Source organism: Camellia sinensis, chromosome 10 (assembly GCF_055761805.1).
Source record: "Camellia sinensis isolate YWXY chromosome 10, ASM5576180v1, whole genome shotgun sequence".
Taxonomy (NCBI): Eukaryota; Viridiplantae; Streptophyta; class Magnoliopsida; order Ericales; family Theaceae; genus Camellia; species Camellia sinensis.
Genome location: NC_138970.1, coordinates 188,659 through 308,899, shown reverse-complemented (window position 1 = coordinate 308,899; position 120,241 = coordinate 188,659). Strand labels below are relative to the sequence as shown.

The following is a 120,241-nucleotide window of genomic DNA, read 5'->3' as shown; positions in this document are numbered from 1 at the left end:
AACATTTGAAGTTCTAAAATTAAAAGGTAAATTTCAATGTATGCGCCTAATAGTTTGACCTATATGCATACAACCTTTGTCATTTGAAAATAAATAAATAATATAAAAATAATAATACTCGTTTGAAAAAAAAAATTATTTTAGTAATTTTTTGATTTTTTGGCTAAAATATAAACTAAAAAAACTAGTATGTTTGGGATGATTTTTTGATTTTTTATGAAAAGATGTGCAAAAATTAGAAAAAAAAAATCTTTGACTATTTAGTATAAGTTGTTAATTTTTTAGTTTTTTTAATAACTTTTTAACTTTTAGACTATTTTAGTAACTTGTCAAACAAGGCCAGCCTTTCTGATCTAAACTTGTAATTACTTAAGTTCCATCACAATCCAGCTTCCAATTTGCTTAGAACAAGCCTCATTTGGCAACATAGTTACATAACATCTTATCTAAAAATCAAAAAGTCATTAAAAAAGTTAAAAATTCAACAAACTATACAAAAAAAAAAGTCAAAAATTTATTTTCTCTCTACTTTTTGCATCTTTTTGTAAAAAACCAAAAAATCATCCAAAACATATTAATTTTTTTAATCTCATATTTTAACCAAAAAATCAAAAAGTTACTAAAACAAAAACACTCATATAAAATTATAATAAAGACGCTTTGCCAAAACTCCATTGAAATTTTTACATCCATTTCAATGAAAAAAGAAGCTCAAATTCTTACAATGGAAACCTCAAAAGCAATATCCATAAGGTAAAAGGAACAGAAAAATATCAATCATCCCCAGACCAGAACAACACTGCATTTGATGCACAATTGCTCTTGAAACATTAGACATGCCAAGAAAAAAATTACACAGTTACTTGCATATCAATGAGTTACATAAGATCACGTGTTGAAGAACAAAAAGTCCTCAAGAAAACTTCAAAGGAAATTTTGGGGTGGTGTTGTTAATTAGTCCTTAACATCAGTAACACCTTCTGCAGAAATCTGAAAGCGTGCTTCAGCTTCAGCAAGACAAGGAGAACTTATTACTTTACAAATGCGTTCGTCACCTCTTTCCTTTCTGAGAGCAAGCCTGTTACATAGAATCATAGATGGACAATGACTAGTGAACTTCCAAAAAAGTAACGGGATAAGAAAGAAAACCGTTTGTGGCACAAGCATACCTTGTTGTAGAAGCATGAGCCATGATGTTACCACCAATAGGTTTGATTTGAGGCCCGACAAAAATGGCAGAACCATCCACTTGGGCAACAACTTGGTTTGTGATAACAACAGCTACACCAAACTACAATTAAAATAGGCAAAAGGCAAATTATGAAAAATTGGGTCCTTCTTTCATGAATTGCATCTAAATCATATGCAAATGCCTGTTGGCATATAAATAAATAAGTAAATAAATCATGGAAAAAGACTAATATTTTCCACGCCATGTAGAAACCCCAGAATCATGATTCTCACAACCTAAAGCTCGAATGATGAGCAAATACCATCCCCTCACATAATATGATGTCAACAATAAACAAGAGAGAAACCTACCTCATCTGCTAATTTTTGAAGACTTCTCAAGAACTTTGCAAGATGCATTTGCCTGGCTGACAGCTCTCCCCTTCCAGAAAAATCCGTTCTATAAAGAGCGGTAGCACTGTCCACTATCATAAGAGCAAACCTATTTGATGAAAATTTACTAAGTTCAGGTTAAGTCAACCCACATAAACTACTAAAGATATAATAAGGCAGTAATCAGAAATCTCTTTACATGTTAGTCCATTGTTTGTATTAACTATTAGCAGTAACATCTATGAATGCCTCCCAAATGCAACTCCAAAAAGGAAGGAAAAGAGAGCAGATGCTAATCAAAGGGAAACTAGAGGCATTTTAGTTATTGACTCTGCCTGATATGATATTGAGCAACTGGGGGAAAAAAAGTAAACAAAAGAATACCTGGTTTCCACCATCATTGAAGCAGTTTCAAGCAAAAGCCTTGATTGATGATCAGTGTTGTATGCTCTAGCATAGGCCACATTCTCCAAAACATCAGCACCGTTCAATCCAAACCTGCAACATTTACGCCATTAATGACAACTAACACGACAGATGTTTATCTTAAGGTAGCATTACAAATACCTGTCTGCTATTTGTAGGAGTCTTTGTGGTCTGAATGTGCCCTCAACATCAATGTACATTGCTTTTCCTTCACCACCGCCTTGATCTAACGGAAGCTGATATTTTAAAATGTAGACAAGTATGATGTGACACGTTAACGTGATAACAAAACAGATTGATGTTGCAACTAGCCACTGGGTTAACAAAAATAAAAAAAATTCCAGGCTAATGAATAGTCTAATGAACCTATGACGTAGAAACATCCTACATCTTACTTGGCAAGTGACGCATAGTGTGTGACAAAGCTGAGTCTTTCCAGATCGAAACTCGCCATAAATTTCAGTTATAGATCCAGTCTCAATTCCTCCTGTGAAAGACAACCATGTGAGCTTAAAAGACTAGAAGTTATCAATTGCAGACAACTACTTCCAGGTTGCAACATTTATGTATCAATTGCAGACATTTATTTATGTATTTTGCATTGTAAAAGAATATCATTATCAATGAAAATTACCCTCTAAGACCTTGTCAAGTTCTCGTGATCTTGAAGTTATCTGAATGATTTCAAGCCTTTGCGCATGGAGTTGGCTAGCACTAGTGAAACCCAAAGGAATCAATTTGGAAGCTGTTAACAAACAATAAAAACTGGAAATTTAATGGTTTTAACATTTCACCGATCATAGAAAATGCATTGAAGGGAAAGCATAAACAAACAACAACAAACAGTGAAAACATACCTGCCTCGATGATCTTGTCAACTTTTGCTTCACTGATTCCTTTGATTTGCAGAAGTTCTTTCCTTGGAGAGTATGCAACAGATTCAACTGTGCAGAGACCAGCATCTTTAAACTTCTTTATATCAAGGGAAGCAATTCCAGATGCCTTCAGATGAACAAAGAAATGTCAATGTGTTTCATGGACTCTTTTATTGCTCCCACAGTACCCGTGTCCACTAGATATGACATGGATAAGAGTGTGCGATATGTGTCCGAGAAGAAGAAACTCACATTTGCTAGTAAAACAATATTTTTAGCCTCTCACATGAATTAGAAATAGAACTTTCATATATTTTCTAAATCCTATTTAATATCAGGTACATTCCTATATAATTTACAACATTTCATCCGAGAATATTATATAATATGCAATATAGATGTGTATATGACGTCAATTTCGGATACGTATCAAAGATCCTAAGATTTAAATTAATGAAGGTCTGACACTTAGTGTAACAAGCCCGCGGGGGACCTCGCTACAGCTCGGACTCGATTCGTGTCACGGTTCTTAATCTGAACCAAAGAGTCCAAATCTGGCAAATCGTTTTGAGAAAATAGATTTTTGAAAGAAGTGCCAAACATGGATTGCTTTGCCAGATACAGAGTCGCCACCTAAATATTTTATTTTTGGGAAATTTAGGAAACCCTGACTCGTTGCCTAAGGCCACGTGTCCGTCATCACCAAAGTTGCCTCGGCTCGGGAACTTGGGTACGATTGGGGAAGGTCACTTCATGAGCACCCCCGCTCGCCCGATCAATAATCGGCCTCTACTAACCATGATATCTATTTTTGAAAACTTTGTATGTCCTTATTCCGGTTATTAGCCTAGGTTACTATGTGATGCACACAGCATATAAGTATAGACTGGGTTGCCCGAATTGGAACAAAACATTTCATATTTGTTTATTTGAAAGATGGTTTGCTACTCGCAAGTAGGCTTTAAATGCAGATTTTGCCACCCGCAGGTGGGCTTAGAAAAAGATGGTTTTGCCACTATCTAGTGGGCTTAAAACTCACAGTCAATGATTTGTTCCAATTTAAACAACCCAACCTTCACCCACAGGCATTCAGGCAGTTATATCACATAAGCACATAGCCTCATGGTAAGCATGCTATTCATGGTAGTCACTCACACGCATGCAAGGATGCTAAAGCATAAAACTCACCGAGTACTCCAATCCAAAATAGAAACTATATTAGAAATCATGCATGATCCTAAGTATACAGAAATGCCCAATGCAGCGCATGCAAAATGCAACTATAGCAGGCTCGGCTATTCTAAACATGGCATATGGAATGCTACAGCTAACACGTATTCAACTTTGAAATTGAAATACTATGCAGTTAGTATGGTGCGCCGAGCCCGGTGCACGCAAAACAGATGAATGAATGCAAACATGCTATCATACTGTATGCTAAATATGCCCTAATCTAACCATCATAAGCGGATAAATAAAATGGAAGAAAGACGTGGGGTTGGAAGACATACATCACACTCACGCACACTTATTACAATTATGCCCTCGCACAGAGGGTCCGAACAAATATACAGTCCCGAATACAAGAATATTACAGTCCAAATAAATATTACAGTCCAAATAATATACAAATTCCTAATTAATTAATCAAATTAACTAAGAAAACTGTAAAACTGGCGTGCAAGCCAGGGACTGCCTTGCTTTTGATGAATGATGCATGTCTGGGTTGCCTTGCGCGGAAATCCACTGGGATTACCCAATTAGCCTCTGTTTTGTGATTTTTCTTGGAAAGCACGCCAAACTCCGGAAGTTTGCTGATTCTTCATTTGCTGCAACAGAGAGTAGGAAAGGGGCATAGCAATGTATTTTCACAAATATATGCATGCCTCGATCCTCGTGCCACCAATCACGCATATCGATGCATGATGGCAGAGGAGTCGAAATGTGTAACTCAATATAGAATGAATGCACGTGTAAACACAACTGTAGACACCCCATTTTTGACCGACCTTAAGACTCAGACGTCACCGATTGAGCGCTAGGTGATGTTGCATAATTTGCTCGTTCAGAAGTTTCAGAGTCGCGGCTGCGAGCCCCGCCTCCAGACTTCCGAACCCTTTTCTGTGCCTTGTCTCGGTTTGCGAACCAGACTCGGTTTTCTCTGTTTCTTTTTCTGAGGGAAGGGAGAGGTCCCGTAGACCATCTCTCAATGTCCAAAGGCTACATTTGGTGGCCGTAGGCCATTTTGCCCATTTCGGAGTCCGGTTCCCGGTTTTCGGAGCCGTCAGGCCGTGTGCCTCGGTTCGGGACCGCCTAACCATCTCCGTTTGCTCTAATTTTTGGCATACATCTTATTTCATCCCTTTTGAGGGACACTGGGGGTTGAGAAACCCACTTCGAGGTCAAATACCATTTTCGGTGCTTAACAGCCCATTTTCGGGACCCCGAACTGCGTGTTTTGGCCCCGGGACATTCGTTTTGCAACGGTTTTCGTTCATTTTTGGCAGGTACCTCTGTTTTATCATAGGGAAGGTCACTGAAGGGTGGGAGGCCAGCAATTGTTGCAACAACCAGTTATCTCTCTTCCGGAGCCTCCCGGCGCCCGTTTTTCGCACTTCCGGGCTAATGTTGAATACCTTGGAGCTAGTGTTGCCAACTTTCAACCACATATCTGTGATCTACACATCTGAGAGGCCCCTAAAATTTGGTGGCCGGCCATTAAGGTCACCTGACCCTTTTGACCCCTTTCTTCCGGGCTAATGTTGAACCCCTTGGACCTTTTTTCTTGAACTTTGAACCACATATCTGTGATGTACACACATGAGAGGCCCCTAAAAGTTCATGGCCGGCCAGTAAGTCAACTTGACCCTTTTGACCCCCTCTTTCTGAGCCATTGTTGAACCCCTTGGGCCCACTTTCTTGGAATTTGAACTACATAGTTGTGTTGTACACACATAGAGGTACCTCCCCAGTAGCTGGCCGGCCAGAAAATCACCTTGACCCTTTTGACCCCTAGCCGGCCGGCTAGGGGGTGTGGCCGGCCGGCCACCTCCAGCAAAAGTGTGAGGCCGGCCTGCTTCCTTGCACTGTGCCCTTTCCAGCTGTGGGGCAATATCCCCCAGATATTTTCTGTATCCGGGGGATATTTTGTGAGGGAGTTTTGCCCTCCTTCTCCCCCACCTTTACACCCCATTTTTGATCCTTATAACCAGCTGATGGCCTTCTTTGTAAGGGTTAGAAAAATTATTCTTAAAAGCTCCATAGCCAACTCCATCTTCTTCCCTCTCAATTCTTCAAAAAACCCTAAGTCCCTAACCTTCATTCCTTCTACACCACCAAGCTCTACCACCACCACATCACTTCCAGCAGCAAGGAAGGTTTCTAGAAGGCAAAAGAAGCTGCAAATCCATCCAAGAAGCAACAAAAGCTTGAATCTTCAAGGGTAAGTTACACTTTTAACCTTTTGACCCTTTTCCTTGATCTATTTCTAAGCCCCACTTCTTTTTGGTTTCAAGCTCCGGCCCTAACTGAAAAGGGCCATATTTTGAGCTCATCTTCACTTCTCATTAAGGGCTCAACCTTGTTTGAGCCCTCCATAATATACTTGCTTCATTGATCATCTTGTATGTCATGTTTTTGCATGCTATTTTTGGCCCATGAGAAATCTGTTTTTGAGCATGTTATAAACTGATATAAGGCTTATTTTGAGCCCCTCTTCAATATTGGAGAAGGGCTCAACATTGTTTGGTGACTCCATGTGTCACTTGTAGTTATACCCCTCTTTTCTTCCCCTTTCTTACATGCAATGGCAGCCTACCATGCTTAGGTTTTTGGCCATTTTACAGTTCTGAAAAGGTCCTTGTTTTGGTTCATTCTTCATGTTTTGTTTAGGGTCTTTCATGTTTTGGGACCTCCATAAGCCACTTCATGTTATATCTCACTTTCGGTTCGTTTTCTTGCATGTTTTGTTAGCCTACCATGCTTAGGTTTTTGGCCATTTTACAGTTCTGGAAAAGTTCTTATTTTGGTCCATTCTACATAGTTTATCAAGGGTCTTTGGCTGTTTGGTGATTATTTTGCATACTTCATGTTATAGCACCTTTTGAGCCTTGTTTTGCATCATATTTTTAGCATATTTTTATACTGATTTTGGGGCTGCCATATACTGTAAATGTTCATATTTTTGGTCCATCTTCAGTGTTGTAGAAGGAAATTTTTCAGTTTGAATTTTGCTTATGCCACTTGCTTCATTACCTCTTGAAAATACCGTATTCTTGCATACTATTTTTCCCCTACCTATATTTGCTGTTTGGCCATGTTTATAACTGTGAAAGTGCATATTTTGGGACTGTCTAGCTTCTGTATTTGCATTACATGTCCATATTGTGCATGTTTGGCATAGCTATAGGCCATTTCGGGTGCCTAATGTTGCATTTCGGGACGTTTCCTTGCATTTCATGTCATTTCGCTTCATTTCGGGACTGTTTTCCCCCATATTTTAGTGCTGAAATTCCATTAGTATGCTTGCATATCATTTTTGCCATATTTCATCACATTTTAGTATCGCCTCGGTTTGCGTGCCCGTGTGCACGCATTTCGAGGCACTTCATTTTCTGCCATCGGCATCTTATGTGAGTGCGGCTGAGGCTCTCTCATGTTAGTATAAGTCCATATTGCATTCTGTATGCCATTTGCATTGCGTATGCATCACCTCGGTTTGCGTGCCCGTGTACACGCATTTCGAGGCACCTCATTTTCTGCCATCGACATCTTATGTGAGTGCGGCTGAGGCTCTCTCATGTTAGTATAAGTCCATATTGCATTCTGTATGCCATTTGCATTGCGTATGCATCGCCTCGGTTTGCGTGCCCGTGTGCACGCATTTCGAGGCACTCCATTTTTATCTGCAGGCATCCTATGTGAGTGTGGCTGATGCTCACTTATGTTGGTATAAGCCCATTTGCCATTTCCATGTCACTTCATCATATCATATCATAGCCTCGGTTTGCGTGCCCGTGTGCACGTATTTCGAGACACATATCATCGCCTCGGTTTGCGTGCCCGCGTGTACGTATTTCGAGACATGTTATTTTCTCGGTTTGCGTGCCCGTGTGCACGCATTTCGAGGCATCTCATTTTCATCATATTCTGCATTTTCTCGGTTTGCGTGCCTGTGTGCACGTATTGTGAGGCATCTCGGTTTGCGTGCCTGTGTTCACGCATTCCGAGGCATTTCACTTTCATAGCATTCTGCCATTTTCTCGGTTTGCGTGCCCATGTGCACGCATTTCGAGACATCTCATTTTCATAGCTTTGAGTATGTTAGGATTGTATCTTAGTTGCATTTCACGCATATCATGCATATTGCATCGTGTTCGGAATAGGAGTTAGCCCGGGCACGGGAAACGAGGTACATTTCGTACTCCGAGTGACGGAATGTGTCTCAATTCCCTAGTCACCGACACTCCGGATTATCCATGATGGAGTTAGGTTTTAGCTGTAGTTTCATGTGCATTCATCCTATATTGAGTTGTGCATTTCGACTCCTTGACCATCATGCCTCGGTATGCGTGATTGGTGGCACGAGGATCGAGACATGCATATATTTGTGCAAATACATTGCTATGCCCCTTTCCTGCTCTCTGTTGCAGCAAAACCAGGAATCAGCAACTTTCCGGGACTTGGCACGCTTTTAAAAAAATAACAGGTGTAAACAGAGGCTAATTGGGTCATTCCGGTGGATTTCCGCGCAAGACAATCCGGACATGCATCATCCATCAGAAGCAAGGCAGTCCCTGGCTTGCATGCCAGTTTTACTTGTTTTCTTAGTTATTTCTTTAATTAATTAGAATTTTGTAATATTTCGGACTGTAATATTCTTTATTCGGGACTGTAATATTTAGACTGTATTATTTATTCGGACCCTCCGAGTGAGGGCACAACTGTAATAAGTGTGGGTGAGTGTGATGTATGTGTTCCAACCCCACGTCTTTCTCCCTTTTATTTATCCGCTTTTGATGGTTAGATTAGGGCATATTTCAATTAGCATACAGTATGACAGCATGTTTGCATCATTCATCTGTATTGCATGCATCGGGCTCGGCGCATCATACTAACTGCATTGTACTTTCAATTCCAAATTGAATACATGGTAGTTATAGCATTCCATATGCCATCTTAGAATAACCGAGCCTGCTATAGTTGCATTTTGCATGTGTTGCATTAGGCATTTCTGTACACTTAGGATCATGCATGATTTCTAATATAGTTTCTATTTTGGCTTGGAGTACTCGGTGAGTTTTATGCTTTAGCATCCTTGCATGCGTGTGAGTGCTGCCATGAATAGCATGCTTACCATGAGGCTACGTGCTTATATGATATAACTGCCTGAATGCCTGTGGGTGAAGGTTGGGTTATCTGAATTGGAATAAATCATCAAATGTTTCAAGCCTACCTGCGGGTAGCAAACCATTTTCAAAAACAAGCATGAAATGTTTTGTTCCAATTTGGGCGACCCAGTCTATATTTGTATGCTGTGAGCATCACATAGTAAACTAGGCTAATAACCGGAATAAGAACATACAATGTTTTCAAAAATTGATATCATGGTTAGTAGAGGCCGGTCTATGACCGGGCGAGCGGGGGTGCACACGAAGTGACCTTCCCCAATCGTACCCAAGTTCCCGAGCCGAGGCAACTTTGGTGATGACGGACATGTGGCCTTTTGGCACCGAGTCAGGGTTTCCTAAATTTCCCAAAATAAAATATTTAGGTGGCGACTCTATATCTGGCAAAGCAGTCCATGTTTGGCACTTCTATCAAAAATCAGTTTTCCTAAAACGATTTGCCGGATTTGGACTCTTTGGTTCAGATTTAGAACCGTGACTGCGAAAGTCGAGTCCGAGCTGTAGCGAGGCCCCCCCGCGGGCTTGTTACAACAACAAGAACCTAACTCCATCATGGATGATCCGGAGCGTCGGTGACTTGGAATTGAGACACGTTCCGTCACTCGGAGTACGAAACGCATCTCGTTTCCCGTGCCCGGGCTAACTCCTATCCCGAACATGATGTAATATGCATGACATGCATGAAATGCAACTAAGATACAGCCTGACATGCACAATGCTATGAAAATGAGATGTCTCGAAATGCGTGCACACGGGCACACAAACCGAAAAAATGACATACGCAATGTAAATGACATGGAAATGTGATATGGGCTTACACTAACATGAGAGAGTTTCAGCCACACTCACATAAGAGGCCGATGGATGAAAATGAAGTGCCTCGAAATGCATGCACACAGGTACGCAAACCGAGACAATGGCATACGCAATGCAATATGGCTAAAATGGCATATAGAATGCAACATGGACTTACACTAACATGAGAGAGCCTCAGCCACACTCACATAAGAGGCCGATGGATGAAAATGAAGTGCCTCGAAACGCGTGCACACGGGCACGCAAATCGAGACAATGGCATATGCAATGCAATAACATGGAAAATGATATGCAAACATGCTAATGGAATTTCAGCACTGAAATGTGGGGGAAAACAGCCCCGAAATGAGGCGAAAGTACACCCGATACATGGAATCTCTCCCGAAATGCAAAATTAGGCGCATAGAATGAACTACAGTTATACAAAGCATGCATAATTGGTACATGGAATGAAAATACAGAAGCAAGGCGGCCCCAAAATAAGCATTTTACCAGTACAAATCATGGCCAAACAGCAAGCAAAGATAGGGCAACAATGGCATGCAAAAATAGGGGCCAAGAGAGGGCAATGAAACAAGTGGTATATGTAAAACCCAAACTGAAAAATTCTCTTCTACAATACTGAAGAGGGACCAAAAATATTCACATTTACAGTTTATGACATCCCCAAAATCAGTATACAAACATGCTAGAAATGCAATGCAAAATAAGGCTCAAAAGTGGCTATAACACAAAGTATACAAAATATTCATCAAACAGCTAAAGACCCTTAATGAAACATGAAGAATGGGCCAAAATAAGACTATTTTTAGTTCTGTAAAATGACTAAAAACCGAAGTACAATAGGCTGCCAAGATATGCAAGAAAAGGGGACCAATGAGGGATATAACATGAAGTAGCATATGGAGGTCCCAAACCATGAAAGGCCCTTAATAAAACATGAAGAATGGACCAAAATAAGACTATTTTCAGTGCTGTAAAATGACCAAAAACCGAAGCATAATAGGCTGCCAAAACATGCAAGAAAAGGGGACCAAAGAGGGATATAACATGAAGTAGCATGTGGAGGTCCCAAACAGTGATATTGAAGAAGGGCTCAAAATAAGACTATTTTTAGTTCTGTAAAATGCCCAAAAATGGAAGCATAATGGGATGCCAAAGCATGCAAGAATGGGACCCAAAAGAGAGATATAACATGAAGTAGCATGTGGAGGTCCCAAACAGTGTTGAGCCCTTCTTCAATGTTAAAGAGGGGATCAAAATAAGCCTATTTTTAGTTCTGTAAAACGCCCAAAAATGAAAGCATAATAGGCTGCCAAAGCATGCAAGAAAATAGCATTCAAGGAAGATATTGAAGCAAGTGCAAGGTGGGGGGCTCAAACAGGGTTGAGCCCTTAAGAAAAGGTGAAAAAGAGCTCAAAAGAAGGCCACTTTCAGTTAGCGCCGAAGCTCAAAACAGTAAGCATATATGGCTAAGAAATGTTGCAAAAATAAGCTCAAAAAGGGGGAAATGGTACTCACCCTTGAAGACAAGTCTTTTGTTGCTTCTTGGCTTTGAGAAGTGGTGCCTCTTAGCTGCTGGAAAGCTTCCCAAGTTGCTGGAAATGGAGTGGTGGTGGTGGTGCTTGGTGGTGATGAAGAAATGGGGTAGAACTTAGGAGTTTTTGAGAAAATGAGAGAGATAGAGGGAGATTTGGATGCCTATGCTTGAAGCAATTTTTTCTAACCCCTAATACAAGTGTTGGAGGCTGGTTATAAGGACCAAGGAGAGGGGGAGCATGGAGAGAAAGGGTGGGGGAAAAGGACCAAGGCTTTTCCCCAAAAGGTGTCCCCCGGATTTAGATATTTCTGGGGGACAACAGCTATACAGCTGTAAAGTATACTTTGTGAGGATCATGACCGGCCACCTTTCAAAGCTGCAGGTGGCCGGCCGGCCACCTCCCCTAGCCGGCCGGCTAGGGGTCAAAAAGGTCAAGTTGATTTTCTGGCCGGCCACCACAAAAAGGTGTCCTCCCAGGTACCCTCATCACAACCCTGTTGTTCGAATTTGGAAACTTTAAAACAGGAGAGAGAATAGGCCATTTTTAGGAGGGGTTCAAAAGGGTCAAGTGAAATTTCTGGCCGGCCATATGATATTATGATCCTCCCATGTGTGTACAACACAAATATGTGGTTTGGGGTTGAAGAAAGTGGCCCCAAGGTGTTCAACATTGGCTCGGAAGTGAGAAAAACAGGCACCGGAGGGCGAAAATGGAATATAACTGGTTGCCAAGATAATTGCTGGCCTTCCACCCTCCAGTGACCTTCCTGGTGATAAAACAGAGGTACCTGCCGAAAATGAACGAAAATCGATGCAAAACGAATGCTCGGGGGCCAAAACACGCAGTTCGGGGTCCCGAGAAATGGGCTGTTAAGCATCGAAAGTGGCGTTCGGCCACGAAGTGGGTCTCTCAGACCTCAGTGTCCCTCAAAAGGGAGTAAATAAGATGTATGCCAAAATTTAGAGCAAACGGAGATGGTTAAGCGGTCCCGAACCGAGGCATACGACCAACGGTCCCGAAAAACCGGAAACCGGGCTCCGAAATGGGCAAAATGGCCTACGGCCACCAAATGTAGCCCACGACTACTGAGAGATGGTCTACGGGACCTCTCCCTCTCCTCAGGAAAAGAAACAGAGAAAACCGAGCCTGGTTCGCAAACCGAGGCAAAGCACAAAAGAGGGTTCGGAAGTCCGGAGGCAGGGTTCACAGCCGAGACTCTGGGACTTCTGAACGAGCATAATATGCAGTATCACCGAGCGCTCAACTGGTGACGTCTAAGTCTTAAGGTCGGTCAAAAATGGGGTGTCTACAGTTGCCCCTCTTTGACAGAACTCGAAAGTCATAAGTGACGGGAGTGAATGTCAAAGCCCAGAGACGACCCATTTTTGACAAGGCCGAAGACTTAGACAAACATACAAAATAACACAGATGTGCCCGCAGGCATGGACAAAATGCAACTGAAAATGCACAGAGTCGGAGGTAACGCAATGATCATGCAAATGCAGCAAGCTGTAATGAAGCAAGTATTCGCAAATAGATGCAACAGTTTTAAGCAAGAATGCAAAGCAACAACTACATTTCATGCAGTTAAGAATGCGGAGAATTGTTCAATTCTCGTCGCGTCTCACACGGAGAAGATACGATACCTGCGCGATTCGTCTGGTCGCGCCAGCCTCAAATGAACCGTACATACAATATCGTGCCTGCAAAAGAGAGAAATTCAACAAGCACAATACGCTAACAACATATATTCAATGTGATTCTGAAGGTTTGACACACACAGTGCCGGCGAGTGAATGCATCGCGATGCGAGAAAGGAAAGTGCGTGACAACGCATGCTCAAGCACAGAGGTATGGCAATATCAAGAAATGTGCATAATAATGCAAGTATGCTTATGAGAATGCAAGTTATGTGCATGATAGTGCAAAACGAGCATAAATCATGGTGCCTGTTTGTTACGAAATGACGAGCAAGGAAATGCGTGTTTCGGCGAAGGCGACTTCGATGACGGCCTTCGATTCAATTTCCTGGAAAGACTACAACATATTTAAAAGGATACATCTTGATTTTGATGAATAATGATGAGACACATGTCAGAGCTTGAAGCTGAAGTTCCGGCGGAGCAATTTCGCGACCGGAAGTGTACTTTTCTTGAACTTTTTCAGGTCCCGGGAACTCCAATCTTCTTCAAAATTTGCAGGGAGCTAGGTGAGCCTGTGGGGGACATGGCCGGCTAGTTTTATGAAGGGTGGGAGGTGGCCGGCTAGGTTTCCAAAAAGAGAATGGCTGGCCGGCCGAAAAAGGTGGCCGGCCGGCCATTTCCCCAAATCCGAGGACAAATTGGTCTTTTCACCTCCCTTTCTTTGTGCTCTCTCACCCAAACACTTTGAGCCTATAAATGCAGCCACGAAATCTTCTTCTCTTGCTTCCTACACCATTTTCTCCCTCAGATCCGAGTTCTATACGCGTTTTTCAAGGCCCCACGCAAGTTATTTTCGCGAAAATATCCAGTTTCAAGAACTTTGAACTGATTAAATTTTGGTTTCGGGGCTTCTTTTCTCATTTTCGCCACTTGAGGTGAGTTTGTCTCAATATTTGGAAGATTTTCTTGGGAGTTGACTTTTGTTGACTTTTTCCATTTCCCGAGAGTTGACTTTTGTTGACTATTTCCAATTTTGGCTCATTTTTGCTCGTTTTGCAGATTTTCTGAAAATGACGGGTAACTCTCCTCATGGTGGAGGTTTTCCAGGTGCTGGGGATGATTTTGATGCCATGACTTTGCCCCCGAGGGTCTGCCCCTTTATTCCCGGGAGGTATGCTCCGCCAGCACATGTCCTCCCTCGGGCCGTTTTTCGTCACTTCACCGATTTTGATGAGCGAGCACCTGGAGATCTACTCCTGCAGGAGCCAGAGCATCACCTCTCCTACGAGGCACGAGAGGTATTTACTTCACTTTCTGCATTTTTCGTGAATTTCGTGTTTTTGCCATGCTTGAACACACAGTTTAGCTTATGACATAGTACTTTGTTTGCATCCTGAATATGTAGCTTAAGCACTTGAATTTCTGAACACTCGGCTCATTAATTGATTGCGAGCGCACAGCACACATTAGTTAAGACATGAACACACGGCTCACACACTGATTTGTCGAACACACAGCCCGAATTAAATGGTGAACATATAGCACTCACTGACTTAGAGTAGAACACACAGCCCAAACTCCGATTTTCTGAACACGCAGCCCAGATTGATAGTGAACACGCAGCCCACACTAATTGAGAGTTGAACACGCAGCCCAAACTTTAATTTCCTGAACACGCAGCCCAGATTGATAGTGAACACGCAGCCCACACTAGTTCAAAGTTGAACACGCAGCCCAAACTAATTTCCTGAACACGCAGCCTAGATTGATAGTGAACACGCAGCCCACACTAGTTGAAAGTTGAACACGCAGCCCAAACTTTAATTTCCTGAACACGCAGCCCAGATTGATAGTGAACACGCAGCCCACACTGATTGAAAGTTGAACACGCAGCCCAAACTTTAATTTCCTGAACACGCAGCCCAGATTGATAGTGAACACGCAGCCCACACTGATTGAAAGTTGAACACGCAGCCCAAACTTTAATTTCCTGAACACGCAGCCTAGATTGATAGTGAACACGCAGCCCACACTGATTGAAAGTTGAACACGCAACCCAAACTTTAATTTCCTGAACACGCAGCCCAGATTGATAGTGAACACGCAGCCCATACTGATTGAAAGTTGAACACGCAGCCCAAACTTTAATTTCCTGAACACGCAGCCCAGATTGATAGTGAACACGCAGCCCACACTAATTGAAAGTTGAACACGCAGCCCAGATTGATAGTGAACACGCAGCCCACACTGATGTAGAGTTGAACACGCAGCCCAAACTCTTCATTTACACGTAGCTTATTTACTTGCACACAGCTTATTCATTTCATTGGCACACAGCTCATTCATTTTATACTGACACATGTATTCATTCTGAATGCAGGTTGGTTCTCGCAGTGTACGGGGGTATGGCTCCACCGCCGCGCGGGATTGGTATGTCGAGCTCCCGGAGGCTGTTCGGGATTTAGTAGATCTGGCAGGGTTCGGGGCTTTCTGCATTGGATTGTCACGTTGTCCTGCCAGGAGGACACTGATGGCGGCCTTGGTGGAGAGATGGTGGGACACCACCAACTCCTTTCATTTCTCTGCCACTGGGGACATGACTATGACCCCTCTGGATTTTGCTGTGTTGACCGGCCTGGACATAGGAGGTTGGTCCATCCCTTATGACGAGGACATGGGCGAGTGGGAGGCCGCTTGGATATATCTACTGGGAGCTCGCCCGCCTGTCGACAGAGCTTCCGGGAGAGTTCGATATACTTGGTTCTCTTCTCACATCCGGCGGGCGGAGATGGAGCCCGAGACTCCTGAGGAGACAGAGCAGTATGCCCGCGGTTTCCTTATGTTCCTCTTCGGGACTACTCTGTTTACCGATAGAGGGAACACGGTCGGGCTATATCTGTTGAGCGCTCTGGTTGACCTATCACAGGTCAGTCGATACGACTGGGGTGGCGCCGGCCTGGCTACCCTTTACTGCTATATGAGTGCCACCTCCCGCGGGCAGGGAGTCTTACTTGGCGGTTATTGGAGAGCCTGGGAGGTACTTTTCTGTCCCCTTGATTTACATTTCTGCTCTTCATTACTTGTACATTGCACACACAGTGCACTTTACAGTCTGTATTTTGCCCTCAGCACTTTGTACTTACATTCTGCACTGCTTTTCTCAGTTATGGGTTTACGTATACTTCCCAGTATTAGCCCCAGAGTTGGAGGTGGCAGGCCCCCCCATGACCCCATATTCACTGGTGTTCGAGGGCCCGCACCGGCCGAGACCCCGAGAGACTCTCCTTTATCTTCGGCAGTACTTTGACACTGTGCGGCCATCGAAGGTACTTCAGAACTCTCAGTCCCTTCCATTTTCATCTTTGATTTGCTACGCATATTCCCGATTTCTGATTGGTTTATGGACTTGTTATCCGCAGATTACATGGCAGCCCTGGGCGCTCTTGGGTGATGGTCTCCGATTTCAGTATCCCGGAGGATCGGGCACCTCCCAATACAGGTTCCTGCTCGAAGGACCTGTTGGTAGAGCATGGTTTCTGGGGGAACGCTTTCTGCGTCAGGTATGGGGGTATACTTCTCAGGACCCTCCCGCAGCACCCCCAGTCAGTATGCGGACTGCTGATAGGTTCTCCCACCAGGATGTAGTCGGTGCTATGCTGGGTAGTGATGTTTTGCTGCACCTCGAGGAGGGGGACTACGCCACTTACCGTCATACATATTTGATGCCTCCACTGACGGGGGTTCACACCCCGATGACGAGGTCTGCTGGTACGTCATCTTCGAGCTAGGCCCGGGCTCGGGCTGCAGACGCCCCTTCTACTAGTAGGGCTGGTACATCGAGAGGTGGGGGTAGATCGGTTCCTCCGACTCCTCCGACTTATCCTTATCCTGGATGGCCGGACATGCCGTCCGAGTTGACGGGATGGCGTTTTGGGACTCCTTACCCGATTCCGCTAGAGCCTCCACTTCCTGACCATAGATATGTCAGGGATCCTGATTTACCACCGGTATGATTTATAGCTTTGATTTATCAGTCGGGTACTTGGACATTCATTCCTTTACTGATAGTTTTGCATTTGTATCTGCAGCCTCTGGTTGAGTATGTGGACGAGTTGCTCGGGGTGATGGCCGCACTTGAGGGCATGGCCCTTCGGAGAGAGACACACCTATCCGTTATGGATGTGCAGGTACCGTTCATCTTTCTTGTATTTATCACACTTCTGATGACACAATGGTTTTGAACATTCTTCTGCATTGTAGAGCACATCCGACACACACCCCACTCACATACTGTACTCGTATCTGATTTTCATATTTGAACTGATGTATTGAACTTTTCATTTTCAGATGCCTCCTGTATATGCTCCGCCGCGGGCCGGGCCACCTGGGCCTCCTTGGGGAGCTGGGCATCTGGGCCTTTTTATGGAGTTGGGCCATCTGGGCCTTCTCAGGGAGCTGGGCCATCCAGGCCTTTCCGAGGAGCTCGAGGAGGGTCCTTCCGCAGACGCAGGGCATACGTTGTAGAGGCGGAGCCCGAGGAGGAGGAGGAGGTTACCAACCGCCAGTCAGAGACATCTGCTGAGGAGGGGGGCTCCGGTCTTGGTTCGGGGAACAGAGGCGAGGCTGAGGGGGATCCTGAGGACGACAGCTCTGACCCGGATGATGATGATGGTGCAGAGGTTGTCCCGCAGAAGAGGATGAGGAGTGCTTCTCATTCACGCTCCCAAGGGCATTGATGCTGCTGTTTCCTGCTTTATTTTTCTTTTTGCTAGTAGTTTGTAGCACTTTGCACATTGTTAGGCAGTTTTATTTTTTGTAAAACTTGTACCTTTGTTCGTTGTAAAACATGATGGAATGAAACAGCTTTTGAAAAGGTGTTTGTATTTTTAAACTTTTAGCATCGTATCGCATCATTTTATTTTGCACAAAAATGAAATTGAATGGGAATGTGCATTGTGTAATCACCAAGTCAGGTAGTGAACCGACGCAACAAACTAAGCAACTCAACTTACTAAGATATAACAGAACCTTAGGAAGTTTACAACTCAATAAGCAAAATACAACAGTGTTGACAACGTAAATAAACAAGACTTAAACAAAGATTGTTTAAACAGAGAGCAATGACTCGAAAACACGAAGCACGTCCGCTCGACAAACAACTCGATAAGCAAAACAACAACTCGATACTCAAAACAACAACTCAATAAACAAAACTCAGCAACAACAAAGTGTACTTCGGACGATCTGGGCATCGGAACGCATCCGAAACAGAGGGAAATGAAGGCCTTTGACTCTCCCATTGCATGGAAATGCTTGAAACTTTCCCTCGAAGGGTAAAATAGGGCCAAGGAGATACACTGGAGCATTGCCGGCCACCTTTGGGAGCCGGCCGGCCAATTTTGTGGAGAGGGGGAGCCGGCCGGCCAATTTTGTAAAAAGCAAATGGCCGGCCTGCTAGAAAAGGTGGCCGGCCGGCCACTTATCCCTGCAGTCGCCCAATTTTTGACACGTGTCCTCCTGAATAGTGTTTTTCCCTCTATAAAAGCCTCAACTTCGGGAACATTCATTTCATCTTAGTTTTACACAAAGATGGAGGCGTTTCTCGCAGAAAATCTCACATCTTGGATCTCTTCTCTAGATGGCTCGGAAAAGCTGAACTTCCGGGGTTTTGGTTTAAATGCACTATTCACGCTGAGCCGTACTCCGCTACATCTCCCTTTTCTCCATGCCACGGCAAGGTTCTGGAACCCAGTGACGCACGTTTTTAGCTTCGGCGGCCAAGAGGTATGTCCCACTTTCGAAGATTTTCAGGTTTTGATGGAGTCTGAATGCTCTGAAGTGATCTTGCCCCAGCTCCGTTTTGGCCATGCCCAGGCTTTAGGGCGAATGTGTGGGCTCACGGCGCATGATGCTCGATCTTTGATCTGCAGTGGGGAACTGGATATTCTCGGCTTGATCCATCGCTTTTCCAATGCCGGTGACCGCAGCAACCATTATTGGCAGGGTTTCCGGCAACACGCCCTCTGCTTGTGTTTGTTGTCTCACTTTCTGCTTTCCTCGGGCTTCGGCGGAGCTAGCATCCGTCTGATTGAAGTTGCCCAAGGCTTGAGAGAAGGAAAGAGCTGTATCGCCATGACCTTGGCTGAGACGCTGATGGGCTTGGATTCTGTCTATCGCCGGGAGACGACTAGGTTTGCTGGGAGTCCACTACTACTGCAGGTAATGTTTCCCACCCAACCTTACATATATATTTGCTCACATCACTCGACCCTCAGGCTCAGTTTTTCTCACAAAACCCTTGTCTTACTTTTCTCTCATCGTACACCTCTCTATTCTTTATTCTCTCATTTTTCATCCCTCTCCAGGTATGGTTAATGGACAAGTTACAGGTCGTGGACTCTTGCCCGGCCTATTCAGCTCGAGGCTACTTCTTTCGGCAGCGCCTAGTCAATGCTCTTGATGAAAGATGGTGGTTTGACTGGATGTGCGATCTGTCCGCAGATCGTATTGCTTGGCGTTGCCCTTGGCTCAACTTCCCGGCAATGAGCTATAGTATGTCCCGGCTGATTGGGATCCAGTTGATTGGTCTAACCCACTACGTATTCTATTTTCTGTTCCGGTTCCTGCGCCAGTTTGGTCACGATCAGATCTGCCCACCAGAGGGGATTGAGTACCCAGCTGCTTTCCCGGTCCGAGGTGCACAGCTTGCCCGATATGCCACAGCATGGAGGACTAGAGAGCTCCTGGCTCCTGCTCTCACTTTCAGTTGCACTTTGTCTGACGAGTGCTTGGATTGGCTCAACGAGGAGGCACAGGTTGGGCCTAGCTTGGCATCAGATGCTTCGACCAGCTCTGGGAGGGGGCGCAGAGATACTTGACTCGACTATGCCCCAAATTTATTGCTTTATTAGTATTTTCAAGTTTTCTTTATGAATGTAATAAAAAAGCAACCTCGATTGTAATGCAAGAGCAGGAGAACTCTGTTTTGAAATCAATGAAATTGAAGGTTGTGGTATTGAAAATTTTCCGTTTTGGTCCAAAAATGGTCTTAGTCGTAAAAAGATTAATTTGAACAAAGTCGACTTTTATTAAAACTTTTCAAAACTATTTTCGATGTGGATCAGAACTGGACACGCCGAAGATCTGTCACTGAGATGCACAACCCCAGATCCCTGCAACTGGAAAGTTGCCCCTAGTCTGAAGAACAATGCGGCACTTCATGGCAACGGAAAGTTGCCCCTAGTCTGAGTAGCTTTGCACCGTCGCGGCAACGGAAAGTTGCCCCTAGTCTGAATAGCACTGTACCGGAGATCGCGATAAATGCTGATGGATAAAGATGATTGAGATGATCAAAATGGACAGAGTTGATCGGGGAAAAGTTTATGGCTGAACTTCAAGGTGAAGTTGCCTACGTATCCCAAAGATGGTAATCAAGCCTTACGTAGTTCAGGCTCAGGTTCACTCGAGTATTTTCACTCTCCTTTTGCGCTCTAACTTTTGCCAAGGCCGCCTTTTGCGGGTTTTCAACCTTGCGAGCTCAGTTTTTATATTTTCCAATTTTTCGTGCTCTAACTTTTGCCTAGGTCGCCCTTTCGGGTTTTCGGCCTAGCGAGCCTCTCAAGGATAATATTTCTTCAACTTGTCCATGTTGATCGATTGTGAAAACTCTAGGCCATCTAGATCCATCAGAACCACAGCTCCACCTGACCAGATAGCTTTGATGATGTAAGGACCAGTCCAATTGGGTTTGAACTTGCCCCTTGGGTCGTGGATGGGAGCTCGGTTGTCCTTGAGCACCAAATCTCCTTCTTTCAGATTCCTGGACTTAACCTTCTTGTTGAAAGCCCGGGCAATTCTGCGTTGATAGCCTTGAATGTGGTACAGTGCTTTCAGTCTTCTTTCATCAAAGAGCATGAGTTCCTCAAATCTGCTCTGCTGCCAATCTGCTTCGGCTATTTGGCACTCAGCCAATACTCGTAATGACGGAACCTCAATCTCGATAGGTAGAACGGCCTCCATCCCATAGACTAATGAATACGGAGTCGCTCCAGTAGAAGTTCTGATTGAAGTCCTGTAGCCCCACAGAGCAAATGGCAGCTTGTCTGGCCAATCCCGGTAGGTTTCCACTATCTTCTGCAGTATATGTTTGATATTCTTGTTGGCGGCCTCGACCGCTCCGTTGGTTTGCGGCCGGTATGTAGATGACTTATGGAAAGCCACATTGTATTTTTCTAACAAGTCTATCACTTCCTTCTTGAAGTGGGAACCATTATCTGAAATTATCTCGTTTGGCACCCCGTAGCGACAGATGATGTTGTTTCTGATGAACTTTGCGACGTGCGACGCCTTCAACACCGCGTATGATTGGGCCTCGACCCACTTTGTGAAATAATCTATCGCTACCAGGATAAACTCATGCCCGTTTGATCCCTTCGGGGTAACAGCTCCGATCACATCAATTCCCCAAACGGAAAAAGGCCATGGCGAAGTCATGTTGTACAGCTTTGACGGCGGGATGTTCATGCGGTTTGCATGAATTTGACACTTGTGGCATCGCCGAACAAAACTAATACAATCCTCCTCCATGGTTGACCAGTAGTAGCCCTGTCTGAGGATTTTTCTGGCCAGCATTACTCCATTCATGTGTGCACCGCACTCCCCTCCATGGATGGCCTCCATCAGGCGCTTCGACTCTTCAACTTCTACACAGAGCTTATGCATTCCCAGATGACCCCTTTTGTACAGCTTACCCCCGCAGATGATGAATTGAACAGCCATTCTTCTGATGGCCCTCTTATCCTTGGCATTTGCCCCTAGTGGATACGTCTCATTTTCCAAGAAGTTCCAAATGTCGTAATACCAGGGGTTGCCGTCTTGAGCCTCATCTATGGCGGAAATCGACTCGTATGCTGGCGCAAACTTTTGATCAATAATGACTGGACGCATCCGGGCTCCGGACGGGATGTCTATCATGGAAGATAGAGTTGCTAGTGAATCTGCGAACCTGTTGTTCTCTCTTACGAGGTGGGTGAAATTTAGCTTCTCAAACCGAGGAATTAACAAATCCAAGGTTTGGTGGTAAATTATCATCCTTTCCTCCTTGACTTTCCAATCTCCTTTTGCTTGAGACACAACAAGGTTTGAGTCCCCAATGACGTCCAACCGTCTTGCCCCTAGTTCTAGGGCTGCTTCCAGGCCAGCAATACATGCCTCATACTCTGCTTCATTGTTCGAGACTTTGAACCGGAGCTTGAATGCTAAAGGGATATGGGAATCGTCAGGCGCTATCAGCAACACCCCTATCTCATACCCATACTGGTTTGACGCTCCATCAAAGTACATCGTCCAAGTTTCATCTTCGATGTGTAGAATGGCTTCATCTGGGAATAGGTACTCAACCGCTTCATCCCCCTCAACCGGGTGGTCGGCAAGGAACTCTACTACCGCTCTTCCTTTCACTGACTTGCGCGTTACATACTTCAAATCAAATTCAGAGAGCAACAGCAACCAACGAGCTAGCCTACCCGTAAGTGCTGGTTTCTCGAAAAGATATTTGATGGGGCCCAAACGTGAAACCAACATTACAGAGTGAGCTAACAGGTAGTGCCGCAGCTTCCTGGTAGCCCATACCAAGGCCAAACAAGCCTTCTCCAGCGGTGTATAGCGGGTCTCGTAATCCAGCATCTTTTTGCTCAGATAGTAGATGGCCCTTTCCACTTTGTCTTCTGACTCCTGTGCGAGCATGCAGCCCATGGTAGTCTCAGTTACCGAAAGGTACAATATCAACGGTCTCCCCGGCTCTGGTGGTGACAACACGGGCGGGTTCTGTAGATATTCTTTGATCTGTTCAAAAGCTGCTTGACATCGGCCGTCCCATTGGAATTTCTTTCCTTTCTTCAGGAGACCAAAAAGTGGTTCACAAGTCAAGGTTAATTTTGAGATAAACCGTCTTATGAATTGCACTTTACCCAGAAAGCCTCGCACCTCCTTTTCAGTCCTTGGTGGTTGCATTTCTAAGATGGCCTTGATTTTGGAAGGGTCGACCTCGATGCCCCTTTGTGTAATTAGAAACCCTAGCATTTTTCCCGCTGTAACACCAAACGTGCACTTCTGGGGATTCAACCGCAGCCGAAACTCTCTGATCCTTTGAAAGAATTTTTGTAAGGCGGTGTAGTGGCCCTCTCTTTCTTTGGACTTGACAATCATGTCGTCCACATACACCTCGACCTCTTTATGGATCATATCATGCAATATTGTAGTTGTTGCCCGTTGATAAGTAGCTCCAGCGTTTTTCAACCCAAATGGCATCACTCTATAACAATATGTACCCCACGGGGTAGTGAATGCAGTCTTCTCCCGGTCTTTGGGTGTCATTACTATCTGATTATAGCCTGAGAAGCCATCCATAAACGAAAGCAAGGCGTGTCCTGCCGTGAAATCCACCAATTCATCAATGTGTGGCAAGGGAAAGTCGTCCTTCGGACTGGCCCTGTTCAAATCTCTGAAGTCTACACAGACCCGAATTCTGCCATCCTTCTTTGGCACCGGAACAATGTTGGCCAACCAAGTCGGGTATTCGGATACCAGCAGGAAACCTGCGTCAATTTGCTTGATGACTTCTTCCTTAATCTTGAGGGCCCAGTCCGGGCGGATCCTTCTGAGTTTTTGTTTGACAGGTCGGGCCTCGGGGTCAAGAGGGATCTGGTGCTGTACAATCTCAGGATCGATTCCAGGCATGTCTTCGTAGGACCACGCGAAAACATCTTTGAAATCTTTTAATAAAGTGACTAAGCGCTCGCGTTCCTCCGAAGACAACGTGGACCCGATCTGGACCAGCCGCGGGTCCTTCTCAGTACCAACATTTACGGTAGTGATTTCATCCATTAAGGGTTTAACAAATCTTTCCTGCTCTTGATCATTTAACCGTTGCAAAACCGGAGGAATTTCTCCCTCATTGTTTTCATCAAAATTTGGAAAATCCTGATTTAAGCAATAAATCAAAGGCACAGAAAAATACTCAGAAACCACATCCACATCATTCTCATTAAATACTTCCAAGCCGTCGGATTCCTCTGTTACAACAGACTCAAAAGAAAATGAAAATGACGACCTAGACAGGACTGTGGCATCCGGGTTATCACCTCCAGGAATACCGGACTCAGACTCAGTCGAGCTGGAACCTGATTCCGACGCACAAGATTCGGTGGAATCAGATTCCGGCTCACTACCTGACCCGGTGCTGCTAGATAAAAAGCCTTCTTCATATTGCCAGATGAGAGAAGGTGCGATGGACGCATCCAAGATAGTCGCCGGAAAGCCCGCATCTGTTTCATCCCCAATCATAGAAACCGAAGAGTTATCCCCCAAGCACTCTTGGTCGATCGAAGGATCTGAAAGTAGACACGCCAGTGCTACCCCCATTTCAAGCTCGGTGCTCTCAGAATCCACTGCTTTACACTGCTCAACCTCAGTTGGTGGGTCTGTCTGCGCTTCGGCAACGTCATCCCCAGGTAATTGTAAGTCGAAGAAGATTTCGAAACCAGGCACGCGTTTCCTCTCCGCGTTCAGCCATGGTTCTGGGAAGCCGCAGAATGGAAAGTCTTCCCCCTCCCGGACGAAGCGTCCGTTTAGGGTACCCCAGATGGGCCTATGCATTAACTCAAATGGCTTCCCAGCCTTCTTTGCTCTCGCTCTTTCGGCCATCTCTTTCCCCTTCCTCACCCAGTCCTCTTTGGTGGGCAGATAACCCAATCCAAAGGTGTGAGGGTTGTGTGGCACTTCGGCCAATGCCGCGACGCCTTTTCGGCCGCTTCTTCCTAATCCCATTCCGGGGATATGTTGCAGCTTGTTCATGAGGTAGACAGATTGAGCACTGACGTACATACCCTCATTCACAGCCATGACATTCTATACCACTCGAGCCTCAGCCAAAGTGAACCCCGATAAAAACACATCCTCCGTGCCGTGCTCGATCTCCAAGACAGGTGTGGACACTTCCGGCGGCAGATGGATTGATGAATTCCCAAAAACGATCGCTACCCCTTTCCCGTGGGGGTACTTTAGCATCTGATGTAGAGTGGAAGAGACTGCCTTGACCTGGTGCAACCACGGTCGCCCTAAAAGTAGGTTAAAGGTTGCGGGAACGTCCAAGATATGAAATTCAATGCTTTGTTGTCCTGGACCAACCTTGGTTTGAATTTTAACAGTCCCCATCACTTCTCTGCTGGTATTGTCGTATGCTCTGATCACTTGAGTAGTTGGGACGAAGTCCACGGGCTTCAACCCGATTGCATATGCCGTTCTGGTCGGGCAGACATTAATCGCAGACCCGGTATCAACAAGTACCACCGGTATCCACTTATCTCTACATTCCACAGAAATATAGAGAGGTTTGTTATGATTTGTGCCCTCAGGCGGTAGTTCCTTGTCCGAAAAGGTTAATGCCGGGGAACCTCCTCCCGGAAAAACCAGCCCAACCAGCTGTTCAGGCGTGGTATCTATGGAGAGTTTGGACTTGTCCATAGCAGACAGGACAGCTTCCCTATGTACTCGTGATGCCATTAGCAGTCCCCAGATGGAGATGTCTGCTTGTATCTTTTTTAACTGTTTCAACACAGCTTCCTCTTCAATCTGCTTCTCCTTCTGTTTCTCCGCTTCTCTATCCTTCCCGGATGCCTCGGGTTGGTCCAGGTGTGGGGGTTTGAAGTACCGCCCACTTCTCGTCATATGGTCAACCTCATCGAGGTACCAAGTGTCATCCGGTTGATTATTTCCCCAGTCTTCATCAGTGTGGGCAAGACATAAGTCATCGTCTTCCCACCACATTCCGTCGGCAGCCAACAGACACCTGTCTGGCTCCGGTTCAGTTGCACTCGCAGTACTCTCTGTCCACATGCTCGCAGCATTCTCTATCTTCGTGCACACAGCACTTTCAGTCCCCTCAGGGCCCTTAGCTTTCCTAATTCTCTCGGCATCCTCAAACCTTTCTCGTTCCAGCTGCATCAGTACAGCTGGTTGTTCAACAATTCCCGTATCCATAATGCCCATGTCTCGAGCGGAATTCTTAGCACCGGCGCTCTCCGGTGATACAACTTGACTTCCGGCCATTACGGCCACAGCTGATACTCTTGCCCCTGCCGGGCTCTGTTCTGGTTGGGCTTCCCCCACTTCATCTGGTTGATCCTCGAGCCATCCAGTGGCCTCTGCCGATTCCTCATAGTCGAACCAGTTGATTGCCGAATCCCCCGGTTCCTGGTCATCGAAAAATTGCAGGTTGGCGAAGTCCTCCTCTATAGCCGTCAGATCATCTGCCCCTAGCCTAGATCCATCCCCCCGGATCATGCACAGCTGTAGACACCCCATTTTTGACCGACCTTGAGACTCAGACGTCACCATTTGAGCACTTGGTGATATTGCATAATGTGCTCGTTCGGAAGTTTCAGAGTCTTGGCTACGAGCCCTGCCTCCGGACTTCCGAACCCTCTTCTGTGCCTTGCCTCGGTTTGCGAACCAGACTCGGTTTTCTCTGTTTCTTTTCCTGAGGGGAGGGAGAGGTCCTGTAGACCATCTCTCAGTGGCCGTGGGCTACATTTTGTGGCTGTAGGCCATTTTACCCATTTCGGGGCCCGGTTCCCGGTTTTCGGAGCCGTCAGGCCGTGTGCCTCGGTTCGGGACCGCTTAACCATCTCCTATTGCTCCGATTTTTGGCATGCATCTTATTTACTCCCTTTTTGAGGGACACTGGGGTCTGAGAAACCCACTTCGTGGCCGAACGCCACTTTCGGTGCTTAACAGGCAATTTTCGGGACCCCGAACTGCGTGTTTTGGCCCCCGAGCATTCGTTTTGCATCGGTTTTCGTTCATTTTTGGCAGGTGCCTCTGTTTTATCACTAGGAAGGTCACTGGAGGGTAGGAGGCCAGCAATTATCTTAGCAACCAGTTATATTCCATTTTTGCCCTCCGACACCCGTTTTTTCGCACTTCCGAGCCAATGTTGAACAACCTGGGCCCTTTTTCTTGAACTTCAAACCACATACTTGTGTTGTACACACATGGGAGGACCCTAAAAGTTGGTGGCCGGCCACTAATTCCACTTGACCCTTTTGAACCCCTCCTTCCGAGCCAATGTTGAACACCCTGGAGCCACTTTCTTGAACCCCAAACCACATATTTGTGTTGTACATACATGGGAGGACCCTAAAAGTTTATGGCCGGCCATTAATTCCATTTGAACCTTTTGAACCCCTCCTCAAAATGGCTTGTTCTCTCTCCTGTTTTAGAGTTTCCAAATTCGAACCACAGGGTTGTGAAGAGGAGACCTGGGAGGCCACCTTTTTGTGGTGGCCGGCCACTATTCCAACTTGGCCTTTTTGACCCCTAGCCGGCCGACTAAGGTAGGTGGCCGGCCGGCCACATGGAGCTTTGAAAATGGGCCGGCCATGTTCCTCTCTCTGCACACTTTACAGCTGTATAGCTGTTTCCCCCAGAAAATATCTCAATCCGGGGGATATTTTATGGGGGAAAGCTTGCCTCCTTTTTCCCCCACCTTTACACCCTCTTTTTGTTCCTTATAGCCAGCTGCCAACACTTGTATGAGGGGTTGGAACAAAATTGCTTTGAAGCTTTACATACAACTCTCCCTCTATCTCTCTCATTTTCTCAAAAATATCCAAGTTCTACACCTCATTTCTTCATCATCATCAAGCTCTACCACCACCCCTTCATTCCAGCAGCAAGGGGAGGAATTCCAGCATCTTAAAGTCATCAAAGTTGGTCCAAGAAGCAACAAAAGCATTGGTCTTCAAGGGTGAGTAGCATTTCCCCCTTTTTGGTCCATTTCTTGCACCTTTTGTAAGCCATACATGCTTATTGATTTGAGCTCCGACCAAAACTGAAAAGGTCATTTTTTTGAGCTCATTTTCTTGTTTCATTAAGGGTTCAACCCGGTTTGAGCCCTCCATATTGCACTTGCTTCAATATCCTCCTTGAATGCCATTTTCTTGCATGCTTTGGCAGCCTATCATGCTTCTATTTTTGGTCTTTTTACAGGCCTAGAAATAGTCTTATTTTGACCTTCTTAACATGTTTCATTAAGGGTCTTTGGCTGTTTGGTGAATATTTTGTAGACTTTGTGTTATAGCCTCTTTTGAGCCTTATTTTGCATTGCATTTCTAGCATGTTTGTATATTGTTTTGGAGTTTTCACAGTTCTGTAAATATGCTTATTTTTGGTCCCTCTTCAATGTTGTATAAAGGAATTTTTCAGTTTGGGCTTTGCATATACCACTTGCCTCTTTGGCCACCTTTTGGCCATTTTTCTTGCACAAGAGCTTAGCCATATCTTTGTTTGTTTTTAGTGTTTTTACAGTTCTGTAAAGTGGCTTATTTTTGGCCCCTCTTCAATGTTGTTGAAGGGCCCTAACCTATTTGGAGTTAGCAGCTGTGAGTTACTTCATAATCTCATGTTTAGGGCCATTTTTGCATGCCATTGTTGCCCTATCTTTGCTTGCTGTTTGGCCATGATTTTTACTGTAAAAATGCTTATTTTGAGGCTGCCTTGCTTCTGTCTTTTTATCTCGTGTACCAATTATGCATGCTTTGTATAGCTATAGTTCATTCTATGCGCCTAATTTGCATTTCGGGAGAAATTCCATGCATTGGGTGTGTTTTCGCCTCATTTCGGGGCTGTTTTCCCCCACATTTCAGTGCTGAAATTTCACTAGCACGTTTGCATATCATTTTAGCCATATTGCATTGCATATGCCATAGCCTCGGTTTGCGTGCCCGTATACACACATTTCGAGGCACTTCATTTTCACCCACCGGCTTCTTATGTGAGTGTGGCTGAGGCTCTCTCATGTTAGTATAAGTCCATGTTGCATTTTCCATGCCATTTTAGCCATATTGCATTGCGTATGCCATTGCCTCGGTTTGCGTGCCCGTGTGCACGCATTTCGAGGCACTTCATTTTTTATCCATCGGCCTCTTATGTGAGTGTGGCTGAGGCTCTCTCATGTTAGTGTAAGCCCATATCACATTTCTATGTCATTTAGATCGCATTCTGTCATCCCCTCGGTTTGCGTGCCCGTGTGCACGCATTTCGAGACATCTCATTTTCACAGCATTGTGCATACTAGGTTGTATCTTAGTTGCATTCATGCATATCATGCATATTGCATCGTGTTCGGGATAGGAGTTAGCCCGAGCACGGGAAACGAGGTACGTTTCGTACTCCGAGTGACGGAACGTGTCTCAATTCCCCAGTCACCGACACTCCGGATCATCTATGATGGAGTTAGGTTCTTGTTGTGTTTTTATGTGCATTCATCCTATATTAAGTTGCGCATTTCGACTCCTCTGCCATCATGCATCGATATGCGTGATTGGTGGCACGAGGATCGAGGCATGCATATATTTGTGAAAATACATTGCTATGCCCCTTTCCTGCTCTCTGTTGCAGCAAAATGAAGAATTAGCAACTTTTCAGAGTCTGGCACGCTTTCCAGGAATAACTGCTAAACAGAGGCTAATTGGGGCATCCCGGTGGATTTCTGCGCAAGACAACCCGGACATGCATCATTCATCAGAAGCAAGGCAGTCCCCTGGCTTGCATGCCAATTTTACAGTTTTCTTAGTTAATTTGTTAATTAATTAGGAATTTGTACATTTATTTGGACTGTAATATTTGGACTGTAATATTCTTTTATTCGGGACTGTATTATTTATTCGGACCCTCTGCGCGAGGGCACAACTGTAATAAGTGTGGGTGAGTGTGTTGTATGTCTTCCAACCCCATGTCTTTCTCCCTTTTATTTATCCGCTTATGATGGTTAGATTAGGGCATATTTCAATTAGCATACAGTATGACAGCATGTTTGCATCATTCATCTGTATTGCATGCACCGGGCTCGGCGCATCATACTAGCTGCATTGTACTTTCAATTCCAAATTGAATACATGATAGTTGTAGCATTTCATATGCCATCTTAGAATAGCCGAGCCTGCTATAGTTGAATTTTGCATGTGTTGCATTAGGCATTTCTGTATAGTTAGGATCATGCATGGATTTCTAATGAGTTTTTGTTTTGGCTTGGAGTACTCGGTAAGCTTTGTGCTTTAGCATCCTTGCATGCGTGTGAGTGAATGCCATGATAGCATGCTTACCATGAGGCTAATTGCTTATGTGATATAACTGCCTGAATGCCTGTGGGTGAAGGTTGGGTTACTTAAATTGGAATAAATCATCAAATGTTTTAAGCCTCCTTGCGAGTAGCAAATCATATTTCAAATAAATAAATATGAAATGTTTTGTTCCAAGGCGACCCAGTCTATACTTATATGCTGTGTGTATCACATAGTAACCTAGGCTAATAACCGGAATAAGAACACACAATGTTTTCAAAAATAGATATCATGGTTAGTAGAGGCCGATCTTTGATCGAGCGAGCGGGGGTGTTCACGAAGTGACCTTCCCCAATCGTACCCAAGTTCCCGAGCCGAGGCAACTTTGGTGATGACGGACACGTGGCCTTTGGCACTGAGTCAGGGTTTCTTAAATTTCCCATTAAAAAACATTTAGGTGGCGACTCTGTATCTGGCAAAGCAGTCCATGTTTGGCACTTCTTTCAAAAAAATCTGTTTTTCTCAAAACGATTTGCCGAATTCGGACTCTTTGGTTCAGACTTAGAACCGTGACAAAATCGAGTTCGAGCTGTAGCGAGGTCCCCCGCGGGCTGGTTACAACAGCTCTCCTGTCTCTGGCAATTCTGTACCTAGCCCAATCCGGCTCGTTGATAGGATGTACTCGCTTGGATCATAGGCTCCCCCAGCAAAACTCTGTCCAGTCCCAGATTCAACAATCTCATTCTCTCCCGAAATCTGCCCTGCCCCATCTTCGACGGTCACCACCGTCGGTTCTGGTTGGGTTTTGGAGATGTCCACCATGCACAAGAAGTCAGTGCAATCGGGGAGGAACACCTCCGGCTTGGGTAGGTGGGATGGGGTGATATAGATACTGGGATCGTAAGATGCGACCCCAGTTTGGATAAAATTGATTCTGTTGGGAGGGGGAGCTTGGTTATGTGGTGGGAGAGGGTTGGTTGTGACATTGGGTTTATCGGGAGGCGCGATCACCTGTTTGTCAATAAGATCTTGGATCTCATGACGCAATCTGAAACAACGGTCGGTGTCGTGACCGTGTTGTTGGTAATACGCGCAGTACTTTGCTGGGTCATGAGAGGGAGGGAGTGGATTCGGTAGTGGCTTCGGCTCCAGGGGTTTCAAAAGCTTTTTCCTGATCAATACCCCTAGAGCTTTGGACAGGGGCATATATAATGGGGTGAAGGTTCTTTGGCCTCGAGGTTGGAATCTGGTGGTTTGTGTGTTGCTTCCGGACGCGCCGGAGAAGGGTGTGGCAGCCATGGGCCTTGGAGGGGGAGGGGGAGTGGTGGTGACCATACTGACTTCCGAGGCTCTTGTATTTGCAGCGCCACTCGGGCCCACATTGTTGTTACGGTTGAAAGTCCTCCTCGGTTGTTCCCTATCGCGGTCAAACAGACCTTGTTTCATTGCATCTTCGATTTGCACCCCCATCTCGTGTAAATCTGAGAAAGTAGGAAAGGGGATTACAATCATTCTCTGCATCAACTTTGGGTGGAGATTGCGCACAATCATCCGGATTTGGTCCTTATCCGTGGGCCTTAGAGTCATCATTGACGCCTTTGCCCTCCATCGGATTACAAAGTCCGAGAAAGTTTCCTTGGGCTCTTGCCTTGTCGTTTCAAGATCATGAGTTGTAATCTCGATCTGAGTGTTGTACGAATATTGCGCGACAAAGGCCTCAGCCATTTCATCCCAATTCTTCTTCACTTCATCCTCTAACTTTGCGTACCAGTGGGCGGCCACACCCGACAGGGTTCGGCCGAATAATGAAAGCTTCTGTGGTCGCGTTAGGCCCATTGGCCGCAAGATGTCTGAGAACAGTCGGAGATGGACCATGGGGTCCCCGGACCCGTCAAAGCGGTCAATTTGAGGCATTTTGAACCTATCGGGCAATGTTACGGCCACGTCGGTATATCCGTCCTCGATATCGGGGATAGCCTTGACCCCTTGGGATTTCTTGAAGAGCTTCTCAAGTTTGCTCAATTTCAGAGCTGTATGATCAACCTCGAACTTGAAGGGAGAGTCCGGGTGATTGGGTGTATGGACCTTGGACAGTTGTGACGGAAGCGGGGGCGGAGCTGGCCCCGTTGGAAGATTCGTGTCCTCTTGTAAGTTTTGGAGATTTGGCACAGCGTTCTGGGTGTTTGGCGGAGCGTTCTGAACAGTAGGTGTTTGCTCAGGTAATGGAGCCCCTGCCGGAGGAGGGACTTGTTGTGAAGTAGATGCCGCATTCTGCTGTTGCAGTCTGGTGATTAGTTCGGCCTGTTGGGCCATGATCGCGGCCTGCTGTTTGGAGAACTCCGCTTGACGGGCGGCATTATCATGCATCTGTCTCATGCTCTCCTGCATCTGGCGCATTAGGGCCTCCATCCCTGATGTATTTTGCTGATCCATCTGTCTAACTGGTATGTCTATTTCTATAGCAGTAATTGAGGCCTCAGTCCTACAGTCCTCTGATGAAGTAACCCACTGCTCTGACAATCTCTGTTCTGACACACTGCGCTTTCTCGGCTTTCTTCTGGTAATGGGGGGTAGAGAATGGAACACTGGCTGTCCATCGATTAGATCCTCAGATCAATTGAGTCGACGACCTCGTGTCCAAAGTGCTTGGGGAATGCCTGCTGGGTTGGAAGCAATTGTGCTAGAACTGACCTAGCAAAAGATAAAGCGAAAAGGAAATAAATAAACAGATAAACGGACAGCATAACAGCTTAAAATAAAATGCATGACACACAGCCTGGCATAACAACACACAGTCGATAAGCTGAATACACACTGTCCTCAAACACTGGTTATTATCCCTGAATCACTGTTCCCAAAAGTTGAATCTGATACCTGCAGATAACTGATTCTCAAATGCTGACTGATGCCCGCAGGCCTGATACCCACAATACTGAACTGACGCCCGCAGGCCTGATGCCCAAACTCATACACTGATACATGCATTCCTGTAGAGACGCACTTTAAAGCATATAACAGATAAGTGAGAGCCAAAACACCCCTATGTTGGGGTAAGGTTTCCCTGTCCTATTTTGTCAGGAGCTAGGGTTTCACTACGCACACAACGGTTTCAAACAACCTATAAACGGGTAAGCAACCTGTCCTAGTTTGGAATGGTCACTATGGATCCGAATATGCACTAAGTCGAATGGTCAAAGAGGGTGCCCCGGTAAAACCGGGGTTTGTGTTCCCATACTGGCAGAGCCCACAACCGGTCAGCCTTATGGTCATGCCTTGACAAGACAAGCCTCCGGCAAACCGTTCAGGAATAGCAGATGGCAAACACGGTGTCCTAGGCGCACCAATGCAAATGCAATGCAAAGAAACACACAAGTGTAGTCAAAAACAGATATCATGAGTTCGAGTCAAGCTCTCTAAATCCCCAGCAGAGTCGCCAGAAACTGTAACAAGCCCGCGGGGGACCTCGCTACAGCTCGGACTCGATTCGTGTCACGGTTCTTAATCTGAACCAAAGAGTCCAAATCTGGCAAATCGTTTTGAGAAAATAGATTTTTGAAAGAAGTGCCAAACATGGACTGCTTTGCCAGATACAGAGTCGCCACCTAAATATTTTATTTTTGGGAAATTTAGGAAACCCTGACTCGTTGCCTAAGGCCACGTGTCCGTCATCACCAAAGTTGCCTCGGCTCGGGAACTTGGGTACGATAGGGGAAGGTCACTTCGTGAGCACCCCCGCTCGCCTGATCAAAGATCGGCCTCTACTAACCATGATATCTATTTTTGAAAACTTTGCATGTCCTTATTCCGATTATTAGCCTAGGTTACTATGTGATGCACACAGCATATAAGTATAGACTGGGTCGCCCGAATTGGAACAAAACATTTCATGTTTATTTATTTGAAAGATGATTTGCTACTCGCAAGTAGGCTTAAAATGCAAATTTTGCCACCCGCAGGTGGACTTAGAAAAAAATGGTTTTGCCACTATCTAGTGGGCTTAAAACTCACAGTCAATGATTTGTTCCAATTTAAACAACCCAACCTTCACCCACAGGCATTCAGGCAGTTATATCACATAAGCACATAGCCTCATGGTAAGCATGCTATTCATGGCAGTCACTCACACGCATGCAAGGATGCTAAAGCATAAAACTCACCGAGTACTCCAAGCCAAAATAGAAACTATATTAGAAATCATGCATGATCCTAAGTATACAGAAATGCCTAATGCAGCGCATGCAAAATTCAACTAAAGCAGGCTCGGCTATTCTAAACATGGCATATGGAATGCTACAGCTAACACGTATTCAACTTTGAAATTGAAATACTATGCAGTTAGTATGGTGCGCCGAGCCCGATGCATGCAAAACAGATGAATGAATGCAAACATGCTATCATACTGTATGCTAAATATGCCCTAATCTAACCATCATAAGCGGATAAATAAAATGGAAGAAAGACGTGGGGTTGGAAGACATACATCACACTCACGCACACTTATTACAATTATGCCCTCGCACAGAGGGTCCGAACAAATATACAGTTCCGAATACAAGAATATTACAGTCCAAATAAATATTACAGTCCAAATAATATACAAATTCCTAATTAATTAATCAAATTAACTAAGAAAACTGTAAAACTGGCGTGCAAGCCAGAGACTGCCTTGCTTCTGATGAATGATGCATGTCTGGGTTGCCTTGCGCGGAAATCCACTGGGATGCCCCAATTAGCCTCTGTTTTGTGATTTTTCTTGGAAAGCGCGCCAAACTCCGGAAGTTTGCTGATTCTTCATTTGCTGCAACAGAGAGCAGGAAAGGGGCATAGCAATGTATTTTCACAGATATATGCATGCCTCGATCCTCGTGCCACCAATCACGCATATCGATGCATGATGGCAGAGGAGTCGAAATGTGCAACTCAATATAGAATGAATGCACGTGTAAACACAACAAGAACCTAACTCCATCATGGATGATCCGGAGTGTCGGTGACTTGGAATTGAGACACGTTCCGTCACTCGGAGTACGAAACGCATCTCGTTTCCCGTGCCCGGGCTAACTCCTATCCCGAACACGATGTAATATGCATGACATGCATGAAATGCAACTAAGATACAGCTTGACATGCACAATGCTATGAAAATGAGATGTCTCAAAATGCGTGCACACGGGCACGCAAATCGAAAAAATGACATACGCAATGTAAATGACATGGAAGTGTGATATGGGCTTACACTAGCATGAGAGAGCTTCAGCCACACTCACATAAGAGGCCGATGGATGAAAATGAAAAGCCTCGAAATGCGTGCACACGGGCACGCAAACCGAGGCAATGGCATACGCAATGCAATATGGCTAAAATGGCATATAGAATGCAACATGGACTTACACTAACATGAGAGAGCCTCAGCCACACTCACATAAGAGGCCGATGGATGAAAATGAAGTGCCTCGAAACGCGTGCACACGGGCACGCAAATCGAGGCAATGGCATATGCAATGCAATAACATGGAAAATGATATGCAAACATGCTAATGGAATTTCAGCACTGAAATGTGGGGGAAAACAGCCCCGAAATGAGGCGAAAGTACACCCGATACATGGAATCTCTCCCGAAATGCAAAATTAGGCACATAGAATGAACTACAGTTATACAAAGCATGCATAATTGGTACATGGAATGAAAAGACAGAAGCAAGGCGGCCCCAAAATAAGCATTTTACCAGTACAAATCATGGCCAAACAGCAAGCAAAGATAGGGCAACAATGGCATGCAAAAATAGGGGCCAAGAGAGGGCAATGAAACAAGTGGTATATGTAAAACCCAAACTGAAAAATTCCCTTCTACAATACTGAAGAGAGACCAAAAATATGCACATTTACAGTTTATGACAGCCCCAAAATCAGTATAAAAACATGCTAGAAATGCAATGCAAAATGAGGCTCAAAAGTGGCTATAACACAAAGTATACAAAATATTCATCAAACAGATAAAGACCCTTAATGAAACATGAAGAATCGGCCAAAATAAGACTATTTTTAGTTCTGTAAAATGACTAAAAACCGAAGCACAATAGGCTGCCAAGATATGCAAGAAAAGGGGACCAAGGAGGGATATAACATGGAGTAGCATATGGAGGTCCCAAACCATGAAAGGCCCTTAATAAAACATGAAGAATGGACCAAAATAAGACTATTTTCAGTGCTGTAAAATGACCAAAAACCGAAGCATAATAGGCTGCCAAAACATGCAAGAAAAGGGGACCAAAGAGGGATATAATATGAAGTAGCATGTGGAGGTTCCAAACAGTGATGAACCCTTCTTCAATGTTGAATAGGGGCTCAAAATAAGACTATTTTTAGTTCTGTAAAATGCCCAAAAATGGAAGCATAATGGGATGCCAAAGCATGCAAGAATGGGACCCAAAAGAGAGATATAACATGAAGTAGCATGTGGAGGTCCCAAACAGTGTTGAGCCCTTCTTCAATGTTGAAGAGGGGATCAAAATAAGCCTATTTTTAGTTCTGTAAAATGCCCAAAAATGGAAGCATAATAGGCTGCCAAAGCATGCAAGAAAATAGCATTCAAGGAAGATATTGAAGCAAGTGCAAGGTGGGGGGCTCAAACAGGGTTGAGCCCTTAAGAAAAGGTGAAAAAGAGCTCAAAAGAAGGCCACTTTCAGTTAGGGCCGGAGCTCAAAACAGTAAGCATATATGGCTAAGAAATGTTGCAAAAATAAGCTCAAAAAGGGGGAAATGGTACTCACCCTTGAAGACAAGTCTTTTGTTGCTTCTTGGCTTTGAGAAGTGGTGCCTCTTAGCTGCTGGAAAGCTTCCCAAGTTGCTGGAAATGGAGTGGTGGTGGTGGTGCTTGGTGGTGATGAAGAAATGGGGTAGAACTTAGGAGTTTTTGAGAAAATGAGAGAGATAGAGGGAGATTTGGATGCCTATGCTTGAAGCAATTTTTTCTAACCCCTAATACAAGTGTTGGAGGCTGGTTATAAGGACCAAGGAGAGGGGGAGCATGGAGAGAAAGGGTGGGGGAAAAGGACCAAGGCTTTTCCCCAAAAGGTGTCCCCCGGATTTAGATATTTCTGGGGGACAACAGCTATACAGCTGTAAAGTATACTTTGTGAGGATCACGACCGGCCACCTTTCAAAGCTGCAGGTGGCCGGCCGCCACCTCCCCTAGCCGGCCGGCTAGGGGTCAAAAAGGTTAAGTTGATTTTCTGGCCGGCCACCACAAAAAGGTGTCCTCCCAGGTACCCTTATCACAACCCTGTTGTTCGAATTTGGAAACTTTAAAACAGGAGAGAGAATACGCCATTTTTAGGAGGGGTTCAAAAGGGTCAGGTGAAATTTCTGGCCAGCCATATGATATTAGGATCCTCCCATATGTATACAACACAAATATGTGGTTTGGGGTTGAAGAAAGTGGCCCCAAGGTGTTCAACATTGGCTCGGAAGTGAGAAAAACGGGCACCGGAGGGCGAAAATGGAATATAACTGGTTGCCAAGATAATTGCTGGCCTTCCACCCTCCAGTGACCTTCCTGGTGATAAAACAGAGGTACTTGCCGAAAATGAACGAAAATCGATGCAAAACGAATGCTCGGGGGCCAAAACACGCAGTTCGGGGTCCCGAGAAATGGGCTGTTAAGCACCGAAAGTGGCGTTTGGCCACGAAGTGGGTCTCTCAGACCTCAGTGTCCCTCAAAAGTGAGTAAATAAGATGTATGCCAAAATTTAGAGCAAACGGAGATGGTTAAGCGGTCCCGAACCGAGGCACACGACCAACGGTCCTGAAAAACCGGAAACCGGGCTCCGAAATGGGCAAAATGGCCTACGGCCACCAAATGTAGCCCACGGCTACTGAGAGATGGTCTACGGGACCTCTCCCTCCCCTCAGGAAAAGAAACAGAGAAAACTGAGCGTGGTTCGCAAACCGAGGCAAAGCACAAAAGAGGGTTCGGAAGTCCGGAGGCAGGGTTCACAGTCGAGACTCTGGGACTTCTGAACGAGCATAATATGCAGTATCACCGAGCGCTCAACTGGTGACGTCTAAGTCTTAAGGTCGGTCAAAAATGGGGTGTCTACAGTTGCCCCTCTTTGACAGAACTCGAAAGTCATAAGTGACGGGAGTGAATGTCAAAGCCCAGAGACGACCCATTTTTGACAAGGCCGAAGACTTAGACAAACATACAAAATAACACAGATGTTCCCGCAGGCATGGACAAAATGCAACCGAAAATGCACAGAGTCGGAGGTAACGCAATGATCATGCAAATGCAGCAAGCTGTAATGAAGCAAGTATTCGCAAATAGATGCAACAGTTTTAAGCAAGAATGCAAAGCAACAACTACATTTCATGAAGTTAAGAATGCGGAGAATTGTTCAATTCTCGTCGCGTCTCACACGGAGAAGATACGATACCTGCGCGATTCGTCTGGTCGCGCCAGCCTCAAATGAACCATACATACAATATCGTGCCTGCAAAAGAGAGAAATTCAACAAGCACAATACGCTAACAACATATATTCAATGTGATTCTGAAGGTTTGACACACACAGTGCCGGCGAGTGAATGCATCGCGATGCGAGAAAGGAAAGTGCGTGACAACGCATGCTCAAGCACAGAGGTATGGCAATATCAAGAAATGTGCATAATAATGCAAGTATGCTCATGAGAATGCAAGTTATGTGCATGATAGTGCAAAACGAGCATAAATCATGGTGCCCGTTTGTTACGAAATGACGAGCAAGGAAACGCGTGTTTCGGCGAAGGCGACTTCGATGACGGCCTTCGATTCAATTTCCTGGAAAGACTACAACATATTCAAAAGGATACATCTTGATTTTGATGAATAATGATGAGACACATGTCAGAGCTTGAAGCTAAAGTTCCGGCGGAGCAATTTCGCGACCGGAAGTGTACTTTTCTTGAACTTTTTCAGGTCCCGGGAACTCCAATCTTCTTCAAAATTTGCAGGGAGCTAGGTGAGCCTGTGGGGGACATGGCCGGCTAGTTTTACGGAGGGTGGGAGGTGGCCGGTTAGGTTTCCAAAAAGAGAATGGCTGGCCGGCCGAAAAAGGTGGCCGGCCAGCCATTTGCCCAAATCCGAGGACAAATTGGTCTTTTCACCTCCCTTTCTTTGTGCTCTCTCACCCAAACACTTTGAGCCTATAAATGCAGCCATGAAATCTTCTTCTCTTGCTTCCTACACCATTTTCTCCCTCAGATCCGAGTTCTATACGCGTTTTTCAAGGCCCCACGCAAGTTGTTTTCGCGAAAATATCCAGTTTCAAGCACTTTGAACTGATTAAATTTTGGTTTTGGGGCTTCTTTTCTCATTTTCGCCACTTGAGGTGAGTTTGTCTCAATATTTGGAAGATTTTCTCGGAAGTTGACTTTTGTTGACTTTTTCCATTTCCCGAGAGTTGACTTTTGTTGACTCTTTCCAATTTTGGCTCATTTTTGCTCCTTTTTGCTCGTTTTGCAGATTTTCTGAAAATGACGGGTAACTCTCCTCATGGTGGAGGTTTTCCAGGTGCTGGGGATGATTTTGATGCCATGACTTTGCCCCCAAGGGTCTGCCCCTTTATTCCCGGGAGGTATGCTCCGCCAGCACATGTCCTCCCTCGGGCCGTTTTTCGTCACTTCACCGATTTTGATGAGCGAGCACCTGGAGATCTACTCCTGCGGGAGCCAGAGCATCACCTCTCCTACGAGGCACGAGAGGTATTTACTTCACTTTCTGCATTTTTCGTGAATTTCGTGTTTTTGCCATGCTTGAACACACAGTTTAGCTTATGACATAGTACTTTGTTTGCATCCTGAATATGTAGCTTAAGCACTTGAATTTCTGAACACTCGGCTCATTAATTGATTGCGAGCGCACAACACACATTAGTTAAGAAATGAACACACGGCTCACACACTGATTTGTCGAACACACAGCCCGAATTAAATGGTGAACATATAGCACTCACTGACTTAGAGTAGAACACACAGCCCAAACTCCGATTTTCTGAACACGCAGCCCAGATTGATAGTGAACACGCAGCTGTAGACACCCCATTTTTGACCGTCCTCAAGACTTGGACGTCACTGTTTGAACACACGGTGATCTTCCATGATTGTGTTCGTTTGGAGTTCCCGGAGGTCTCGTCTCGCGCGCCTTACCTCAGGATCCCTGAACTCGACTGTTTAGTGTCTGGTTTTGCACCGAACACTTTTGTTTTGCCTTAGAGGGGCAGGGAATGCCTTGTGAGACATCCCCATACACCACCGGCAGTGGCTGGAGGCCACCGGCTGGTCTTTTTCTTCCATCGGCAATTTTGTTTGCCGGTCGGCACACTTTATTGCCGGTCGGCATAATATGTTGCCGGTCGGCACTGTTTTTTGCCGGAATAGCTTTTTTGGGCAGCCGACCACTGTTCCTCCACTTTATGGAGATATTTTGTGCCAGCTGTGATAGCTGGCACCAACTCCTTTCCCCTCCATACACGTGTATGGAGGGATTTCCCTCTAGCCAAGCTTGTTGAATAAGCTTTGCAAGAGGGATCCTTATAAGAGGGAGGCTTTCCTCTTGGTTCTAGGTTAGAAAAACAGAAGCAAAAATCAGTCTTGAGAGATATAGATACATATTATCTCTATACCTCTCTCCCTCTCCCTTCTTGTGTGTGTTTCTTGGCCCAAAAGGTGTGTTTTACCTTACTTTTGCACCATTACACACACCATTACACCTTAGTCCGAGATTGAGGGACTTGGGGGAGTTGTTTCTTGAGTTTTGGACTGGTTTTGATCCAAAGAAGGAGGTTAGACCATTTGTTCTTCAAGGGTTCTTCAAGGGTGAGCATCTTCCCTTTTATTCCCCAAACTTGCATTGGTTTTCTACCTATTTTGTTTATTGTTTTGGCTCTTGTGTATAACATAAAAAAGGCTCATATTTTCCTGCTCTAACACTTTCATTGAGGTCACTTTGTGGTTAGATTGCAAACTCACCCTCATGGGCCTTGTTTGGCCTATTTTGGTGCCTCTTTGATAAGGTTTTGTTCACTTCAGCATTTTGATCTTTTCATCACCAAAAATCAGTGTATTTTAGTGTCAAAAAATTTGGTTTGAAGTCTTGCATAGGGGAGGGACACCCCTCTCCCTTTATGGTTTTGTTTCTTTGCTTTTTGGGCTCAAAAGGATAGCATGTGTGCTTGTTGTTTCTTGGCTTCATTCCAGCGTTTTTTTAGGCATCTTAGGTCATATATAATCTCTTTTTTTGGTCAAACTTGTGCCTCCTTGCATGCTTGTAATACTTGTTTTGTATTGTTCTACTTTGCTTAAAAGTGCACATCATGGTTAGGCCATGATTCTTGTGAGAGTTGGCTTAGTTCCATGAAGTTCTTGGTGTTGTTTTTCCATGCTTAAGGTTTATTGGTTATCCATTTAGCCATGCTTGACATGTTTGTTAGGGTTACTTTGTATTTTAGCTTAAAAGCTTTGAGCATGATGGCCTCTAGCATATATGTTTGTGATTACCCTCTTGGTTTAATATCATCTAAGGACTTTCTTTTTTAGTCCAAGAATCATGCCTACATGTGTGCATGCATGGTCTTTTTCATATCCTAAGGGTGTGTCTTCCTATGCCTAAGAATGAGCCTTGGTGTATTTGTTTCATGGGGTTTATTTTAGTTGCCATATTAGGAGTTTTTGGGGTCCTATCTTGCATGCATAAATTCTGTTTTTTACTTGTTTTAATCATGCCATGAATGGCCATGTTGGTGGGGGTAAGTTGTCTCCTTTAGTGCCTTAGCTTTGGGACCATGAGTTTGCTTGTTAACATGAGTTGATTGTCTATCATTTTAAGCACTTTTGGCCACTGTTTTGAGAAGGGTGAGGGCCTGCCCCTTTGCCATTTTTTAAGCCCTCTTGCATGCTTGCTCCATGTTTGTTGCATAGTTGTTCCATTAAGCTTTGTAGCACATCAATCCCATAGTCAATTTGGTCCATGTTTATATCATGTTTGTACATTGTATACTTGATATTATACATTTATCATGTTGGTTGCATAATGCTTGGTGTGCTTTACATCTTGATGGCATGATCCATTTGAGCCTTGTTGAGCATTACATGCATTGCATTTACTTGGTTTGGGGTGTCAAACTAAGTGTGGGAATCAAGGACCATTCATACTTCAAGTGATGTAATGTGCCTCGATCCCCGGTCATCGGGACCTTTGACTCCACCTTGATAAGGCCCCGGTTTTCATGTTATTTGTTGCATGCATTTTCATATCAAATGGCAAATTCGATCCTTTGACTCACCATGTACCATTGATGGTTCAAGGATCGAAAGTCATGCTTCTTTGAGTTCAAAATATGATAAGAAGTAGGACCATGCTTACATGTGTCCAAAAACTCCATGCTATGCACTGTCTGTTCTCTGTTTGCTGTCAGATTGTCTTCTGCAGGAAGTTTCTGCCGACCGGCAGAATTCAGTGCCGACCGGCACTATCTGGAGTGCCGATGAATCCGATAAAGTGCCGATGAGAATTTTGAAGTCCCGGTGGCAATTCTGTCTGGCCGGTGGTGCTCTGCAGGATGCAAGGAGCTTGTTCCAGTACTTTGGCAATTTTCAGAGAGACAAGGCAGTACAAACAGAGGCGACAAGAGTACAGTACGGGTTTTCCGGGCAGGACGGACTCGAGCATGCATCATCCGCGCATCCCGAGGCAGAGGCTGTGGCCACCCTCTTCTTTCCTTTTGCTTCCTTTCTTTTAATTAATTAGAGAAATTTTGTAATAATTTTATTTGTTCATTATTTTGGGACTGTAATATTAATTCGAACCCTCTGAGTGAGGGGAAACATGTAATAAGTGTGGGTGAGTGTGTGTATGTCTTCCAATCCCCATTTCTTTCTTCCCTTTTATTTATCTGCTTATAATGGTAGATTAGGGCATTTTTGAGATTAGCATACCTTATGATATGCATGCGTGCATTCATGCATCTGTTGGCATGCACCGGGCTCGGTACATCATACTAACCGCATTCGTATTTTCAAGTTCCAAAATTGAATACATGAAACAGTTGGTTACATATCATATGCCATATTTAGGTCAACCAAGCCTAACTAAAAAATTGCATCTTGTATGTGTTGCATTAGGCAAAATAACATGAACTAGGACACGCACATTTGCTAACTAGTTTATTGTTTTGGCACGGAGTACAATGTAAGTGGTTATGCTTTAGCATCCAACATGCGTGTGAATGTTACCATAAAAGTATGCTTGCCATGCGGCTAAGTGTTTACATGAGATAAATTGCTTGAATGCCTGTGGGTGGAGGTCAAACTGCTTAAATTGGGATAATGCGTTAAAACTATATTTGTTTTAAGCCCACTAGATAGTGGCAAAATCATCTTTTCTAAAAGCCCACTTGAGGGTGGCAAAATCGGCATTTTAGCCTACTTACGAGTAGCAAACCATTTTCAAAACAAACATGAAATGTTTTGTTCCAATTTGGGCGATTTGGTCTATACTTGTTTGCTGCGCGCATAACATAGTAATTCTAGGCTAATAATTGGTTTAAGAACACATAGCGTTTTCAAAATTGGATATCACGGTTAGTAGAGGCCGGTCTTCGGACCGGGCGAAAGGGGGTGCTCATGGCTGACCTTCCCCGATCGTACCCAAGCTCCCGAGCCGAGACAACTCCGGTGATGACGGACACGTGGCCTTCGGCACCGAGTCAGGGTTTCCTAAATTCTCCCATTTTAAAATATTTAGGTGGCGACTCTGTATCTGGCAAAGCAGTCCATGTTTGGCACTACTTTTTCAAAAATCTGTTTCTCAAAACGATTTGCCAGATTTGGACTCTTTGGTTCAGATTAAGAACCGTGGCACAAATCGAGTCCGAGCTGTAGCGAGGTCCCACGCGGGCGCTGTTACAGTTTCTGGCGACTCTGCTGGGGAAATCTTAGAGAGCTTGACTCGAACTCGTGATATCCTGTTTTGATCTCATTTATGTGTTTCTTTGCATTGCATGTGCATTGGTGCGCCTAGGAACACAGTGTTTGCCATCTGCCATTCCTGAACGGTTTGCCGGAGGCTTGCCTTGTCAAGGCATGTCCATAAGGCTGACCGACTATGGGCTCTGACAGTATGGGAACACAAACCCCGGTTTTACCGGGGCACCCTTTTTGACCATTCGACCTAGTGCATATTCAGAACCATAGTGACCATTCCAAGCTAGGACAGGTTGCTTACCCGATGCTAAGTTGTTTGAAACCGCTGCATGCGTAGTGAAACCCTAGCTCCTGACAAAATAGGACAGGGAAACCCTACCCCAACATAGGGGTGTTTTGGCTCTCTTTACTTGCTATGTGCTTTCAAAATGTATTTCTGCAGGGAAATGAACACATCAGTTTGTAAGTTTGGGCATCAGGCCTGAGGGCATCAGTATCAGTTTTAAGAGAATCGGTTATCTGCGGGTATCAGGGTTCAGTATTGGGAATAGAGATTTTTGAGGACAGTGATCAGTATCGGGGAACCGCGTGCTCGGCTTATCGACTATGTGTTTTGAAAATCCAACTGTATATTATTTGTTTATTTTATGCTGTTGTGCTGTCCGGTTGTTGGTTTATTTATTGCTTTATTTATCTTTTTGCTAGGTAGTTTAGCATCATTGTGTCTAACCCAGTAGACATTCCCCAAGCACTCTGGATCAGAGGTCGCCGGCTCCATCGATCTGAGGATCTGATAGAAGGACAACCAGTGTACCATTCTCTACCCCTGGTTACTAAACGAAAAGCAACTAGGCAGAGGATATCGGTTCAACAGTCGGTACAAAGGGCTTCGTCTACCCCACCTGTGTACAGTAGGGATCAGGATCCCGTTTCACCCACAGAGAGGGAACGCATACCAGCAATTCAACCAGAGCAGAACAGTATGGCTAGCTTAGAGGAAATGGTGCGCCAACTTCAGGAAAGCATGAAAATGATGCAGCAAGATGCTGCCCGACAGGCAGAATTTGCCAGGCAACAGGCTACAGTTATGAGTGAGCAAGCGGATTTAATTGGGAGATTGCAACAGCAAACTGGGGCATCACCTTCGCAGCAAATCCCTCCTCCATTAAGGGTTCCAATACCCGAAGAGACACCAAACGCCCGGAATGTCCAAGAAGATACAGACATCCCGACGGGGCCGGCTCCACCCCCGATTCTGCCTCAACAATCCAAGGCAACCACTCCCATTAATGTATCGGATTCTCCCTTTGAGTCTGAGATAGACCCCATGACGTTAAAAATGCACAAGCTTGAAAAGCTGTTCAAGAAATCTCAAGGTGCGAAGTCCTTTCCGGACATTGGAGATGGGTACATCGACACAGCCGTGACGCTGCCAGATCGATTTAAGATGCCCCAAATTGATCGTTTTGACGGGTCTGAGGATCCCATGGTACACCTGCGACTGTTTTCGGACGTCCTAAGGCCAATGGGCCTCACCAGATTGCAGAAACTATCTTTATTCGGCCGGACCTTGTCAGGTGTGGCGTCCGCATGGTATGCCAAGTTGGGGGACGACGTCAAGAGAAACTGGGACGAGATGGCTGAGGCCTTCATCCTGCAGTACTCGTATAACACACAAATCGAGATCACGACCCGGGATCTCGAGACAACGAGGCAAGAACCCAAGGAAAGCTTCTCAGAGTTTGTAACTAGATGGCGGGCTAAGGCTTCAATGATGACCTTGAGACCCACAGACAAAGACCAGATTCGGATGATTGTGCGCAATCTTCAGCCGAAGCTAATGCAAAAGATGATTGTAGTCCCCTTTCCCACCTTTGCTGATTTGCATGAAATGGGGGTGCAGATCGAGGACGCCTTGAGACAAGGTTGGATTGATAATGATCGGGATCAACCCCGCAGAAATTTCAATCGTAGTACTAATACAGGCCCGAGTGGCGCTACGACTGCCAGGACCTCCGAAGTGAGTATGGTCACCACTAACCCTTCCCCGAGAAATACAGCAGCCACACCATTCTCCGGCGCGTCCGAAAGCAACTCGCAAACAGCCAAATACCCTCCCAGAAACACCAGAACCTTCGCTCCACTTTATATGCCCCTGTCCAAAGCTTTGGGGGTTTTGATCAGAAAAGGGCATCTGAAGCCCCTAGAGCCGCGGCCCTTACCTGAAAGACTACCCGCCACCCACAACCCAGCCAAATATTGTGCGTTCCACCAGCAGCATGGTCATGACACTGACCTATGCTTTCGTTTACGTCATGAGATTCAAGATCTCATTGATAATGGGGTGATTCTCCCCCCTGAGAAACCTAATGTTACCACAAATCCTCTCCCCGCACATAACCAAGTTCCACCACCCAAAAGAGTCAACTTCATCTACACTGGGGTCGCATCCTACGATCCCAGTATCTACATCACACCCTCCTACCTGCCTAAACCTAAAGTTTTCCTCCCCGATTGCACCGATTTGTGCATGACAGACATCTCCATAACCCAACCCAAGCCAGTGGTGGTGACCATCGAGAACAGAAAAGGGGTTGTCAAACCAGGGTCCGTGGAGCCTGAGAATGATGTTGGGAATGCTTACAGTCCGAATGACTACATTTCACTGGTGGGCCAGAATAGACCAAATGTCGAATTTCCAGTCGGGGGAGAGCTGTGTGTAATCCGAGGGGACAATTCAGGACAGAGAATGGATGATTTGACAGCCGTGGAAAAGGATGTTGTCAAGTCCCAATTTCATGATGACCAAGACTCAGCCATCAACTGGTATGATAATGAAGAATCAGCAGAGGCCACGGGGTGGTTAGACGATCAGCCGGATGTAATAGGGGAGTTCCAGTCAGAACAAGGCCCGGCAGGGGCAGGAATGTCAACAACGCCCGGGAGTGTCGAAAAGCAGAATACATCGCCGGAGAGCGCCGGCGTCGAGAGTTTCGCTCGGGAATGGAGCATTTTAAGTACAGGGATCAGTGAGCAATCTACTGCATTGACACAGTCAGAACAAGAAAGATTCGAGGATTCTGAGAGGATCAGAAAAGCAAAAGGCCACGTAGGGGTCGAAACCGCCGCAAGTACGGAAATGGAGGATGCTGTGAACATAGGGATAAAAGGTACTGTGAGTATCAGGACAGTTGTGCCAGAACCAGACAGATGCTTGTCAGTCGCAGATGGTATGTGGTGGGAAGACGACGATCTATGTCTTGCCCACACGGACGAGGATTGGAAAGGTAACCAACCAGATGATACCTGGTATATCGGCGAAGTCGATCACATGACTAGGAGTGGACGGTATTTCAAGCCTCCACACCTAGATCAGCCGGAGGCGTCTGGGAAAGATAATGAAGCAGAGAAACAAAAGGAGAAGCAACTCGAAGAAGAGGCCGTATTGAGACAATTGAAAAAGATACAAGCAGACATCTCCATCTGGGGACTGCTTATGGCTTCTCGAGTACATAGACAAGCTGTCCTTACAGCCATGGACAAGGCCAAGCTGTCCATAGACACCACGCCCGAGCAGCTGGTGGGATTAGTCTTTTCAGGAGGAAATTCCCCAGCATTGAGTTTTTCTGACAAAGAGCTGCCACCCGAGGGTGCGAACCATAACAAGCCGCTCTACATCTCTGTCGAGTGCAGAGATAAATGGATACCTGTGGTACTTGTCGACACGGGATCCGCTATCAATGTCTGCCCGGCAAGGACAGCTTATGCGATTGGTTTGAAAGTCGTGGATTTTATACCAACGGCCCAGGTGATTCGGGCGTATGATAACACAAGCCGGGAGGTAATGGGGACAGTTAAGATTCAAACAAAGGTTGGGCCAGGACAGCACGAGATAGATTTCCATGTCTTGGAGGTTCCTGCAACGTTCAACTTGCTTTTGGGACGGCCGTGGCTGCATCAGGTAAAGGCGGTCTCCTCTACCTTACATCAAGTGGTGAAATACCCCTATGGGAAGGGAGTAGCCATTGTTTTTGGAAACTCATCAATTCATCCACCACCAGAGGTGTCTACGCCTGTTCTAGAAATTGTGCATGGTATAGAATATGTGTTCATATCAGGTTTTACCTTGGCCGAGGCTCGGGTTGTACAGAACATCATGGCAGCTAACGAAGGGGTGTATGTCAGTGCCCAAGCAGTTTATCTCATGAACAAACTCCAGCACATCCCCGGGATGGGATTAGGCAAGAGCGGTAGGAAAGGTGCCGCAGCATCGACCGAAGTGCCACATAACCCCCATACCTTTGGTTTGGGCTACCTACCCACCAAAGAGGATTGGATAAGGAAAGGAAAGGAAATGGCCGGAAGGGCCAGGGCGAAACAGATGGGGAAGCCCTTTGACTTGATGCACTAGCCCATTCGGGGGACCCTGAACGGACGTTTCGTCCGGGAGGGGGAGGACTTTCCGTTCTGTGGCTTCCCGGAGCCGTGGCTCAATGCGGAGAAGAAGCGCGTACCGGGATTTGAAATTTTCTTTGATTTACAGTTACCTGAGGATGACATCGCCGAAGGGCAGGCAGATCTATCGGCTGAGGCCGAGCAAAGTAAGGAGGTACAGTCCGAGGACGCTGAAAATGAAATGGGGGCAGCGCTGGCGTGTCTGCTGTCAGATCCTCCGATCGAACAGAGGTGCTTGGGGGATAGCTCCTCAGTATGTGTGATTGGGAATGAAGCGGCTGCGGGCCTACCATAAGCTATTTTGGATGCATCCATCGCACCTTCTCTCATCTGGCAATATGAAGAAGGCTTTTTATCAAGCAGCACCGGGTCAGGTAGTGAGCCAGAATCTGATTCTACCGAATCTTGTACGTCGGAATCAGATTCCAGCTCAACTGAGTCTGAGTCCGGTATTCCCGGGGGTGATAACCCGGATACCACAGTCCTGTCTAGATCATCTTTTTCATTTTCTTTTGAGTCTGTTGTAACGGAAGAATCCGACGGCTCGGAAGTATTTAATGAGAACGACGTGGATGTGGTTTCGGAGTATTTTTCTGTGCCTTTGATTTATTGCTTAAATCAGGATTTTCAAAATTTTGATGAAAACGACGAGGAAGAAATTCCTCCGGTTTTGCAACGGTTAATTGATCAAGAGCAGGAAAGATTTGTTAAACCTTTAATGGATGAAATCACTACTGTGAATGTTGGTACTGAGAAGGACCCGCGGCTGGTCCAGATCGGGTCCACGTTGTCTTCTGAGGAACGCGAGCGCTTAGTCGCTTTGTTAAAAGATTTCAAAGATGTTTTCGTGTGGTCCTACGAAGACATGCCTGGAATCGATCCTGAGATTGTACAGCACCGGATCCCTCTTGATCCCGAGGCCCGACCTGTCAAACAGAAGCTTAGGAGGATCCGCCCTGATTGGGCCATTAAGATCAAGGAAGAGGTCACCAAGCAGATTGATGCAGGCTTCCTGTTGGTGTCTGAGTATCCGACTTGGTTGGCTAACATTGTTCCGGTGCCGAAGAAAGACGGCAGAATTCGGGTCTGTGTAGACTTCAGAGATTTGAACAGGGCCAGTCCGAAGGACGACTTTCCCTTGCCACACATTGATGAACTGGTAGATTTCACGGCAGGACATGCCTTGCTTTCGTTTATGGATGGTTTCTCAAGCTATAATCAGATAGTAATGGCGCCCGAGGACCGGGAGAAGACTGCATTCACTACCCCGTGGGGTACATATTGTTATCGAGTGATGCCATTTGGGCTGAAAAACGCGGGAACTACCTATCAGCGGGCAGCAACTACGATATTGCATGATATGATCCATAAAGATGTCGAGGTGTATGTGGACGACATGATTGTCAAGTCCAAAGAAAGAGAGGGCCACTACACAGCCTTACAAAAGTTTTTTCAAAGGATCAGAGAATTTTGGCTGCGGCTAAATCCCCAGAAGTGTACTTTTGGTGTTACAGCAGGAAAGATGCTAGGGTTTCTGATAACGCAAAGGGGCATCGAGGTCGACCCTTCCAAAATCAAGGCCATCTTAGAAATGCCACCACCAAGGATTGAAAAGGAGGTGCGAGGCTTTCTAGGTAAAGTGCAATTCATAAGGCGGTTTATCTCTAAACTAACCTTGACTTGTGAACCACTTTTTGGCCTCCTGAAGAAAGGAAAGAAATTCCAATGGGACAGCCGATGTCAAGCAGCTTTTGAGCAGATCAAAGAATATTTACAGAACCCGCCTGTATTGTCACCGCCAGAACCGGGGAGACCGTTGATACTGTATCTTTCGGTAACTGAGACCACCATGGGCTGCATGCTCGCACAGGAGTCAGAAGACAAAGCGGAAAGGGCTATCTACTATCTGAGCAAGAAGATGCTGGATTACGAGACCCGCTATACACCACTGGAGAAGGCTTGTTTGGCCTTGGTATGGGCTACCCGGAAGCTGCGGCACTACCTATTAGCTCACTCTGTAATGTTGGTTTCACGTTTGGATCCCATCAAATATCTTTTCGAGAAACCAGCACTTACAGGTAGGCTAGCTCGTTGGTTGCTATTGCTTTCCGAATTTGACTTGAAGTATGTAACACGCAAGTCGGTGAAAGGGAGAGCGGTAGCGGAGTTCCTTGCCGACCACCCGGTTGAGGGGGATGAAGCGGTTGAGTACCTATTCCCAGATGAAGCGATTCTGCATATCGAGGATGAAACTTGGACGATGTACTTTGACGGAGCGTCAAACCAGTATGGGTATGGGATAGGGGTGTTGCTGATAGCGCCTGACGATTCCCGTATCCCTTTGGCATTCAAGCTCCAGTTCAGAGTCTCGAACAATGAGGCAGAGTATGAGGCATGTATTGCTGGTCTGGAAGCAACCCTAGAGCTAGGGGTAAGACGGCTGGACGTCATTGGGGACTCGAATCTTGTTGTATCTCAAGCAAAAGGAGACTGGAAGGTCAAGGAGGAAAGGATGATAATTTACCACCAAACCTTGGATTTGTTAATTCCTCGGTTCGAGAAACTAAATTTCACCCACCTCGTAAGAGAGAACAACAGGTTTGCAGATTCGTTAGCAACTCTATCTTCCATGATAGACATCCCGTCGGGAGTCCGGATGCGTCCAGTCATCATTGATCAGAAGTTTGCGCCAGCATACGAGTCAGTTTCCGCCATAGATGAGGCCCAAGACGACAACCCCTGGTATTACGATATTTGGAACTTCTTGGAAAAGGAGACGTATCCGATAGGGGCAAGCGCCAAGGATAAAAGGGCCATTAGAAGAATGGCTATTCAGTTCATCATCTGCGGAGGTAAGCTGTACAAAAGAGGTCATCTGGGAATGCATAAGCTCTGTGTAGAAGCTGAAGAGTCGAAACGCCTAATGGAGGCCATCCATGGAGGAGAGTGCGGTGCACACATGAATGGAGTAATGTTGGCCAGAAAGATCCTTAGACAGGGCTATTACTGGTCGACCATGGAAGAGGATTGTATCGGCTTTGTTCGGCGATGCCACAAATGCCAGATCCATGCAAACCGTATGAATATCCCACCATCCAAGTTGTACAACATGACTTCCCCGTGGCCGTTTTCCGTGTGGGGAATCGATGTAATCGGAGCTGTTACCCCGAAGGGATCGAACGGACATGAGTATATCCTGGTAGCAATAGATTATTTCACAAAGTGGGTCGAGGCCCAATCATACGCGGTGTTGAAAGCGTCGCACGTCGCAAAGTTCATCAGGAACAACATCATTTGTCGCTACGGGGTGCCAAATGAGATCATCTCGGATAATGGATCCCACTTTAAGAAAGAAGTGGTCGACTTGTTGGAAAAGTATAACGTGGCTTTTCATAAGTCATCTACGTATCGGCCGCAAACCAATGGAGCAGTTGAGGCCGCCAACAAGAACATCAAACATATACTGCGGAAAATGGTGGAGACCTATCGAGATTGGCCAGATAAGTTGCCGTTTGCTCTGTGGGGCTACAGGACTTCGATTAGAACCTCCACCGGGGCAACTCCGTATTCGTTAGTTTATGGAATGGAGGCTGTTCTACCTATTGAAATTGAAGTTCCGTCTTTACGGGTATTGGCCGAGTGTCAGATAGCTGAGGCAGATTGGCAGTAGAGCAGGTTCGAGGAACTAATGCTCTTTGATGAAAGAAGACTGAAAGCACTGTACCACGTTCAGAGTTATCAGCGCAGGATTGCTCGGGCTTTTAACAAGAATGTTAAGTCCAGAAATCTAAAGGAAGGGGATTTGGTACTCAAAGACAACCGAGCTCCCATCCACGACCCGAGGGGCAAGTTCAGACCCAATTGGACTGGTCCCTACATCATCAAAGCTATCTGGTCAGGCGGAGCTGTGGTTCTGATGGACTTAGATGGCTTAGAATTCTCTCAACCGATCAATATGGACAAGTTGAAGAAATACTACCCTTGAGAGGCTCGCTAGGCCGAAAACCCGAAAGGGCGACCTAGGCAAAAGTTAGAGCACAAAAAAATTAGAAAATATAAAAACTGAGCTCGCAAGGTTGAAAACCCGCAAAGGGCGGCCTTGGCAAAAGTTAGAGCGCAAAAGGAGAGTGAAAATACTCGAGCGAACCTAAGCTGGAACTACGTAAGGCTTGATTTCCATGTTTGGGATACGTAGGCAGCTTCATCCTGAAGTTCAGCCATAACACTTCCCCGATCAACTTTGTCCATTTGATCATCTCAGCCATCTTTGTCCATCAGCATTCGTTGGAATCTCCGGTGCAGTGCCACTCAGACTAGGGGCAACTTTCCGTTGCTATGCGGTGCTACGAGGCTCTTCAGACTAGGGGCAACTTTCCAGTTGCAGGAATCTGGGGTTGTGCATCTCAAGCGACAGATCTCAGGCGTGTCCAGTTCTGATCCACATCAAAAATGTTTTTGAAAAGTTTTAATATAAGCTGGCTTTGTTCAAATAATCTTTTTACAACTTCGACCATTTTCGGACCAAAGTGGAAAATTCTTAGTACCAGAACTTTCAATTTCATTGATTTCAAAACAGAGTTCTCCTGCTCTTACAAACAATTGAAGTTGCTTTTTATTACATTCAGGAAAGAAAACTTGAAAGTACTAATAAAGCAATAAATCTAGGGCATGGTCAAATCAGGTGTTCCTGTGCCCCCTCCCAGAGCTGGTCGAAGCCTCTGATGCCAAGCTGGGCCCGATCTGTGCTTCTTCATTGAGCCAATCTATGCACTCGTCAGACAAAGTGCAACTAAAAGTAGGAGCGGGGGCCAGGAGTTCTCTCATCCTCCACGCAGTGGCCTGCCAAGCAAGTTGCGCACCCCGGGCTGGGAATGCAGCAGGATACTCTATCCCCTCTGGCGGGCAGGTCTGATCATGGCCAAATTGGCGTCGAATCCGAAATGGGAAATAGAATACACAATGAGTGAGACCGACCAGTTGAATCCCAGTCTGCCGAGGCATATTGTAACTCATTGCCGGAAGGTTCAACCAAGGGCACCGCCAAGCAATACGGTCTGCGGACAAGTGGCACATCCAAGCGAACCACCATTCCTCATCCAAGGCATTAACTAGACGATGCCGGAAGAAGTAGCCGCGAGCTGAATATGCTGGGCAGGAGTCCACAACCTGCAATTTATCCATCAACCACACCTGGGGAGGGATTGAAAAATGAGAGATTAAAGAATAGAGAGATGTACGAGGAGAGAAAAGTGAGAATGGGGTTTTGTGAGAAAAGACTGAGCTCGAGGGCCGAGTGATGTGAGCAATACAGAAATGCGAGATTGGGTGGGAAATATTACCTGTAGCAGTAGTGGACTCCCTGCCAACCTAGTCGTCTCATGACGGTAAAAGGCGTCTAAGCCCATTAGTGTCTCGGCCAGAACCATGGCGATACAGCTCTTGCCCTCTCTCAAGCCTTGGGCAACCTCAATCAGCCGGACACTAGCCCCTCCAGAGCCCGAAATGAACAGGAAATGAGACAGCATGCACAAGCAGAGGGCATGTCGCCGGAAGCCTTGCCAGTGATGGTTGCTGCGATTACCAGCATCAGAAAATCGATTGGCCAAACTCGGAATGTCTAACATCCCATCGCCCATCAAAGACCGAGCATCGCGCATGTTGAGTCCACACATGCGCCCTAAGGATTGGACATGGCCAAAATTAAGTTGGGGTAGGAGCTCCTCGTCGCGCTCGGACTCCATTAAGGCTCGGAAATCTTCGAAGGTAGGACACATCTCTTGCCCGGCGAAGCTAAAGACATGTGTCACCGGATTCCAAAATCTTGCCGCGGCGTGAAGAAACGGGAGATGCAACGGGGTACGACCCAGAGTGAATAGTGCATTTATGCCGAAACCCCGGAAATTCACCTTTTCCGAGCCATCCAAGCTAGCAATCCAAGCTGTGAGATTTTGAGCAAGAAACTCTTCCATTGGAGCAAATCAGTGTGAAAATGAGGAAAACTACGAAGCTGGGATCTTTTGTAGGAGATAAGGTTGAGTGGGGGGACAGGTGTCAACATTCTGGTGGTTCCCCTCGTTTAGTGCTGACCGGCCAGAAATATATGCCGACTGGCATAAAAATATGCCGGCCGACCATTTCAGTTTGCCGACAAAACAGACATACGGCCGGTAGCCACTCCTTGCAGCCGGTGGTTCCTACACCGTGCCGGTGGGCTTCCTCCCTGGTTTCCTGAGCTGTTTATGCTAAGAATTGGGGAACTTCACCACCTCCAAATCCCCCCCGGCGATAAACTCTTGCGAAGCCACGCCCGTCTGCTTATCGAGTTTTGAACATTTGCTTATCGAGTTGTATTTCGCTCTCTTGTAGCTCTCGGTTCGTTTATCGAGTTGTATTCACACTTGTTTGGTTGTGTCATAGCTTTGTTTTGCTTATCGAGTTGTAAGTCGGTTCACTACCTGATTATTACGATGGCAACTTTCCAAAATGAGTTCAATTTCGTTCACATTGTGGTGTGAAACCCTGCGATGCGATGCACAGAAGATCCACAAATGCAACATCTTTTGAATAAAACAATTCGTTTCGTTCCCCATCGCATGTTTTGCAAAGTGTGCGAATTTTGAGAAAGAAAATAAACCTGCCTGAGGCAGTACAATGTGCTTAAACTACTAGTAAAAAAGGGAAATAAAACGTAGAATGGCAGGGTAGCCAAGTATCAGAACTGATACCGGTGAAACTCCCCTTGCGGTTAACGCACCTTCCGCGTCTTTGTTTGGGTCAGCCGCGTTGTGGGACGCCCTCACAATACGGAAATCACACCTTTTGAAACGTGAACCTTTGAGTTGACCTCAGGCCACAACTTCTGCAAGCAACGCTCGATGCGTACGAAGAATGTCCCGCCCCGTATCCTTTTCGTGCTTTGTGAGCCCCGCGAATTGTTTCGATTATGCTGTGTAATAGTACGTTCCTTTACTTGCGTAGACCGCATGTTTAATTTCAATACTTGCGTAGACCGCATGCTTGGATTACGTAGATCGCATGTTAAATTTCATTACCTGCGTAGACCGCATGTTTTACCTGCGTAGACCGCATGTTTAATTTTCATTACCTGCGTAGACCGCATGTTTTGATTGCGTAGACCGCATGTTTTGATTGCGTAGACCGCATGTCTTGATTGCATAGACCGCATGCTTAATTCCATTACCTGCGTAGACCGCATGTTTTGATTGCGTAGACCGCACGTTCAAGTTCATTACCTGCGTAGACCGCATGTTTTACCTGCGTAGACCGCATGTTCAAGTTCATTACCTGCGTAGACCGCATGTTTTACCTGCGTAGACCGCATGTTTAATTTTCATTACCTGCGTAGACCGCATGTTTTGATTGCGTAGACCGCATGTCTTGATTGCGTAGACCGCATGCTTAATTCCATTACCTGCGTAGACCGCATGTTTTGATTGCGTAGACCGCACGTTCAAGTTCATTACCTGCGTAGACCGCATGTTTTACCTGCGTAGACCGCATGCTTAATTCCATTACTTGCGTAGACTGCATGTCTTGATTTGCGTAGACCGCATGCTTAATTCCATTACTTGCGTAGACCGCATGTCTTGATTTGCGTAGACCGCATGCTTAATTCCATTACCTGCGTAGACCGCATGTTTTGATTGCGTAGACCGCATGTTTAAATTTTCATTACCTGCGTAGACCGCATGTTTTGATTTACGTAGACCGCATGCTTATTCAAATCCCATTACCTGCGTAGACCGTATGTTTTGCTTGCGTAGGCCGCATGCTTGTTAATTCTAATACCTGCGTAGACCGCATGTTTTAAATTGCGTAGACCGCTTATTAAGTTTCGTTACCTGCGTAGACCGCATGTTCATGATCAATTTTGTTGAGTGCGTAGACCGCATGCTCCACTTACATGTTTGTATTTCCACAGCATTGTTATGCTCCCCACTTACTTTGCGCTGTCACGCATTTCGAGTACGCCACCATTCCTGCATTGTCGTGCATTTTGCTAACCATATTGTACTTGTTAAGTTTGTTTTCTTTTCAGGCACGATATTGTATGTACGGTTCATTTGAGGCTGGTGCAACCAGACGAACCGGACAGGTATTGTATCTCCCGAGTGAGACATATTGAGAATTCCATAATTCTCTTACATCCTTTCTGCATTGTAGTGTAGTTTGGTATGATAGCTTAAAACTGTCGCATGTTTGCTTCATTACAGCTTTCTTTGCATGATCATAAGTATGCTCGGCTTCGTGCATTATCTTGCATTTTGCCCTTGCCTCCGGGCACATATCTTATTTGTCTTGTTTGTTTGTCTAAGTCTTCGGCCTTGTCAAAAATGGGTCGTCTCTGGGCTTTGACATTCACTCCCGTCATTGTTATGACTTTCGAGTTCTGTCAAAGAGGGGCAACTGTAGACACCGCATTTTTGACCGTCCTCAAGACTTGGACGTCACTGTTTGAACACACGGTGATCTTCCATGATTGTGTTCGTTTGGAGTTCCCGGAGGTCTCGGCTCGCGCGCCTTACCTCAGGATCCCCGAACTCGACTGTTTAGTGTCTGGTTTTGCACCGAACACTTTTGTTTTGCCTTAGAGGGGCAGGGAATGCCTTGTGAGACATCCCCATACACCACCGGCAGTGGCTGGAGGCCACCGGCTGGTCTTTTTCTTCCATCGGCAATTTTGTTTGCCGGTCGGCACACTTTATTGCCGGTCGGCATAATATGTTGCCGGTCGGCACTGTTTTTTGCCGGAATAGCTTTTTTGGGCAACCGACCACTGTTCCTCCACTTTATGGAGATATTTTGTGCCAGCTGTGATAGCTGGCACCAACTCCTTTCCCCTCCATACACGTGTATGGAGGGATTTCCCTCTAGCCAAGCTTGTTGAATAAGCTTTGCAAGAGGGATCCTTATAAGAGGGAGGCTTTCCTCTTGGTTCTAGGTTAGAAAAACAGAAGCAAAAATCAGTCTTGAGAGATATAGATACATATTATCTCTATACCTCTCTCCCTCTCCCTTCTTGTGTGTGTTTCTTGGCCCAAAAGGTGTGTTTTACCTTACTTTTGCACCATTACACACACCATTACACCTTAGTCCGAGATTGAGGGACTTGGGGGAGTTGTTTCTTGAGTTTTGGACTGGTTTTGATCCAAAGAAGGAGGTTAGACCATTTGTTCTTCAAGGGTTCTTCAAGGGTGAGCATCTTCCCTTTTATTCCCCAAACTTGCATTGGTTTTCTACCTATTTTGTTTATTGTTTTGGCTCTTGTGTATAACATAAAAAAGGCTCATATTTTCCTGCTCTAACACTTTCATTGAGGTCACTTTGTGGTTAGATTGCAAACTCACCCTCATGGGCCTTGTTTGGCCTATTTTGGTGCCTCTTTGATAAGGTTTTGTTCACTTCAGCATTTTGATCTTTTCATCACCAAAAATCAGTGTATTTTAGTGTCAAAAAATTTGGTTTGAAGTCTTGCATAGGGGAGGGACACCCCTCTCCCTTTATGGTTTTGTTTCTTTGCTTTTTGGGCTCAAAAGGATAGCATGTGTGCTTGTTGTTTCTTGGCTTCATTCCAGCGTTTTTTTAGGCATCTTAGGTCATATATAATCTCTTTTTTTGGTCAAACTTGTGCCTCCTTGCATGCTTGTAATACTTGTTTTGTATTGTTCTACTTTGCTTAAAAGTGCACATCATGGTTAGGCCATGATTCTTGTGAGAGTTGGCTTAGTTCCATGAAGTTCTTGGTGTTGTTTTTCCATGCTTAAGGTTTATTGGTTATCCATTTAGCCATGCTTGACATGTTTGTTAGGGTTACTTTGTATTTTAGCTTAAAAGCTTTGAGCATGATGGCCTCTAGCATATATGTTTGTGATTACCCTCTTGGTTTAATATCATCTAAGGACTTTCTTTTTTAGTCCAAGAATCATGCCTACATGTGTGCATGCATGGTCTTTTTCATATCCTAAGGGTGTGTCTTCCTATGCCTAAGAATGAGCCTTGGTGTATTTGTTTCATGGGGTTTATTTTAGTTGCCATATTAGGAGTTTTTGGGGTCCTATCTTGCATGCATAAATTCTGTTTTTTACTTGTTTTAATCATGCCATGAATGGCCATGTTGGTGGGGGTAAGTTGTCTCCTTTAGTGCCTTAGCTTTGGGACCATGAGTTTGCTTGTTAACATGAGTTGATTGTCTATCATTTTAAGCACTTTTGGCCACTGTTTTGAGAAGGGTGAGGGCCTGCCCCTTTGCCATTTTTTAAGCCCTCTTGCATGCTTGCTCCATGTTTGTTGCATAGTTGTTCCATTAAGCTTTGTAGCACATCAATCCCATAGTCAATTTGGTCCATGTTTATATCATGTTTGTACATTGTATACTTGATATTATACATTTATCATGTTGGTTGCATAATGCTTGGTGTGCTTTACATCTTGATGGCATGATCCATTTGAGCCTTGTTGAGCATTACATGCATTGCATTTACTTGGTTTGGGGTGTCAAACTAAGTGTGGGAATCAAGGACCATTCATACTTCAAGTGATGCAATGTGCCTCGATCCCCGGTCATCGGGACCTTTGACTCCACCTTGATAAGGCCCCGGTTTTCATGTTATTTGTTGCATGCATTTTCATATCAAATGGCAAATTCGATCCTTTGACTCACCATGTACCATTGATGGTTCAAGGATCGAAAGTCATGCTTCTTTGAGTTCAAAATATGATAAGAAGTAGGACCATGCTTACATGTGTCCAAAAACTCCATGCTATGCACTGTCTGTTCTCTGTTTGCTGTCAGATTGTCTTCTGCAGGAAGTTTCTGCCGACCGGCAGAATTCAGTGCCGACCGGCACTATCTGGAGTGCCGATGAATCCGATAAAGTGCCGATGAGAATTTTGAAGTCCCGGTGGCAATTCTGTCTGGCCGGTGGTGCTCTGCAGGATGCAAGGAGCTTGTTCCAGTACTTTGGCAATTTTCAGAGAGACAAGGCAGTACAAACAGAGGCGACAAGAGTACAGTACGGGTTTTCCGGGCAGGACGGACTCGAGCATGCATCATCCACGCATCCCGAGGCAGAGGCTGTGGCCACCCTCTTCTTTCCTTTTGCTTCCTTTCTTTTAATTAATTAGAGAAATTTTGTAATAATTTTATTTGTTCATTATTTTGGGACTGTAATATTAATTCGAACCCTCTGAGTGAGGGGAAACATGTAATAAGTGTGGGTGAGTGTGTGTATGTCTTCCAATCCCCATTTCTTTCTTCCCTTTTATTTATCTGCTTATAATGGTAGATTAGGGCATTTTTGAGATTAGCATACCTTATGATATGCATGCGTGCATTCATGCATCTGTTGGCATGCACCGGGCTCGGTACATCATACTAACCGCATTCGTATTTTCAAGTTCCAAAATTGAATACATGAAACAGTTGGTTACATATCATATGCCATATTTAGGTCAACCGAGCCTAACTAAAAAATTGCATCTTGTATGTGTTGCATTAGGCAAAATAACATGAACTAGGACACGCACATTTGCTAACTAGTTTATTGTTTTGGCACGGAGTACAATGTAAGTGGTTATGCTTTAGCATCCAACATGCGTGTGAATGTTACCATAAAAGTATGCTTGCCATGCGGCTAAGTGTTTACATGAGATAAATTGCTTGAATGCCTGTGGGTGGAGGTCAAACTGCTTAAATTGGGATAATGCGTTAAAACTATATTTGTTTTAAGCCCACTAGATAGTGGCAAAATCATCTTTTCTAAAAGCCCACTTGAGGGTGGCAAAATCGGCATTTTAGCCTACTTACGAGTAGCAAACCATTTTCAAAACAAACATGAAATGTTTTGTTCCAATTTGGGCGATTTGGTCTATACTTGTTTGCTGCGCGCATAACATAGTAATTCTAGGCTAATAATTGGTTTAAGAACACATAGCGTTTTCAAAATTGGATATCACGGTTAGTAGAGGCCGGTCTTCGGACCGGGCGAAAGGGGGTGCTCATAGCTGACCTTCCCCGATCGTACCCAAGCTCCCGAGCCGAGACAACTCCGGTGATGACGGACACGTGGCCTTCGGCACCGAGTCAGGGTTTTCTAAATTCTCCCATTTTAAAATATTTAGGTGGCGACTCTGTATCTGGCAAAGCAGTCCATGTTTGGCACTACTTTTTCAAAAATCTGTTTCTCAAAACGATTTGCCAGATTTGGACTCTTTGGTTCAGATTAAGAACCGTGGCACAAATCGAGTCCGAGCTGTAGCGAGGTCCCACGCGGGCGCTGTTACAGTTTCTGGCGACTCTGCTGGGGAAATCTTAGAGAGCTTGACTCGAACTCGTGATATCCTGTTTTGATCAAATTTATGTGTTTCTTTGCATTGCATGTGCATTGATGCGCCTAGGAACACAGTGTTTGCCATCTGCCATTCCTGAACGGTTTGCCGGAGGCTTGCCTTGTCAAGGCATGTCCATAAGGCTGACCGGCTATGGGCTCTGACAGTATGGGAACACAAACCCCGGTTTTACCGGGGCACCCTTTTTGACCATTCGACCTAGTGCATATTCGGAACCATAGTGACCATTCCAAGCTAGGACAGGTTGCTTACCCGATGCTAAGTTGTTTGAAACCGCTGCGTGCGTAGTGAAACCCTAGCTCCTGACAAAATAGGACAGGGAAACTCTAGCTCCTGACAAAATAGGACAGGGAAACCCTACCCCAACATAGGGGTGTTTTGGCTCTCTTTACTTGCTATGTGCTTTCAAAATGTATTTCTGCAGGGAAATGAACACATCAGTTTGTAAGTTTGGGCATCAGGCCTGAGGGCATCAGTATCAGTTTTAAGAGAATCGGTTATCTGCGGGTATCAGGGTTCAGTATTGGGAATAGAGATTTTTGAGGACAGTGATCAGTATCGGGGAACCGCGTGCTCGGCTTATCGACTATGTGTTTTGAAAATCCAACTGTATATTATTTGTTTATTTTATGCTGTTGTGCTGTCCGGTTGTTGGTTTATTTATTGCTTTATTTATCTTTTTGCTAGGTAGTTTAGCATCATTGCGTCTAACCCAGTAGACATTCCCCAAGCACTCTGGATCAGAGGTCGCCGGCTCCATCGATCTGAGGATCTGATAGAAGGACAACCAGTGTACCATTCTCTACCCCTGGTTACTAAACGAAAAGCAACTAGGCAGAGGATATCGGTTCAACAGTCAGTATCGGGGAACCGTGTGCTCGGCTTATCAACCGGTTCAACAGTATCAGGATCCCGTTTTATGGAGCTGGGCCGTCTGGGCCTTCTCAGGGAGCTGGGCCATCCAGGCCTTTCCGAGGAGCTCGAGGAGGGTCCTTCCGCAGACGCAGGGCACACGTTGTAGAGGCGGAGCCCGAGGAGGATGAGGAGGGGGAGGTTACCAACCGCCAGTCAGAGACATCTGCTGAGGAGGGGGGCTCCGGTCTTGGTTCGGGGAACAGAGGCGAGGCTGAGGGGGATCCTGAGGACGACAGCTCCGACCCGGATGATGATGATGGTGCAGAGGTTGTCCCGCAGAAGAGGATGAGGAGTGCTTCTCATTCCCGCTACCGAGGGCATTGATGCTGCTGTTTCCTGCTTTATTTTTCTTTTTGCTTGTAGTTTGTAGCACTTTGCACATTGTTAGGCAATTTTATTTTTTGTAAAACTTGTACCTTTGTTCGTTGTAAAACATGATGGAATGAAACAGCTTTTGAAAAGGTGTTTGTATTTTTAAACTTTTAGCATCGTATCGCATCATTTTATTTTGCACAAAAATGAAATTGAATGGGAATGTGCATTGTGTAATTACCAAGTCAGGTAGTTAACTGACGCAACAAACTAAGCAACTCAACTTACTAAGATATAACAGAACCTTAGGAAGTTTACAACTCAATAAGCAAAATACAACAGTGTTGACAACGTAAATAAACAAGACTTAAACAAAGATTGTTTAAACAGAGAGCAATGACTCGAAAACACGAAGCACGTCCGCTCGACAAACAACTCGATAAGCAAAACAACAACTCGATAATCAAAACAACAACACGATAAACAAAACTCAGCAACAACAAAGTGTACTTCGGACGATCTGGGCACCGGAACGCATCCGAAACAGAGGGAAATGAAGGCCTTTGACTCTCCCGTTGCATGGAAATGCTTGAAACTTTCCCTCGAAGGGTAAAACAGGGCCAAGGAGATACACTGGAGCATTGCCGGCCACCTTTGGGAGCCGGCCGACCAATTTTGTGGAGAGGGGGAGCCGGCCGGCCAATTTTGTAAAAAGCAAATGGCTGGTCTGCCAGAAAAGGTGGCCGGCCGGCCACTTATCCCTGCAGTCGCCCAATTTTTGACACGTGTCCTCCTGAATAGTGTTTTTCCCTCTATAAAAGCCTCAACTTCGGGAACATTCATTTCATCTTAGTTTTACACAAAGATGGAGGCGTTTCTCGCAGAAAATCTCACATCTTGGATCTCTTCTCTAGATGGCTCGGAAAAGCTGAACTTCCGGGGTTTTGGTTTGAATGCACTATTCACGCTGAGTCGTACTCCGCTATATCTCCCTTTTCTCCATGCTGCGGCAAGGTTCTTGAACCCAGTGACGCACGTTTTTAGCTTCGGCGGCCAAGAGGTATGTCCCACTTTCGAAGATTTTCAGGTTTTGATGGAGTCTGAATGCTCTGAAGTGATCTTGCCCCAGCTCCGTTTTGGCCATGCCCAGGCTTTAGGGCGGATGTGTGGGCTCACGGCGCATGATGGTCGATTTCTGATCTGTAGTGGGGAACTGGATATTCTCGGCTTGATCCATCGCTTTTCCAATGCCGGTGACCGCAGCAACCATTATTGGCAGGGTTTCCGGCAACACGCCCTCTGCTTGTGTTTGTTGTCTCACTTTCTGCTTTCCTCGGGCTTCGACGGAGCTAGCATCCGTCTGATTGAAGTTGCCCAAGGCTTGAGAGAAGGAAAGAGCTGTATCGCCATGACCTTGGCTGAGACGCTGATGGGCTTGGATTCTGTCTATCGCCGGGAGACGACTAGGTTTGCTGGGAGTCCACTGCTACTACAGGTAATGTTTCCCACCCAACCTTACATATATATTTGCTCACATCACTCGACCCTCAGGCTCAGTTTTTCTCACAAAACCCTTGTCTTACTTTTCTCTCATCGTACACCTCTCTATTCTTTATTCTCTCATTTTTCATCCCTCCCCAGGTATGGTTAATGGACAAGTTACAGGTCGTGGACTCTTGCCCGGCCTATTCAGCTCGAGGCTACTTCTTTCGGCAACGCTTAGTCAATGCTCTTGATGAAAGATGGTGGTTTGACTGGATGTGCAATCTGTCCGCAGATCGTATTGCTTGGCGTTGCCCTTGGCTCAACCTCCCGGCAATGAGCTATAGTATGTCCCGGCTGATTGGGATCCAGTTGATTGGTCTAAACCACTGCGTATTCTATTTTCCGTTCTGGTTCTTGCGCCAGTTTGGTCACGATCAGATCTGCCCACCGGAGGGGATTGAGTACCCAGCTGCTTTCCCGGTCCGAGGTGCACAGCTTGCCCGATATGCCACAGCATGGAGGACTAGAGAGCTCCTGGCTCCTGCTCTCACTTTCAGTTGCACTTTGTCTGACGAGTGCTTGGATTGGCTCAACGAGGAGGCACAGGTTGGGCCTAGCTTGGCATCAGATGCTTCGACCAGCTCTAGGAGGGGGCGCAGAGATACTTGACTCGACTATGCCCCAAATTTATTGCTTTATTAGTATTTTCAAGTTTTCTTTATGAATGTAATAAAAAAGCAACCTCGATTGTAATGCAAGAGCAGGAGAACTCTGTTTTGAAATCAATGAAATTGAAGGTTGTGGTATTGAAAATTTTCCGTTTTGGTCCAAAAATGGTCTTAGTCGTAAAAAGATTAATTTGAACAAAGTCGACTTTTATTAAAACTTTTCAAAACTATTTTCGATGTGGATCAGAACTGGACACGCCGAAGATCTGTCACTGAGATGCACAACCCCAGATCCCTGCAACTGGAAAGTTGCCCCTAGTCTGAAGAACAATGCGGCACTTCATGGCAACGGAAAGTTGCCCCTAGTCTGAGTAACTTTGCACCGTCGCGGCAACGGAAAGTTGCCCCTAGTCTGAATAGCACTGTACCGGAGATCGCGATAAATGATGATGGATAAAGATGACTGAGATGATCAAAATGGACAGAGTTGATCGGGGAAAAGTTTATGGCTGAACTTCAAGGTGAAGTTGCCTACGTATCCCAAAGATGGGAATCAAGCCTTACGTAGTTCAGGCTCAGGTTCACTCGAGTATTTTCACTCTCCTTTTGCGCTTTAACTTTTGCCAAGGCCGCCTTTTGCGGGTTTTCAACCTTGCGAGCTCAGTTTTTATATTTTCCAATTTTTCGTGCTCTAACTTTTGCCTAGGTCGCCCTTTCGGGTTTTCGGCCTAGCGAGCCTCTCAAGGATAATATTTCTTCAACTTGTCCATGTTGATCGATTGTGAAAACTCTAGGCCATCTAGATCCATCAGAACCACAGCTCCACCTGACCAGATAGCTTTGATGATGTAAGGACCAGTCCAATTGGGTTTGAACTTGCCCCTTGGGTCATGGATGGGAGCTCGGTTGTCCTTGAGCACCAAATCTCCTTCTTTCAGATTCCTGGACTTAACCTTCTTGTTGAAAGCCCGGGCAATTCTGCGTTGATAGCCTTGAATGTGGTACAGTGCTTTCAGTTTTCTTTCATCAAAGAGCATGAGTTCCTCAAATCTGCTCTGCTGCCAATCTGCTTCGGCTATTTGGCACTCAGCCAATACTCGTAATGACGGAACCTCAATCTCGATAGGTAGAACGGCCTCCATCCCATAGACTAATGAATACGGAGTCGCTCCAGTAGAAGTTCTGATTGAAGTCCTGTAGCCCCACAGAGCAAATGGCAGCTTGTCTGGCCAATCCCGGTAGGTTTCCACCATCTTCTGCAGTATATGTTTGATATTCTTGTTGGCGGCCTCGACCGCTCCGTTGGTTTGCGGCCGGTATGTAGATGACTTATGGAAAGCCACATTGTATTTTTCCAACAAGTCTATCACTTTCTTCTTGAAGTGGGAACCATTATCTGAAATTATCTCGTTTGGCACCCCGTAGCGACAGATGATGTTGTTTCTGATGAACTTTGCGACGTGCGACGCCTTCAACACCGCGTATGATTGGGCCTCGACCCACTTTGTGAAATAATCTATCGCTACCAGGATAAACTCATGCCCGTTTGATCCCTTCGGGGTAACAGCTCCGATCACATCAATTCCCCAAACTGAAAAAGGCCATGGCGAAGTCATGTTGTACAGCTTTGACGGCGGGATGTTCATGCGGTTTGCATGAATTTGACACTTGTGGCATCGCCGAACAAAACTAATACAATCCTCCTCCATGGTTGACCAGTAGTAGCCCTGTCTGAGGATTTTTCTGGCCAGCATTACTCCATTCATGTGTGCACCGCACTCCCCTCCATGGATGGCCTCCATCAGGCGCTTCGACTCTTCAACTTCTACACAGAGCTTATGCATTCCCAGATGACCCCTTTTGTACAGCTTACCCCCGCAGATGATGAATTGAACAGCCATTCTTCTGATGGCCCTCTTATCCTTGGCATTTGCCCCTAGTGGATACGTCTCATTTTCCAAGAAGTTCCAAATGTCGTAATACCAGGGGTTGCCGTCTTGAGCCTCATCTATGGCGGAAATCGACTCGTATGCTGGCGCAAACTTTTGATCAATAATGACTGGACGCATCCGGGCTCCGGACGGGATGTCTATCATGGAAGATAGAGTTGCTAGTGAATCTGCGAACCTGTTGTTCTCTCTTACGAGGTGGGTGAAATTTAGCTTCTCAAACCGAGGAATTAACAAATCCAAGGTTTGGTGGTAAATTATCATCATTTCCTCCTTGACTTTCCAATCTTCTTTTGCTTGAGACACAACAAGGTTTGAGTCCCCAATGACGTCCAACCGTCTTGCCCCTAGTTCTAGGGCTGCTTCCAGGCCAGCAATACATGCCTCATACTCTGCTTCATTGTTCGAGACTTTGAACCGGAGCTTGAATGCTAAAGGGATATGGGAATCGTCAGGCGCTATCAGCAACACCCCTATCTCATACCCATACTGGTTTGACGCTCCATCAAAGTACATCGTCCAAGTTTCATCTTCGATGTGTAGAATGGCTTCATCTGGGAATAGGTACTCAACCGCTTCATCCCCCTCAACCGGGTGGTCGGCAAGGAACTCTACTACCGCTCTTCCTTTCACTGACTTGCGCGTTACATACTTCAAATCAAATTCAGAGAGCAACAGCAACCAACGAGCTAGCCTACCCGTAAGTGCTGGTTTCTCGAAAAGATATTTGATGGGGCCCAAACGTGAAACCAACATTACAGAGTGAGCTAACAGGTAGTGCCGCAGCTTCCTGGTAGCCCATACCAAGGCCAAACAAGCCTTCTCCAGCGGTGTATAGCGGGTCTCGTAATCCAGCATCTTTTTGCTCAGATAGTAGATGGCCCTTTCCACTTTGTCTTCTGACTCCTGTGCGAGCATGCAGCCCATGGTAGTCTCAGTTACCGAAAGGTACAATATCAACGGTCTCCCCGGCTCTGGTGGTGACAACACGGGCGGGTTCTGTAGATATTCTTTGATCTGTTCAAAAGCTGCTTGACATCGGCCGTCCCATTGGAATTTCTTTCCTTTCTTCAGGAGACCAAAAAGTGGTTCACAAGTCAAGGTTAATTTTGAGATAAACCGTCTTATGAATTGCACTTTACCCAGAAAGCCTCGCACCTCCTTTTCAGTCCTTGGTGGTGGCATTTCTAAGATGGCCTTGATTTTGGAAGGGTCGACCTCGATGCCCCTTTGTGTAATTAGAAACCCTAGCATTTTTCCCGCTGTAACACCAAACGTGCACTTCTGGGGATTCAACCGCAGCCGAAACTCTCTGATCCTTTGAAAGAATTTTTATAAGGCGGTGTAGTGGCCCTCTCTTTCTTTGGACTTGACAATCATGTCGTCCACATACACCTCGACCTCTTTATGGATCATATCATGCAATATTGTAGTTGTTGCCCGTTGATAAGTAGCTCCAGCGTTTTTCAACCCAAATGGCATCACTCTATAACAATATGTACCCCACGGGGTAGTGAATGCAGTCTTCTCCTGGTCTTCGGGTGCCATTACTATCTGATTATAGCCTGAGAAGCCATCCATAAATGAAAGCAAGGCGTGTCCTGCCGTGAAATCCACCAATTCATCAATGTGTGGCAAGGGAAAGTCGTCCTTCGGACTGGCCCTGTTCAAATCTCTAAAGTCTACACAGACCCGAATTCTGCCATCCTTCTTTGGCACCGGAACAATGTTGGCCAACCAAGTCGGGTATTCGGATACTAGCAGGAAACCTGCGTCAATTTGCTTGGTGACTTCTTCCTTAATCTTGAGGGCCCAGTCCGGGCGGATCCTTCTGAGTTTTTGTTTGACAGGTCGGGCCTCGGGGTCAAGAGGGATCCGGTGCTGTACAATCTCAGGATCGATTCCAGGCATGTCTTCGTAGGACCACGCGAAAACATCTTTGAAATCTTTTAATAAAGCGACTAAGCGCTCGCGTTCCTCCGAAGACAACGTGGACCCGATCTGGACCAGCCGCGGGTCCTTCTCAGTACCAACATTTACGGTAGTGATTTCATCCATTAAGGGTTTAACAAATCTTTCCTGCTCTTGATCAATTAACCGTTGCAAAACCGGAGGAATTTCTCCCTCGTTGTTTTCATCAAAATTTTGAAAATCCTGATTTAAGCAATAAATCAAAGGCACAGAAAAATACTCAGAAACCACATCCACATCATTCTCATTAAATACTTCCAAGTCGTCGGATTCCTCTGTTACAACAGACTCAAAAGAAAATGAAAATGACGACCTAGACAGGACTGTGGCATTCGGGTTATCACCCCCAGGAATACCGGACTCAGACTCAGTCGAGCTGGAACCTGATTCCGACGTACAAGATTCGGTGGAATCAGATTCCGGCTCACTACTTGACCCGGTGCTGCTAGATAAAAAGCCTTCTTCATATTGCCAGATGAGAGAAGGTGCGATGGACGCATCCAAGATAGTCGCCGGAAAGCCCGCATCTGTTTCATCTCCAATCATAGAAACCGAAGAGTTATCCCCCAAGCACTCTTGGTCGATCGAAGGATCTGAAAGTAGACACGCCAGTGCTACCCCCATTTCAAGCTCGGTGCTCTCAGAATCCATTGCTTTACACTGCTCATCCTCAGTTGGTGGGTCTGTCTACGCTTCGGCAACGTCATCCCCAGGTAATTGTAAGTCGAAGAAGATTTCGAAACCAGGCACGCGCTTCCTCTCCGCGTTCAGCCATGGTTCTGGGAAGCCGCAGAATGGAAAGTCTTCCCCCTCCCGGACGAAGCGTCCGTTTAGGGTACCCCAGATGGGCCTATGCATTAACTCAAATGGCTTCCCAGCCTTCTTTGCTCTGGCTCTTCCGGCCATCTCTTTCCCCTTCCTCACCCAGTCCTCTTTGGTGGGCAGATAACCCAATCCAAAGGTGTGAGGGTTGTGTGGCACTTCGGCCAATGCCGCGACGCCTTTTCGGCCGCTTCTTCCTAATCCCATTCCGGGGATATGTTGCAGCTTGTTCATGAGGTAGACAGATTGAGCACTGACGTACATACCCTCATTCACAGCCATGACATTCTATACCACTCGAGCCTCAGCCAAAGTGAACCCCGATAAAAACACATCCTCCGTGCCGTGCTCGATCTCCAAGACAGGTGTGGACACTTCCGGCGGCGGATGGATTGATGAATTCCCAAAAACGATCGCTACCCCTTTCCCGTGGGGGTACTTTAGCATCTGATGTAGAGTGGAAGAGACTGCCTTGACCTGGTGCAACCACGGTCGCCCTAAAAGTAGGTTAAAGGTTGCGGGAACGTCCAAGATATGAAATTCAATGCTTTGTTGTCCTGAACCAACCTTGGTTTGAATTTTAACAGTCCCCATCACTTCTCTGCTGGTATTGTCGTATGCTCTGATCACTTGAGTAGTTGGGACGAAGTCCACGGGCTTTAACCCGATTGCATATGCCGTTCTGGTCGGGCAGACATTAATCGCAGACCCGGTATCAACAAGTACCACCGGTATCCACTTATCTCTACATTCCACAGAAATATAGAGAGGTTTGTTATGATTTGTGCCCTCAGGCGGTAGTTCCTTGTCCGAAAAGGTTAATGCCGGGGAACCTCCTCCCGGAAAAACCAGCCCAACCAGCTGTTCGGGCGTGGTATCTATGGAGAGTTTGGACTTGTCCATAGCAGACAGGAAAGCTTCCCTATGTACTCGTGATGCCATTAGCAGTCCCCAGATGGAGATGTCTGCTTGTATCTTTTTTAACTGTTTCAGCACAGCTTCCTCTTCAATCTGCTTCTCCTTCTGTTTCTCTGCTTCTCTATCCTTCCCGGATGCCTCGGGTTGGTCCAGGTGTGGGGGTTTGAAGTACCGCCCACTTCTCGTCATATGGTCAACCTCATCGAGGTACCAAGTGTCATCCGGTTGATTATTTCCCCAGTCTTCATCCGTGTGGGCAAGACATAAGTCATCGTCTTCCCACCACATTCCGTCGGCAGCCAACAGACACCTGTCTGGCTCCGGTTCAGTTGCACTCGCAGTACTCTCTGTCCACATGCTCGCAGCATTCTCTATCTTCGTGCACACAACACTTTCAGTCCCCTCAGGGCCCTTAGCTTTCCTAATTCTCTCGGCATCCTCAAACCTTTCTCGTTCCAGCTGCATCAGTACAGCTGGTTGTTCAACAATTCCCGTATCCATAATGCCCATGTCTCGAGCAGAATTCTTAGCACCGGCGCTCTCCGGTGATACAACTTGACTTCCGGCCATTCCGGCCACAGCTGATACTCCTGCCCCTGCCGGGCTCTGTTCTGGTTGGGCTTCCCCCACTTCATCTGGTTGACCCTCGAGCCATCCAGTGGCCTCCGCCGATTCCTCATAGTCGAACCAGTTGATTGCCGAATCCCCCGGTTCTTGGTCATCGAAAAATTGCAGGTTGGCGAAGTCCTCCTCTATAGCCGTCAGATCATCTGCCCCTAGCCCAGATCCATCCCCCCGGATCATGCACAGCTCTCCTGTCTCTGGCAATTCTATACTTAGCCCAATCCGGCTCGTTGATAGGATGTACTCGCTTGGATCATAGGCTCCCCCAGCAAAACTCTGTCCAGTCCCAGATTCAACAATCTCATTCTCTCCCGAAATCTGCCCTGCCCCATCTTCGACGGTCACAACCGTCGGTTCTGGTTGGGTTTTGGAGATGTCCACCATGCACAAGAAGTCAGTGCAATCGGGGAGGAACACCTTCGGCTTGGGTAGGTGGGATGGGGTGATATAGATACTGGGATCGTAAGATGCGACCCCAGTTTGGATAAAATTGATTCTGTTGGGAGGGGGAGCTTGGTTATGTGGTGGGAGAGGGTTGGTTGTGACATTGGGTTTATCGGGAGGCGCGATCACCTGTTTGTCGATAAGATCTTGGATCTCATGACGCAATCTGAAACAACGGTCGGTGTCGTGACTGTGTTGTTGGTGATACACGCAGTACTTTGCTGGGTCATGAGAGGGAGGGAGTGGATTCGGTAGTGGCTTCGGCTCCAGGGGTTTCAAAAGCTTTTTCCTGATCAATACCCCTAAAGCTTTGGACAGGGGCATATATAATGGGGTGAAGGTTCTTTGGCCTCGAGGTTGGAATCTGGTGGTTTGTGTGTTGCTTCCGGACGCGCCGGAGAAGGGTGTGGCAGCCATGGGCCTTGGAGGGGGAGGGGGAGTGGTGGTGACCATACTGACTTCCGAGGCTCTTGTATTTGCAGCGCCACTCGGGCCCGCATTGTTGTTACGGTTGAAAGTCCTCCTCGGTTGTTCCCTATCGTGGTCAAACAGACCTTGTTTCATTGCATCTTCGATTTGCACCCCCATCTCGTGTAAATCTGAGAAAGTAGGAAAGGGGATTACAATCATTCTCTGCATCAACTTTGGGTGGAGATTGCGCACAATCATCCGGATTTGGTCCTTATCCGTGGGCCTTAGAGTCATCATTGACGCCTTTGCCCTCCATCGGATTACAAAGTCCGAGAAAGTTTCCTTGGGCTCTTGCCTTGTCGTTTCAAGATCACGAGTTGTAATCTCGATCTGAGTGTTGTACGAATATTGCGCGACAAAGGTCTCAGCCATTTCATCCCAATTCTTCTTCACTTCATCCTCTAACTTTGCGTACCAGTGGGCGGCCGCACCCGACAGGGTTCGGCCGAATAATGAAAGCTTCTGTGGTCGCGTTAGGCCCATTGGCCGCAAGATGTCTGAGAACAGTCGGAGATGGACCATGGGGTCCCCGGACCCGTCAAAGCGGTCAATTTGAGGCATTTTGAACCTATCGGGCAATGTTACGGCCACGTCGGTATATCCGTCCTCGATATCGGGGATAGCCTTGACCCCTTGGGATTTCTTGAAGAGCTTCTCAAGTTTGCTCAATTTCAGAGCTGTATGATCAACCTCGAACTCGAAGGGAGAGTCCGGGTGATTGGGTGTATGGACCTTGGACAGTTGTGATGGAAGCGGGGGCGGAGCTGGCCTCGTTGGAAGATTCGTGTCCTCTTGTAAGTTTTGGAGATTTGGCACAGCATTCTGGGTGTTTGGCGGAGCGTTCTGAACAGTAGGTGTTTGCTCAGGTAATGGAGCCCCTGCCGGAGGAGGGACTTGTTGTGAAGTAGATGCCGCATTCTACTGTTGCAGTCTGGTGATTAGTTCGGCCTGTTGGGCCATGATCGCGGCCTGCTGTTTGGAGAACTCCGCTTGACGGGCGGCATTATCATGCATGTGTCTCATGCTCTCCTGCATCTGGCGCATTAGGGCCTCCATCCCTGATGTATTTTGCTGATCCATCTGTCTAACTGGTATGTCTATTTCTATAGCAGTAATTGAGGCCTCAGTCCTACAGTCCTCTGATGAAGTAACCCACTGCTCTGACAATCTCTGTTCTGACACACTGCGCTTTCTCGGCTTTCTTCTGGTAATGGGGGGTAGAGAACGGAACACTGGCTGTCCGTCGATTAGATACTCAGATCGATTGAGTCGACGACCTCGTGTCCAAAGTGCTTGGGGAATGCCTGCTGGGTTGGAAGCAATTGTGCTAGAACTGACCTAGCAAAAGATAAAGCGAAAAGGAAATAATAAACAGATAAACGGACAGCATAACAGCTTAAAATAAAATGCATGACACACAGCCTGGCATAACAACACACAGTCGATAAGCTGAATACACACTGTCCTCAAACACTGGTTATTATCCCTGAATCACTGTTCCCAAAAGTTGAATCTGATACCCGCAGATAACTGATTCTCAAATGCTGACTGATGCCCGCAGGCCTGATACCCACAATACTGAACTGACGCCCGCAGGCCTGATGCCCAAACTCATACACTGATACATGCATTCCTGTAGAGACGCACTCTAAAGCACATAACAGATAAGTGAGAGCCAAAACACCCCTATGTTGGGGTAGGGTTTCCCTGTCCTATTTTGTCAGGAGCTAGGGTTTCACTACGCACACAGCGGTTTCAAACAACCTATAAACGGGTAAGCAACCTGTCCTAGTTTGGAATGGTCACTATGGATCCGAATATGCACTAAGTCGAATGGTCAAAGAGGGTGCCCCGGTAAAACTGAGGTTTGTGTTCCCATATTGGCAGAGCCCACAACCGGTCAGCCTTATGGTCATGCCTTGACAAGACAAGCCTCCGGCAAACCGTTCAGGAATAGCAGATGGCAAACACGGTGTCCTAGGCGCACCAATGCAAATGCAATGCAAAGAAACACACAAGTGTAGTCAAAAACAGATATCATGAGTTCGAGTCAAGTTCTCTAAATCCCCAGCAGAGTCGCCAGAAACTGTAACAAGCCCGCGGGGGACCTCGCTACAGCTCGGACTCGATTCGTGTCACGGTTCTTAATCTGAACCAAAGAGTCCAAATCTGACAAATCGTTTTGAGAAAATAGATTTTTGAAAGAAGTGCCAAACATGGACTGCTTTGCAAGATACAGAGTCGCCACCTAAATATTTTATTTTTGGGAAATTTAGGAAACCCTGACTCGTTGCCTAAGGCCACGTGTCCGTCATCACCAAAGTTGCCTCGGCTCGGGAACTTGGGTACGATTGGGGAAGGTCACTTCGTGAGCACCCCCGCTCGCCTGATCAAAGATTGGCCTCTACTAACCATGATATCTATTTTTGAAAACTTTGTATGTCCTTATTCCGGTTATTAGCCTAGGTTACTATGTGATGCACACAGCATATAAGTATAGACTGGGTCGCCCGAATTGGAACAAAACATTTCATGTTTGTTTATTTGAAAGATGGTTTGCTACTCGCAAGTAGGCTTAAAATGCAGATTTTGCCACCCGCAGGTGGGCTTAGAAAAAGATGGTTTTGCCACTATCTAGTGGGCTTAAAACTCACAGTCAATGATTTGTTCCAATTTAAACAACCCAACCTTCACCCACAGACATTCAGGTAGTTATATCACATAAGCACATAGCCTCATGGTAAGCATGCTATTCATGGCAGTCACTCACACGCATGCAAGGATGCTAAAGCATAAAACTCACTGAGTACTCCAAGCCAAAATAGAAACTATATTAGAAATCATGCATGATCCTAAGTATACAGAAATGCCCAATGCAGCGCATGCAAAATGCAACTATAGCAGGCTCGGCTATTCTAAACATGGCATATGGAATGCTACAGCTAACACGTATTCAACTTTGAAATTGAAATACTATGCAGTTAGTATGGTGCGCCGAGCCCGGTGCATGCAAAACAGATGAATGAATGCAAACATGCTATCATACTGTATGCTAAATATGCCCTAATCTAACCATCATAAGCGGATAAATAAAAGGGAAGAAAGACGTGGGGTTGGAAGACATACATCACACTCACGCATACTTATTACAATTATGCCCTCGCACAGAGGGTCCGAACAAATATACAGTCCTGAATACAAGAATATTACAGTCCAAATAAATATTATAGTCCAAATAATATACAAATTCCTAATTAATTAATCAAATTAACTAAGAAAACTGTAAAATTGGCGTGCAAGCCAGGGACTGCCTTGCTTCTGATGAACGATGCATGTCTGGGTTGCCTTGCGCGGAAATCCACTGGGATGCCCCAATTAGCCTCTGTTTTGTGATTTTTCTTGAAAAGCGCGCCAAACTCCGGAAGTTTACTGATTCTTCATTTGCTGCAACAGAGAGTAGGAAAAGGGCATAGCAATGTATTTTCACAGATATATGCATGCCTCGATCCTCGTGCCACTAATCACGCATATCGATGCATGATGGCAGAGGAGTCGAAATGTGCAACTCAATATAGAATGAATGCACGTGTAAACACAACAAGAACCTAACTCCATCATGGATGATCCGGAGTGTCGGTGACTTGGAATTGAGATACGTTCCGTCACTCGGAGTACGAAACGCACCTCGTTTCCCGTGCCCGGGCTAACTCCTATCCCGAACACGATGTAATATGCATGAGATGCATGAAATGCAACTAAGATACAGCCTGACATGCACAATGCTATGAAAATGAGATGTCTCAAAATGCGTGCACACGGGCACGCAAATCGAGAAAATGACATACGCAATGTAAATGACATGGAAATGCGATATGGGCTTACACTAACATGAGAGAGCCTCAGCCACACTCACATACGAGGCCGATAGATGAAAATGAAGTGCCTCGAAATGCGTGCACACGGGCACGCAAACCGAGGCAATGGCATACGCAATGCAATATGGCTAAAATGGCATATAGAATGCAACATGGACTTACACTAACATGAGAGAGCCTCAGCCACACTCACATAAGAGGCCGATGGATGAAAATGAAGTGCCTCGAAACGCGTGCACACGGGCACGCAAATCGAGGCAATGGCATATGCAATGCGATAACATGGAAAATGATATGCAAACATGCTAATGGAATTTCTGCACTGAAATGTGGGGGAAAACAACCCCGAAATGAGGCGAAAGTACACCCGATACATGGAATCTCTCCCGAAATGCAAAATTAGGCACATAGAATGAACTACAGTTATACAAAGCATGCATAATTGGTACATGGAATGAAAAGAAAGAAGCAAGGCGGCCCCAAAATAAGCATTTTACCAGTACAAATCATGGCCAAACAGCAAGCAAAGATAGGGCAACAATGGCATGCAAAAATAGGGGCCAAGAGAGGGCAATGAAACAAGTGGTATATGTAAAACCCAAACTGAAAAATTCCCTTCTACAATACTGAAGAGGGACCAAAAATATGCACATTTACAGTTTATGACAGCCCCAAAATCAGTATACAAACATGCTAGAAATGCAATGCAAAATGAGGCTCAAAAGTGGCTATAACACAAAGTATACAAAATATTCATCAAACAGCTAAAGACCCTTAATGAAACATGAAGAATGGGCCAAAATAAGACTATTTTTAGTTCTGTAAAATGACTAAAAACCGAAGCACAATAGGCTGCCAAGATATGCAAGAAAAGGGGACCAAGGAGGGATACAACATGAAGTAGCATATGGAGGTCCCAAACTATGAAAGGCCCTTAATAAAAAATGAATAATGGACCAAAATAAGATTATTTTAAGTGCTGTAAAATGACCAAAAACCGAAGCATAATAGGCTGCCAAAACATGCAAGAAAAGGGGACCAAAGAGGGATATAACATGAAGTAGCATGTGGAGGTCCCAAACAGTGATGAGCCCTTCTTAAATGTTGAAGAGGGGCTCAAAATAAGACTATTTTTAGTTCTGTGAAATGCCCAAAAATGGAAGAATAATGGGCTGCCAAAGCATGCAAGAATGGGACTCAAAAGAGAGATATAACATGAAGTAGCATGTGGAAATCCCAAACAGTGTTGAGCCCTTCTTCAATGTTGAAGAGGGGCTCAAAATAAGCCTATTTTTAGTTCTGTAAAATGCCCAAAAATGGAAGCATAATAGGCTGCCAAAGCATGCAAGAAAATAGCATTCAAGGAAGATATTGAAGCAAGTGCAAGGTGGGGGGGCTCAAACAGGGTTGAGCCCTTAAGAAAAGGTGAAAAAGAGCTCAAAAGAAGGCCACTTTCAGTTAGGGCCGAAGCTCAAAATAGTAAGCATATATGGCTAAGAAATGTTGCAAAAATAAGCTCAAAAAGGGGGAAATGGTACTCACCCTTGAAGATAAGTCTTTTGTTGCTTCTTGGCTTTGAGAAATGGTGCCTCTTAGCTGCTGGAAAGCTTCCCAAGTTGCTGGAAATGGAGTGGTGGTGGTGGTTCTTGGTGGTGATGAAGAAATGGGGTAGAACTTAGGAGTTTTTGAGAAAATGAGAGAGATAGAGGGAGATTTGAATGCCTATGCTTGAAGCAATTTTTTCTAACCCCTAATACAAGTGTTGGAGGCTGGTTATAAGGACCAAGGAGAGGGGGAGCATGGAGAGAAAGGGTGGGGGAAAAGGACCAAGGCTTTTCCCCAAAAGGTGTCCCCCGGATTTAGATATTTCTGGGGGACAACAGCTATACAGCTGTAAAGTATACTTTGTGAGGATCATGATCGGCCACCTTTCAAAGCTGCAGGTGGCCGGCCGGCCACCTCCCCTAGCCGGCCGGCTAGGGGTCAAAAAGGTCAAGTTGATTTTCTGGCCGGCCACCACAAAAAGGTGTCCTCCCAGGTACCCTCATCACAACCCTGTTGTTCGAATTTGGAAACTTTAAAACAGGAGAGAGAATAGGCCATTTTTAGGAGGGGTTCAAAAGGGTCAGGTGAAATTTCTAGCTGGCCATATGATATTAGGATCCTCCCATGTGTGTACAACACAAATATGTGGTTTGGGGTTGAAGAAAGTGGCCTCAAGGTGTTCAACATTGGCTCGGAAGTGAGAAAAACGGGCGCCGGAGGGCGAAAATGGAATATAACTGGTTGCCAAGATAATTGCTGGCCTTCCACCCTCCAGTGACCTTCCTGGTGATAAAACAGAGGTACCTGCCAAAAATGAACGAAAATCAATGCAAAACGAATGCTCGGGGGCCAAAACACGCAGTTCGGGGTCCCGAGAAATGGGCTGTTAAGCACCGAAAGTGGCGTTCGGCCACGAAGTGGGTCTCTCAGACCTCAGTGTCCCTCAAAAGTGAGTAAATAAGATGTATGCCAAAATTTAGAGCAAATGGAGATGGTTAAGCGGTCTCGAACCGAGGCACACGGCCAACGGTCCCGAAAAACCGGAAATCGGGCTCCGAAATGGGCAAAATGGCCTACGGCCACCAAATGTAGCCCACGGCCACTGAGAGATGGTCTACGGGACCTCTCCCTCCCCTCAGGAAAAGAAACAGAGAAAACCGAGCCTGGTTCGCAAACCGAGGCAAAGCACAAAAGAGGGTTCAAAAGTCCGGAGGCAGGGTTCACAGCCGAGACTCTGGGACTTCTGAACGAGCATAATATGCAGTATCACCGAGCGCTCAACTGGTGACGTCTAAGTCTTAAGGTCGGTCAAAAATGGGGTGTCTACACTTTGATACACAACTGTACTCTGTACTCATACCCAAGTCCATGTAAGGGATTAGATTTGGATCAGGTATATGTAGGTGTTGTAAAAATGTACAGAGCAAAATAATGTAATAACCATTTTTTTTTTCTTTGTGGCTAAGCAAGCGTTTAGCGAATAAATTGTTGAGAGTCAATTCTTGATAACTGAACAATTGGTAGAAGACGTCTTAATGAGGTGGTTTTGTCCTTTTGATGTAGCTTGTTTGAGGGTATAAATATCTCTCTCTCTCTCCTTTTATTTTTTTTGAAAGGGAAACATTTGCTTTACTAGCTACCTCATTGGCAGTAAGAGACATGAAGGGGTCAAAGTTCCCACAAATACTGGAGCTTGCATTTGCCTATGGAGTTGTTGTAAGAACTTTGATCTTATGCAACATCCAACCCTATTTCCTAACGATTAAAATACAAACCCATTAGAAACCCACCCCAAAATGTCATTATACAGGGTGGCTAGCTTGAATGCTGAAATTAATAGGGTTTGTCAACAAAATACTGTTCACATTATGAGAATTACAGGAGTATTGGACTTGGAAAAAATTCATTCGCAATAGAGCAAAAAAAAAAAGAAAGTAATTTAGGGGTAGAGAGGTTAGCTAAAAACCTAGCCCTAGAAATGGAAAGAAGCAACAAATGTGAGTAAAACAGCATACAATAGGCAATAATTAAAGCCAATGCGAAAACCCATTTGTGGATCTTGACAAAGAATCTGATATATAGTACGAAAACAATAACTGAATACAAAAACAAAGAAAAACCCTTTATTCGTTTGGTTTTATTAGAGCAAAATGAATGATACCCATTTGGGCAAAAAATTGGGAAATGTAGAGGGCGGTGGTAGTTGAGAGAGGGTGTGGTGTTACCTGAAGGTGTTCAATAGGAAAAGGACCATGCTGTTGCATATCTTCCACTTGGTCGTGTTCTTGGCCCATCTTCTGGTTTCTTATTACTTGCTCCATGGCTGATCGATCAGTAAATCTCAGAGAGAGAGAGAGAGAGAGAGAGAGAGAGAGAGAGATGATACTAGAATTTTATGATGGAATTTTTGAACGCGTTTGCTCGGAGAGAGAGGCGCCAAAAACCAGCGGCAGTGGCTTACAGAGTAAGCTTTATACAGAAAGGAAAGGAGTTACATTACATTTACAATACAAACAATTTCAATCAGAAATACCCAACCCAAACCAACCCAACACCACTCCACTATTATATTGGTGAGCCGAACTCCAAGCCCAACAATCTCTGTAGGTCGTCCGCACTAAGGTGACCAGGTAATTGTCCGCATCCGAGCGACGTTCGAGCTGACCAGGTAATCGTCCGCACCAAGGTGCTCCAAAGCCTCCACTCTCTTCTTGTCGGAAGAACTAATGACAGTCATGTGATGGCCCATGGCTTTTGCTATCTTCACTCCCATGTGTCCAACCCCTCCAAGCCCCAATATTCCTCCTCTCATCCCACTCTCCTTCAGCCCAAAGTGAGTCAGTGGGCTGTACACTGTCACCCCGGCGCACAGTAGCGGCCGCCAGCTCCACCGCCATACCCTCTGGAATTTTCACCACAAACCTACCAAAAATTGGGGAAAAAACAAAGGTGAAATATAATTATAATCACTAATCCAAATTATTTGAAACATTTGGACTAAGGATTAGTTTGGTCAACTTCATTTGGCTTTTTTATTTTTCAACAATGATTCATACCACTAAAAAAAATACTACTAATAATATTAATGTATTAAGAATGGCAAAAAAAAAAAAAAAGAAAAGGCATAGGCAACGCCCACTGCACATCATTAGTGTTTCCCTAGTACTCACTTTTAGTTCTCTCAACCATTTTTCTTTATTTTTTTAGTTTGAGTTGATTTTTTTTTAATTATAAGCGAGTAAATTATGCCTGCAATACTGTAATTTATCATTTGTGTCAATTCATTTTCTCAAATTCAAATTGTATTAATTTTTTCATTTAAGTTTTCATATTACGTTAATTTGGTTTAATTAATAAATGCTAAGAAAAACAAAATAGGCTATTTTAGCCACAAAAAATAAAACATCACATCCAACCCATAATCATTACACTCTCCTTTCACAAAAAAAGTCAAAAAAAACCAAAAAGCCCTTCTCAAACTAAGCTTTTTAGCCCAGGGCTAAAATAGCCAAAAAAGTCAAAAAGCCAAAAAGCCAACCCACTTCCCAAACGAAGGCTTAGTGCTTGTTTGAGATGTGCTAAAATAACACATATTATTTTAACACATTATCTTATTTGAGTCACAATCATTTTATTTAGGTCACATCACTTCTTATTTGAGTCACATCACCTCTTTACCACATCACTTCAAACCCAACTCATATTTCATATTTTTTCATAAAAAGTCAAAAAGTATACTAATCTAACACTTTCCAAACAAGCCCTTAATCTTTCTTATCACATTTGATTTTATCAATTTCAAAATTTTAAAATTTTCTTAATGCAAAACAATTGTTATGGGTATTGTTAATATTAGTACATTTATGGAGCATCCCCGCAATCTCGTTTCATTTATTCTTGACATGGGATTCTATAGAATTTTACAAAACTCCTAAAGTTCTCATTTACATTGAATTGAAAGACAACAAAATTAAACTATAACATGTGCTCGATTTCGGTTCAGCAACTACAAAATTGGATGTTTCATTTTGGTGCTAAATTTCTTTTAACCTACCAAACTGAACCAAATTGTTTACACCTGTAGTGGTAGAAAGGGGAAGAAAAAAAAAAAATAGAAAGCCATTATGTTTTAAAATGGGTCTTTAATATAAAAACAATAGGGCCTTTCATTACCACCTTAACTATTGAAGTATTACACATAGCAAAAAAAAAAACTATAGGGCCTTTAGAAGAATGAGGCCTAAGGCAACTGTCTAAGTTTCTAAATTGTAATGTCGACCCTGAATCCTACCATTGTTGGTCACCACCATCATGGCCCCCTTCTCTAGCCCACACCACCGTTAAACTCCCAAATTTCGAAAGAATAAGAATAAGAATAAAAATAAGCAGAAGAAGAAGGAAGTGAGAGGGGGAAGGGCTAGGTTTTCAGATTTGAAGGATGAGGATGTAAGGCGATATGCAGTGGAGAGGAAAGAAGAAGAGGTGGTGAAGGGAAGAGACAACAAGAAGATGGTAGGGTGGTAGAAGAGATGATGATGGAAGAGAAAGGGTGAAAAGAGTGGCGAAAGAAATAGCCAACAAGAAGATGATGAGACAGAAGAAAGAAAGGAGTTGATGAGGAGATAGGAAGAGCAGGGGGTTATGCTAGCCCCAACAAAGGCGAAGGTACCAGGGAAGGAAAGGTTATGGGTTGCGATAGTTAGGGCTATGCAAAATACCTTTAAATTTGTTAAAATTGCATTAATTCGCACCAATTTATCCGCTAATCGCGAATTAAATTTTGAAATTTATAATCCGCCTTTGACATCACTCTACTCCGCTATAGTTAATACATATATTTTTTTTAACCTGTAATGAAATATTAAAGTAAAAATGAATGTGAGAGAGATTTAAGATGTGAAATTTGTTACAAATTAGTAGTTATATATATATAAAATATTATGTAAAATTAGTTTATGTTATATATATGGAAAATATTATGTAGGTTAGTGTTACATATTATGTAAATGTTTGATAATTATTAAGAATATCTTCAATTAACTAGCAAATTGAAATCACTTCAAACTGTCAAAACTACGGTTTGGTTATTTGTCAATCCGCCATTCATGGTTTGGTTTGTAATTTTACTCTCACACCGCCTGAATCGCACCACGCACACCCCTATATTAGGGAATTAGAGAGCACACAAGTGCACAACAACATCAACCTAATTCATTATACATAAACTCCAGAATCCACAAATACCATATCAAGACCAACATACATTATTTGGAACTCTTAGTCACTTAAAAGTGTAAGCATATAATTGGAGAGCCCATCTAATGTATATTAAGACTCATATCTTTTACTCTTTATCCGATGTGGAACTCATTCTTTACATATGCTCCAACAATCTCCCCCTCATGTGTGAACCAAACACTGGGCCTCTCTATGCTCCTCCTCAAGTCATGATCAGCAAGTTTATTGTAGATCATTACACACTCCCCTTTAATCTTGATCAATAACTCTCCAACATCGAGTCTAGCTTGGGCCACCTGTACACATTCCATTGTGAGTCACCATACTCTATTAAAAGTTACCTTCTCACGGTCCAACCTTGCCACGTGTACTAGGAATTTTTTTTGCTCTATCAAGAGTTATCATGGATTTTTCTTACTTCATCAAGAGTTTTTGTGCAAGCCCAAGCCCACCAACATCAATGCTTTAGAAGAGTCCGCCCATAGATTGTCTGCCATCATTCTTACTCTAGGAACCAACGCTTTGATACCAGTTGTTAGGGAATTAGGGAGCCCACAAATGCATAGTAACACCAGGCCAATTCATCATAGAGAAACTCCAAAATCCACAAATACCATATCAATGCCTAACATGCATTATTTGGAACTTAAACCCACTTAAAAGCTTAAGTCTATAAGTGGAGAGTCCCTTTAATATATATTAAGGGGCAATTTGGGAAGTTGGTAAAAAGCCAATTTTTTTGGCTTTTTAGTTTTTTTAGCCAAAAAAGTTAGTTTTTTTTACCCAAATCACTATCAAAAAAGCTAATTTTTTTGGCTAAAAAAGTCAAAAAAACCAAAAAGTTAGCTTTTTACCAACTTCCCAAAACACTCCTAAGACTAATTTCTTTTACTCTTTGTTTGATGTAAGACTCTACCTTCACACATGCTCCAACACCTAACGATAGTGATGAAGCCTATGAAGGTGGCAACAGAAGATGCTTACAGTTTGAAGATTGAAAGTAAGGATCCTATGAAAATTATGTGATGTAAACCAAGTAAAAACTAAAAGTGTAAACTCAAAAAAATATACAGAATATGCAGCGGATTAAAATGATCAGATTATACCTTCTTGATGATAGAACCTTCTTGGATAAATCACGTGCTTCCAGGAAACTTCTTGATGAACCAACCCAGCAGTGGAGTGATATCACAGATTGAATATCACCCACACTAACCACAGTGTCAAAGACTTGATCGTTGTGTATTTTTGGGAGAGAGTCAGAATGTGGGTAGAAAAACAGACTACGTTGTTTTTTTCTCTTTCACAGATTACCCATAACCATATCAGATATTTAATATATTATAATATCTATCCATATCAGTTAAGATACAGATAATATCTAATATATATTATATCTATCTATATCAGTTCAAACTGATAACGTCTGTTTCAAGAGTGGTTATCCTAAATAGGTTTGATTTCAAAATCAAAACCTATTTGGATAAGGATCAAATGTTAAATTTAAATGGTCATGCCACATGGGCGCCCATTACTAACATCTCCCACTCGCACATGAGTTGGCATGACACTGCCACATCTCTATCTCAATCTCCCCAAAAACGAACAATCTCATACTAGCCAATGCACCGTGCGACCGCTGAGAACACCTGCAAGTGGGAGCTCTATACTAGAAACTCAACATGAGTCAGTATAGAGACATCAACCCAAAAAGAACAGAAATAGTGTCTCATGTACCCAGACCCATCTAGCTACATCAGTCCAAAAACATCTCTAATCCCTCAAAGAGCATGTTTGACTCTCCTAGGTCCCGCATTATATTCACACCCAATCAGCATCCTATAAAGAGCGATGTGAGTTGTCGACAGTGAATATAGAGCAGAGATGTAGAACTAGATGATCTTCCCTTCACCCTCATATCATTCAATTTGAAATTGACCGCTTTCCCAGTAATGTCCCTTAAAGCCGAATCATACATGACCGCAGGCAACATACCAAAGTAGCTGAACATCAACTCCTCATCTTATGACATAGTCAAAGGTCACAAAAAGGCACAAAGTGAAGTCATTTAGGAAAAAATGACTTTTAGGACTCACACGGTGAAGAAGCAGGGATCCATTCTTTCACCTCGCTAACGGGTCGATAAGCACATGCAGTATGAATGCATGTTATAGTGGAGTTACTCTTCTAAAGAGTGATGTTAAACTCACACACCATACAGATCTTAGTCTAGTCGCTCTTAAGCGCACGAGTCGCTTCCTAGCGTCTAACTCGAATTCTCTATTTGCTCGCCTCTCAGGCATCAAATGAGATCTCGCATCTGGCTATCCATAACAGACATATCATGGAAAAGTGGGTACTCTCATATCCATGGCCGGTCTCTAACAAGACCTCATCTTGGATCCAACCAAGGCGACATAGCTAGTGGATAATTTTAGCTTCTAGTCTCATCCTTACTCGCTACCCAGCGCTAAGGGCGATTGCTCGTGTGAGTGAGCCAATCTTGCCTGCTAACATCAATTTAATTGTTTTGTGTATGCTAATTCACAAACCATTACTAAAAGTAGTAAACATAAATGTGTGATAGAAACAAGTATGAATACTAATGGCATTAATATCCCCAAAAAAAAAAGAGTTCAACTGAATACACATAAAAAATCACCACCTACGTAGTCCTAAAGCCCTAACATGAGTAAGATAAACATCTCTAGCAATGGGCTTAGTCAAAGGGTCCGCAACCATGCGACTTGTAGGGATGTGCTCCAGGATCACTTCTTTCTGCGCCAAAATATCTCTGATAAAATTGAACCTCACATCAATGTGTTTGGTTCTGCCATGGTATTTAGGATCCTTAGCGTAAGCGAGTGCAGCCATGCTGTCACAATGGATAGTCACAGGATCTGAAGTGTGTGTGACAACATCCAAATGCTGAAGGAATCTCCTCAACCACACGGCTTCCTGAACGGCAGATGAACAAGCCACAAACTCAGCCTCCATGGTCGATAAGGCGATGCAGGATTGCTTCTTACTGCTCCAAGAAATAGCACCATCGCTAAGCATAAAAGCATATCCTGAAGTAGACTTACGCTCATCTAGGTCTCCTCCCCAGTCAGCATCACAATAGCCAACTAGATGTAGATCTGAACTCTGGTAGCAAAGTGTGTAATCTGCAGTTCCTCTAAGATATCGTAATATCCTCTTAACTGCTTTCCAATGAGCTGGTCCTGGGTTGGATTGGTAACGACTCACCAATCCGACTGCATAGCAAATGTCAGGACGTGTACACATCATAGCATACATCAAGCTTCCAACAGCATTTGCATAGGGAACACGGGCCATCTTTTCATTTTCTTCTTGAGTCTTAGGACCCATATCAAGGCTTAGGCTCTCGCCTTTTGCAACAGGAGTGTCAATGGGTTTGCAGCTCTGCATCTGGAACCGCTCTAGAATAGTCTTAATGTAAGTCTCTTGAGACAAACCAAGAAGTCTCCTAGAGCGATCCCTAAGGATCTTAACACCGAGCACATAACTCGCCTCACCCATGTCCTTCATTTCAAATGTAGAGAACAACCACATTTTAGTGGCGACAATCATCTCCTTGTCATTTCCAGCCAATAATATGTCATCTACATATAATGACAATATCAGAAAAATGTCCTTGGACCGCTTAACGTACACACAGTGATCTTCATCAATCATCGTAAACCCATTTGAAACAATGGCTCGATGAAATCTCAGATTCCACTGTCTGGATGATTGCTTTAAGCCATAAATAGATCGTTGAAGCTTGCAAACTTTGCGCTCCTGACCTACTGCCACAAAGCCTTCTGGTTGATCCATATAGATCTCTTCATCCAATTCTCCATTGAGAAATGCAGTTTTAACGTCCATCTGATATAGCTCTAAGTCCAACTGAGCTACTATGGCCAGGATTAGGCGAATAGAGGCAAACCTTACAACTGGTGAAAAAGTTTCCTCATAGTCCACACCCTCTCGTTGGGTGTAACCTTTCGCCACTAGGCGAGCCTTATACCTTTCTATGGAACCATCCGCCTTGCGCTTGATTTTGAGAACCCATTTGTTCCCGATAGTCTTGCGCCCTAGCGGCAAATCAACCAAGTCCCAGACATGATTTTTCTTCATAGACTCTATTTCTTCTTCCATTGCAGTACTCCATTCTTTACTAGCAGGGGATGAGAGAGCCTCTTTGAGATTCTTAGGCTCCATCTCATCACTCGGAGCAATCATGAATGCTTCCCCTTCAATCTCAAAACGACGACGGGGTATAGCTCCACGTTTGCTTCTACGTAGTTGAGAATCCTGAGAATCCTCATCCATTGGATCTAATCCATGGGTAGGTAGATCGCTCCCACTGTCCCTAGGAGCTTGAGGAATTATTTCCTCATTCTCTACTAAGCTACTAGGTGCGCCTTCAAGTAGATCCTCCATCTCGTAGAATTCTACTTCTCTGGTTACCTCACCTCTGCTAGGGAAATCCTCCTCTAGGAAATCCACATCTCGTGACTCAATTTCAGTCACACTTCCATCCGGATGCTCCCCAACAAACACATAGCCCTTAGAATGCTCACTATAGCGAATGAAGATACACTTCTTTCCTCTAGGGCCCAACTTCCCAAACTTATGAGAAGCGTTGTGTATGTAAGCTGCCGAACCCCAAGGTCGCAAATTGCCCAAATCAGGCTTTTTGCCAGTCCACATCTCATATGGGGTGGAAGGAACTGATTTGGAGGGCACACGGTTAAGGACGTAGGCAGCAGTCAACAAAGCATCTCCCCAATAAGAAATTGGAAGATTAGCTTGCGCCATCATTGATCTAACCATGTCAAGCAATGTGCGATTCCTTCTCTCCGCTACACCATTTTGTTGCGGAGTCCTAGGAATTGTCAATTGCCTGATAACTCCTTTTTCCTCACAGAGCACTTTAAATTGCTCAGATAGATACTCACGTCCTCGGTCAGTCCTTAGAGCTTTAATGCTCTTGTCTAATTGATTCTCAACCTCATTAACATACCGTCTAAAGCAATCCAATGCTTCTGACTTGTGAGAAATCAGATAGACATGACCAAAACGTGTGCAATCATCTATAAATGTGATGAAATAGGGGGCTCCATGCCTTGCCCTCACATTCATTGGTCCACATATATCAGAATGAATAAGTTGCAATGGGATAGATGCCCTTATGGCTTTCCCAAATGGTTTTCTTGTTGCCTTTCCAGCAAGACAGTGCTCACAAGTAGGCAAAGTGACTCTAGCGAGTGGGCCTAAAAGACCTTCTCTAGCCAATCTAGTCATCCTGTCTTGCCCTATGTGGCCTAATCTAGCATGCCATCTCATAGAATCATTATCACAAAAAGATGCAATATTAGAAATAGATCCATTGGCATTTTTATTAATACTAGAATCATCCACATCCAAAACTAAAAAACCATTTGAAAGATAACCAAAACCATAAAAAATTGTTCCCAAATAAATGCTAACACCATTATTCTCAAAACAAAAGCTAAAACCAAGGCTCATCATGCTAATAACTGAAACTAAGTTTCGCCGAATATCCGGAGCATAAAGAACATCATGAAGATACAAGGTGCGCCCTCGTCGCATTTCCAGCTTGAATGTGCCAATGCCAAGCACCTCCACACTGGACTCGTTCCCCATGTAAACTTTTCTGCTCCCAGCAGGTACTCGACGATACTCAACGAACCCTACTCTGTCCCTCGCGATGTGGTCTGTTGCTCCGGAGTCTACAACCCAAAAATGAGGAGAATGAGCAATTAATGCTTGACTAGACACAAAGCATTGAATGCGAGAAATTAAGTAAGGGAGTACCTTCTTCTGCTCAGGGCAATCCCGAGCGAAGTGTCCTTCTTTGTTACAGTTAAAGCATGTCAATTTAGCCTTTGCCTTCTTACCACCTCTCTTGCCCCTACGCTTGAAATTTCTAGCGCCATTGGGCTTAAGCGCAGCCGCTGCTTGCTTCTTGGGGGCACCTTTTGCTTTTCCACGTTTGAACTGAGAAGTCCTACGTGAGCTTGACTCAACCACCATAGCAGAACCATCAGACTTAGCCGCCTCAAGGCGCTCAGCCTCTAGCTCCAAATGACGCGATATGTCTTCGAATGTTTTCACACTCTCATTATGCATCATGTTCTGCTTCATCTGCTCCCAAGAATTTGGCAGAGAGCGTATCACAGCCTGTACTTGCTGCTCTTGAGTCAAATTATGCCCAGCAGCCGCAAGCTCACGTATCATGGCTGACATGACTCTCAAATGCTGCTTCATCGAGTGATGCGCCCTTTTCTGATATGAGTCAAACTTCATAGTCAGCCCACGTAGCTTTGCCAAAGAGGTAATACCAAACTTTTGCTTGAGAGCTTCCCACATCTCAAATGCAGTCGGGCAATGCTCAAACTCACTAATCAAGTCGTTGTGCATGCTGCTCAACATAGTAAAGCGCGCACACCGATCTTTGTTACGCCAAGTCTGAAAGGCTTCAAGATCACGACGATGTTGAGCTGTATTGCCCTGCTCTGGCTCAACCATCACTTGTTCAAGTGTGGTCAACACTTCTTGCTCATTGAGGAGGTATTGGATCTTACGGCGCCATATGTCATAATTGTCGCCATCCAATTTCTCTCCCTTAGTTAAGTCTGCCACCACTGACTTAGCAGCCATTTCTACATACAGAGTAAATAAAAATGCGCAGGGGATATTAATGATAGCAACACAAAACAAAATATTTTGCAGCAAAAAGAATCTAAATTAAATAATGATAATTTTACACATGTCTCAAGATCGAAAATTTGCTATGCTCGTAATCATCTCTTGCGCCTCTAGTGATAATTATCAAAATTTAATTTCATTCCATGCGCAAAAAAAAATCAAACAATCTCCCACTATTTATGGCATATACAAAGCATGATAAATTCCATACAATAGCATCTCAATATAAATTTACAAACAACTCATGCTATATTTATTTAATGATGGAATTCAAATAAATAAATAAATAAATAATCATGCTTTAATTGCAACATATTAAAAAAACCAAAAAAAAAATGTTGTATTTAATATGCAGATTATGCCATAATTAAAGTGTACATCCTTTTTGAAATTTTCTGGAATTTTCTGAAATTTTCTGGAATTTTAAATAACTAATTAAGCACACATAAAATTAGAAATAAAAAATCCAGAAACTAGTAAACAGAAACAATATTCAGATTATGCCATAATTAAAATGTACATTGTTCTGAAATATTCTGAAATTTTTCTGAAATATTCTGGAATTTTAAATGACTAATAAATACACATAAAATTAGAAATAAAAAATCCAGAAACTGATAAAATGAGACAATATTACCAGTAAATAATAAAACCTTTCAGAAGTCTACAATAAATATTTCAGCCCCAGAAAATTATTTATGCAATACCAGAATCATTTTAAAGCATAAAAAATGAATTATTAACACAGGAAAAATAATTTATATTTTCTGAAAATTTTCAAAATTTTACAGAATGTAGAAAAATTAATTCTGAGTCTAACAGTATAAGCCACGCATAAAACAAATATGTAATGAATTAATTATGATCATTTAACGCAGTTCAGAATTAAAAACAAAACAAACAGTGCCTAATCGCCAGCAGCCAAGCCAGCCGAGGAAAACGGCGCGGCTCAGCACGCGGCTCGGCTCAAGGCTCGGCTCACGGCTCAGCGCGCGGCTCGGCTCGCGGCTCAGCGCGCGGCTCGGCTCGCGGCTCAGCGCACGGCGCGCGTGCGTGGCGCGGAGGGCCCGCGCGTGACTGCGCCGCTGACGCGCGCGTGAGAGCGCGTGCAAGCGCGTCGGGTGAGCAGCTGGCGCGTGGAGGCGCGTGGCTGCGCGTGGAGGCGCGTGGAAACGGTCCACTTCGTCAGGTGGCGCGTGCAGGCCACGCGCCGCCTTCCAGGGTGTTTTCTGGTCCGATTTTCGTACTGCCGGACTCCTTTTTTCAAAATAAAACTATTTATGATATGAAAAAAGGCATTAATGAACATAAAAAAAATATTTTTATGCTCCTAATCAGAAAAAAAAAATTTTTCTACAAATATTCATGTGTATAATACATACATATACATATAAAAGTATACACATGAGGAAAACACGAAAATATCCATTAACAGGCTCTGATACCAATGTAAACTCAAAAAAATATACAGAATATGCAGCGGATTAAAATGATCAGATTATACCTTCTTGATGATAGAACCTTCTTGGATAAATCACGTGCTTCCAGGAAACTTCTTGATGAACCAACCCAGCAGTGGAGTGATATCACAGATTGAATATCACCCACACTAACCACAGTGTCAAAGACTTGATCGTTGTGTATTTTTTGGGAGAGAGTCAGAATGTGGGTAGAAAAACAGACTACGTTGTTTTTTTCTCTTTCACAGATTACCCATAACCATATCAGATATTTAATATATTATAATATCTATCCATATCAGTTAAGATACAGATAATATCTAATATATATTATATCTATCTATATCAGTTCAAACTGATAACGTCTGTTTCAAGAGTGGTTATCCTAAATAGGTTTGATTTCAAAATCAAAACCTATTTGGATAAGGATCAAATGTTAAATTTAAATGGTCATGCCACATGGGCGCCCATTACTAACAAAAAGCTATGTGTGTAAATTGAGTAATGATGTGAAAATGAGTGCGGGAATAGAAGCTCCCTAGTAGGGAAAGAAGGTAGAGTTGTGTGAGTAATGAGATTAAAATTTTGTTTGGCAACTTTTGATTTTAGCTTAAAAGTCAATAGATTATTAAAAAGTAAAAAAATTAACAAATTACACAAAAGAGTTAAAAATTCTTTTTTCTTGCTACATTTTTTTACATCTTTTCATATTTTAGTCAAAAAAATAAAAAGTTACTAAAATAGTTTGTTTCCAAAGATAATTATCTCCAATTCTCATGAAACCCAACATTTTTTCTTTTTAAATTCCATTCAAATCTCACAAAATCAATCTTAAATTCCATCTATTTCAAACACATCAAATTTCATTGTCAATTGCTAATTCCAGCATTCTAAACAATTGTTGGGTTTACAGCTTATTAACTTTTTTGGGAGTTGAAAAACTTTTTTGGGGGGTTGTTTTTTTTGCACCTTTTGCTCATGTAATAAAAATTAATCTTATTTTATCCTCCGTTTTATTTTTTCCAACAGAGAAGGATAACACACTTTTTGGTGAGTGCAATGTGCAACCCATGCCATGTGCTTCAACTTTTGGTTCTTGCGATGTTCCACCAACTATCCGCACTAGAAAATTATCTCTAAATATAATTTTTATAAAGAAAAATCATCCATCATAATAACGTGATAATGATATTTTTATAATTATTAATATTAATTGTACGTATTTTAGTTAAAAAATACAAAATGTCTCCTCATTATATATATATGATAATTTTGAACAATTTTTTTTTATTTGTATAGAGCATCATACATCAAAAAACCATCAATTACAAAGGTCACTCACTATTTTAGTTAACAAGTAAAAAAAAATTATAAAAAAATAAACTATTTTCTCTATTTTTGTATATTTTTTTTATAAAAATTTAAAAATCACAAAAATAGTCAATTCTTAAAACACCTTTAAATATTATAAAGAATAGTATTGGAATTACATAGATTCCAACACTAAATTCGGTCGTGGTGTTAATTGGTAATTATTTAATAATTTTGAAATATCACATGCATTGTTTACTTAGGGTTTATTTGAGAAATGAGTTGATTTTTTAGTTTTTTGACTTTTCTGACTATTTTAGCCTAGATTAAGAAGTCTCATTTGTGATGAATTTTTTTGACTTTTTTTGACTTTTGTGAGAGAAAAAATGTAATGATTATGAGTTGAATGCGATATTTTATCTTATCGAATCTGTTTTATTTTTTTGTGACTAAAATAATTAAAAAGTCCCGAACTTTTTCTTCTCAAACAAAGTCTTATTTTTTGTCAAAAAAATTGCATAAGTAATATTTTAAAAATATCTAATAATTATTCATGATAAAGATTTGAAGCTTGATACAATGTGGTCTTTTGGCAACTCACAAAAAAAGCTGTGTTTTGCCAACCAAAAACGCAGCCAAATAAAAGCTACAAAAGTTGGAACACATTTGGTAAGTTGGCAAAGCGTAAAGTGTGAATTTACATAACTATCCTCCCTATTCTAACACGTAGATAAATGATTCAAAAAATAAATTTCTTAAATTATGTGAGAAATTTTGATCATTTTATTATGATGTGACATTATAAATAAATATTAAATCAAAAAGTAAAAAGTAACTTTTTACCAACTTTACAAATCACTTTTCAAAAAAATCAAAAAACTTAATAAAAAACCAAAAAATAATTTTTTATCATCTTTTCAAAACACTGCAATACGTCTCATTATAAATTCAAAAGTAAAAAGTGGTACCTGATAGGACAATTGGAATAAGACAGATTAAAGTGCGCAACAAAAAACAAAAAAAAATTAAAAGCAACAAAAAGGGGTACCTGATACGACCATTGCATTAAGACAGATTCCGACTGATTTCATGGCTGCTTCAAGATCTGTAAACCATTTGTAAAACTACACCAAAAGTAGCAACAGATATAGAAAATTATCTTTCACAGTGAAATCTGAATTACAAAGCACTCACAAAACTTAGCACATATGAAACAACCATAAGGAACTATATACTGCTATCAAAATTTTCTCAAACTGCTCTTAATGGCATTTCAAATGTGGGGTACATGGTGGGAAATGAGATAGTAATAAGGTAGAGAACTTAGGGAACCAAGGACCACAAAAAGTATGACAATTACATAGTGAATGGCCTACTCAAATATTTTTTGGGTGAGTGCCCCAGCCAAATATTCATTTTGTGCTTGCTAAATGGGAAAGGAAGAGAAAAGTATAATATTTTTGTTTTCTCTTCTTTTCTCTTGTTATGGTTCTCCATTTTAAAAGAGTATAGGGGGAAAAAATGATGGGTTCGGTTAATTATGAGAGGCATCGGGAGGTAACTATGGGTGAAAATATTTGCCAATGAAGATTATTAGTTGGAATGTGAGGAGGTTGGGTTCGCGGAGAAAGAGAGGTGCTATTAAGGATTTTCTTATTAGGCGTAATCAACCGGACATAGTGATTTTTCAAGAATCTAAAGTAGAAAGGTGTGATAGGAGGTTCATGAAGAGTCTTTGGGGTGTTAGGCATAGGAGTTGGGCTTGCTTGCCTTCAGTGGGTAGATCGGGGGGGCATTTTGGTGATGTGGGATGAGCGAGTTGTTTCTTAATGTGAAACTATATGTAGCGACCCTAATTTTTCTTAAATATTTATTTATTCATTATTACTTTATTTTATTTTTAGTTTTATTAATTGTGTGGGTATATGAGAATTTAAGGTGGTATTTAATTAATTTAATGTGGTATTTAGTTAATTTAATATGATAGTTAATTATATATAATTAATTTGAATATTTATATTTATATTTAAAAAAGAAAGAAAGATGGAACATATATTGATTTTATAAAATATATTTATATATGTTGTAGTTATTTATTAAAATAAAATATATATTATATTTATTTATGTGGTATTTATATTATATTATAGTATATAATATAATGTGATTAGGTGATAAATTCTATTAGGTTATCAAACCATGGAATGGAGCACGGCGCACAGCGACGGAGAGAGAGAGAGAGAGAGAGAGAGAGAGAGTTTGATTCGAGGGGGTAAATCTGGGGAGAAGAAGGAAGAAAAGAAAAGTAAAGAAAAAAAGAAAAGGTTTTGGGTTTTATCTTGGTGGTTCATTCAATCTTCTCAGAATTTCTTCTATCTTTAAGAAATAAATATAGTGAGTACAAACCCTATAACCCTTGATTATGTTTTAATCGTTATTTTATTTATTTATTTATTTCATTAGGTTTATGTGATTTGATTTTTAGTACATGTGGGGGATTGATTAATTTAATGATTTTGATTAATGTAAATGTGCTGATTAAGGTTCTTAGATGAGTGATCTATTTTATTTAATTTGTTTGGTGGTATATACGAGGTTTAAGGTGGTTAATTGATTATTAATTTTAATTATTTTTTTTATGAGATGTATATCTCATGTTTATTTTTTTTATATGGCATAGTTTATGGTGGTAGTTATGTCCTTGGTTTTGCAATAATTAAAATAAACTCGGAACCCATAGGTAAATTCCTTATATTCCACCATGACTCTTTGGATTGTTGGAAAAAAAAATAGTTGTTTAATGCCTTATGCCCGGCATGATTATATTTGTCTCATGATGTTGATGAGATGTTATTTATATTTTACTCGTTCTCATGAGTAGACGAGTGTTGTGATTTACGCGCGTACATATATGCTAACTATCCGATAGTGTTAGTCGACTAGGGACGATACCCCGTACAAGGTTCGGCGCTCCGGAGCGGGTTAGGTATACAGGAGGCACATGGGATATATGTGTAGGCCGTAGGGAAGGGCCGAAGTGGTGGAGTTAAGGTACAAAGATTTATTACGAACTTATATGTGTAGCTGGTTTTGTTTTGATTGAGTCAAGGTGTGATGAATGATTTATGAACTTATATGATAGTTCGGATTATGTAAGTGTGAAACGATGCATTTAGTTATTTCTTCATAAGGTTAATTATGATGAAATTATGCTAACTTTATTTTCTCGCAGGATGATGGGTCTTACTAATTTTTTTTATGCAGGGCTGACCCACCATGTTTTTATGTTTATTTTTATTTATTTATTTATTTATTTTTATTTAAACTATAATTAGTTGTGTGCGGGTAAGAAACTAAATGCTATCGTATCTCGGGAAACTACCCCTTATCTCGGTGCGATGGAACTACTTGTCTTATACTGTAATAGGGGAACATAATAAGAATTAAATATAATTTTTTTTTATTTGTGTCTGGTGGGCACGTGGGTATTTGATTGTTGTACTCATACCAGTATACTTGTATACTGACCCGTTTTGTCTCTTGACAACTCGGGTGCGTTTTTTTTTAGCGTAGCCGAATATCCTTTGCAGGAATAATTGGGGTGATGGTGAAGTCAAGAAATAGTTATAGTGGATAGACCTATTATTTTTATTTATTTATTTTTACTTCGTTTAATTTCCTTGAACTTAAGGACTTATTTTAGTTTATGTAATTTTATTTTATTTCTATTGGTTATGACTCTAGTATTTGGACTAGTTGTCAGGAGTTGTAATCGTTACTTTATTTAAGTTGTTTTGAAGTTTTTTTTTTTGTTATTGTTACTTTAACATTAAACAAATTGGATAGTTTATGAAGTTTTGATGCAAGGTTTGATCGGTGTTTGGTTAGTACCTTATTGAGACTAGAATGTTTAGATTTTTGTTTCACCCCTAGGATTTGGATGATGGAATATTGATTGGGATTTAGTCCTAATTGAATATTTAATTGTCCAAATTTTGGGGCGTGACAGTTTGGTATCAGAGCTTAGGTTACCCTAGACTAGCGAGAGTTTAGGTGATCCTCAGATTGTGGAAATGTGGGTTATAGCTGGTTTAGTTTGGCGATGAGTTTAATTCTAAGTTTTGAACGAATTCGTTTTTTGTGTTTACCTTGAAGGTGATGGCTGGAAGATATCTTTAATTTGTTTTTTCAAGAACCTATTAGAGTACTTTTTGATATTGGTACCTCTCATCCTTTCATATCTAGACAGGTTGTAGAAAGAGAACACCTTGTAATTACCTTATTGTTTAAACCTATTCGTGTTAAGACCCCTTTAGGAGGCGCAATCACCCTTTATGAAATGTGTAAAAATTTTGAGTTTGGCTTTGCGGGCATAGTTTTGTTTGCGGACCTAATAGTGTTAGGATTTGAGGGGTTTGTAGTTATTTTGGGTATGGATTGGCTGCGGAAGCATTTTGTGACTCTAGATTGTGCTGGAAGGACGGTGAATGTAAATATTCTCGGTATGCCACGACTTACTCACACTTATAGCGATGGAGGAGAGTCAGTGATGACGAGTTTTCTATGCTCGGTTGAAATCCCTAAGCAAGATATTAGTGAGGTAGAGGTAGAGGTAGTGCGTGACTTTGAGGATGTATTTCAGGAGATACCGGGACCTCCACCTCGACGGTTAGTGGAGTTTCGCATTGACTTAGCACTGGGAACTGCACCGATTTCTAAGGCAGCATACAGAATGTCACCTAAAGAGCTTGTGGAGACGAAGAAGCAGCTAGAAGAGATGCTTCAGAAAGGGTTCATTCGTTCAAGTAACTCCCCGTGGGGAGCACCTACGATCTTTGTCTCCAAGAAAGATGGTATTCTCCGCATGTGCATAGATTACAGAGAGCTGAACAAGGTGACTATCAAGAATAAGTATCCGTTACCTAGAATTGATGACTTGTTTGATCAGTTAAAGGGGGTAGCTGTGTTCTCTCAGTTTGATCTCAGAACGGGTTACCATCAGAGGGGTGTGTCAGAGGAAAGTATACCGCTTACTGCTTTTCGGACTCGGTATGGGTTGTACGAATTTCCTGTAATGCCTTTTGGTTTGACCAATGCTCCTGCCTATTTCATGGATTTGATGAACAGAATTTTTCAATCTTATTTAGATAAGTTTGTGATTATCTTCATAGATGATATCTTGGTGTATTCTAAGAATGAGGAAGAGCACAAGGAACACTTGAAAGTTGTGTTACAGACTTTGAGGGAACAACAGTTATACGCTAAGTTTAGTAAGTGCCATTTTTGGGAGAAAGAAGTTTGGTTTTTGGGACATGTTGTGTCTAATCAGGGAATAGCGGTAGATCCTAAAAAAGTTGTTGCGGTCAAAGGATGGAAGCAGCCCACGAACCCTACAGAGGTGAGAAGTTTTCTAGGATTAGCTGGGTATTACAGAAGATTTATAAAGAAGTTTTCCACCATTGCAGCACGCATGACCAAGTTGACCTGCAAGAATGTGAAGTTCATATGGGGAGATGATTGTGACAGAGCTTTCCAAGAGTTAAAACAGCGTTTGACTACACCTCCAGTGTTAACTATACCAGTACAAGGAGAAAAGTTAGTAGTGTTTACTGATGCGAGTGGAACTGGTTTGGGATGTGTGTTGATGCAGTATCAAAAGGTTGTATCTTATGCTTCTCGACAGTTAAAACCTCATGAGAAACGATACCCTACTCATGATCTAGAATTGGCAGCAGTTGTGTTTGCATTGAAAGTGTGGCGACACTATTTATTTGGGGAGCGTTTTGAGTTATTCACAGATCACAAGAGTCTTAAGTATCTTTTTTTCTCAAAAAGAGTTGAACATGAGACAACAGAGGTAGGTTGAATTCATCAGTAGTTATGATTTCGAGATCCTTTACCACCCGGGAAAAGGAAATGTGGTGGCAGATGCACTTAGTTGACAACATGGGATTGTAGCTTCCTTGATGGTTCAGGAATGGAAGTCCTTGGAGTTAATTTCAATGCATGATGTTCAACTAATAGAGGATGTCGAGAGGGCATACATTGGTAGTTTGACTGTGCAGCTGACGTTACTGAGTAAAGTTCGTCAGATGCAGAATTTAGATGGGTTTCTCATTAGCAAGCTCAATGACCTTGTGGTGGATTTAATCGATGATTGTCCTACTGATTGGTATGTGGACTCAGATGGGGGATTGCGATTCAGGGATAGGTTGTGTGTACCTAATCTTGTTGAATTGAAAAAAGAGATTATGGATGATGCCCATAGATCTCGATATACCATTCACCCTGGTGGAACGAAGATGTATCATGATCTGAAGAGGGCATTTTGGTGGGAAGGTATGAAAAAGGACGTAGGAGAGTATGTATCTTGATGTTATGTGTGTTAACAGGTTAAGGCAGAACACCAACGACCGTTCGGACTCTTGCAACCTCTCGAGATTCTTACTTGGAAATGGGAGTACATTACTATGGACTTCGTGGATGGTTTGCCGCGGTCTAAGCGAGGCAATGAATCTATTTGGGTGATAGTGGATCGACTCACCAAGTCTGCTCACTTTATTCCTATCAGTGTCCACCGAATTGCGGATAAACTGGCTGGGTTGTATATTCGGGAGGTGGTGCGACTTCATGGCGCGTCAGTTTCCATCGTTTCCGATCGTGATCCGTTGTTTGTGGCAGAGTTTTAGAAGAGTTTTCAACATGCCTTGGGTGCTAGGTTACATCTGAGCACGGCTTATCATCCTCAGTCAGATGGGCAAACTGAGCGAGTAAATCAGATTTTGGAAGATATGCTGAGAGCTTGCATTCTCGATCCTGGTGGTAGTTGGGAAGAACACTTGCGATTGGTGGAGTTTGCTTATAATAATAGTTACCATTCAAGTATCGGGATGGCACCATTCGAGGCTTTGTATGGGAGGCCATGCCGATACCTACGTGTTGGATGGAGGTAGGAGATGCGCCGTTATTAGCGCCAGAGTTGGTGAGAGAGACCACAGAAAAGGTGAACATTATTCGAGAACGTATTAAAACTGCACAGAGTCGTCAGAAGAGTTATGCTGATAGAAAACGTAAAGGGGTTGAGTTGAATGTCGGAGATTTTGTGTTCTTGAAGGTCTTGCCGATGAAGGGTATCATGCGGTTCGGAAAGAAGGGGAAGTTGGCACCTAGATTTGTGGGACCATATGAGATCACTGAACGGATTGGTAATGTGGCTTACAAATTAGCTTTACCGCCTGCTTTAGCTATGATTCACAACGTGTTCCATGTATCTTTATTGCGGAAGTGTGTGCAAGACCCTTCCCAGGTAGTATCACCAGAGGTGTTAGAGATTAGCGATGATTTAACGTATGTGACGCGACCGGTTACTATTCTAGATCGGGATGTAAAGTAGTTGCGGCGTAAGAAAGTGAACTTGATGAAGGTGGAATGGAGCGAAAATGAGAACGATATCACTTGGGAATGAGAAGAGAAAGTTCGGCGTATGTACTCGGAGCTTTTTGTCTAGTGTTCTCTTCTCTCGAATCTCGGGACGAGATTCTTTTGAGGTGTGTATATTGTAGCGACCCTAATTTTTCTTAAGTATTTATTTATTCATTATTACTTTATTTTATTTTTAGTTTTGTTAATTGTGTGGGTATATGAGAATTTAAGGTGGTATTTAATTAATTTAATGTGGTATTTAGTTAATTTAATATGATAGTTAATTATATATAATTAATTTGAATATTTATATTTATATTTAAAAAAAAAAGAAAGATGGAACATATATTGATTTTATAAAATATATTTATATATGTTGTAGTTATTTATTAAAATAAAATATATATTATATTTATTTATGTGGTATTTATATTATATTATAGTATATAATATAATGCGATTAGGTGATAAATTCTATTAGGTTGTCAAACCATGGAATGGAGCACGGTGCACAGAGACGGACGGAGAGAGAGAGAGAGAGAGAGAGAGAGAGAGAGTAAATCTGGGGATAAGAAGGAAGAAAAGAAAAGTAAAGAAAAAAAGAAAAGGTTTTGGGTTTTATCTTGGTAGTTCATTCAATCTTCTTAGAATTTCTTCTATCTTCAAGAAATAAATATAGTGAGTACAAACCCTATAACCCTTGATTATGTTTTAATCGTTATTTTATTTATTTATTTATTTATTTCATTAGGTTTATGTGATTTGATTTTTAGTACATGTGGGGGATTGATTAATTTAATGCTTTTGATTAATGTATATGTGCTGATTAGGGTTCTTAGATGAGTGATCTATTTTATTTAATTTTTTGGTGGTATATACGAGGTTTAGGGTGGTTAATTGATTATTAATTTTAATTATTTTTTTTATGAGATGTGTATCTCATGTTTATTTTTTTTATATGGCATAGTTTATGGTGGTAGTTATGTTCTTGGTTTTGCGATAATTAAAATAAACTCGGAACCCCATAGGTAAATTCCTTATACTCCACCATGACTCTTTGGATTGTTAAAAAAAAAAGAGTTGTTTAATGCCTTATGCCCGACATGATTATATTTGTCTCATGATGTTGATGAGATGTGATTTATATTTTACTCGTTCTCATGAGTAGACGAGTGTTGTGATTTACGCGCGTACGTATATGCTAACCATCCGGTAGTGTTAGTCGACTTGGGACGATACCCCGTACAAGGTTCGGCGCTCCGGAGCGGGTTAAGTATACGGGAGGCACATGGGATATATGTGTAGGCCGTAGGGAAGGGCCGAAGTGGTGGAGTTAAGGTACAAAGATTTATTACGAACTTATATGTGTAGCTGGTTTTGTTTTGATTGAGTCAAGGTGTGATGAATGATTTATGAACTTATATGATAGTTCGGATTATGTAAGTGTGAAACGATGCATTTAGTTATTTCTTCATAAGGTTAATTATGATGAAATTATGCTAACTTTATTTTCTCGCAAGATGGTGGGCCTTACTAATTTTTTTTATGCAGGGCTGATCCACCATGTTTTTATGTTTATTTTTATTTATTTATTTATTTATTTTTCTTTAAACTATAATTAGTTGTGTGCGGGTAAGAAACTAAATACCATCGTATCTCGGGAAACTACCCCTTGTCTCGGTGCGATGGAACTACTTGTCTTATACCGTAATAGGGGAACATAATAAGAATTAAATATAATTTTTTTTTTTATTTGTGTCTGGTGGGCACGTGGGTATTTGATTGTTGTACTCATACCAGTATACTTGTATACTGACCCGTTTTGTCTCTTGACAACTCGGGTGTGTTCTTTTTAAGCGTAGCCGAATATCCTTTGCAGGAATAATTAGGGCGATGGTGAAGTCAAGAAATAGTTATAGTGGATAGACCTATTATTTTTATTTATTTATTTTTACTTCGTTTGATTTCCTTGAACTTAAGGACTTATTTTAGTTTATGTAATTTTATTTTATTTCTATTGGTTATGACTCTAGTATTTGGACTAGTTGTCAGGAGTTGTAAACGTTACTTTATTTATGTTGTTTTGAAGTTTTTTTTTTTTTGTTATTGTTACTTTAACATTAAAGAGATTGGATAGTTTATGAAGTTATGATGCAAGGTTTGATCGGTGTTTGGTTAGTACCTTATTGAGACTAGAATGTTTAGATTTTTGTTTCACTCCTAGGATTTGGATGATGCAATATTGATTGGGATTTAGTCCTAATTGAATATTTAATAGTTCGAATTTTGGGGGGTGACACTATAGTGGGGGAGTTTTCATTATCAATTAGGTTTCGCAATTTTGACAATATAGAGTGGTGGTTGACAGGGGTTTACGGTCCTAACACACCGTCTAGGAGAAAGGATCTATGAGATGAGCTATATGGGTTATCTGGGCTGTGTTCCCCTAATTGGTGTTTAGGGAAAGATTTTAATGTGGTTAGGAAAAGCTCAGAAAAACTCAATCGAATTCGAACCATTAGGGGCATGAGGGATTTTGATTTGTTTATCAAAGATTATGAGTTGGTGGACCTTCCTTTGTGTAATACTAGATTTACATGGTCTAATTTGCAAGAGAATTTGGTGTGTTGTAGATTGGATAGATTTTTGTTTTCCATGGGGTGGGAAGGTTTTTTTTCCAATTTAAGGCAGGAATCATTACCGAGATTAACGTCAGATCATTGTCCTATTATGCTTGAAAGTTGTCCAGTAAAGTGGGGCCCAACGCCTTTTAGATTTGAAAACATGTGGTTGGAGCATCCATTTTTTAAGAGAAAGTTCGAGGAATGGTGGACCAATGCTAGTTGTTATGGATGTGAGGGTTTTAAGTTTATGAAAAAGTTGAAGGTGGTCAAGGAAAATGTGAAGTGTTGGAATTGGGAGGTGTTTGGGAATTTGGAGTTTTCTTAGGAGGTATTGAGCAGGATCGAAAAGTTAGTTGTATTGGAGGTGCAGGGGGGGTTTGGAAGAGTCCTTTAGGAGGGAGCGATCCCACTTGAGATTGAAATTTGAAGAATTGGTATTTAGGGAGCAAATTTATTGGGCTCAAAAAGCAAAGGTTAAATGGTTGAAGGAAGGGGATGTGAATTCAAAAAATTTTCATAGGGTGGTAGATGGGAAAAGAAAGAAGAAGTTCGTCAAGAGATTAGAAGTATGCCTAGGGGTAGTGGTGGAACGGGAGAATCAGATTGTCAATGGAATTTATGACATTTATTCCAAACTTTATTCGAAGGAGGAGATGACTAGACCGAGGATTGAAGGTCTTCAATGGGGATCTATTGATCAAACAGTTACAGCATGGCTTGAAAGACCTTTTGATGAATTGGAAATTCAGAAGGCAATTTTTGATTGTAAGAGGGATAAAGCTCCAGGTCCGGATGGTTTTTCCATGGTTGTATTTCAAGACTGTTGAGAGGTGGTGAAACAAGACTTGTTGGGAGTTTTTTCAGAATTTCATGAGTCAGGAGTTGTTAATTTGAGCTCAAATGCCACATTCATTTGTTTAATTCCCAAGAAAGCAGATGCGGTAAGAATTAGAGATTTCAGGCCTATTAGTTTGGTCACATCACTTTATAAGATTTTGGGGAAGGTTTTATCAAAACGACTAAGAATTTCATTAGGGGAGACTGTGTCGATGGCGCAGGGGGCTTTTGTGAAAGGAAAACAAATCTTAGATGTAGTTCTAGTGGCGAATAAAGTTGTGGAGGAATATAAAGTTCAGGTAAGGAGGGAATTCTTTTTAAGGTGGATTTCGAGAAGGCATATGATCACGTGGATTGGCAGTTTTTGGATTTTCTATTGGAAAATGAGGGTTATGGTGGGAGGTGGAGATCATGGATTAGGGGATGTTTGTCAACTTACAATATGTCTGTTTTAGTTAATGGTAAACCAGGGGAATGTTTCAAGGCTTCGCGAGGATTACGACAAGGAGATCCACTATCTCCTTTTTTTTTTTTTTTTTTGGTGGCAGATGTACTGGACAGGATGGTCGATAGAGCTAGAGAAGTAGGTCTCTTTGCGGGATTGGAGATGGGGGGGTCTCTTTGCGGGATTGGAGGTGGGGGGAAATAGAGTTAGTGTCACACATTTACAGTATGCGAATGATACCATATTTTTCTCAACAGGGGATGAAAGTCATATAGTTAATCTTTATTCAATTTTGAGACTTTTTGGGGTAATTTCGGGGCTTAAGGTAAATTTGGAGAAAAGTAGTGTGGTAGGAATTAATATACAGCAAGATCTGCTTTGGAACAGGGCGTCTCTTTTAGGATGTGGTATAGAGGGACTTCCGTTTAAGTATTTAGGTCTTCCATTGAGGGGTAATCCTAGAAGTGAAGTTTTTTGGAATCCACTTGAGTGATTCACTATGGCATTTGGTTATTAGAAGCAAGTATGAGATTCAAGACAATGGTAGGGACTCACAGGTGGTTTTACGGGGTAACTGTCGTGCTCCTTGGAAATCAATTTCGCATATCTACTCCTGTTGGTATTGTCATCTCTTTGTCAGGGTAGGCAATGGGGTACTTGTTCGTTTTTGGGAGGATGTTTGGATGGGTCAATCTTCTTTTGCTTTTGATTTTCCACATCTCTATAGAGTGGCTCGATCTCATAACTCTTTTATTGCTTCAATGGCTTGTTCACTTTTGGCTCTAATTTCCTGGAATTTTGATTTTTCTAGAAATCTTAATGATAAGGAGGCTGCACAGTTGGCGTCTTTGTTGTCCAGAATTAATAATTTCTCTTTGGCTCCTCTTTTGGAGGACAAGAGGGTTTGGGCTCTTCATTCATCTGGAATATTTTCTTGTAAGTCCTTTTTTGATAATCTCATCGATAGTCCTCATGTTACTCAATTTCCTTCTTGCAAAAGAATTTGGAAGGCTTGTTCTCCTCTTAAGGTGAAGGTGTTTATGTGGGCTTTGGTTCATGGTGGCATTTTGACAAATGATATATTGTAGAAACGGAGACCTAATCGATTTCTAAATCCTCAGTGGTACATTATGTGTTGTAAGAATGAGAAATCCATGGATCATTTATTTTTGCATTGCCCAATTGCTTTGATTATATGGCACAAATTGTTTTTGTTGGGGGACGTTATGTGGGTAGCCCCGCAAAGGAGTGCGCATATGCTGCAAGTTGACTTTCGCGCTTTTGCAGGATCGAAGAGAGCCAAAATGTTATGGTCTATTGCGGTCTTTGCAACTTTTTAGGTTCTATGGCTTGAAAGAAATACAAGGGTGTTTGAAGACAAGTCCAGAGAGATAGACTGTATATGGGATTGTGTGTGTCATCTAACTTCTTTTTGAGTTTCACGGAATCCTCTTTTTAAGGGGGTCCCACCTTTTTTATTAGCTAGAGCTTGGTTGGCAGTGTGATATGTAAAATTTTGTTTTAAGAGTTTGTTAGGTTTAGTTTTGTGTTTTTTCCTTTTCCTTTGTAAGAGGATTCCTCATCCTCGTTTTCTTTTTTGAGTTTGTTAATAAAGTGCTTTGTTGTTGATCAAAAAAAAAAAAAAAATGATGGAAAAAATCATTTTAAAACTTTCTTCATGGGCTCACCACGAATGAGAGGAAATTTGCACAAAAGTTGTTGCATGAAATACATTAAGCAAAATATACAAATATATAAACAAAATTTAAAGATTTTGCTATTGAATTTCTCTACATTTTCTCTTCTCAACCATGAGAAATAATTTTCCTTCCCTTCTTTCCTGTCTTTTTTCTTCATTTATTTTAACTTCTCTTCTATTTTTCTCACCTACCAAACATAGCATTTTGGCTACATAAACCCTATTTCACCATTTTGATTTGTCTAGGGCTGAACTCACTGTTAGTGTATATAGTGATGCTTTTTTTGTAATCTTTCTTGCTACATCAACTTTCCTAGAATGCATTCAACAAAAATTAACATCTTAAAGTCGGTGCCGTAGGATTGAAAAAGAGGGCTCCCATTTGATATAACAGGGCAGTTTAACCCAAAGGCAAATATCACAGTAAAACTGACATTCTTTGTATGTTGAATATTTCGATCAAGAAAGTTATACTATTCATCTTAAAAGTCACTAACAGAAAAAAAATAATAATGATAATAATAATTCATTTGCAATGATGGAGAACGGAAGGTAATCTGAGAAAGAATGATGATCATTTGTAGTTAAAATGTTGTTCAGAGTCAAATATGAAAAAAAATATTCAATTCCCATAAATTTATTTTTACCTGTCTAAGAAAGCATGCTAAACAATTATGAAGACAGCTGTCATCATTGTTTTTTCTGTTGAAAACCTTGCTAATAGGGAGAAGGTGCTTCTAATGGGTGTTGAATCCAAAAAGGATGGGCAACAAGCTAAACATTTCTTTGTCTGAAAAACCAACCTTCTTTGTCTTTCTGGAAGCATTTGGCTATAGCATAATAGAAGGTCATTTGAGGATGTTGAGTGGCTAGTGTGAAATCTTACGCTACCTCTTTTTTTGAATATTCTACATTCTTTTGGTTCTCAAAGCATGGGCTTTCTGCTATAGATCCTTTTGTGGAGTCTACTACTAGATTCAGTTTTTTGGGTAGAAATAAGATTTAGCCCCTCCTTGTATATGCAAATGGATTCTACTCCCCTATTGCAGTCTTCAATTGATATATTTTCTTGCTTATTTGAAAAAGAGAGAAGGAAAAAAAAAAAAAATGAAGACAAGAAATCAAGTGGCTTACCTGATTCGTATTGACCAAAACTGCATCAATAGCCCCCGATTCTTCCACAGTGCAGTGCTTAGTTGAAATGGACAAACCATTATCTTGTCCACGTACACGCTCCTGGGACTACAAAAGCAAAAGCTCGCTAATTGGCATGAAATTGTTGCACTGAAACATAAGCATTCACAGAGATTGTAACGCATTATAGGACAGTGATGAGTCTCACCAATTTGACAGGATAAGGTCGCTCGGCAAATGCATGAGAAAGTGCTACTATTGCTGCTTGTTGCTGCTCTGTCAACGGAGCATTCTGCACAAACAAAAATTGCAGGACATAATGACTCACCCACAAAACCTCTACCAAAAGTGGTTTTACTACTATAAAAAAAAAATAAATAAATAAAAACACCCAAACACACAAACAGATCACAGTGGCAAAGCTGAGAAATTTATCGAGAGGGGGCATGTATTTTGTATAGTGTGTATATATAATATATCATCAAAACCTAATTTGAGAAATAGAAAACTAATTTTTTGCATATTTTTAGGAAATAGAAACCCTCGTTTTCCGATTTCCAAAATCCTAATATGGGTTTCTTGTCCCTATAATAATCAGCCATAACACAACACATAATTCCTCATAATTTATTTTTAAAATCAGCAAACCAAATTTAACCAAATCACAATATCAAAACACATAAGAAAACCACAGATCAAATGAAGGAGAGGAGAAATGAAAAAAGGGGGAAAATGAAGAAAATTACAACCTCCTTGGATGCCATTGTGGCATATGCAGACCTTAAAAATATTTGACAAAAAAACAAACATTTTGCAAAGACACCAAAAATAGATATAGATATAGATATAGATATATAAAATGGATAAAGAAACAAGGAAGAATGAAACCTGTTCCCAAGTAAAAATGAAGTTGTAGCCTTTTGAAATGGCTCCCGATTTGGGAAGGCTTGGAGAGGCACCTGTTGCTACTGCTGTTTTGGTCATCGACATTTTTTTTCTCTTTCTCCAAGAGATCTGCGGCTGATACTTGTTGTTGTTGTTACTATTGCTACTGTTGCTTTGGTCGTTGTTGTTGTTGGGGTCACTTGGATCTAAATTCCTCTCAAACCATCTCCTGAGCGTTGAGATCCTCTAGAGTCATTTCCTAGAGTGATCTCCTACAGTGAAGAAAGGATGGCCAACACGTGTTCCACTCAGCCTTTCAAGGGCTGAGATTCAAAGTCACAAAAACGACGTCGTTTTGGTGAGTAAATTGAAAAAAAAAGAAAAAATATTTCAACGATGCAGACATGAAAGCTGGGTTCTCTGGAAACAAGAAGAAGAAGCCATAAATGCAATGGAAGCTGGGTTCTCTGGAAACAACAGCAAGAAGCCATATATGCAAACAATATAAGGAAATGTGTAGGTTCCATTGCTGCAACTTCCAACAATAATAGTAAGATGACCAACAATGGTGAAAAAAAAATCCTAACCAGAATATGGGATTTGGGTCAGTGAGTACTAAATTAGAACATGACATTGAGTTTTCAGTGAAACAAATTAAACGAAAAATACAGGAAACAAAAAAGGATCCAAATTAGAACATGAAATTTTAATGGAAAACACAAGTAACCCAAAAAACAGATCTAAAGTTTGAATCAAGAGTTGATAAATGGATTTTATCAAGCAAGCTTACTAAGACCCAATTGACAGACCCATGGAGAGAGAGAGAGAGAGAAATTGATGGATGAAATTTTGAACTTTTTTTTATTGAGATTAAGAAAGAGAGATTATAGCTTGTTTTTCACATTTTTGACTTTTTTTTTTTAATTGACATTGAGAAAGAGAGAAAACCCACCATCCTTCTTATTCTTCTTTTTCTTTCGATCCAGGAGGCTAGTTGTTGCGGCGGAGGCGACGACGGCAACGGCGGCGGTCTCTAGAGAAGATGAGAGCACAAACCATAGATCTATGTTTTTCAGATTGCGTTAGGGTTTAGAAAGAGAAATGAGGAAGATGAGGAAGAAGATGAAGAAGGGTAGAAGGAAGACAGCTATTTTCGATTTTTTTTTTTTTTTTTAAATTTTGCCCAAAACGACGTTGTTTTGGAGAGTTTGAATCTCAGCCTTTGGTTTGATGAGTGGGCTACGTGTCGACTGCTTGTGTTGCACAGTACTCTAGAGGATCCTTACGCATCTCGCGACTCCCTTCCATCATTCAACAATTTTTACATCTAATTTTTTTATATAAATTATTTTAAATTTTGTCATTTTTTTAAACAAAATCTTTTTAAAAAATCTCATCTCATTCCAAAATTTTCTTTTTAATTTTTTTTTCAATACTTCATCTTTTGAAATTTTTATCAAATTTAAATAAAAAACTAATTTTTATCATCAAAACCTAATTTGAGAAATAGAGAACTAATTTTTCGCATATTTTTGGGAAATAGAAACCCTCGTTTTCCGATTTCCAAAATCCTAATATGGGTTTCTTGTCCCTATAATAATCAACCATAGCACAACACATAATTCCTCATAATTTATTTTTAAAATCAGCAAACCAAATTTAACCAAATCACAATATCAAAACACATAAGAAAACCACAGATCAAATGAAGGAGATGAGAAATGAAAAAAGGCGAAAAATGAAGAAAATTACGACCTTCTTGGATGCCATTGTGGCATATGAAGACCTTAAAAATATTTGACAAAAAAGCAAACATTTTGCAAAGACACCAAAAATAGATATAGATATAGATATATAAAATGGATAAAGAAGCAAGGAAGAATGAAACCTGTTTCCAAGTAGAAGCGAAGTTGTAGCCTTTTGAAATGGCTCCAGATTTGGGAAGGCTTGGAGAGGCACCTGTTGCTACTGCTGCTTTGGTCGTCGACATTTTTTTTCGCTTTCTTCCAGAGATCTGCGGCTGATACTTATTATTGTTGTGACTATTGCTACTGTTGCTTTGGTCGTCGTTGTTGTTGGGGTCACTTGGATCTAAATTCCTCTCAAACCATCTCCTGAGCGTTGAGATCCTCTAGAGTCATTTCCTAGAGTGATCTCCTACAGTGAAGAAAGGATGGCCAACACGTGTTCCACTCAGCCTTTCAAGGGCTGAGATTCAAAGTCACAAAAACGACGTCGTTTTGGTGAGTAAATTGAAAAAAAGAAGAAGAAATATTTCAACGATGCAGACATGAAAGCTGGGTTCTCTGGAAACAAGAAGAAGAAGCCATAAATGCAATGGAAGCTGGGTTCTCTGGAAACAACAAGAAGAAGCCATATATGCAAAAAATATAAGGAAATGTGTAGGTTCCATTGCTGCAACTTCCAACAATAATAGTAAGATGACCAACAATGGTGAAAAAAAAATCCTAACCAGAATATGGGATTTGGGTCAGTGAGTACTAAATTAGAACATGACATTGAGTTTTCAGTGAAACAAATTAAACGAAAAATATAGGAAACAAAAAAGGATCCAAATTAGAACATGAAATTTTAATGGCAAACACAAGTAACCCAAAAAACAGATCTGAAGTTTGAATCAAGAGTTGATAAATGGATGTTATCAAGCAAGCTTACTAAGACCCAATTGACAGACCCATGGAGAGAGAGAGAGAGAGAGAGAGAGAGAGAGAAATTGATGGATGAAATTTTGAACTTTTTTTTTATTGAGATTAAGAAAGAGAGATTAGAACTTGTTTTTCACATTTTTGACTTTTTTTTTATTGACATTGAGAAAGAGAGAAAACCCACCATCCTTCTTATTCTTCTTTTTCTTTCGATCCAGGAAGCTAGTTGTTGCGGCGGAGGCGGCGACGGCAACGGCGGCGGTCTCTAGGGAAGATGAGAGCACAAACCATAGATCTATGTTTTTCAGATTGCGTTAGGGTTTAGAGAGAGAAATGAGGAAGATGGGGAAGTTGATGAAGAGGGGTAGAAGGAAGACATCTATTTTCGATTTTTTATTTTTTTTTTAAATTTTGCCCAAAACGACGTCGTTTTGGAGAGTTTGAATCCCAGCCTTTGGTTTGATGAGTGGGCTACGTGTCGATTGCTTGTGTTGCACTGTAGAAGATCACTGTAGGGACAATACTCTAGAGGATCCTTACGCATCTCGCAACTCCCTCCCATTATTCAACAATTTTTACATCTAATTTTTTTATATAAATTACTTTAAAATTTGTCCTTTTTTTTAACAAAATCTTTTAAAAAAATCTCATCTCGTTCCAAAATTTTCTTTATAGAACTTTTTTTTTTTTTTCAATACTTCATCTTTTTAAATTTTTATCAAATTTAAATAGAAAACTAATTTTTATCATCAAAACCTAATTTGAGAAATAGAAAACTAAATTTTTGCATATTTTTAGGAAATAGAAACCCTCATTTTCCGATTTCCAAAATCCTAATATGGGTTTCTTATCCTTATAATAATCAGCCATAACACAACACATAATTCCTCATAATTTATTTTTAAAATCAGCAAACCAAATTTAACCAAATCACAATATCAAAACACATAAGAAAACCACAGATCAAATGAAGGAGATGAGAAATTGAAAAAGGGGGAAAATGAAGAAAATTACAACCTCATTGGATGCCATTGTGGCATATGCAGACCTTAAAAATATTTGACAAAAAAGCAAACATTTTGCAAAGACAACAAAAATAGATATAGATATAGATATATAAAATGGATAAAGAAACAAGGAAGAATGAAACCTGTTCCCACGTAGAAGCGAAGTTGTAGCCTTTTGAAATGGCTCCAGATTTGGGAAGGCATGGAGAGGCACCTGTTGCTACTGCTGCTTTGGTCGTCGACATTTTTTTTTTCTCCCAAAGATCTGCGGCTAATACTCGTACTTGTATAATTACAAATGACTCTCTGGTCGTCTGTGCTGCAGCAACATTCATATAATTTTAACGATAGTTATTCGTGATCAAGAAAAACTACGATATCAGATCTCGTCACAAGTAAATAAATATATGGGGAACTAAATTATATTCAAAATACTAAAATCAGAAAAGAGATATGCTGATTTTTCAATTATTGTGAGATATTTCAAAACTAGGAACTCTCTCTCTCACTTTCTTCCTCATTCAAATTGATTCAGATTGTGGCGACAAATTGGGCGTGCTTACTTGGGAGGGAGAGTGGGGGGGTTTCGGAGATCGGGGGACTATTTTTTCACTGCCTGTTTGTTGGCGATTCGGAGGACTTAGAGCGCGCTCTTTCGATCTCGATCTCGATCTCGATCTAAATCTCTCTGCTGCTGATAAATTGATAATAGACTGATGAAATGAAATTGAAACGAAACAGCTAGCTAGTCAACCGATCGCTTTGTCATAAACCGCTACCGTTTCAATTCGCTTAAACAACTCAATTGTTGTGGTTGTTGTGGTTGTTGTTGTTGTTGTGGTTATTGTTGCGGTTGTTGCTGTCATTGTTGTTGTGGTTGTTGTCATTGTCGTTGTTATCGTTGTTGTTGTTGTTGTCGTTGTCATTGTTGTTGTTGTTGTTGTTGTCATTGTCGTTGTTGTTGTTGTTGTCGTCGTCGACATTTTTTTTTCACCCAGAGTGTTTTCGGAGGACTCAGAGCGCGCTCTCTCGATCTCGATCTCTCTGCTGCTGATAAATTGATAATAGACTGATGAAATGAAATTGAAACGAAACAGCTAGCTAGTCAACCGACCACTTTGTCATAAACCGCTACCGCTTCAATTTGCTTAAGCAAATCAATTGTTGTTGTTGTTGTTGTTGTGAAATTGAAACGAAACAGCTAGCTAGTTAACCGGCTGCTTTGTCATAAACCGCTACCAATTCAATTCGCTTAAGCAACTCAATTGTTGTTATTGTGGTCATTGTGGTTGTTGTTGTTGTTGTGGTTGTTGTCGTTGTGGTTATTGTCGTTATTGTCGTTATTCTTGTTGTTGTTGTTGTTGTTGTTGTCGTTGTCGTTGTCGTTGTTGTTATTGTTGTCGTCATCGTCGTCGACATTTTTTTTCCCAGAGTGTTGTTGTGGTGGTGGTTGTTGTTGTCGTCGTCGTCGTTGTTGTGGTTATTGTTGTTTTTGTTGTTGTCGTTGTCATTGTCGTCGTCGTCGTCGTCGTCGTCGTTGTTGTTGTTGTCGTCGTTGTTGTCGTTGTCGTTGTCGTTGTTGTGATTGTTATTGTTATTGTTGTCATTGTTGTTGTTGTCATCGTCCACATTTTTTTTTCTCTTAAAGATTTGCGGCTAATACTTGTACTTATATAATTACAAACGGCTCTCTGGTCGTCTGTGCTGCAGTAGCATTCATACAATTTTAACGATAGTTATTCGTGATCAAGAAAAATTACGATATCAGATCTCGTCACAAGTAAATAAATATATGGGGAACTAAATTATATTCAAAATACAAAATCAGAACAGAGATATGCTGATTTTTCAATTATTGTGAGATATCTCAAAACTAGGAACTCTCTCTCTTCGCTTTCTTTCTCATTCAAATTGATTCAGATTGTGGCGACAGATTGGGCGTGCTTACCTGGGAGGGAGAGTGGGAGGGTTTCAGAGATCGGGGGATTGCTTTTTCGCTGTCTGTTTGTTGGCAATTCAGGGGACTCAAAGCGTGCTCTCTCGATCTCGATCTCGATCTCTCTGCTGCTGATAAATTGATAATAGACTGATGAAATGAAATTGAAATGAAACATCTATCTAGTCAACCGACCGCTTTATCATAAACCGCTACTCTTCAATTCGCTTAAGCAACTCAATTGTTGTTGTTGTTGTTGTTGTTGTTGTTGTGAAATTGAAACGAAACAGCTAGCTAGTCAACTGACTGCTTTGTCATAAACCGCTACCGTTTCAATTCGCTTAAGCAGCTCAATTGTTGTCGTTGTTGTTGTTGTTATTATTGTTGTCGTTGTGGTTGTTGTGGTTGTTGTCGTTGTCGTTGTTGTCGTTGTTGTCGTCGTTGTTGTCGTTGTCGTTGTTGTCGTCGTTGTCATTGACATTTTTTTTCCTCCCAGAATGTTGTTATTGTTGTTGTTGTGGTTGTTGTACTTGTTGTTGTCATCGTCATTGTTGTGGTTGTTGTTGTTGTTGTCGTTGTCGTTATCATCGTCGTTTTTGTTGTTGTGGTTGTTGTTGTTGTCGTCATTGTTGTTGTCGTCGTTGTTGTTGTTGTTGTCGTCGTCATCGTCGACATTTTTTTTTTCTTTTAGAGATTTGCGGCTGATACTTTTACTTGTATAATTGCAAATGGTTCTCTGGTCGTCTGTGTTGCAGCAGCATTTATACAATTTTAACGATAGTTATTCATGATCAAGAAAAACTACGATATCAGATCTCGTCACAAGTAAATAAATATATGGGGAACTAAATTATATTCAAAATACTAAAATTAGAACAGAGATATACTGATTTTTTAATTATTGTGAGATATCTCAAAACTAGGAACTCTCTCTCTCGCTTTCTTCCTCATTAAAATGGATTCAGATTGTGGCGACAGATTGGGCGTGCTTAGCTGGGAGGGAGAGTGGGAGGGTTTTGGAGATCGGGGGAGTATTTTTTCACTGTCTGTTTATTGGCGATTGGAAGGACTCAGAGCGCGCTCTCTCAATCTTTATCTCGATCTCAATCTCTCTGCTGCTGATAAATTGATAATAGACTGATGAAATGAAATTAAAACGAAACAGCTAGCTAGTCAACCGATCGCTTTGTCATAAACCGCTACCGTTTCAATTCGCTTAAACAACTCAATTGTTGTTGTTGTTGTTGTTGTGGTTGTTGTGGTTGTTGTTGTTGTTGTGGTTGTTGTTGCTGTTGTTGCTATCATTGTTGTTGTGGTTGTTGTGGTTGTTAGCCTAGGTTGTTAGCCTACCCATGATATCTATTTTTGAAAACTTTGTATGTCCTTATTCCGGTTATTAGCCTAGGTTACTATGTGATGCACACAGCATATAAGTATAGACTGGGTCGCCCGAATTGGAACAAAACATTTCATGTTTGTTTATTTGAAAGATGGTTTGCTACTCGCAAGTAGGCTTAAAATGCAGATTTTGCCACCCGCAGGTGGGCTTAGAAAAAGATGGTTTTGCCACTATCTAGTGGGCTTAAAACTCACAGTCAATGATTTGTTCCAATTTAAACAACCCAACCTTCACCCACAGGCATTCAGGCAGTTATATCACATAAGCACATAGCCTCATGGTAAGCATGCTATTCATGGCAGTCACTCACACGCATGCAAGGATGCTAAAGCATAAAACTCACCGAGTACTCCAAGCCAAAATAGAAACTATATTAGAAATCATGCATGATCCTAAGTATACAGAAATGCCCAATGCAGCGCATGCAAAATGCAACTATAGCAGGCTCGGCTATTCTAAACATGGCATATGGAATGCTACAGCTAACACGTATTCAACTTTGAAATTGAAATACTATGCAGTTAGTATGGTGCGCCGAGCCCGGTGCATGCAAAACAGATGAATGAATGCAAATATGCTATCATACTGTATGCTAAATATGCCCTAATCTAACCATCATAAGCGGATAAATAAAAGGAAAGAAAGACGTGGGGTTGGAAGACATACATCACACTCACGCATACTTATTACAATTATGCCCTCGCACAGAGGGTCCGAACAAATATACAGTCCCGAATACAAGAATATTACAGTCCAAATAAATATTACAGTCCAAATAATATACAAATTCCTAATTAATTAATCAAATTAACTAAGAAAACTGTAAAACTGACGTGCAAGCCAGGGACTGCCTTGCTTCTGATGAATGATGCATGTCTGGGTTGCCTTGCGCGGAAATCCACTGGGATGCCCCAATTAGCCTCTGTTTTGTGATTTTTCTTGGAAAGCGCGCCAAACTCCGGAAGTTTGCTGATTCTTTATTTGCTGCAACAGAGAGCAGGAAAGGGGCATAGCAATGTATTTTCACAGATATATACATGCCTCGATCCTCGTGCCACCAATCATGCATATCGATGCATGATGGCAGAGGAGTCGAAATGTGCAACCCAATATAGAATGAATGCACGTGTAAACACAACAAGAACCTAACTCCATCATGGATGATCCGGAGTGTCGGTGATTTGGAATTGAGACACGTTCCATCACTCGGAGTACGAAACGCACCTCGTTTCCCGTGCCCGGGCTAACTCCTATCCTGAACACGATGTAATATGCATGACATGCATGAAATGCAACTAAGATACAGCCTGACATGCACAATGCTATGAAAATGAGATGTCTCAAAATGCGTGCACACGGGCACGCAAATCGAAAAAATGACATACGCAATGTAAATGACATGAAAATGTGATATGGGCTTACACTAACATGAGAGAGCTTCAGCTACACTCACATAAGAGGCCGATGGATGAAAATGAAGTGCCTCGAAATGCGTGCACACGGGCACGCAAACCGAGGCAATGGCATACGCAATGCAATATGGCTAAAATGGCATATAGAATGCAACATGGACTTACACTAACATGAGAGAGCCTCATCCACACTCACATAAGAGGCCGATGGATGAAAATGAACTGCCTCGAAACGCGTGCACACGGGCACGCATATCGAGGCAATGGCATATGCAATGCAATAACATGGAAAATGATATGCAAACATGCTAATGGAATTTCAGCACTGAAATGTGGGGGAAAACAGCCCCGAAATGAGGCGAAAGTACACCCGATACATGGAATCTCTCCCGAAATGCAAAATTAGGCACGTAGAATGAACTACAGTTATACAAAGCATGCATAATTGGTACATGGAATGAAAAGACAGAAGCAAGGCGGCCCCAAAATAAGCATTTTACCAGTACAAATCATGGCCAAACAGCAAGCAAAGATAGGGCAACAATGGCATGCAAAAATAGGGGCCAAGAGAGGGCAATGAAACAAGTGGTATATGTAAAACCCAAACTAAAAAATTCCCTTCTACAATACTGAAGAGGGACCAAAAATATGCACATTTACAGTTTATGACAGCCCCAAAATCAGTATAAAAACATGCTAGAAATGCAATGCAAAATGAGGCTCAAAAGTGGCTATAACACAAAGTATACAAAATATTCATCAAACAGATAAAGACCCTTAATGAAACATGAAGAATCGGCCAAAATAAGACTATTTTTAGTTCTGTAAAATGACTAAAAACCGAAGCACAATAGGCTGCCAAGATATGTAAGAAAAGGGGACCAATGAGGGATATAACATGGAGTAGCATATGGAGGTCCCAAACCATGAAAGGCCCTTAATAAAACATGAATAATGGACCAAAATAAGACTATTTTCAGTGCTGTAAAATGACCAAAAACCGAAGCATAATAGGCTGCCAAAACATGCAAGAAAAGGGGACCAAAGAGGGATATAACATGAAGTAGCATGTGGAGGTTCCAAACAGTGATGAGCCCTTCTTCAATGTTGAAGAGGGGCTCAAAATAAGACTATTTTTAGTTCTGTAAAATGCCCAAAAATGGAAGCATAATGGGATGCCAAAGCATGCAAGAATGGGACCCAAAAGAGAGATATAACATGAAGTAGCATGTGGAGGTCCCAAACAGTGTTGAGCCCTTCTTCAATGTTGAAGAGGGGATCAAAATAAGCATATTTTTAGTTCTGTAAAACGCCCAAAAATGGAAGCATAATAGGCTGCCAAAGCATGCAAGAAAATAGCATTCAAGGAAGATATTGAAGCAAGTGCAAGGTGGGGGGCTCAAACAGGGTTGAGCCCTTAAGAAAAGGTGAAAAAGAGCTCAAAAGAAGGCCACTTTCAGTTAGGGCCGGAGCTCAAAACAGTAAGCATATATGGCTAAGAAATGTTGCAAAAATAAGCTCAAAAAGGGGGAAATGGTACTCACCCTTGAAGACAAGTCTTTTGTTGCTTCTTGGTTTTGAGAAGTGGTGCCTCTTAGCTGCTGGAAAGCTTCCCAAGTTGCTGGAAATGGAGTGGTGGTGGTGGTGCTTGGTGGTGATGAAGAAATGGGGTAGAACTTAGGAGTTTTTGAGAAAATGAGAGAGATAGAGGGAGATTTGGATACCTATGCTTGAAGCAATTTTTTCTAACCCCTAATACAAGTGTTGGAGGCTGGTTATAAGGACCAAGGAGAGGTGGAGCATGGAGAGAAAGGGTGGGGGAAAAGGACCAAGGCTTTTCCCCAAAAGGTGTCCCCCGGATTTAGATATTTCTGGGGGACAACAGCTATACAGCTGTAAAGTATACTTTGTGAGGATCATGATCGGCCACCTTTCAAAGCTGCAGGTGGCCGGCCGGCCACCTCCCCTAGCCGGCCGACTAGGGGTCAAAAAGGTCAAGTTGATTTTCTGGCCGGCCACCACAAAAAGGTGTCCTCCCAGGTACCCTCATCACAACCCTGTTGTTCGAATTTGGAAACTTTAAAACAGGAGAGAGAATAGGCCATTTTTAGGAGGGGTTCAAAAGGGTCAGGTGAAATTTCTAGCTGGCCATATGATATTAGGATCCTCCCATGTGTGTACAACACAAATATGTGGTTTGGGGTTGAAGAAAGTGGCCCCAAGGTGTTCAACATTGGCTCGGAAGTGAGAAAAACGGGCACCGGAGGGCGAAAATGGAATATAACTGGTTGCCAAGATAATTGCTGGCCTTCCACCCTCCAGTGACCTTCCTGGTGATAAAACAGAGGTACCTGCCGAAAATGAACAAAAATCGATGCAAAACGAATGCTCGGGGGCCAAAACACGCAGTTCGGGGTCCCGAGAAATGGGCTGTTAAGCACCGAAAGTGGCGTTCGGCCACGAAGTGGGTCTCTCAGACCTCAGTGTGCCTCAAAAGGGAGTAAATAAGATGTATGCCAAAATTTAGAGCAAACGAAGATGGTTAAGCGGTCCCGAACCGAGGCACACGGCCAACGGTCCCGAAAAACCGGAAACCGGGCTCCGAAATGGGCAAAATGGCCTACGGCCACCAAATGTAGCCCACGGCTACTGAGAGATGGTCCACGGGACCTCTCCCTCCCCTCAGGAAAAGAAACAGAGAAAACCGAGCCTGGTTCGCAAACCGAGGCAAAGCACAAAAGTGGGTTCGGAAGTCCGGAGGCAGGGTTCACAGCCGAGACTCTAGGACTTCTGAACGAGCATAATATGCAGTATCACCGAGCGCTCAACTGGTGACGTCTAAGTCTTAAGGTCGGTCAAAAATGGGGTGTCTACAGTTGCCCCTCTTTGACAGAACTCGAAAGTCATAAGTGACGGGAGTGAATGTCAAAGCCCAGAGACGACCCATTTTTGACAAGGCCGAAGGCTTAGACAAACATACAAAATAACACAGATGTGCTCGCAGGCATGGACAAAATGCAACCGAAAATGCACAGAGTCGGAGGTAACGCAATGATCATGCAAATGCAGCAAGCTGTAATGAAGCAAGTATTCGCAAATAGATGCAACAGTTTTAAGCAAGAATGCAAAGCAACAACTACATTTCATGCAGTTAAGAATGCGGAGAATTGTTCAATTCTCGTCGCGTCTCACACGGAGAAGATACGATACCTGCGCGATTCGTCTGGTCGCGCCAGCCTCAAATGAACCGTACATACAATATCGTGCCTGCAAAAGAGAGAAATTCAACAAGCACAATACGCTAACAACATATATTCAATGTGATTCTGAAGGTTTGACACAGACAGTGCCGGCGAGTGAATGCATCGCGATGCGAGAAAGGAAAGTGCGTGACAACGCATGCTCAAGCACAGAGGTATGGCAATATCAAGAAATGTGCATAATAATGCAAGTATGCTCATGAGAATGCAAGCTATGTGCATGATAGTGCAAAACGAGCATAAATCATGGTGCCCGTTTGTTACGAAATGACGAGCAAGGAAACGCGTGTTTCGGCGAAGGCGACTTCGATGACGGTCTTCGATTCAATTTCCTGGAAAGACTACAACATATTCAAAAGGATACATCTTGATTTTGATGAATAATGATGAGACACATGTCAGAGCTTGAAGCTGAAGTTCCGGCGGAGCAATTTCGCGACCGGAAGTGTACTTTTCTTGAACTTTTTCAGGTCCCGGGAACTCCAATCTTCTTCAAAATTTGCAGGGAGCTAGGTGAGCCTGTGGGGGACATGGCCGGCTAGTTTTATGGAGGGTGGGAGGTGGCCGGTTAGGTTTCCAAAAAGAGAATGGCTGGCCGGCCGAAAAAGGTGGCCGGCCGGCCATTTGCCCAAATCTGAGGACAAATTGGTCTTTTCACCTCCCTTTCTTTGTGCTCTCTCACCCAAACACTTTGAGCCTATAAATGCAGCCACGAAATCTTCTTCTCTTGCTTCCTACACCATTTTCTCCCTCAGATCCGAGTTCTATACGCGTTTTTCAAGGCCCCACGCAAGTTGTTTTCGCGAAAATATCCAGTTTCAAGCACTTTGAACTGATTAAATTTTGGTTTCGGGGCTTCTTTTCTCATTTTCGCCACTTGAGGTGAGTTTGTCTCAATATTTGGAAGATTTTCTCGGAAGTTGACTTTTGTTGACTTTTTCCATTTCCCGAGAGTTGACTTTTGTTGACTCTTTCCAATTTTGGCTCATTTTTGCTCCTTTTTGCTCCTTTTGCAGATTTTCTGAAAATGACGGGTAACTCTCCTCATGGTGGAGGTTTTCCAGGTGCTGGGGATGATTTTGATGCCATGACTTTGCCCCCGAGGGTCCGCCCCTTTATTCCCGGGAAGTATGCTCCGCCAGCACATGTCCTCCCTCGGGCCGTTTTTCGTCATTTCACCAATTTTGATGAGCGAGCACCTGGAGATCTACTCCTGCAGGAGCCAGAGCATCACCTCTCCTACGAGGCACGAGAGGTATTTACTTCATTTTTTGCATTTTTCGTGAATTTCGTGTTTTTGCCATGCTTGAACACACAGTTTAGCTTATGACATAGTACTTTGTTTGCATCCTGAATATGTAGCTTAAGCACTTGAATTTCTGAACACTCGGCTCATTAATTGATTGCGAGCGCACAGCACACATTAGTTAAGAAATGAACACACAGCTCACACACTGATTTGTCGAACACACAGCTCGAATTAAATGGTGAACATATAGCACTCACTGACTTAGAGTAGAACACACAGCCCAAACTCCGATTTTCTGAACACGCAGCCCAGATTGATAGTGAACACGCAGCCCACACTAATTG

The 120,241-nt window shown here is 43.0% G+C and overlaps 1 protein-coding gene and 1 long non-coding RNA gene across 2 annotated transcripts; both read right to left on the bottom strand.

Moving 5' to 3' along the window:
• Positions 1–867: 867 nt before the first annotated feature.
• LOC145801546 (DNA repair protein RAD51 homolog) lies at positions 868–79,526 on the bottom strand. The gene is made up of 9 exons (XM_082893328.1): positions 79,398–79,526; positions 2,847–2,991; positions 2,624–2,734; positions 2,385–2,476; positions 2,131–2,225; positions 1,948–2,061; positions 1,543–1,672; positions 1,170–1,291; positions 868–1,078 (listed from the first exon to the last, which is right to left on the bottom strand). Exons 1-9 carry the CDS (start codon positions 79,491–79,493, stop codon positions 955–957), a joined length of 1,029 nt encoding a protein of 342 aa, XP_082749454.1. The 5' UTR covers positions 79,494–79,526; the 3' UTR covers positions 868–954.
• Positions 79,527–92,715: 13,189 nt separating this feature from the next.
• On the bottom strand, positions 92,716–106,452 carry LOC145800933 (uncharacterized). The gene is made up of 3 exons (XR_014341527.1): positions 106,292–106,452; positions 106,084–106,191; positions 92,716–93,046 (listed from the first exon to the last, which is right to left on the bottom strand). It is a non-coding gene; the product is annotated as an uncharacterized LOC145800933 (long non-coding RNA).
• Between the last annotated feature and the right edge of the window lie 13,789 nt (positions 106,453–120,241).

Coding starts and splice junctions, on each gene's coding strand:
- LOC145801546 (XM_082893328.1), bottom strand. CDS start 79,493: ATGGAGCAAGTAATAAGAAACCAGAAGATGGGCCAAGAACACGACCAA. Junction 1,673..1,947: donor TCAATGATGGTGGAAACCAG/GTATTCTTTTGT, acceptor TTCATCAAATAG/GTTTGCTCTTATGATAGTGG. Junction 1,292..1,542: donor TTCAAAAATTAGCAGATGAG/GTAGGTTTCTCT, acceptor TTTTAATTGTAG/TTTGGTGTAGCTGTTGTTAT.